At 52.8% G+C, this 114862-nt stretch overlaps 2 protein-coding genes across 12 annotated transcripts in view; one reads left to right on the forward strand and one right to left on the reverse strand.

Moving 5' to 3' along the window:
• Slc6a6 (solute carrier family 6 member 6) overlaps positions 1 to 22273 on the forward strand; it is a 71753-nt gene extending 49480 nt beyond the window's left edge. For 4 of the 5 annotated variants that reach the window (XM_028854853.2, XM_037203917.1, XM_028854863.2 and 1 more), the window contains 10 exons: positions 1344 to 1476; positions 6351 to 6485; positions 7612 to 7715; positions 7838 to 7962; positions 11600 to 11712; positions 15233 to 15370; positions 16353 to 16455; positions 16922 to 17022; positions 18944 to 19114; positions 21659 to 21876. In XM_028854853.2, coding sequence (XP_028710686.1) covers positions 1344 to 1476; positions 6351 to 6485; positions 7612 to 7715; positions 7838 to 7962; positions 11600 to 11712; positions 15233 to 15370; positions 16353 to 16455; positions 16922 to 17022; positions 18944 to 19114; positions 21659 to 21802 — 1267 coding nt within the window. In that variant the 3' untranslated portion in view covers positions 21803 to 21876. Of the gene's footprint in view, positions 1 to 1343; positions 1477 to 6350; positions 6486 to 7611; positions 7716 to 7837; positions 7963 to 11599; positions 11713 to 15232; positions 15371 to 16352; positions 16456 to 16921; positions 17023 to 18943; positions 19115 to 21658 lie in introns of all 5 variants that reach the window. The other variant, XM_028854848.2, reaches the window with a different exon arrangement.
• Positions 22274 to 29257: 6984 nt separating this feature from the next.
• On the reverse strand, positions 29258 to 114039 carry Grip2 (glutamate receptor interacting protein 2). Of its 7 annotated transcripts, XR_005091134.1 has the most exons (25): positions 63809 to 64128; positions 55783 to 55863; positions 55402 to 55537; positions 54557 to 54702; positions 53815 to 53901; positions 53125 to 53200; positions 52059 to 52204; positions 51141 to 51288; positions 50887 to 51056; positions 50114 to 50236; positions 49645 to 49788; positions 47586 to 47772; positions 47009 to 47154; positions 46260 to 46340; positions 45967 to 46033; positions 45730 to 45875; positions 44537 to 44681; positions 42211 to 42350; positions 41537 to 41716; positions 40569 to 40740; positions 39436 to 39541; positions 33775 to 33918; positions 32204 to 32350; positions 30709 to 31371; positions 29258 to 30556 (listed from the first exon to the last, which is right to left on the reverse strand). XR_005091134.1 is itself a non-coding variant. In XM_037203920.1 (24 exons), the coding sequence occupies exons 1-24, from the start codon at positions 113894 to 113896 to the stop codon at positions 31213 to 31215; spliced, it is 3132 nt and encodes a 1043-aa protein (XP_037059815.1). In that variant the 5' UTR covers positions 113897 to 114039; the 3' UTR covers positions 29258 to 31212. The 7 variants fall into 7 exon arrangements, 6 of the variants coding, with proteins under 6 accessions (XP_037059815.1, XP_028710721.1, XP_037059813.1 ...); XM_037203920.1 differs by lacking the exon at positions 63809 to 64128 and adding an exon at positions 113842 to 114039 and having other exon boundaries at positions 29258 to 31371; XM_028854888.2 differs by lacking the exon at positions 63809 to 64128 and adding an exon at positions 77232 to 77375 and having other exon boundaries at positions 29258 to 31371.
• Positions 114040 to 114862: the final 823 nt, after the last annotated feature.

Here is a 114862-nt window from a genome sequence, read left to right on the forward strand (position 1 = left end):
CATGGGTGCTGTAGGACACCGAGTCCCTGGGCAGTAGGTTTCCTGGTCGTCCTGGCTGTGAGCACCCAGTGTTAGCTCCTATGGTTCCTTCCCTGCCTCCAGAAAGCTCCAAAATCCTGGCAGGGAAGGAGAGAGGAAGCCAGCACTACATAAGCACCAGCTGTATGCCAGCAGCTTGTGGATATGCTTTCACCCTGCAGTCATGTGATCAGGTGTGGCAGCGGCCAGCCACCTCCAGACCTTAGTATGGTGTCTGACATTTCTGCGGTGTTTTCCTCACAAGTTACTGCAACAGGATGGGTGTTCCGTGCCCATACAGGGCCCACTTTGCCTTTCTGAGGCTTATCCCTTGGGAAAGATCTAAATAACGTAACGTGCGGTGTTAGTTTTTTTTTTTTTTTCCTTCACTGATTACGTTTGTTCTTTTGAGACAGAATCTGACTATGTAGCCCTGGGTGACCTAGAACTCATAATCCTCCTGCCTCAGCCTGAGATTACAGGTTAGATCAAGGAAGCTAGGACAGAGGATGCCAGCCACCCCCATTTTACATACTGCAACAGAGGTCTGGGGTGGCTAGGTAAGGGGTTAGCAGTTGGACAGAAGCAGAGATTTGAACCTGTGTTTGGCTCACAGTTAAAACTGGAGGTTGTCCATGGGTCTTGCAGATAATCAGTTCCCATTTAAAAGACAGTGTGTGTGTGTGTGTGTGTGTGTGTGTGTGTGTGTGTGTGAAGTCAGAGAACAACTTGACAGTCCTCTACTCCCCCCACACAGGCCGCAGGTCAGTTCAGCAGACTTGGCAGCAGTCACCTTTATGTGCCCAGCCATCATACCACCCAAATCAGTATCCATTTTACAAGTGAGGAAATGGAGGCTGGGGGACTTAACTTGCTCATGGCCCTGCTGGGTGGAGCCTGAGGTCACCTGATAAGGATTCTGCAGCTTCTTGACTGCCCTGCTGTCCCAGTGCCCGCCATTCTCTTCCTGACAAGTGGATACCAAGGCTGATGCACAAGCAGTGTCTGGGGCAGGGGCTGCCACTGAGGTATCTCTGTAGAGATGGGGGTGGGTGTTGATGTCTTTTTTATTTATTTAAGTTTTAGAGACAAGGTCACACTCTGTAGTCCAGGCCAGCCTGGAATTCACGGTGTAGCCCAGGCACGCCTCAAACTCGAGGCAGGCCTGTCGCAGTCTCCCCAGGGCTGGAATGAAAATGAACATTGGTATTTATTTCATCATGGTGCCAGAGACGGAGCCCAGGACTTGGCCCATGCTGGCTTTGCTGCCAAGTGCCCCCCACGGCCCCCAACCCCTGACCTCTTGTTCTCTTTCCCTTCCAAAGGCGCAATGTGCTCAGCCTGTCCTCCGGAATCGACGACCTAGGCGCTCTGAAATGGGACCTTGCGCTCTGCCTCCTCTTAGTCTGGCTCGTCTGTTTTTTCTGCATCTGGAAGGGGGTTCGATCCACAGGCAAGGTGAGTGGACTCCTGTCCCCTGCCTCAGGGATAGCCATACTGGGGCCAGCCTTCTGCTTGCAGAGCTCTACCCTAGGAGAAGGGCCCATGTTGGGACATAGAGTGCTCCGACAGGACAGACACACAGCCCTGTGTGGTGGTCTCTCTCACTGGGTGAGGACCCCTAGTGTCCACCACCCACTGGCCAGGGGTTTAGTGACCTCGTGACTGGGGGGGGGCAGCCAGGTATCCCCCACTGAACTTGCGTCAGTAGACATTGCCCTGTTCCCTCACGTGCAGTGTTGGTGTGGTGAGCAAGGCTCACCACGGAGCCAGAGGCCGGCCAGTTGGCAGCCCTACTGCTGGCCGAGGCCGTCAGCTCGCAGTGTGGACCCTAACAGTGGGCGGGCTGGCAGCCACCCTGTTTAGAACAGATGTTGAAGCAGGGCTGTCCAGCTGCCCTGTCCCTGTACTAGGGTACGGAGCCCCTTGCTGTCCTGAACCTCAGCCTGAAGGGAAGCCATCCAGGCGGGGACCACACCCTGCTAGCATCACCCCACAGGACAGGCAGACAGAGGGAATGTGCTGTTGCCTGTCTCCTTAGGGCCCCTGTCCACTGTGCTCCCTAATTCCCGGCAGTCCTGGGAGCATGCCTGTTGCTTGCCTCTAAACAGTCCTCGAGCAGCCCCTCCCCCGAGCCCGTCCCCTCAGTTGTCCAACAGTGAACACGAAGTGTGAGATGAGGCATGTCAAGTGCCTCAGATCTGTGGACCAGTGGGCCTGAGCCACACTCTCGGGGAAGCAAGCAATTGCCTTCTGCCCGCTGCCCAGTTTCCCCAGACAGAAGCGAGTCTGCCGGGGAGTGTCTGAGGGGCTTTGGTGCTGAGCGTGCGGGAGAGCATCAGTCGTGTTCAGGGGTGCACTGATGTCCTTTGAGCCTCTTGTGCATGGGTCCCGTCTTAGAAGCAGGGTGAGGGCACCTACAGTGGTCGGCATCTGTGGCTGGCTGGGAAGAACTGGGCTGCAGAGAGAGGAGCATGGGACCCAGGCGCCAGGAGAGAAGGAAGGAGTGTGGGGTATCTTTTATAGGGTGGCCAGGCAAGGGCTACTGAGGTGACTGAGGAACGGCGAGGAAGGAGTGGAGAGCTGAGTGTCTGAGGGGAGTGTTGCAGGCAGAGGCAATGGTCACTGTAAAGGCGCTGCAGTGCATCTGGCCAGGACGCAGGAAGCCCCTAGTCTGATGGAGGAGGTTGATATCCACCAGGCACAGTCAGCAATATTGCAGACACAGCATACTACAAAGGAGACAGAGCCAAGGCCACATGCAGGGTGCCAGGCTGCAGCTGTGGCTCCTTGTGAAAATGTGACTGGCCAGAGCCCACCTCCCACCCCCCCACCCTACCCTGAGCTGCACCCTGCTCTGTGGAGCACACGTGGTTCCTAGACTGATGGGTCAGAGAAGCCAAGACAAACAGCTCTGTGGACTTCCTCCAGCTCAATGCTGAGAGGCCCTCAGAGGCTGCCCGCCTACCCGCCCAGAGGCCCACCCGCCGGCTGGCTTCAGCTTCCAGCCCTGGCTGCAGACCAGGTTCCTGGCCGTGGGGGCTGAGCCCTTGTCCTGGCCAAGCCTGCTTCCGTGGCTAACTTAGTCCAGGAAAAAGTAGGGTGATGGATGGAGGCCTGGGCCCCAGATGCCCAGGGCCCAATTTCAGGGGTTTGGCTTTGGTCTTTTCAACTCTCTGAGGGTCTGAAATAGGTCCCCAAACTCAGCCTCAGTTTTACTCCTCCAACCAGTCAGGTAGCTGGGGTGTCCACATGGCTTCTCAGGGCTGGGTGGCAGCTCATTTGATCCCCGGAAGTTCTTTGATCCTGTACAATTGAAACTGAGGTTCAGAGAGCCTCACTAACTTGCCCAGAGCCACACAGCTTATCAGTGGCCAAACTGGGATTTGAACGCAGGCACCTCTCTTCTCCCTCCCCTCAGTCTCATGTTCCTGTTGGCTCTCACCAGGAGGCAGACTGCCAAGGCTCACCCAGGAAGGGTCTGGACATGTGCGTGGCTGGGCCTGTGGTCACGCTCCAGGGCAGACAGAGCCCGACCTGGGTTTGGGCTCAGCTCTGCTCCTACAAAACGGAATGACTTTGCAAATTCCTTTCACCTGCTCAGCCTCAGTTTCCCCCTGGGGTAAAGTGAATGATTGAGTCCCTCTTACTACCCAGGCCATCTGCTCCCAAGTAAAGTTGAGGAACAGGAGGCTGGAAGCTAGCTCCCTCTTGCCACCCACCAACTAACAGTGGGCTGGGGGTGAGGTGCCCTGTACGCTTCCATTCTTTTCCTGGCATCAGAGGCAACGGGAGTGGAAAAATACCACGTCCCACAGCAAGGCCTACTGGGCCACCGTCAGGGGCCCATGGTGGCGCCTGGCACCAGCCTCTCCTTGGAGGATCCCAAGGGACAGTCACGGAAAAGTTGAGAGAAAGGGCTCCCAGGCTCATCCAAGAAGCGGCAGAGTCTACAAAACAAGGGTGTCTTTCTCCAGAGGTGGCTGGAGCCGCGTGACAGGGGGTGTCAACAACAGTCACGCCCCTGAAAGAGATGGGAGCCCTAAAAGTACTCGGCCTAGATCAGATCCCACCGCTGACACCTCCTACTATTTGGGGACCCCAGGCAGGTGACACTGGCCAGTGTGGGTCTAGTTTCCTTGCAAGGGAAGGGACTGGTTATAATGACTCTGAGCTCATCCAGGGGCACTGAGTATTGAGTAAGGTCACAGCACCTTACTGGGCACACAGTAGGCATCGAACAAGCGCTTCTTAAAGAGACAGGCCAGGGAGCCCCCCACGCCCCATGAGCTCACCAGGGATTCTGGCTGCCATCCACTTGCTTTGAAGCGGTAGCCCTCTGGGGAACCCTGAGGGGCTCCTGTGTGTGGCTATTGTTTACCAGCTTGGGTGTGGCCTTGCAGGGCCCCAGAGAGGGGACCTGGCCAGGGGCGCCTGCCTGCCTATCCACAGGAAGGGAGGAGACAGGCAGATTTTTCTTTCTTTTACCCTTTCAATGGCTTCCTGACTGGCCTTTGTCCTGGGTGTTGGTCTACCCATCAAGGAAAAAGAAACAGGGGTGGCTGGGGACACCGAGGCCGGGAGGAAGAAAGGCATCCAGGGAGGGAGGGGTATCAGGCAGGAGAGGGCCCTCCTTCCGTCTTGTAGAATGCCACCACTGTTTGGGTTGTTAAGTGTTTCCAGGCACTCCCTGCAGACATTGACAGAGGGTGAGGTCAGAGATCCCCCTTGGCGCTGCGGCCACAGCTGCCAGCTGAGAGGTACGACAGAGGAGTGACGAACTCCAGCTGACCCTCTGGACCAGGCACCCCCTTGCTCTGTAGCCTCAGCACTGGACCCCCAGTCCGAGGCTCTCACCTTGAGGTGGGGAGACCAAGTCTGGAAAGGGATAGTGACCACCGGCTGCCAGGCACTGTGCGTGAGTTTCCCTCCCAGGGGCTCGACTCCCTAGAAAGCGATGGTCTCCCTCAGGCCTTCTAGCCCTTGTCAAGGCCAACGGCGCAGCAGGGGTGTGACCAAACAGCTCACGGGACCAGACAGAGGGCATTGTTACCAGTCTCTTCCTTCCCCCTGACTCTGGCTTGTTGGGACACACAGTGTGACCTCATGGGTCTCTCGTAAACTGGGAAAGTTGACCATGTAAGCTGGTCATGACCTTGGAGAAGTTCCCACCCACCTCCTTTCAAGTCACTGTCGCTCAGGCTGTGTGTCTTTTTTTTTTTTTTTTTTTTTTTTGGTTTTTCGAGACAGGGTTTCTCTGTGTAGCTTTGCGCCTTTCCTGGAACTCACTTGGTAGCCCAGGCTGGCCTCGAACTCACAGAGATCCGCCTGGCTCTGCCTCCCCGAGTGCTGGGATTAAAGGCGTGCGCCACCCCCGCCCGGCTCAGGCTGTGTGTCTTAACAACCGTTTGCTGTCGTCTGTCTGTGTAAATCCTCAGCCATCGCTTGACCAGGGCTCTTCTGACTCTTGCCCTCATGTCACAGGAGAAGAGACTAAGTAAGGCCCAGAGAGAGTCGTCCTTGTGTCCCTCACCTGAGAAGGCCCAGAGCTGGAGCTGAGCCACCTGTCAGGCAGGCCCTGACCAGTCCCGCCTCAGCCTCCTGAGTGCTGGGATTACAGATGTGTGCTCACTCACACCTGCTGTTGTTTTTTTTTAAATATGTGTGGGTATTTTGCCTACATGTATGTGTGTGCCTAGTGCCTCTGTTGGCCAGAAGAGAATGCCAGATCCTTTGGAACTGGAGTTTCAAACAGTCCTGAGCTGCCCAGTGGATGGCGGGAACTGATCAGGTCTCCGCAAAAGCAGCGAGTGCTCTCAACCACTGAGTCATCCCTCCGGCCCTCTCTGATTCTTTACCCCAGTGTCGTACTGACTGGGTAATGGCAGCCGGTATGTGCTGAGGGCCACGTGACAGCTACCGGGCTGAGCTGCCGCACATACCCCTGATGGGTGATTCTCGGTTGTAGGCTGTCTGTATTTTTCCTCCTCGTGATCAGCTCTTCAAAGCGGGGAGGATTTGTTTTCCATCTTGCCTGCCTTTTTTTAAATTCTGAGCTTAGATGAGCTATGTAAATTATCCACAGGATTTAATCCATCCCCGCCCCCATCTATAAGCTAGATCCTTATGTCCTGTTTAGGGAAGGTGTCAGAGGCTCAGAGGTTAAGCGTCACACTGCAGGTCACACAGCAGGTGGGACCACCAGCGCATTTGCAGAGATTTTGCTGTTCCCAGTGTGACCTGCTGCCTCTGAGAGAAGAGGAGGTCGGCACTTGGCGGCAGCAACGGCAAGGATGCTCTCAGGCCTACCCGACTGCCTCTCGCCCCTCCAGGTTGTCTACTTTACCGCCACTTTCCCGTTTGCCATGCTTCTGGTGCTGCTGGTCCGTGGACTGACCCTGCCAGGTGCTGGTGAAGGCATCAAATTCTACCTGTACCCCGACATCAGCCGCCTCGAGGACCCACAGGTATGGCGGGGTGGTGCTCAGGGTGCAGGAGCCAGTGTTTCCTGGGGCTCTTCCATGCCCGGGTGTAGCCAAGCAGTGCCGCCTAGTTCTTCCCCACTGGGCCAATGATGGCTTGTTGCCCTTCCAGGCTACAGAGGCCATCTCAGGCAGGGCACTGGCTAAGGCAGCAGGGGCTTCTGTTCTGGCCACGCCAGGACAGAGATTCAGTATTCGGGACAGCATCCTCAGATGAGGGAGGGACTTAGGATTGATGGTGGCCCTAAAGGTTCAGGGGGTCATATCGTAAGCCCCCCTATCCCAGCACATAGCTGATGGGTGTCGGGAGTTGGTGAAACCCAGGAGGCTTTTGTGTGCCCTTTGAGACCTTTGTCCCAGGATCCCAAGCTTTTCAGTTGCCTCCCAGGGGCCAGCATTTCTGGGTCTCCGAGGAGGCTAGAGTTGGTGGCCAGCCTGAGCTACAAGCTGGGAAGGTAGGCTTGCTGCCTCCCAGAGCAATGGGGGATAGTGTCTGGAGAAGTAAAGAATGCTTTGAATTCTAACTCAGGTCCCTGGCCTTAACCATCCAAGCAGCCTTGACCTAGGAGTAGACAGAATAAAGACCGTTCTTGAGTGTGGAAAGTCATGCTGAAGGTCAGGGTGAGCTAGGGGGCACATTCTGTAGATATAAAAACCAAGGCTCTAGGAGTGGGTGCTGGTCACCCCAGATTTAGAAGTCTAGTCTCTTAACTGACGCACAAAGAGGAGGCACCTGACTCTACTTTCTGGGGTTCCTTGCAGCTCATCGACACTGAGGATGTAGACAAGGTCCCAATGTAGACCTTGTCCTGGTTGGTCAAAAATCCTCACATAGCCGGGCGGTGGTGGCGCATGCCTTTAATCCCAGCACTCGGGAGGCAGAGGCAGGCGGATCTCTGTGAGTTCGAGGCCAGCCTGGGCTACCAAGTGAGTTCCAGGAAAGGCGCGCAAAGCTGCACAGAGAAACCCTGTCTTGAAAAACCAAAAAAAAAAAAAAAACAAAAAAACAAAAACAAAAACAAAAACAAAAAAATCCTCACATAGCCAGACACCCCCCCCCATCCCACCCCGCAGTGTGCTCTCACCCTAATGCTCTTCCCCTCCCTCGCAGGTGTGGATCGACGCTGGAACCCAGATATTCTTTTCCTATGCCATCTGTCTGGGGGCCATGACCTCACTGGGAAGCTACAACAAGTACAAGTATAACTCGTACAGGCAAGTGTCGCGCTGGCGGGCCCCGTGAACATTAGAAATGATGATTAAAGAAAAAAGAGAAGTAGGGAGCGTGGCTTCCTTGTGTTGTGATTAACTTACCCCCTGACGTGTGTGTAACTTAGGGACTGTATGCTGCTGGGATGCCTGAACAGTGGTACCAGTTTTGTGTCTGGCTTCGCAATTTTTTCCATCCTGGGCTTCATGGCACAAGAGCAAGGGGTGGACATTGCTGATGTGGCTGAGTCAGGTACGGTGGTGTTGGTGGCAGTGGTGGTGGGCACTGCCACCTAGTGTGTAAGATGAGTACTGCAGGCATGGAGCCAGACCCCAGGGGGATGGAGGGAGCCTGGCGTTTACATAGACATCCCCTCTCCCCCCAAGACGTGCCCCCATACCTGAGTACAAAAGCTACATTCGGAGGTTTTCAGTGCATCCTGGCCCACTGAAGGTGGGAGGAACAAGGGCGGTTGAGATGGGAATTGGTGGCTGTTTTAGTCGTGGTCTTCCAGCCCCCAATCCTTGCCCAGCAACCGCTGGCTTTAGCCGTGGGAGTTGCTTTCCAGCTGAGGCCCAGGTCAGCCGCAGCTGGCACTGCTGGCATCTTAGCCTTCATTCCTGCGGTTTGCGCTCTGCTCCCGGCGAGCTCCACCACCAGGCCGATCCACTCTTCAGTCCTTCTGTATCTGTTTACCAAGCCTCACCCCTCCCAGCCTCCACCACAGTCACGAGGAGTGAGAGGGCAGGGGAGGAACACCACCCAGGGACCACGACAGCCGACCTGGGGACAGGATAGGAGGACACTGTTGCCCTTAGAGAATAGGGGGCCTGCTGGTCCCATGTTGCTACTCAAGACACCGACAGTCACAGAATGGATGGTCAGTCTTAGGGTCATGGGTTCTGCACAGAGTGGGTCCGTTCTTAGCAACATGGGACCCAGAGCTCCAGTAAAAATGGTTCTAGAACATGAACTAGAATCCTACCACCTCATCACAGGATTTCAGAAATCTGGGTTTGAGGGCTTGGTCTTGGCCTAAGCCTGCAATTTAGACTTGTGGTGGCTGGGGTTCTGGGGTAGAGATCCCCAGGGGCCAGCACCTCCTCACCCAGTTCTCTTGAAGAGTGGTCAGGTATTGTCTGACCTAACCTAATTGCCCACAGCCCCTCTGGGGTCTTCTGGAGGCTGCCAAGGGCTCTGGGCTGGGGTTCCCTTCAGGCATGGGGATGGGATAGGATTGTGCATCGTTATTCTAGGGGTTTCTGCAGGCCAGGGGCAGGTACCCCCAAGTCCCCGTCGTTCTCTGCCCTTGACCACCTTATGTTTGAAATTCAAGGTCATGTCCCAGTTTCCCAGTCCTGAGCCCTGGTATTGGAAGGTCAGAGGGTCCTTTGACACTGTGTCTCTAGATATGCATGTCTCAGATGAGATCAAGGGTCCCAAAGCAGGAGTCTTGCTTGAGTGGGTTGGAGCAAGCGAGGGCCACAGGCAGTGTATGTGGATGCTGCTGAGTCTCCACCCACTGCATGTGTCTGTCCAGCCCTCCACTGCAGCCTTTCCCTTCTCACTGGCTCCTCTGACCTCAGGCACCCCTCGTCCTCTGCCTGCTGCCAGGCTCTAGTTCAGACACACACACACACACACACACACACACACACACACACCCCTCCAGTGTGAACTCCACACTGTGCACACCTATCTGTTGCACTGTGTCCCGTTTGGACACTCCGAAGAACTGTTGGTCCATCCTCAGGGGCTCCACAGACAGGCAGGGACTAAGGGCACAGAGACTTCTACCAGAGCCTCCTATGTTGGAAGTTGTCTAGCAAGGCGCCCAGCGCCACTTCCAGCCCCTCTGCAAATGTCGCTCTTTCCATTTGCACATGCAAGGTGACTCCAAAACCAGTGACTGGGTGTCACCAGGGGCACAGAGGAAGCTTGTGAGGGGAGAAAGATGAGGCCCATCAAGGAGCTCTTTGTGCCCAACGGGCATTTTCATGCCGCATATGTGGTCGGTCCAAGTTGTTTCTTCTTTCATCTACTTAAATAAGACATCATCATCACTCCTTCCTCATAGTGATGTCTGAACAGCCATCGAGAGGGACACTGACTCCTCCGTAGGATTTTAGCAAGCATTATAACAAAGGTGCATTTGAACAAGGGTATTCCACGGCCAAGGGAAGCCCAGACAGGACACGGCGCGCTGTGCTGGCAGGGCGTCAGAATGGCCTCAGCATCCTCGGCTTCTAGCCCCCCAAGTTCCTTGTCCCTTAGAGAAGGGCACTTAGCCCCTCTCCTGAGGCTGGCTTGAGAAAATCAAAAGTGAAAGACAGAAATAAGTGAACTGAGTCTGCTCACAGTGTCGGTGCAGAGGTGTTGGGGGTGGGGGGTCTCCACACTTTACATCTATCTTGTAGTTGGTTAGTCCTGATTCCTCACTCTTGGGGTGGACCAGGCAGGGCCAGAGCTTTGGAATCTAGGGGGACCAGAATGCTTTTGGTTCTAACTTAATTCCAAGTGTGTTTCATGATGCCCTGGGTGGGAGGGATGTGTTCTGCTCCCAGCCCTCTCCCCTTGATCTTGCTCTTCCAAGCGGCTTCCGGCTTGGTAAGCTGTCCCCCACCTCCCGCTTACAGAATCTTCTAGTATCTCTTCTACCGACCACTTAGCGGGCTGTACCGGGTCATTGTTTCAGTAGGGTTCTCAGACGGCATCGTAAGACTCGCCCTCCCCTGCCACGGTTCCGGTTGTTGATGCTTTATTAAGTGAATTCTGGTTCCGGGTTTTTGCAAAATTGGTTTGTTTTTGTGGATTTTTTTCCTCCTCTTAAGCCATTCATTTGGTTTTGGTGTTTGCTTTAAAGTGTAGAACATCTTCCAAGTCTCCTGCAGTCTGGCCTGTATTTCTTCTTGATTGGTTTGTTTTGTTTCTAGTAGTTGATTTCACTTTAGCTTGGCAGCCCACAAGAACCAGCTAGATAATGTCCCCCGAAGCATCTACTTGGGGGGCTTTTGCAAGCAGGAGATGTTTTTGTTCAAATGACTCTGTGAGTGGGCGAAGCTCATGTGCCCCTCTGCCTCTGGGTCTGGCAGGAGCTCCCTGTTGATAAGAGTCCATAGCCCTTTTCTGGGCGGTGAGATCCACCTCTCAGAATCTGAACAGAAGGATCCTGGGGCCACCTGACCCTCCTATTTCAGGTCGAGGAAACTGAAGCCCGAAAAAATCTAGAGAGGAAGTGGTGGGTGAGGACTGGGATGTGGCTAGTCTCCCGGGCCTGGGGACCTGTCCTGTCCCATGCTGCCTCCCTTCAGTGCCAGGCCTGGCTGGTTCTACCTTGCCTTGTGTGAACTTGGGTACCTGTGGGGGACAGAGGCCCCACAGGGATGCCACTGAAGAGCCATTTGCCCTGCTGGGCGTGCTTCTAAATTTCTTTCTCTTTTTTTTTTCTTTCCATTTAAACAGTGTTTTAGCCATTAACCCAAAAATAGAAACCATTCTTTGCAGAGGAGGGTTTCACAGATCAGATGACCGCAGCCTGCCTTCCAGCCAACATCAGTGTGCGGCTCTGGTTTTGTGAGGGGTGGTCCTCCTTTTCCTAAGTCTCTGGCCGCCTGAGCCCCACGCTCAGTCCCACTCCCTGCCCCGAGGATCCCGTGTCTTAATACGGGTTTAGATTCACTTGAGGAGGCCACGTACTGGATAGGAGGCAGATGCTTACCTGGGGCCCCTCCCGAGCCCCACCAGTCTCCTTCCCTGGCTCCTCCTGCATTTGGGGCTTAGGCGACCCTCTCCTCACTCAGACATGAGTGCTCTGTGAGGCCCAGGGTTCTGAGTGGCAGGGTGCTGATGTATGTCCTCCTGTGTCCCCCTCCCCGTTTCTCTCCCTCAGGTCCTGGCTTGGCCTTCATTGCCTACCCAAAAGCTGTGACTATGATGCCGCTGCCCACCTTTTGGTCCATTCTGTTTTTTATTATGCTCCTCTTGCTTGGACTGGACAGCCAGGTACGTGGATGTGGGGCTGTGGTGCTCCCGTGGGCAGCCTCATTGTGAGATCCCATCCTTATTGAAGCTGAAGGACATTCAGACCCTTCCCCCCTCAAGCTCCCACCTCAGAGGCTCCAGGCAGCCAGAGAAAGGCCTTAGCCCTATTGCTCAAGGCTATTACCCCAGCAAGGAGATGGTGTGTGTGTGTGTGTGTGTGTGTGTGTGTGTGTGTGTGTGTGTGTGTGTGTATGTGTCTAAAGTCAAGCCATAAATGAGAAATAGAAGGCCGGGACCCAGAGGTACAATGTCAGTGCATGTGTCAATCACTGTTCAGGCCACCACAGTCCCAAGTATGTCCAGAAAAGCTGAACAGCATTTGGCGTACTGCTCCTGGTTCAGGCCAGCCTGTCCCCCATCCTCTGGCTGCTGTAAGTCTGCCGTATCTGCAGGTTTGTTTTATTTCTGGGGTGGAACCCAGGGCTTCACATGCACTAAGCATGGACTCTGCCCTAAGCCGTGCCCCTCAGCCTTTTTCTTGTGCTCTGAACCCCACACTCTGCCCCAACTCCCTGCCAGGGCTCCATAGGAGGCAGTTCACTGCCAGGGAGCGCTGGTGACAGCTAGCCAGCTGCTGTCATTGTTGTATGTGACAATGGCCTCATCCATCATCTTCCCTCTGAGCCTCAGTTTCCTCATCATGCTTCATGGGTATAGCTTGTGAAGCACGTGGCTCAGCGCCAGAGAATTCAGGTGCCCGTAAGATTCACGAGAGACTGTGGGTCTCTTTCCCTGAAGTGAGTGTCTTTTTGTGGGGGTATTTTGAGACTCCAGGAGGGAGACTGTGGTGTGTGCAGGAGAAAAGGGTCGCGGGCTCAGGCCAGCTAGAGAGACGGAGAAGGCAGGAGAAGCTCCTGTGTGGCCTGGTTTTGGGTCTCCAGCTGCTTCCGGAAAAGTCCATCAAACTGAAACAGGCTGTGGGATCCCGTCTGGAGACTGACTCCTCACGGCCCTCCCCAAGGGCATACATAACCTCCAAAGGTGCTGGCAGGATGGGTCCTGGGGGCACCCAGAACCTAGCAGAGGTAAATAAGTCCAGAGGAGGCAGCTCGAAAGGTCAAGAACACAGTGCAGGACTTGGCAGCCAAGGGGGCCGGATTAGCAGAGAAGACAGCAAAGGAACTTTTCAGAGCCAGAAAAACAAATCCTTGTGCAGTTGGTGATGGGCAGCCATGGCTGTAAACAAGCAAGATTCTGTTAATCATTCCTGCTCTGAGAGCTTGGCCCTGACAGCAGACCCCATGCGGTGCCGTTTAGTGGCTTTTAGAACATCTTCCAGGACTCAGAGGGGAAGAAGAAAACAAAAACACAAGTTAATAAGTGGCTAAGCGTGACATCACCATGGCTCCCACCAGGCCATGTGGGCTCACAACTTTCCCAGCCGGAGGTGCCATGAGTGTTTTTCCCTCGGGGAGCAGAGGCTTAGTACAGGATGTGTGACTCTCAGCTAAGCCACAGGCTAAGTGGAGAATCTTGAGGGGCTGTGAAAGCTGGCCTGGGGGTGTTCCTCTTGACCCTGCTTTGTAGAGCGGGGCTCCCAAGGCTTGGGGCTTAAGTGACCCGATGGTATCATCACTCACTCAAAGCACAGATGAGCAAGGACACGGACTGCTGGTCTTCCAGACACTGGTTTACAGGACCTGGAGCAATAGGAGGCCTTTGGAGAAGCCAGGCCTACATGGGGGTGCAGAGAGTCCCACTGTGTGAGATACCAGCAAGTGCCAGGTGTCACATGGCCGTTTTTTCCATGTGCAGCTCGTTGGCATCGAGCGTGTCTGATGTCAGGTTTTGCCCCTGGAACCTTTCCATCCCCCCGCAAATGGAGCCTGTTCCCCCAGCTCTGCACCAACAGTTGTCTTTATTTGTAGTGCTGGGGATGGGATCCAGGGCTCTGCCCATGCTAGACTTACGCTCTTCCCCAGCCCACTGCGCCCAGATCTTTATCCATTAGCGTCTGTCCCTGCAGTGTCCCGGCCTGGGTGTCAATGCCCTTTCTGCAGCAGAGAGGCCTACCTTGGCTCTGATTCCCAGCCTTTCATCTCCACTTGTTTTTTGTAGGTTGGCATTGGGGCTGCCGGTTCAGTTGTTTTTCAGGTTCATGTCCCCTTTGGACACATCAATCAGAGATCATAAAGTTCACCCCTCTCTCCGAGCTCTGGTCATTTTATCCCTGAATCTGGCTGCAGAGTGCTGTCCCTCTGGCACATGAAGGGGAATTTTCTCTCCGTGTGCATTCTTAGGTTCTCCCTCTCCCAAAGGCCTCCATGATTGGATCTTTCTCATGGAACTTCTGTCCCCAAACCTTTTTGTCTTTTTATTTCAAAATAACATTTCATGTAGACCAGGCCTCTCATGAAATGGTCTCACATTCACGGTGTAGTCAGGTCTGACTTTGAACTTCTGATCCTCCTGCCTCTACCTCCGGAGTACTGGGATTACAAGTGTGCACTACCACCCCTGGTTAATGAAGGGCTGCGGATCGAACCCAGGGCCTTTGCATGCTGGGCGAGCACCCTGCCGGGTGTTTACCCCCTGAGCCTTTAGCAGCTCAATTTTTCAATGACTCGGAGCAGTCTGGGTGCAGCTCCTCTAAGTTAAGTAACTCTGTGACCCTGAAACCCCCCTAATACTGCCAAGACTTGGCTACAGACTTGTGTATTCGTGCCCAAAGACTGATGACAAGGAATGTTGTTGCCATGTCATTGGTTAGGTGAAGGGTGATGTGTCCAGAGGGTACAGGTTTATGCTGCTGTTAAAAGCTAGGTGGCTTTTTGTACAGGGATATAGTACAATCTCCAAGATAAATCATTAGATACAAAAAGGATGGAAAGATGTAGAAAGACTGCTAATCGTCCTCGAGCATGATGTGTATAGATGTTCCAAAATTTTCTTTATGATGTCTGAAACCCATGGATTCCTGGATCACATGATATCCAGTGGGTTTAAGCCACCATGTGAGTCAGACTGGAAGTGGCTTCTGTCCTGTGGATGGGGAAACTGAGGCCAGGGTTTGCCCAGAGTCTTCCAGCTGGTTAATTGCAGAGGTTGACCTGCTTGTTATGCTCTGGCTGAGCAGCCGTGTGAAGGGCTGGGCTAGGCGTTCATTGCCTTGATGTGTGTGGCACTGGCCTTAACCAGGGAGAGAGGCTGTCTTCCCACACACTCACCCCCAAGTGTGTCAGGCCGGAGGGGGGGCCCTGGCTTCCTAGAGAAGCATCTGCTCTCGGGTGAGTCCCCAGTGATGAGGGCAGGAACGACCTGAGTAGAGCCATACGTCCTGAATTGCTTAGACCACAGACCACAGTGGCTACCTGCACAGCCCAGGGTTTGGCTATGTGGATTTCCAGGTGGGTCTTGTGAGATGTTGCTCAGGACACAGGACAGAGCTCCTCCGTCTATCTTTTGTCAGATGTGCCCAAGCCCTCCTCCTGAACCCCCTCACACCCCTTCTCTCTTTCTCTCTCTCTCTCTCACCCCTCAGTTTGTTGAAGTCGAAGGACAGATCACATCCTTGGTTGATCTTTACCCGTCCTTCCTAAGGAAGGGTTATCGTCGGGAAATCTTCATCGCCATCGTGTGTAGCATCAGCTACCTGCTGGGGCTGACGATGGTGACGGAGGTAGGTGGCTGGTACTTTGGGTGGCATGAGGGATTTCCCTGCCTACATTTGGATTTGATACCCAGCCACCTTCTCAGGGGCACAGGGGAGATGAGTACCCACCATACCCCCTTAGGGTTGCGTCCCTCCCCTCCCCATCCTTAGTCTGTCTGGCTCTCAATGATCATACAGCTTCCTCCACACTTCCTTTTTGAGATGCTGTGGTCAAACCAAGGCCCTGGCACTTATGTGGCAAGTACTCTACCATTTGTGTGAATGTCTGCTGAGGAGAGCATCCGCTATGCCCAGAGGGCAGGGACCATACTTTAAATAGGAGGGAGAGAGACCAGGAAAGGAAGGGAACCAGGGGGATTGAAGGCTGGAGGTTGCAGGGACTGGAGAAAGGACAGAGAAGAGGGGATGAGCCCCCAGTACACCAATTTGCCTGAGTTCTCTAGGAGAAGGTTGTCAATCATTGCCCCACACCCTGTTCAGGCCTTTACCACTTTTCTTTACCAGAAGGAGAATCGTTCAGGGAAGTGCTTCTAAGAACAGCCCTCTAAAGTCAGATAGCGTCACTCACCAAGCAGTGGGTTCCCTGGGCTTGGCCACACTTGGTTTTAAGATCACCTGTGTGTATAGACTTCTGTGATCCTTTGTGTTGCTAAGACATGCTGTGTCCTCCCCCAACCCTGTGTGTTGGTCAAACGTGAAGTTGAGTTTGTTATATAGCCCTAACTGGCCTTGAACTCACAGCATCCACCTGTCTTGACCTCTAGAATATTTGTTGTAAGTGCTATGAATCACCACACTTAGCCCTGAATATTATATTCTTCCTTCTCCTCCTCCTCTAAATAACCTGTATTTGGTCATCCCAGCTTTTGCCCATTTTTCTTTAGAATTTAAAATAAATGCATTGATTTGTCATAGCCCTTTATATATGAAGGGAATTAGAGACCATATAGCAAACCAACTTTATCTTTGATTTTTTTTCCCTTTACAGGGTGGCATGTATGTGTTTCAACTCTTTGACTACTATGCAGCTAGTGGTGTATGCCTTTTGTGGGTTGCATTCTTTGAATGTTTTGTTATTGCCTGGATATATGGTGAGTATGCATGTTTACACATCCTTTTTCAAGCTGTTCATTTGGTCAGAGTATTTAATGGAAAAACTTCCCTTGCCTGGAATGTTCACTCTGGGATGCTCTTTGAGCATATCACAGATAATCCCACTGAAAGCACAAGGTGTGAACATATGTTGCTATAAATATAGCACTGTCACACAAGAGCCTATGATGACCTACTCTTTGGCCTAGAAAGGGTCCACTTTGACCTCTTAGAGAACTGAGGTTGGCCACACTGAGATGTGGGCTCTGTCTAAGACTTCCGGCAAAATGCAGGTACCCAACTGCATTTGAGTGTCAAGCTGCCTTAGACACACCTGGCCATGTTTGGTGTGGAGATACAGGCCTGGTGGTTAGAGGCCCCCAGGTGACCCCTGCCGCACTGTTCCCCGGGGCTATGCTGGCTCTGGCCACCATGTCACCAGGGGCCCCCTGCTGTCTCTCCTAGGCGGTGATAACTTATATGACGGTATTGAGGACATGATTGGCTATCGGCCCGGGCCCTGGATGAAGTACAGCTGGGCTGTCATCACTCCAGTTCTCTGTGTTGTAAGTCTCACCCAGCCTGACGTTCTCACCTTGGGAGCCTGCCTTCTGACGAGCCTCTCCTGGGTGTGGGCTGCAACCAAGCCGGCTTCAGCTAGACCTGGGAGGGTTGGGGCAGTTCGCTCTTCATTGCCTGGTCGAGAAGGGTTTCGTAGGACCAACAGGAGTTTGTGAAGAAGAGGAGACAGGAAGGGCAGTTCCAAGGACACTAGGCCAGGCTGCTCTCCTCGGCCTGCCACCCTGGAGCTGACCTCGATGCTTGCCTGGGCACCTTCAGCAAGGCCCTTCTCTAAGACTCTGCTTGTGAGGACCATTGCACTTTCACAGCAGAGCCTGGTCAATGCCCCGGGGATCCCGGTGTGTGGGAGTCCCGCCTGCACTGCTCTTCCTGGCTAGCGCCTTGAGTCCATATGAACCCTTCACTTTAGAACCAGTGCTCAGGGATCAACGGGTCCCCTTGCCTGTGACCTCTACTCTCAGGCCAGACCAAGTGGACATGCTAACTCACTTCTCTATCTGGGCCTGTTTCCCCACCTGTGGGACTTCAGTGGCAGGTGACAGTTTAGAATCTGAGGAGTGTGATTGTGACTCTCAACACACATCCCCCAGACAAAGTCAAGAGATCGCAAACAGGAGGCCCAACCCAGGCAGAGACGTAGTCAGCCAAGCTCAAGCCCACACTCCATTCTCATTCACACCAGGCTTGGGCTTGGACTCCCCCTCACACTGACCCCCAGTTTCCTTCTCTCTCCTCCCTGGAGAGTTGTCTGGACCAGAGGCGGACTGCACTCTGGGGCAGAATGAGGCTCCCCACTAGAAAGGCCAACCACCTGTGGGGCTCACTTTACCTAAGCCACGGCTTTCTGGGCAGAAAGCATCAGAGAATGGTAGGGGCCCCGTGGGCCACCTGACCTATCCTACACCACTATCTCCCGTCAGACCTTGCTGTTAGGCCGTGAGTAGCTGATTGATTTCACCCATGACCCTCCCTGGGGGGTGCCTCATTCTGAGGACAAAGGTCTAGGGCAAGAGCCCCCTCTCAAAGGCAAGAGAGGGCTTTGCACAGCTTTAGGGTTCAGAGTTCGCCCCACCCTACTCTTCAGGACCACGGCCAGGTCCAGGTCCACACCCATCACCGGAACCAGACCTGGTGACCAGTGTGCAGAGAGGCGAAGGCACTGAGGCTGCTGGTTGTCTGGCTCTCAGCCATGCCTTAGACATTTATTGAGCACTTGCTGTGTACGCCTGGAGCTGCATCTGGTGCTAGAGCAGCGGTTCTCACCCTTCCTAACGCTGCGACCCTTTAATCCAGTTCCTCATGGTGTGGTGACCCCCGACCATAAAATTGCTTCCATTGCTACTTCATGAGTGTAATTTTGCTACTGTCAGGAATCGTAATGTCAATAAATGTGTTTTCCGATATGAAAGGGTCGTTTGGCACACACACCTCCATCAAAGGGGTCGTAACCCACAGGGTGAGAACCGCTGCTCTGGAGGGAGGGAAACTCCTGAACTTTGGGTGTCCTATGGCTTCTGGAAGGAAAAGCTGGGGCCTGGGCGAGCAAGGCCAGTGTACCGGAGTGGAGGTAGTGTGAAAAGATAGAGCAAAGGGACAGGCAGGGGGAGCAGCCTGTGTTAAGGCCCTGGGCACACGCTGCAGAGCTGGAAGGAGTCCTGACGGGTGGGAGCAGATGAAAAAGGAGGTGGTCCTAGCTGTGGGCTGGCATGGTTGGTATTCCCAAGGACCTGGGGAACCATGGAAGGACATTGAGCAGGTGATTTGGCCAGATTTGCCTGGGAGAGACCCAGAAAGCATACTACCACTCCATCTCCATAGTGAGGGTAGGGAGAGGCCCTGCCCTGGATAAGGCCCACCCTGCTCTCAAATGTCTAGGGACCCTCTGATTGCCCCCTCTCTCCACAGGGATGTTTTATCTTCTCTCTTGTCAAGTATGTACCCCTGACCTACAACAAAGTCTACGTGTACCCTGATTGGGCGATTGGGCTGGGCTGGGGCCTGGCCCTTTCCTCTATGGTGTGTATCCCCATGGTCATCGTTATCCTCTTCTGCCGGACGGAGGGACCGTTCCGCGTGGTGAGCATGTGCGGGGTGGAGGCCAGTCAGTGTCAGTTTCTGTGTGACCCTCTCCGAGTTCCAGGTCTTCTCTCACTACACAAAAGGTGGGAGATCCAAGGCAGGAGTATGCTGTGGGCAAACAGGGGCAGGTGCCATCACATGGGAGAAGGCTTTGTGGGGGCATTTAAAGCGGACCATGGGCTTATGAGGAAAGCGCCCAACATAGTATGAGGTAGAATATGGTCCTGGTGTTGGATCCAGAGGGTCAATGCCTAGAGAGGGGACAGTGGCCTCACGCGCCAAGCTAAAGGGTGTGGGATCTCTGTTCAGAGTCAGGACAGGAGATGGGCTTTGGAGAGGAAACCCAGCACCACCCCCACTGTGGTTACCCTTTGTGCTGGGGTGTGGCGCCCCCTCTACCCTGCTCCCAGCCTCTAGGACTGTCTGTCTCCTCATGGCGCTTCCTCCCTTCCCCCAGCCTCCTCAGGAATTCTTCCCACAATGCTGGAGCCTCCAGGCCTGGCAGTCCCCTGCTCTTTCCACGAAATCCCTTTCTCAGAATCTACTTTAACCTTTGTGCCTGGGCCGGCTCCAAGGCCCCACAGTTTTATTCTGGGCTGTTTTTATTCTTTTACAAAAAGAATCTGGAGCCAGGATGTCCTGGGGCTCTGGCTCCCCCCTGAGCTGGCCCAGGCTTCCTCCCTTGGAGGGGGCTGTGTTGGCTGGGAGAGGAGAGACAGGGAAGGAGCCAGGGGGCACATGCTGGTCTGAGTCCCTGAGGCTTTCCTAGAGTGTAGAAGATGGGGGGGCTGGGACCCCAGCTCCCCCAGCTCTCCCAGCTCTCCCAGCTCTCCCAGCTCCTCTACCATTAAGCTAGAGTCGAAATCCCTCTCTGTTGTTAGTGCTGAAACACTGGATCCCAGGACAGAAAGGCAGCTGCAGCCTCTGCTCTGAGCCCTCCAGGTGGCCCTTGGTGCCCCGAGCCAACCTGGGTTACCACCCTAGAAAGTCGTTACCACCCAGACATGAATTAGTTGGACACAGCAGGGATTTCTAGAGGTCTGTTCTGGCTAGACAGCTTCTGTAGCAGTCACTAAGCTTGGGTGGGGTCTCTTGAAAACCCAACTGTTTTTTTGAGACAGTATCTGAATCTATAGCCTGAGCTGGCCTAGAACTCACTATATAGTTCAAGTTGGCTCAAACACACAGCTCTCCTGCCTCAGCCTCCCTAGTGCTGGCCTTATGGGTAGAAGCCCCACTGTCTAGCTCAAGGAAGGCCTGATTTTAAGAGGCTGATCTGGCCCATGGGCACGGGTTCATTCAGAGTGAGCTGCTGGGGGTGGGGGAGGATGTCTCCCCACAGCTAGAGTGAGACGGAGGGGCCCTTCCAGCAGGTGACCTCCCAGTTGTGAGGGAGCTAGGGGCACATCTGGATCTCCAACCCTACCAGGATTGCAGAGCAAGCTGAGCTTCCCACGCCGGGGGGCAGGCGGGTGCCCCTTCCCCTCTGCACACGGAGCCCTGTGTTCCAGTGCAGGGGAGGCAGGGCTGAGGGCGAGCAGGCAGGCTAGGTCTATGGGGAGGACTGCGCATGTCTGCCGACCCGCTTAGAACAACTCCGGTATTAGTAGGAGCCGCCCAGCCTAGAGTCACCAGGTCTTGTGGGTTTTCCCTAGAGAATGTGGACATGTGGATTCTCAGGGGAAATAATATCCTTTTAAATAAGCGGCTTCACCTCAGCCCCTTGGCAGTGCCCGGGAGAGCTCAAGGCCACACATGCAGGCTTTCAGCAGCTTTTTCAGTGGTGATACGTCACAGTTGAATGTAAATACCTAGGAGGGCCTTTTGTTCCTTTCTTGGGGTTTTTGTCTTGTTGTTTGTTGTTGTTCTGTTTTTTTTTTTTTTTTTTTTTTAAACTGCTGGCCCGTTTCAGTCTGAGCAGGCACTTGGCAGGAAGTGGGCAGGAGGCGGGTGGCGGGAGCCAAGTTCCATTCCCACCTCTGCTGGTGACTTCCTGGAGTCCCTGGAGAGGGCTCTTCCCTCACCAAATCCCGTGATCAGTCACCACACTGGGAAGTCTGGGCTCCATGCCTAGAGGGTCTGAGGATTCTCTCAGTCTCCTATCTGCAAGGGTAGAGCCCTCCCTGTAGTGGGCTCCCTCCCGGGCAGGAGAAGGGGCTGCCTGTGAGGAAACTCTCTCTCAAAGCCTGGAAGCTCAGGCTCCGGGAGGCCAAGGAGTACCAATTTCAACTTTGAGAAGGTGGGGGAGGGGGGTGGGGGAACTTAGGTTAGTTACTCAACCCTAAGACTTACGGTAGAAGCAGCAAGTCAGAGCAACCGGGGTGAATAAACCACAGGGAGACAGGACTCAGCTTCTCAGGGGAAACCACTGTAGGGCACTGGGGCCGTTCCCCTCCATTTCTGAAAACCAACAAAAGGCCCAGAACGGGTGGCAGCTGGCCAGATGCCACATAAGCAGACACCGTGGGGGTATTCCAGAAGGTGGGTGGGGAGGGACCCCCTTGGTCCCCTCTTGACCCCCTCCTCATCTTCCTTCCACAGAGAATCAAATACCTGATAACCCCCAGGGAACCCAACCGCTGGGCCGTGGAGCATGAGGGCGCCACGCCCTTCAACTCTCGCTCGAACCTCATGAACGGCGCACTCATGAAACCCAGTCACGTCATCGTGGAGACCATGATGTGAGGTCCGGGCCATGCGACAGGCGCTCTCCTGCTGTTTACTAACGTTAGATTCTCATAGGACCAGGTTTACAGAGCTTTATATTTGTACTAGGATTTTTTTTTTTAATTGTCACAGAAAATGTTACTCTATGTGTATGTGTGTGTGTGTGTCATGTGTGTGTCTGTCTATGTGTATTTTGTTTTGATTTGGGGGATATTTTGTACAAAAAAAGAACCCACGGGCCTACGTCCTGGGGAGAGGATGGACTTTCTTATTGATTTTGATGTATTTTATGGGAACTTGGTAAATTTTTCTTTGTATTTTTTTTTAGCATATAACTATATATATACTTAGAGTCTGTCATACACTTTACCACTTGAATTGGTCTTGCCAGCAATGGATTTCGTTTTCAAAAGCAATTCTTCGGTGCTTATATAGCTGGCAGAAATTTCTGCCCAAAAGCAAACAAAAAAAAAAAAAGAGAGAGAGAGAGAGAGAAAAACAAACAAACAAACACCTAAATGCTGGGTGGAATTTTCCTATGGTGATGGATACATCTTCAAGAAAGGTATAGTCCCTTCTGGGCTGGTTCAGGAGGAAGAACACAGTTGAGGAGAGGGAGACCCCACTAGCTGAACAGACCTGAGGGGCAGGAGAGAGCAGAGCTGTGGGGAGAACCGTCACTCTTTCTCGGCCAACAAGAAAGACGCCAAAATAATAACTCCCCCCTCAGCATGAAGGATTGAGTCTAAGAGCCGCCAAAGCCATTGTACCAGGGCCCGGGCCCCTCCCTTTTACTTTGGAGTAGAGGGTGGGTAGTCAGTGGGACTGTCTGAACCACCGTGGGTCTGAGAGGCAGGAGTGAGAAGTCTGAAAGGCAGGCCACCATGGGCCTGCGATCTGGGAGCCTCGGCTGGCTTAGGCAGAAGCCTCGGCCTTTCTGGAGCATTCCATACAGTTGCCTGAGGCCAGTCCACGGGAGCTGCAAGGGCTTCAGAGTCAGGATCACACAAGAAGGGGCCGTTGTGTTTGAATGGAGTCATGGCGGATGGTGGTCAGGGCATTCCCCAAGCAGAATGCATTTTGGTGAGGGCCAGGAGGGAAGCCAGTGGACCAAAGGATATTAGCAGCTCAGGAGAGTGAGTGTACCCCAGACTGGCAAGTGTACCCCCAGGAGGGCACGTTCCTCCTTTGCCTCTTGACAAACTCTTGCCAAAGAGGCCACCCTAGGGCCACCCAGCTCCTAGCACGCAATGCTCAGCGTGGCTGTAGATGCTGGATCTTAAAGGATTTAAGTTCAAGGACAGAGCCAACTCGGTAGTGACCTCAGATACTGTGTCCAAGCCTCTGCAGTGGCTGTTGGACAGGTGTTTACCCCCTGGCCCCAGGGAACTGAGAGAAGACAAAGGGGTGTTTTATAGGTTGAGGTTGTCTCCACAGAGATGAGGCCAGTGCCCCAGAGCTGGCTGGCGGCAGGCAGGTCTGTTTCCTTCTGAACCAGGAGAGGGCGCTACACCTTCACCCCAGCCTCCACTGGGCCCAGCTGTGCCATCCTGAACCAACTTGCCCTCCCGACAAATGTACACATTTTTTCCGTCTCCAAAGTGTCTGCCAAGTGACCCTCTAGTCCTCTTCCAGTGGTTATTGAGTCCGCCACCCGTGATTGTACCGTGTTCCTACTGTCCTGTGTATTTCTGGGTTGCTCTTGTGTTAATGTGAGTGTTGGAGTTTTTCTTCCCTGATTTTACCAACTTGTAATGTGTCCTGTTTTTCTTTTGTTTTATGGAACCTTAAAAGTAACCACTGTGGGTGATTGAAGACAGGTGAAATGTAAGGGCGAGGAGGCTCATCCAGCTGCGTCTGGTCATGCCTGCCTGCCCTTGCCCTCCGCCAGGCATGCCACTCTGGCGAGCCTTCAGTATTTTGGGTTGGCAGGCAAAAGGCACCATTCTGGAAATGGCCTGAGAAAGGCCTTTGTTATCATTCCCAGATCAAATTCTAGACCAAAGACACAGCGGGCCAAGTCCCCAGGCCCTGCCTGGGTGGAAGGCCAGCCACCTTCCGAGCCCACTCCCCAACAGTGTCCCCGCACTTGTCTTCAATACCCACCGCTGTCACCCAGCCCCTGGCCCTGAGAGTCCTTGTTGTGATCTTGTCTTTCCGTGTCTGCATGTAAGTAACATTTTGAAGTAGAGCTCATGACTCTGGTCCACCTGCCTCTTGGAGAGAGGACTAAGCTGTCTACCAACTAGCCCTTGCCTGGAACAGGTCAGATTGTGCCCTGCCTGTCAGATGTGGGCAGGAAGCAAGGTACAATGCCAGATTTAGATGAGGACCATGGCGGACCCAGGAGGACTCTCCTGGGAGATATTGTTTGGTCCCAAGAGCTACATTTGCCCCCATGTGGAGGATCCCTACTGGGTGCTGTGGACAGTCCCAGAGGGCCCCCCAATCCAAGGCACTTTTGTAAACAGGAAAACGGAGGCCTAGAGTAGGAGAGACTTTTTGTGAGCTGAGTTTCGGAACTGGATAATTGAGTCATTTGTAGCTCCAGGCTCTCCAGGTATGGGCAGAAGGAAAGCAGGACCAGGGCCTTGTCTAAGTAAACCCAGGCCTTCCCTGTCAACCAGAGGCCAGACTGATAGGGCCCCCTGCCTATGCTCATGGAGCAGAGAGGAGCACCCACTTCTGCCCAACCTCACTCTCCTGCTCACCCCAGGCCCATGCTACCCTTCCCTCCTCCCCCAAAGCCTTTAGGAGCTAGGAATTGATACCCTCCCGCCATCCCCCTCCCCCCACCAACTTGCACCACAGAAACTGAGGGCCAAAGACACTGCTATTGTGGAGCCTTAGGCAGGCTGTAATGGCAGACCTTTGGCCTCCGTGCAGCCTGAGGCTACACAGGAAGTAGCCTGAGAAGGTTTCTTTCCTTGGGAAGATCTTGGGGGAAGGTTCCCTCTATGCCTCTGGCCCCTAGTCCTTATCTCCCTGGAAGACCATGCAGACCGTAGCAAAATGCGAGGAGAAAGTAGCATGGGTCCCCTCTGTACAGGAAGGGGCTTTCTGTATCCCAGGGTGTCACTACCATGGCCGACAGCATTCCAGCCCTGCTCCTCTGGATGGGGCAATGCTCTAGACAGTCTAAAGAGGCACCGATCCTGGTTCCTCTCTCCAAGATGCAGACGCAAGCCAGGAAGGCACCTTAGAGAAGGCCCTTCACAGCCCACTCAATCCTGAGACCCCCGTCCCCACGGACACTGTAAATACCTCTGTGTGCACATCCCTCCTTCATCAAGTCCAAAACCACACACAAAACAAAACCTAGATACCCCAAGATGGAGAAGGGTGCCCCGGAAGCCAGACAGTGCTCCCGCCTCCCTTCCTCCATGCTGACCTCCCAGTAGTTGGGTCTTCACAGGAAGCTGGTTTTCCATGTTCTTTGGGAGGGTAGAGGGGTGGTGGTGGTGTCATTACAGGCATGTTCTGGCATGTCCCCTGAAGGACAGAGCATCTTGTTATATATTTGGCTTCAAAATGAGATGGTAGCTCCATTTTTTTTTTTAAACCCAATTAATCTTTCCAATCCCTAACAACTGTGACTCTGTATTTAGCACAAGAGAAAGCTGAGAACGTGGGTTTTGCCTCCTTCAGAAATATGTCTGGCTCATCAAGACATTTTTTAAAAACTTCAAAATATTTTTAAGATATTTTAAACTTTTGTAAAAAATAAAAAACAAAAAAACAAACGCACACAAAAGAAAAACCTAAAACCAACCAACAAGGGGAGGAGCGTTCATGTTTGAAGGATCCTTGGTGTGTGACCTGTCTTGCAGTATACAAGCTCTGTGTATTGATGTTTAATGACGACGACCCTGCATTTTGCAGGATTTCGTTTTTTTTTTCCTCTTTTGCTTTTTAGATGAATATGTATATTGATATTTTAAATCCATCTTTGCTTTTTTTAGAGGAGTTTATAATCACCTTGTAACACAACAATAAACATTTCCTTTTTAAAATCCAAGAATGTGTGGTGGTATGTTTTGGAGTGGTGTGTTCACCTTTACATGTTGGCAAACTGTACAGTTTATAAAGGGATTTCACTGTGGCTGGAGAGACGGCTCAGCTGTTAAGAGCATTTACTGGCCTTAGTTTTATGAGACAGGGTCTCTTACTAGCTTGGGGCTGACCTGTGAGCCCCAGGGATTCACCTGTCTCTCCTCCCCAGCTAGGGGATTATTGTAAGAACTGCTTCACCTGGCTTTTAAAAAACAGTGATGTAGGTAGGGCATGATGTGATAAGGGGGTATGTGCATGTGAATGCAGTGCCCACAGAGGCCAGAAGAGGGCATCAGAGCCCCTGGAAGATGAAGTGAAAGGTAGTTGTGAGCTGCCGTGTAGGTGCTGGGAATCAAATCCAGTCTCCTGGGAAAGCAGCAAAAGCTCTCAACCACTCAACTGTTCCTTAGCCCCCACATGGCAAGTTTATATTTTTTTTGAGGGACAAACACGAGGGTCCTCATGCTTGCAAAGCCACACACGTCACCTGTACTGAGCCACCCCCACTTCCCAGCCTCGCATGGTGAAACCAAAGCAAGAGCCACATTGTTACACATTGTTATTAAGTCTCTGTACCTTACAAGAATAAGTGTCTTAAAGTATCCCCCAAACCACGTTTTTCAACCACTTTGAACTTGTAACCCCATGATGGATGCTAGACTCCTGCACCTGTGATATATGACTGCCCCTTTGCCTTACAAAAATATGTCTTTCCTGATAGGAGGACTCCCCTTCCATATGATGGATTCTTGCACTTATCTACCTGACAGACAGCCTTGAGCCCTAAGTCCCAATTCTTCTGTCCAGGTGCTAACAACCAATTATCTCAACAGCTTTTCTATCAACCCTAACCCTTTCTCATAAAAGGGACCTCAAAGTCAGTGAGGAGATGCTCTCTGTAATCCCAACTTTGGGAGAAGCAGCAACTGGCCAGTTCTAAATACAGCTTGCTTTAATCATACAGTCGTGGAACTGGGTGGGTCTTCTCCACCTTCCCCAGGTCTAACAGCTCCTTTATCTTAGCTTAGTCATTACATCCAGTTTCCAATTTTGGAGCATTTTGGGTTTCAGGTCTTCATATAAAGGATGTGCTGTGGAATACACTGTAAAGATTTGTCACTTGAATTGTTAATGCCGATAGCCAGGCAGGAAGTATAGGCAGAGCAACCAAACTAAGGATGCTGGGATGAAGAAGGGCGGAGTTGAGAGAGACAGCAACCAGCTGCTGAGGAAGCAGGACATGTAGAAAATGAGATAAGTGGGCCATGTGGCAAACATTGATAAGAAATATGGGTTAATTTAAATGTAAGAGGTAGTAACAAGCCTGAGCTATCAGCTGAACATTTATAAAATTTATATTAACTCTCTGAGTCAGTTATTTGGAAATGACTGCTTGTTATTTGGAAGCAGGTGTGGGGACAGGAAAACACCTACCATGACATTCCCTGTATTAGCATAGGTAAGAACTGCTGAGAAGTTCCCAGACCAGGTTTGCTCTTGGGATCATAGACTTCCTAGCCAGATCTTGGGTGGATTAGGGACTATGAGTCTTCTCTGGCTGGTTTCATAGTGTGACAGAATAAAAGAGCACCTCCCCACCATGTTCCTGCTGTCCTTTTGATGGCCTCTGTCCACCTCCATCCCTTTATGCTTCCCAGCCAATTGGCTTGTGTTTGGATCCTGGCTCCTCTCTATACTGTGTTCTAGGCAAGTCACTTAACCTCTCAGAGATCTGGTCCCTCCTCTGTAATGTGAAGAGAGAGTCCTTCTCTGAAGGCTGCTAGAAGGCTCTCACTGTTCTTACAAAGTGCTCTGAGCTCTCCTTGGCACATAGGCTGTATGGATGGTGGTGGCCCTCACTCCTACCCCAACCCCTGCTTCCCTGAGACAGTGAGCTCACAGACATCCTGAGGGAACAGCTTCTCTCTGCCTTTAGCTCTGCAAGTTTCCCTCACTCCGTGGGCCTGACCCTGTGCTCTGGACCCTAGAACCAGTGAGCTTACCTTGCCCTAGGGCCTCGAAACTTAAGAGCCACAGCCAGACAGCCAGGCTACCCACCTGGCACCTCCCTTCACCAATGCCAAAGATTCCCTGGCTGCATGGATTACAACACATCCCACACTGCAGCCTAGTTTCCAGTACCACCCTCTCTGGGCTGTAGAACCTGCTAAACTCATTCATACTGCAGGTCCTTTGCACTTGCTGCCCCCCTCCCCCCTCCCTGCCCCCACACACCTGGGACACTTCCTCCCTGTCTTGACTGGACTGGCTTCTGTCCTGCAAATCTTACTGTGACTGTCACTCTTTCAGAGAAGCCCTTCCTGGGTTGCAGTTCTCCTCACCCTGGCCACTCTGTTCCCATAGGTCATGTTTTCTTCACTGTTCTTTATGCCTTCTCAAAAGACTATGACCAGTTCACTGTCTTCACTAGGATGTACAGCCAGCCGGCTTTAAAAAAAAAAACAAAGATTTTTATTCATTGTGTGTAAGGTGGGTAAGTGCATGTGAGTGCAGTGTTAATGGAGACCAGAAGGGGGTGCTGATCTCCTGGAGTTAGAGTTGTGAGCAGTTGTGAGTTGTCTAATACAAGTGCTGGGAACTGAACCCAGGTCTGCTGGAAGAGCAGTAAATGCTCTTAACCACTAGGCCCCCCAAAATGGCCTATTTTTTTTTGTTTAAAGATTTGTTTCGTTTTTTGTGTATGAGTGTTTTGCCTGTGTGTGTACAACACATGTGTGCCTGATGCCTGCAGAGGTCAGAAGAGGGTGTCAGATCCCCTGGAAGTGAAATAATAGATAGTTGTGAGCTATCACGTGGGCTCTGGGAACCAAACCCAGGTGCTCTGCAAAAGAACCATGCTGTGGGATATCTTTCTGTATGCTGTGAATATGTGTGACCCCCACTGGATGATAAATAAAGCTGTTTTGGCCTATGGCAAGAAAGCTTACAGCCAGTCGGGAAATCCAAGCAGAGAAACAGAGAGAAGGGTGGGGTCGAGAGGGACATGAGCCCGCCTCCAAAAGAGCAACAAGATGCCAGCAGACTGTTAACGCCACGGCGATGTGGCAACATGTAGATAAATAGGAGTGGGATCATTGAAGATGATAGAGCTAGTTAGCAAGAAGCTGAAGCCATAGGCCATACAGTTTGTAATTAATATAAGCCTCTGAGTAACTGTTTCATAAGTGGCTGTGGGACCACCAGTGGGAGAGATTCGTCCAGACTGCGGGGGCAAGGCAGGACCAAAGAAACTTCTGGTTACAGAACCAAGAGCTCTTAACCACGGAGCCATCTCTTCAGCTCCACGGACCATTTTATGAATGAATAAAATGAATTTGGGGGCTGCAAGCTTTACACAGAAGCTGAACCTTGCCAGCCTGTTGTTATTTTTTTTTTAAATAAAGCAAACAACCTACCGTGTGCATTTAACCAATTTTATTAAAAATTCATCCCAATAGCACTCACCTCCCCCCAGTCTCTGTGATACCTGGTGGGACTAAGATTTATCCATGGGTCCCAGACAGACCAGATAAACCAGCCTGTGCAATGGAGCCATGGATATGCTGGGTGCTTCCTGGGTGCCCTAAGAAAACCCACATAGAAAAATACTTTACAAGGAATATGTTCTAATATTAGCCAGAGAAAAATACAGCTCTGGGGGTGGGGTGGGGGGGTGTCACAGGGGAGGTACCCAAAATGCATAGGCAGGCAGGATGCTCACTGGGGAGGGAGCTAGGGATGTTGTGTGGGGGCAAACACCCCTGTGAGAAGCCAGGGGGATATTGCATATGAGAAGGCCTCAGGCCATGGCCAGGAGGACCACCCGCTTGGCCTAGTTGCATATGTCTGGGAGGATGGGAGAGCCTCAGCCCGAGGGGAGGGCAGGGGGTGAGTTGTGTGTTTTAAGAGCCTGGAGTCTTTGAGTGGAACACAGATTTCCCAAGCCAAGAGACCCTAGAGTACAGTCAATCCTGCCACATACCAGAAACCCAAAGCGGTTGAGCCATCTGCCCAAGTTCACACAGTCCCGGGTGCTGGTGGCCAGGAGTCACCTCTCTGCTGTGCCATTCACCTGCCCTCAAGGCTGAAGATGTTGATCTGTCTGTTGCCCATGATGGGTGGGCAGTATCTTTTTACCCTGGGGCAGTGAAAGCAGAGGGACCCCGGAGAAGCCATCACAAAGGGCAAGGTGTGGGGGAAGCCGAGGAAGAGCAGAGAGCCGAGGGGTCTCAGTGGGTAGGTGGAGATGGCGCTGGGTCTGCTCAGATTCACCCAAGGTCGCACAGCCAAGAAGGGCACCAGGAGCAAAGAATGGCTTCTTGGGCTCCCACCTGTCCTCTTGAGCAGGGAGTCTTTCAGGGCAGAGAAGGGGAGGTGGGGAAGGGTTGGAGGCCCCTGGGTCCTTGAGACCTTGAGCTGGGCAAACACAAAGCCAATCCCCAGACCAGCCCAGACCACTGGGAGGTGGCTGATGTCCTGCCTGAAGCTGAAAGGGCTCTGCTTGGCGGAGATGAAGGAAGCCCGATTTAGGGGATGCTGGTATCCCCAGCTGTAAGAGGGGGCCTCCTTGAACAGCCTCTTTGGACCTTGCTCCTCCTTGCTGCTCTCTTGTCTTTCAACCATTTTCTCTCCATCTCAGCTTCTCTCTCTCCTCTTCCTCCTCCTTCCTTCCACCGGCAGGGTCGGCAGGAGAGCTGTGACTCAGCCTTGTTTCCGTATCTGTTGGAACAGCAGGTCAGTGGATGCTCCCGGACTTTTCCACCCCGAGCAGTGACTTGGGCTACAGTTTTGTGGAGCGGGAGGGTTGATAGCCACCGCTCTGCTCTGGGGTATAGAACCAACCACGAAGCTGAAATGATTGAGCCACCAACCTGAAGGAAAAGGCTAGCATTCCCAGATGTCCCTACTTGGGGTTTCCCAGTGTGGTCATTGGATGCTGGAGGCTCTCAGAACACCAGGGTTTGGGAGGAAGGGGGTTGCTATTCTCCTTGTGCCTCATCCTTCCTGGTGGCAGGGTCCCTGTGTGACTGGGTACCACCGGTCCAGTTGGATCACCGAACGCTTCCTGCCACAGTCCAGGACTGTCCTCCTGCTGATTCGCCTCCCAGGACGGGAAACACGGGCAGCTCATTTCGGTTACCACACTGAGCTGGGCTGCCCCCATGCCTGTCGCTGCTCGGAGGTAACAGTGCAGGGATCTGGAGGAACCCCGACTCTCTCCTGGCTGAGCAGCAGGTCTGACCCCCGTTAGTTGGGGTTCTCTGAGCGTCTTGAAGATCCACCTTGATGATGCCACTCTGCCGGGTGTGGAATCTGCAGACCCACAGCTGGATGAGTTGGGGGGTCCACTCCTCCAGCTGAGCTACATGATGACCTCAGAGCATCTGGGGACTGCCGGGGCCTGGTGCTCGTGGTGTCCGGCGGCTCTGGGCCAGTGGGTTCCGGCTGACCACCAACTCCAGGATGTCCCCAGCCTCTGCCAGGAGTGGAACGGCCAGACAGCAGTCGAAGTCCCGAGTGCGAACATGGTTGACCTGCACAGTGCACAGCCGAGGGACAGAGTCCCTGTGAATGAAAGTTCTAGAAAGAAGCTGCACCTATACGACTGACTGGAAATGGAGAGAGGGCGGGATGGGGCGGGACCAAAGCTTCGGATTTATCTTAGCTCTGCCCACCCATGTCTGACCTAACACCCTTTCGACGATCAAGTGACCACTAGGTTCCGTCAGCCCGTCCCCCCCCCCCAAACTAAGAATGGCATCAGAGCCAAAGCATGGAGTTCTGACTTGCCATAACCAGCCTACCTGATATATCCACCAATATTTTCTTGTAAATTGTATTGATTTCAATCACTCATGGCTCTAGAGTAAACTCTCTCATCCCCTTTGAGATGAGAACTGTGTTTTTCCTGAAATGGAGTCCTGCCCCACCCAGATTCAGGAGAAAACATAAATTAAGTCCATTTAGAACAAAGACAACAAAATGAACAAGGGAATAAAAATAGCTGGAGCGAGGGAAGGGCAGTCTTGAAGGCTAAGTTAGGAACAGCCTTGTTTCCCAGGCTCTTTCTGTTGGGAGATCACGTGACTGGTTCTGGCCCATAGGCTGGGAAGGGATCTGTCATATAATGGTTTGGAGTGAAGGCAGGAAAAAAAAAACCCAAAAGTTTCCTACACCATGGAGTCTAAGGAGATGACAGGTCTCAGAGGAACAGTTACTAGACAGGCAGGCCGTCTGTCCGCCAAGGAGTCGACAGTAAGTGGAACTTTGGCCTCACCTGACTCACTCCCACTGGCCTTTCCATGCACTTTCAGAGTTCGAATCAAGCTCTGTCCCTGGGCCAGTGCTGGGGCCCCCCTGAGTTACCTGCAGGAGCCTGTCAAAGGGCTGCAGACCCCCGTGCTGGGCTGGCCCATCGACGCGCACAGTGTGGACATAGACACCCTTCTCCAGGAGGCCATCTGAGACGCTGAAGCCAAAGTCGTTCCGCACCGGGTCCTTGTGCAGGGTCACCTGGGAGGAGGAGGCGGTGACCTTTGCTCCAACCCCCATCATGTCCCTGGGATCCAGGCCCAGTCTACTGGCTGGTCATACTCTAGGCTGCCCTCAGCAGTCTGCCTGGGCCCTGTGGTATTGACCTTGCCATGTGCAGCCCGCAGGTCCCGGTGCTCAGGGGTCCCTTAGAAAGGGGAGTAGGGGATCATGTCATAGTGTTTCATCACCCTGGGAAAACCCCTGGATTTGGCATGTGCTCTGATGTCTTGGTTCTTATATAGATGCACACAGGGGCAAGAGACGCAGGTGGTGGCGGGAAGGTGTGTCAGTCATCTGCCTACGGTGGCATGCAAAGTGCTCTCTTGGTTATCTGCAGGGTACCAGCTCCTGGACCCTATGAGGATCCCCAAATCTGCAGATGCTCAATGGTGTAGGATCTGCACAGAACCTGTGCCTGCCCGCCCATGGGCTCAGTCTTCTGAAACCTAGTTCATGGTTGGTGCTACGTAGATGATTCACCAGGAATGAGGTCCAAAGTCAGCCCATGTTCAGTACAGATTTTTTTCTGTGAATACTTATTATTATTATTATTATTATTATTATTATTATTTTAGATAGGGTCTTTCTATGTAGTTCTGGTTAGCCTGAAACTTGCTATATAGACCAGGCTGACCTTCAACTCACAGAGGTCTGCTGGCCTCTGTCTCCAAAGTGCTGGGATTAAAGACCTATACCATCATGCCCAGCTTTTCCCTGAATACTTCAGATCTGTGGTTGGTGGACTGAATTCAGAACCTGTAAGAAGGGAAGACTAACTAACTAACTAACTAACTATATACATCCATATATGTAATATAACCTTAATGCGTGTGTATACATGTGTGTATGTAACATACATATTTGTATATGTATACATGTGTCTAGGGATAAAGTTTGCTGAAAAAGAATAGCCCACTGTGTATCACAGGTGTGTCTGTATGCAGGTGTAGGGTGCAATCATCCAAATGGTGAGAGTTTCAGAAAACCTAAAAAAAAAATCCCTGGGTGTTTTTGGTGGTGGTGGTGGTTGGTTTGGGTTTTTAAAGTTTCTATTATTTTATGTGCTTAATATTTTGCCTGCACGTATGTCTTCATACTCCTTGTGTGCCTGGTGCCCTTGGAAGCCAGAAGAGGGCATCAGATTCCCCGAGACTAGAGTTACAAATGGTTTCTAGCTGCTGTGGGTGCTGGCAATCAAACCTGGGTCCCCCAAAGAGCGGCCAGTGCTCTTCTTAGCCGCTAAGTCATCGTTCCAGCCCCCAACTCCCCATTTTTCAGTGAGGGAGAATCAACCTCAACAAAGGGTGGGGGCCCTCAGCATCCCAAGCAGGTAAGCTCCTCCTGGTGCCAGGCCCCCAGTGCCCACACTCTGCCTGCTTGCAGCCCCCAACCCCAGTGCCCACCCTGTGCATCTCCAGGGGCGTTGGCAACAGCAGCTCCTGCAGGTCTTCAGGGGATGTTCGGACCTCCCGGCTCCGGCGCCAGGGCCGAGGCCCAGGCCTGCCATCCACAGCCACAGTCTGCACAGCACCTGTCATGATGGAAGCCTGTGGGGACACGATTGTCACTCAGACACCATATACTTACTCCATCTGGCTCTGTCAGGCAGGCGCGTGGTCACAGGGTGAAGACAGTGGAGGAGGTCATTGACCAACCACAGAATCAGAACAAGAGCCTCTGGGGACTAAGGGCAGAATAATATCTGCTCTGTGCCAGGCTCAGTCCTCAGCAACTACAAGTTTAACTCAATTTGAACTCGGAATCTGACTCCATGGTTAAGGTTCCGAGCCTCGGCTCACAGCATCAAGGCACATAGGAAGTGAGAGTCCAGGACAGAGGGAGGAGTCGGAGATGCCTCCAGAGCTGATGTCTCGAACAGGAAGGGGAAGGAAGAACACCCCCGGCAGAGGGGACACGGCAGAGCTGGACTGTGGGAATGCCTGGAGAGTCAGGGTCTTCCAGCACCCAGCAGCCTACAGGAAGTATGTGACTTTTTATCCCATGGTGACAACCGGCTGACTCTGGAGCAAGTAATTGGTGAAGAATGTAACATGAGCAGATGTGAGTGTTTAGGAGGGTATGGTGGCCAGGAAGGACATGGTGGGACCATGGAGCTGCCAAGCAAAAGGAAAAGGAAAAGGGTCATCTGGACAAGGATGGAGATGAGAAAGGAGCGGGGCTGTGGGACAGGATAGCGCAGTGGGCAGGGTCACAAGTGCCCATCATGTGAGTGTGAGTTGAGAGCATCACATTCAGAAAGGGATATCCACAGACCCCAGAGGTGCCAAAGTAGGATGAGCCTCTTCCAGTTTGATAGTCCTAGGCACCCAAGTATCTTCCCCAGCCTAGAAATTTCTCTCTTCACATCCATCATGGTATCTGAGTTTCCACTCTGTCTGGCGCTGATGTCCAAGTGCCAGGAAGACTGTGAAAGCAACTGTTTTAGGGAGAGCCAAGTTGTCAGGAAGAAGTGTGGGAGAACCTTGGTGGAGTGGATCTAGGTGCCTTTTGCTCATCTCTTACAACTTGTCCTCACCTCCTGGAGAGTCAGGGTCTACTGGGAAAGACCAGAGACTTGGGATCTTGGGATAAGAGTCCTTAAAGAGTAGAGCTTAAGTGGTAGATCAACGGGGCAAGTGCTTACTGCACACGCATGAAGAGCCACGTCAAGGTCCCAAGAACCTGTGTAAAGGCATGGCAGTGTGCATCTATAATCCTAGGCTGTATGGGGAATGGGAACGCAGACCCCTGGGGCTCACTGGCCAGATAGTCTAGCCAAAATGGTAAACTCCAGGTTCAATAAGAGACCCTGTCTTAAAATAGAAGGTGAAGGGGCTGGAGAGATGTCTCAGTGGTTAAGAGCACAGGCTGATCTTACAGAGAACCTGGATTCAGTTCGCAGCACCTACATGGCGCTCACAACCTATGTAACCAGTTACAGGAGTTCTGATGCCCTTTTCTAGCCTCTGTGGGAAAACTGCACACAAGTAGGGTACATATACATGCAGGCAAAACCTGGTTTGGAACCAGTGAATTTCAAAGACTCGAGACCTCAGAGACACTCCACTGCCACAGAGTGCATGGGCAACTGTAGCTAAAGCAGCTGCAACATTGGAGCTGAAAAGCCCACCTGAGCACACACCCAACAGACAGGTGAACCACACCCTGACCACAGACCCAACAGACAGGTGAACCACACTCTGACCACACACCCAACAGACAGGTGAACCACACCCTGACCACAGACCCAACAGACAGGTGAACCACACTCTGACCACACACCCAACAGACAGGTGAACCACACCCTGACCACAGACCCAACAGACAGGTGAACCACACCCTGACCACACACCCAACAGACAGGTGAACCACACCCTGACCACAGACCCAACAGACAGGTGAACCACACTCTGACCACACACCCAACAGACAGGTGAACCACACCCTGACCACACACCCAACAGACAGGTGAACCACACCCTGACCACAACCCAACAGACAGGTGAACCACACCCTGACCACACACCCAACAGACAGGTGAACCACACCCTGACCACACACCCAACAGACAGGTGAACCACACCCTGACCACACACCCAACAGACAGGTGAACCACACCCTGACCACACACCCAACAGACAGGTGAACCACACCCTGACCACACACCCAACAGACAGGTGAACCACACCCTGACCACACACCCAACAGACAGGTGAACCACACCCTGACCACACCAACAGACAGTGAACACACCCACACACCCAACAGACAGGTGAACCACACCCTGACCACACACAACCACACCCTGACCACACACCCAACAGACAGGTGAACCACACCCTGACCACACACCCAACAGACAGGTGAACCACACCCTGACCACACACCCAACAGACAGGTGAACCACACCCTGACCACACACCCAACAGACAGGTGAACCACACCTGACCACACACCCAACAGACAGGTGAACCACACTCTGACCACACACCCAACAGACAGGTGAACCACACCCTGACCACACACCCAACAGACAGGTGAACCACACTCTGACCACACACCAACAGACAGGTGAACCACACTCTGACCACACACAACAGACAGGTGAACCACACTCTGACCACAGACACAACAGACAGGTGAACCACACTCTGACCACACACCCAACAGACAGGTGAACCACACTCTGACCACACACCCAACAGATAGGTGAACCACACTCTGACCACACACCCAACAGATAGGTGAACCACACTCTGACCACAGACACAACAGACAGGTGAACCACACTCTGACCACACACCCAACAGATAGGTGAACCACACTCTGACCACACACCCAACAACACAAACAACAGGTGAACCACACTCTGACCACACACCCAACAGATAGGTGAACCACACTCTGACCACAGACACAACAGACAGGTGAACCTAAACTCTGACCACACACCCAACAGATAGGTGAACCCACACTCTGACCATAGACACAACAGATAGGCAAACCTGAACCCAGGTGGCTGAAACTAATAGAAAATGCAAGAGAAAATTTAAATCTGTCTAAACTATACAGAAAATCAAGAAGCTAAAAAGTAAAAGACATTAAGAAAGAAAATCTCAAGACATGAAAAGCAGAGATGTTAGGGAAATAAAACGAAACTGCTGGGCAGTGGTGACGCACGCCTTTAATCTCAGCACCAGCAAGGCAGAGGCAGGCAGATCTCTGTGAGTTCGAGGCCAGCCTGGGCTACAGATTGAGTTCCAGGAAAGCCACAAAGCTACACAGAGAAACCCTGTCTTGAAAAACAACAACAACAACAAAAAGTAGAAATTGAAATAATCTCCAAGAATTGGATTGAATATTGGGATGAATACAGCCAAGAAGAGGCTTGGTGAATTAAGAGAGAGATAAAAGAAGGCAATTGGCTGTTAAAACCCCGTACTGGCTACTTTTACATCAACCTGACACAAGCTAGAGTCACGTAGGAAGATGGACCCTCAGCTGAGAAAATGTCTCCCTCAGACTGGCCTATGGCCAGCCTACAGCACATTTTCTTGTTTGAAGATTGACGCAATAGGGCCCAGCTCACTGTGGAAGGTGCCACACTTGGGTAGGTGGTCCTGGGTTCTGTAAGAAAGCAGGGTGAGCAAAACAAGAGGAGCAAGCCAGTAAGCAGCACCCCCTCCATGGCCTCTGCATCTGTTGCTGCCTCCAGGTTCCTACCTTGAGTTCCTTTCCTGACTCCCTGGATGAGGTACTATGATGGGGAAGAAACCCTTTTCTCCTCAAGTTGCTTTTGGTCCTGGTGTTTATCACAGCAATAGAAACCCCAACTAAGACAACCCCAAGCATGCATTTCTGTAGATTTCAAGAGTTTAAGTCACGTGACAATGAAAAACATTAAAATATTTGATACTGGCCGGGCGGTGGTGGCGCACGCCTTTAATCCCAGCACTCGGGAGGCAGAGACAGGCGGATCTCTGTGAGTTCTGAGTTCGAGGCCAGCCTGGGCTACCAAGTGAGTTCCAGGAAAGGCACAAAGCTATACAGAGAAACCCTGTCCCGAAAAACCAAAAAAAAAAAAAAAAAAAAAAAAAAAAAAAAAAAATTTGATACTGAGTAGACAGCAAGAGTCCCACAAACAAAACCTGTGGGGTCACAGCCAACTCAGTGCTTACAGGCCAACTCATAGCTTTGAAAATATTCTATGTGAAGAAAGAAGAGTGGAGACTAAACAGCTAAGAAACCAGGACAAGTATCTTTACTTACACACACACACACACACACACACACACACACACACACACACACACACGTCTAAGAAAATGAATATCAAAATGAGCAAGACAGAAAACAGAAAAGACTGGAAAACCAAAACTGGAGTTTTTTTGTTTTTTGTTTTTTTATCCTGGTAATCAGCAAGGCTGATGAATGGGGGAGTGCCCCCAGTCAACAACGCTAAAATAAAATGGGGGTGGGGGTGGTGGTAGCAGATGAAACAGAGCTTTCAATTGCTCTCAAAACTGAACTCAGAATAGCTTTGTCAGGTCCCCCTGTCCCATACGTGAGTGATGGTGACCCTCATCACCCAGGCGCTGTGTGCACATGCCACACATCCACAAGGACAGCAGGATGGCCTCAGGGCACTTCCATGCACACACTCAGACATGCACGACCTAAAGATATGCATATGTGTGCATGTGCCTCACACCTCTCTGCGTGTAAAGCCCCCTTCACACCCCGGGTGCCCAGGTGAGAGCACACACACTGTAATAGTTAATTCCGAATGTTAACCTGTCAGGATTCGGAACCAGTGAGGAGATAAACCTGGGGACATGTCCATTCAATTGGGTTGGTTCACTGAGGTGGAAAGATCCACTCTGAGTGTGGGTGGTACCGACCCATGGGCTGGAGCTCTGGACTGAATAAAAGGAAAACAGAGCCAAGCATAACACGCAAGCCTCTGCATCCTCACTGCAAATGCAGCGACCAGCACTCCCAAGACCCTGCTGCTATGGCTTCAGGGACTGTCATGAGGGACTGTGTCTTGGAAATGTGGGCCAAAACAAGTCCTCCCCCCTCCCTTTTCCATTTCTCATGTGTGTGTATGTGGGTATGTGTATTTGCATGGGCATATGTGCACATGTATGGGGGTGCACAGGCATGTGTGTCTGAGTGCATGTGGAGGGCCAAAGTTGATGTCCAGAATCCCCCCTCCCCCCTCATTGCTTTTTCATCTTATTCATTGCAGCAGGATCTCTCCATCAAACCTAGAGCTCATCAATAATAGCCAAGCTTGCTAACTAGCTTGGTGTGGGGCTCCCCTGACTTCTTCCAGAGGCTACCATGCCCACTCTACATTTACATGGGCTTGGGGGGATCTGAATTAAGTGCTTTAACCATCTCCAGCCCATCCCTTCCTTTTTAGAGTGGCTTTTGTCACAGCGACAAGACATATAGGTGTGACACATCCCCAGGTGACAGGGGAGCCTGACTCCATTGATGTGTAGCCTTTCCCTAGCCCTCCAGGGTGCCCCACAGGCCCTCTGGGCAGGTGACAGTACCTCCAGCTCCCTTAGCAGTTCCGACTGACCACAGGACTCCAGGTCTTCAAGGGCCTCTCCAAACACTCTCCAGAAGCCCTCCTCTCGGGCGGGGCCAGGGGCTGGGCTGCAACAGGAACCACAGCGTCAACTCCTGGCGGGCGGGCGGGCGGGAGGGTGGGCGGGCTGGGCCTGAGTAGTCTTCGTTGCCTAGGGCCCAGTGCTGGGCTCCAGGGGCCATAGGGCGGGCGGGCAGGCAGGCGGGTGTCCTCGGTGGCAGTGCTGGGGCCCCAGGGCAGTGGTTGGTGACACAGAATGTGGGGGGAGACGCAGTTAGGGGCGACCAAGACTGTTGGTGGCCAATTAGAACAGGGGCAGATGAGACGGGGTGGAGAGCGGTGACACAGGACGCCTGGGAAGAAAGACAGACGGACAGACAGAAGACAGACAGAGAGATCCATGGGATAGCCCCAGAAGACAGTCCGATCCCGCCCAGACACATGGTACCACGGGACAGTGACAGAACAGAGCCAGAACCAGCCAGGACATGGATGGATGGAGAGGATGGGATATCTGTGCTGGGGGTGGGGTGGGTGGGCAGCACCCATCCTGGCCAGCCCACATTGTGTGGCCCATCTGCAGCTAACACCTAGCTTGCAGGACCCTTGACAGCTCTCGGAGCCCTTTGCCATCTGCCACAGTGTGATTTACAAAGTCCTCGTTGCTCAAAGGCCCGGCTTTGCTTTTAAGGAGGACCGTGCAGCATGGATAGAGAGGTGAGCCCAGGCAGAGGAGGCATGGGTGTTCCTTGTGGGGACCCACTCTGTGCGAGCTGGCTGCTGTAGGAGCCCAGTTCTACACATGCAAACATGCACAGCCCAGGGCCGGTGGCTGTGAACTGAGAGTCACGCCTCATGCAACCTGATCTGAGGAGGAGTCTGGGTTCAAACTCTGAGTCTGACGTTGCAATTCTGAACGCAGCTATTCACAGACTCAGGAGGAACAAGCCGGGCGGCCACCTCACTAAGACATGTCTGCTGCTATCTTTCCACAGAATGCCCTTTCCAGCCCAGGTCTAGTCCTCAGGCCAGGGATGCTCTTCTGTTCTAGCTCCCCCTCTGGCTCCCCCTCCTCTTAGTGTTCCCACCACAGACCTCATCGGTGGTTCCCAGTCCCCCTCCTCCTCCTCCGGGAAGCTCTCATCAGCGGGGCCAGGTGTGTAGCTTGACCTCCGGGGCTCAAGGGGTGGGGGGCTGCTCTTCAGTCTGCTGGTTCGCCACTCCTGGGGAGTCACACCTCGGACCGCCACCTGTGGAGTGTAGGAGCCTGGCGGGTGGAGAGAGGGATGTGGGCCTTCTCTCTAGCCTGGCCTTGTCCTCCCTCATTCCCAGAAATTGGATACCAGTGGGCAGATCTGTGTCCTTATCGGGCCCAAGTGACCACTGAGAGACCCAGGAGTCCCTGTCACCCACCCTATCAAGCCCCTGGAACATCCAGACATCCAGCAGTTAACATTGAAGTTCCAGCACCATGGTCAGCTCCACGGGCGTGGCCTGTTCAAGGTCCTCCTTGAAAGGGGGTTTCTGATTGGATCACAGTCCCAGACCTACCTGCAGGAGCCCTGAGGATGAGCTGGGAGCCCTGGGAACCAGTTCCCTGGAGCGTGGGATGGGGGACACTCAAGGAGAGACAAAAGCCCTAACTGAAACGGAGTGAGGATTCACCAAGAACCCGGAGATGCTTCTCTGCTAATTCCCTGAGCCTCAAACACAGGCCAGAGGGCAGCCCCGGTGAGCCTCAGCCATATGGGCAAGGAGGGCATTGTCAGGCTTCTGTCTTCAGCTGGAAGCATGAACTGACACCTACTGTGTGCTAGGCATGGGGATAAGGAGACAGACAGCAGAATAAGAGCTGCGCTGTCCCCAGCACACGGCAAGGAAATCCCGGACTGCAGATCCCTGGGGGGGGGGGGGGGAGGGACGGTGAAAGGTGGAGGTCGTCAGGTGACCCTGGGGAGTTTCCTCCGAAGGAAAAGGCCGGCCGAGAGAGAGAGAAGGTGCCAAGAGGAGCCGGCCGCGGGATCACCTTCACAAAGGCCTGTCCAAGGTCCCGGGCTCATTACCTGGGCCCCCAAAGGCACCCTCTGTAGCCGAGCTGCCCCAGGACTCCACAGCGCTGTCCACACTGGGGACAGCAGGTGAGAAGCGGGCTGTCAGCAAGCCTCCCTTGAGGGCCTCGGGAGGGTCCTCATCCACATCACTGGCCTCACTGAGGCTGCCCGACTGGCGGGGGAGGAGGGGACCTGGGAAGAGAAGGAGTATCACCTATGACCTCAGAGACACCGATGTTTTGTGAGCCTCAGTTTCCCTACTCTGAGACTTGACAATCTGGCTTCTGCCATGTGGGTGGGGCATATTAGTAAGTGAACCCATCACACAGATGGGAAAACCGAGGCATGTGAGACTGAACAATAGGCCAAAGGTCATATAGTGAAAAATAATGGAGGCCAGATTAAAAAAAAAACCCAAGACTCAGGTAAACTGTGGTACACATAGAACATAGGACATAGAAACATGTAGGAACCTGAAGAGATATGAAGCAATGAGGAGCATGGTTTAGACCCAGAATGTACCCCATACTGCACTGTGCCACCAGGGCACAGGGCTCCTCCCTCTAAGCCTCCTCATCAGCTAATCCAGGGACCCCACCCCCTTTCTAGATTGGTGGCACACAGCCTGACCCAGGACTGCCCTTCCTCTGTAGGCCAGGAAGTCCCCAGGAAGTAGAAAGGCTCACGGTCCAGCTGCTTCTTGATCTTCAGTGTGACAGTCTCCCCTGCCACCTGCAGAAGGTGGATGGCCTCGCTCAGGGGCCGGCCCTTGAGGCTCACGCTGTTGATGGCCAGGATACGGTCCCCCACATGGATGGCACCAGTCCTGAGGAGCGGACACAGAGCACACGTGAGGTCCAGATGCCCAGGGCCTCAGAGTGTGTTGGTCCTGCCTTCAAATACCGCACAGAGACCCCAAGGCACAGGCCTGGCTGGCTCCAGCTGGGTAGGAGGAAGGACAGGCGTAAGAGCACATTCAGGCATTCTCAGTATTCCAGAGACAGAGGGGCATCCTGGGGCCCTGTCTCAGAGGCGAGAAGAGAGGGAATGAGGGAGGAAGGAGAGAGGAAGAGAGAGGGGAGGGATCCAAGTCATCCTCAGAACTTCTGCCGAACAATTCTCCCCCAGATTCCAGGTTTTATAGCTCTGTTGGTTCAAAGTCACCCTCTTCCTCCTTTTTTTGTTCTGAGACAGGTCTTACTATGTAGCACAGGCTGGCCTGGAGCTCTCTAAGGAAGTCAATGTTGGGGCTTCTCAAAAAACTGAAAACAAGCCGGGCGGTGGTGGCGCACACCTTTAATCCCAGCACTTGGGAGGCAGAGCCAGGCGGATCTTTGTGAGTTTGAGGCCAGCCTGGTCTCCAAAGTGAGTTCCAGGAAAGGCGCAAAGCTACACAGAGAAACCCTGTCTCGAAAAACCAAAAAAAAAAAAAAAAAAAAACAAAAAAAAACTGAAAACAGATGCCTGATGTGATGACACATGTCTTTAATCCCAGCACCCTGGAGGCAGAGGCAGGCAGATCTTTGTGAGTTCAAGATAACAATTCTTGTTTTGTTTTTGTTGTTGATGTTTTTGAGACAGGGTTTCTCTGTGTAGCTCTGTAGACCCAACTGGCCTCAAACTCACAGAGATCCGTCTGCCTCTGCCTCCCATGTGCTGGGATTAAAGGTGAGCATCACCAACGCCCGGAAAGTTCAAGGTACCAATTCTTGAAAAAGGAAATTTGTAGGAAAAAAGATGGAAATGATTAAGTTGAACAAAATAAGCCGGAGACTCAGTGAGACAAGTCATGTGTGTCTTCTCTCCTGTGTGGAAGCTAGATTTAAAATTATACATAGGGAGGGGTTATAAAGATTATAAGAGGACCATGACAGGGACCAGATTTTAAAGGATCAGGGAGGGACACAGAGAAAAAGAGTAATGGGTGGATTCTTGGGACCTGAACAGGAGGGGTGCTATGTAAGGAAAGGAAGGGGATCAGGAAGAGGAGGGGCAGAGAGATGGGGGTTTGGCAGTGGGGGAGGGGTGGAGTAAGAACAAAGTGTAATGATGGCATACACATTTGGAAATGTCATGACAAAACCCGTTACTTTACTTTGCACGCTAACTTTAAAAAATGTGTATCGGTTACATGTTGAAATGCACATTTATTTAAGATTAATTTCTTTTCACTTAGCTTTTTGAATGTGGCTACTAGAAGGACAGTTCGGAGTGCAAGTCTGATTGTACTGCAGCTGCTCTGGGCTACGCTGCCCTGCATAGAAAAAGGCTGTGAACTACCCGCCATCCCAGCCCTCTGGAGTCAGCATGGTCCACTAGGCCCCTGCAGTCTCTCTCGAGTCCAGTAGAGGGCGCTCCAGGAGCGACCCAGCCTGAGTCTAGATCCTGGCTAGGCAGTTGTGCTGGACTTTCCGGCCCTATGAAGTTCACCCTTCAGCCCGGCGCCTTCCCCTGCACAGCAGGGGAACTCACACTTCCTGGTGCAGCCGACTCACCCCTCGCAAAGCTGAGGTAGAAAGCTGGGACTCACCTGGGGCCCACTTCTTATCTGTGCACCCCACTGAGGGGCCGTTAGGACATCTTCCTCTCAAGGCTCCTTCCCTGGCACAGCCCCAGAAACTTGAAGTAGCAGGCAGCCCAGAAGCCCCAGGGCTCCAGGATAAGCCTCAGGTGGGGCTCCAGCAAGGGGGCACTACCCCTGATATTCAGACACACAGAGGCCTCAGAGTGCTGACTGTCAGGGGACATACTCTGGGGGACGGCTGAAAGTGAGCCCAGCCTTGCCCTTAGCTGTGGTCCCCTGGTCCCTCTGTCCTCACTTTCTCTGCCCTGGCTGTTGGGCTGGACCAAAATTCCTGCCAAGGATGGGGAATGGGTGCTCAGAGAGGAAGTGAATACCCTTGAGCTGTCTGATGCTGAAACAGAAGCAAAAACCTAGATTGGCTGGTCCCAAAGCCCACCTTCTGCTCCCTGGGGGTCCCCGGGCCTTCCCTGGGTCACCACAGAGTTTACCTTTCAGCCAGGCCACGCTTGGTGAGGCCAGAGATGATGATGGGGTCGAAAGGTTCCTCGGTGCCCGAGATGGTGATGCCCAGGGGTCCACCATAGCGCTTCAGCTCCACTGTGTAGCTGACGGCCCCTGTACTCTCCTGCTCATCTACAAGTGGACAGGCTCCTGAGGGTAGGGCCCAGGAGGGGGCAGGGCTGGGACCCACCCCTCCCCAGGCTCAGCACGCTCCAACCACCTATGACTTCATCAAGCCCTAACACACCTGCTCAGGCCTTCAGGGGTACAACCTGGGGACCTGGAGGCCACCTCAGGCTCCCGGCCTGCTGCCCAGGCACCATGAAGGGAAGGAAGAAAAAAAAAACCCTAAAACCTACAGGAACATGGAACCAAGATTTGAAAACACAGATTCACATGCCACCCTCAGCAACTCAAGATTTACAGCAAAGAGAAGTGAGAGGGAAGGGAGGGGAGGAGGGAGGGAGAAAGAGAGGGGGGAGGAGGAAGACGAAGAGAAAAGAGAAGGAAAGGGGGAAGAAATAAAAGGAGGGGCTGGAGAGATGGCTCAGGGGTTAAGAGCACTGGCTGCTCTTCCAGGGGACCAGGGTTCAATTCCCAATACCCACATGTCTGCTCACAACCACCTGTCACTCCAGCTCCAGGGGCTCTGACTCCCTCTTCTGGTCTCCCTGGGCAACAGGCATGCACGTGGTACACCGCCATACATGCAGACAAAACACCCATACACATAAAAACAAGATAAACAAAAATAATAAATACAAAGAGAAAATCATTTTTTAAAATGGCAGGAAAGGAAGGACAGGAGAGGGGGGAGGGGAGGAACGAAAACAAAACTGGCCACCCGTGGCTTCTCCAGGGTGAGGGCCCCACACTGCCTCTCTGACTATGGAGTTCACACTCCTCGCCAACCCCTTCTGCCTCTACTGCCCTGGCCCCCACCCACCCGCCGCCCGCCCCAGCAGTTCAAGCCTGCCGGGACCAACACTGCACCCCGCAAGCCTCTCAGATATCAGCCCTGCACATCTCACTCACACTCTGGGGAGCCTCCAGCGGCTCCCAAGGGCCCTGGAGCAGGGGACTGTGGGTAGCAGGAATCCCTGCAGAAAGTCCTCCCAGCCCCTCACCCCCACCCCCGCGCCAGCAGCTGCCCATCAGACATGGTCTCCTAGGCACATACCTGAGTTATCCTCATCCTTCCGGATCTTCAGCTTGACAAGGTCCTCACACTGGCGCAGGATCTGCACAGCGTCCTCCATGGGACAGTGGTCCAGGCGGATATTGTCAATGGCCAGCAGCTTGTCGCCTGGCTCGAGGGTGCCAGTCCTGCATGAGTGGGGTGGGGATGGGAGGAGCCTGGTGCAGATGGGCACCGCCCCACCCCCATGGCCACACCCTTGCCCGTGTGGCGCCCCACCTGTGCGCCACGCTGCCCTTCTTGATGTCGGAGATGATCAGGGGTTCCCCTCGCTTTCTGCTGGCTGCTGTGGGGCAGGGGAGACACCTGTGAGTTTAATCTGGAAGGGCTCCCTGTTTAAGGTGGGGCCGGGAGAGGATACGGTTGGCTCCTGGTCCCATTACTTCCTGGCTGAGTGGCTGTGAGCACATCAGCTCGCCTCTGTGTGACTCAGTTTTCCTTCTATAAAATGGGGCTGCCGCCCATGGTGGAGATGCGGTGAGATAAACCATAAGGCGATGAGGGGGACTCACAGCTGATGGTAATGCCCAGCTCCACACCACGCCTCTTGGGTAACTTCACATGGAAGGTCCCGCTGCTTGGGATGACAGACTCTGTGAACCAACAGCCATGGGTGACTTGAGACTCCAGAAGAGCTCAGAGATCTGCGTCTTGCACCCACTCTGGCTTCTCATGGGTCGGGGAGGGGGGGGGTTAAACTCATCGAGTGACCATTCCAACCCCACCCTGCCGCTTCCACCTGATGGAGGAGGAAGCTGAGGCCTAGAGGCCTGACAGCTTGACTCCAAACAGCTGAGCGCTGTCTTCAGAACAGAGACAGGGCGGAGGCCAGAGATGCGGCCTGCTGGCCAGTGTGGGCCCTGTCACAAAACTTGGCCCACTTGGATGTCGGTATTTTCAACACTTGTCGCTAGTTCATACTACACCCCTGTCGTCCGCTGTTTGACAGATGAGGAAGCAGAGGGCGGAGGGAGGAGGTGTCCTGTCCACATAGTGTAGAACTCCCAGGACCAAAGCCCTGACTTGAGCTGCTTGGAGTCTTTGAGCCCTGCTCTCTGCCCCTGCTGCATGCAATCCACTCTACCTCCTCCGGGCTCCTGACTCCTGTGTGGCACTTCCTCCTCCCTGTGCAGGGTTTAGACGTGCACTGTGCCTGATCTCAGAGAGCACAGAGTGGAGAGGGACAGGGTCCCAGGGTGTGTGTGTGTGTGTGTGTGTGTGTGTGTGTGTGTGTGTGTGTGTAGCTGGGTGGCCTACTCACCTGCTACATCAAACTCAATCTCCAAAACGACTTTGCGGGCCAGTGCAGCATCCCGCAACAGCTGGTTGGCTTCTTCCATCGTTCCGTCCTCAGTGGCAATGCCGTTGATGGCTAGGACACGGTCCCCCACCTGCAGCAGACCACACCTAACCCCCAGAGCCCAGGGGAAAGAAGAAGCCAGTGATTAGAACCACGGGTGTGGTGCAAGGTGTGTGTTGGGGGGACCCACTCTCAGCTCCTGCTGTCTGTGACTCAGCCTTGCCCCTAGCTAAGGGTTTGAGCTTGCTGGGCCTCAGTTTCTCTCTCTGCCCACTGGGGATGGTACCATTGTCCTTACAAGATACACCGAGTCCCAGAGGCAGACAGGCAGACAGGGCTTACATACTGTGTGGCTCTAGGCAAGGACACCAACTCCTCTGAGCCTCCCCTTCCACAACTATAAAATGTGGCTGGGGATGGGGCCAATATGGTGATTAAGAAAGGTATATTTGTGAAGCTAGGGCCCATAGTTGTGACTCGGTTTCCCCACTAGACTAGAGCTCCCCAAATTGCAGGCCCCCAGAGGTAGTAGGCTTACCTCTCAGCGGGACTGTCAGGTTCAATAAAGCGCACCAATGGAGGAGAGGACAGGGTCTCGGTGGCGAAGATGCCTCCCTGGAGCTGGAGGCCGAAGCCGCTGAGGGGGTCTCCACAGAGCACAACTTCCGTGGTCTCCGTATGAACAATCTGCCCGCCTGGTCCTACCGTGCTGGAGGCCAGTGACACTGTGGGACAGGAGGGGTTGATGCTCAGATCAACACTGGTGAGGCCTTCCAGAGCTGCCCACTGAGAGTCTTCAAGAGGTCCAGGAGCCAGAGTGGCAGGTGAGCAGGAGTCCTGGGGCCACCTGGAATGGGCCTGGGTATTTTGTTTGTACAGGGGCATTATGATGTCTACGCTGCATGAGCAGTGGCTAAGAGGGACGGCATTTTGTGATTTTGTAAGACAGAGGTTCTAGATGCCTGTACTATTTATTATATTACAAAACCCCCTTTATCCATAGGACATGTGTTCCCAGACCCCAGGAAATGCCTGAAGCCATGAATAGTACCGAAGCTTACAGGTACCCTAGACACCCCCACACCCCCCACCCCTGCCCCATGATGAGGTTTCACCTACAGACAAGCCTCAGGAAGAGAGAGATTAACTATAGCTAATTATAAACTATAATTATTATATCAGTATATTCTCAAAAAATTACGAGCATCACTACTGTAGCACCTTTTGTTTAGTTGTGAAACAGGGTCTCATGTAGCTCAGACTGGCTAGGATCTCTCTGTGTAGCTGAGCATGACCTTGAACTTCTGACCTTCCTACCTCCCTGTCCTAGATGCTAGGATTATAGGCATTTATCACTTTGCCCGTTTATTCAGTACCAAGGGTAAAACTTAGGACTTCATACATGCTAGCAAAGCCGCTGACTGTCTGAATGACATCCCTAGCCCATGACTTGCTCTTTGGGCATTATTCAGTAAAGTAAGCGTCACCTGAGCAGTGGACACCAGCCAATCTGACCAAGAGAGACATACAGAGTGACTGACAGTTGAGTGGTGTGTACATGATGGATGTGCTGGGCAAACACACTGTTCACATCCCAGAATGGACCAAATGGTGCAGATGTAAGCTTTTCCCGCACTGCTCAGAACAGTGTACGATTTAAAACATATGGTCCATTTCCAGACTTGTCTATTTAATATTTTCAGATTGTGGTTGACTGTGGGTAACTGAAACTAGGTGAGTAAAACTGGATTGCGGCGGTGCTGTGCTCTATATTCTACATGCTTCTTTCCTCTGTAATAGCTTTTTTTTAAAAGATTTATTTTATTGTTTTTGATTATGTGCATGTGTACATGTCTGTGTGTGGGTGTGTGGGGGTGTGAGCGCAGGTGTCTGTAGAGGTCAGAAGAGGGTGTCAGCTCCCCCTGGAAGTAGAGTGACAGGTGATTGTGAGCTGCCTGCCATGGGTGCTGGGAACGGAGCGTGGAATCTTTGCTAGAGCAGTGGCACTGAGACATCTCTCCAGCTCCTGGTGACAGCTTTATTGATAAGCAGTCCCCACACAATAGCTGTCGCCCGTCCAGTGTATAATTCGATGGCTGAAAGCATTGCCATTCCCTCCCAAAGGAAGTCCTAGCCATGTCTGGTGGTGCATGGCCGCAATCCCGGCACCTGGGGAGGTTGAGGCAGGAAGACTATGAATTCTAGGCCAGACTGGGTCACACGGTGAGACTTTGTCTCAGAGCCGGAAAAAGAAAGGAATCACACTGTCTCCTCACCCATTGCCCCAGAACCTGCATCTTGCCCCAGGCAGTCTATCTCCAACCTATTTCTGTCCTTGTGGGTTTCCCTGGGCACATCACAGGAATGATCTTATGTGGCCCTTGGTGACAGCCATCAGACACTGAACACAACGGCTTCAGAAGCTCCTGTCACAGTTGGCACTCTACAATGTGTGGCCACACCACACCCGGGTGGCCGGAGTGAGCCTTGCTTGTTGAATTCCATCCCTCACCGGACTTGGCACACGACCCCGGGGTTCACGCCCAGCCCCATCCTCAGCCACACTGGTGCCCCGTGGGGGATGGCCTCCAGCTTACAAGAACTCCTGTGTTCTTTCCTTCGCTGCCTCCTCCGCCCCGCTGTTGTCCTGGGGCTCATGGGTCCTCGGGGCAGGGTGCTGGCGTTGGCACAGGGAAAGGCGGGGTTCACGGTCGGTGAGGAGAAGGGAGTTGAGGACAAGGCTGGGGAGATCAGAGCACAGCCCTGTGAGGCCCCAGCAGGGCCCTAGCCACCTGGCACAGGGGTGGGGTTGGAGAACCACACAGCCACATGGACAGAGACAGGCATCCCCACGCCCCTTCAGCAAAGTCCCTTGCTGTGTGACCTTGCACAGTTCTCTCCTGCTCTGGGCCTCCCTGACTAGGATTTCCACAGGCCTCTAGGGATAGGCTGAGCGGCAAGGGGCAGCCCTGGGCTCCCAGGTCAGCTTCCTCCCTGTACATCAGACACCGCCCACCAGGAAGGGGTACCAGGACCACGGCATTGCCGCAGCAGCGGGTACATTACATCGGCTCTGGTCCTGGCCTCCAGGTGCCCAGGTGGGGGCCCTGCAGTGGCTTGGCCTTGGGCTGTGGCAGGAGGGGACACAGGGGTCCCAGCGGTGCAGCTGTTCGCTCCTCTGTACTCTCACTGCGGCAGTGGGAAGAGGAAAGTGTTGTGGATGTCTGGAGCCGGTCAGAGGACTAGTCCCCCGCACACCAATGGTGAGAGCCAAGATCTTTGCCCTGTCCAAGCTAGCGAGGCACAGAACACCCTGCTCACGTGCACTGCCACCCACTGTGTGCCAAGCTCTATGCCCAGGCTCCAGTTACAACGACAGGCAGGAAAGCCAGGCCATGGGCCCAGAGGGTCCCGGCCCAGTCTACCCACAGAAGCCCCTTCTGGAAAGACACAGGGGCGCAGCAGGCTGGCAGCATGGAACCCCGTGGGGGGCCCCCGGAGATTGGCTGCCCTCATTCCCTGATCCGAGCTCCACTCTTGGTTAAATAAGATGAGACGTGGAGAGTGTCTGCCTCCTCAGAAAGAATCCCTAGGGCTTCCAGCAGGGCCAGGCCCTTCGCAGACGCTAAGTTAACCAAGTCCAGCATGGGCCCCCACATAGTCCTTCCCACAGCCTCTGCAGCCTCAGTTTCCCTCCCATGTGTGTGGCAGGCAGTTAGCTTGCTAGCTTCACATGGTTCTCCTGTCTGCTCAAGGCTTCCATCCTGGAACTCTGGTGCCCCAATTACTCTCCTCATCCCATCCCAGGTTTGGGTCCCCAGACCTGCGGAGGTGCCTACCTGCCTCTGGGGGCTTCAGGGGCCGACGACTCTGGGGTGCAGGCAAGATCTCCAGCCGCACTTTCTCAGTCACACTGGCCAGGAGCTTGGTGGCCTCCACCAGTGAGCAGTGTTCTGTGCTGGTGCCGTCAATGGCCAGGATGTGGTCTCCAGCATGCAGGGCACCACTCCTGCGGGACAGGGACACAGAGGGGCTGGTCCAGCGGACAGAGCCACAGGTTGCCTCTGCCCTGCGCACCCCTGCCTCGCCTCACCTGTCCACCACGCTGGCTGGCTTGATGCGGTCGATGGTGATAGCCGGCTTGTTCCGGTGGGAGCCAGTGGTGAGGGAGATCCCCAGGGCAGATCCTGGGGTTTTGGCTATTTCTACCACCAATGGGCCTGAAGCATTGGTCACGGTGTCTGGAATGATGGGGGGAGGGGGGGCGGGAAGAATCGCAGAAAGTAAACATGCTCACTGTCCCACCTGGACGAGCCCTGATGTCCTTTAACCCTTACTGCCTAGGAAGGGGGGTGGTATGGAGGGGAAGAGGTACACACAGCCACCAGCAAAGCAGGCCAGGCCTCCACCGTATTTCAGAAACATGCCCCATCTACACCCCAAGCATCTTGGTCTCACATCAGCTCTCCCTGAGACAGCTAGTCACTTCCTGTAGCCCCTACAGGGGCTTCTACCTCCACCCCTTCTGTCCTGCTTCTTCACACTGAGCCATCTGCAGCAGCCAGGCTGGCCCCGCACTCTCAGGGCAAACACTCCCGCCACAGGGCCTTTGCACGTACACTTCATCCTGCCTAGCGCTTCCCCAAAGGTTCACTCCTTCGCTTCATGCCCTAGCTGCGTGTTGGGTGTGTGTGTGTGTGTGTGTGTGAGTGTGTGTGTGTGTGTGTGTGTGTGTGTGTGTGTGTATGCACTGTCACTTCCCCTCTCATCCTTTTCTTGTCATCAAACACACATTAACTTACCTAGTGTGCGAACTGACATTCCCTCCCCACAAGACCAGAGACTTGACCTGTATTGTTCCTGCAAGATCCCCAGTGAAACCAGGAGATGCGTGACCCGGTCAAGAGGCTCCGAGAGGCTAAGGTACTGGCCTAAGCTCACACAGCCTTGGTAGTACTGAACCTCCGGGACCTCCTCCTGCCCCGGCCCTTACCCTCAGACTCCGACGCACCTGGGGTGGCCACGTCGTACTCCACCTGGAAGAGGGCCTCGTGGCTGCACTGCTGCAGGGTGGCCATTGCGGTAGCGTGGCTGGCCCCATGCAGTGGGATCCCGTCTATGCTCAGCAGTCTGTCGCCCACCTTCAAAGAGCCCTCCCTGTCGGGGAGGTGAAAGCCCAGTCAGCTGAAGGGCACAGGGATGGGACAGTGTGTGGAGGGAGGCCTGAGGGAGTCGGGGCTGAAGAGACAGAAAGGGCAGGTAAAATGTACAGGCCCCCTCTGAGGCCCTCGGCCCTCCAGCATGTCTGAGCTGGGGGTGTTCTTCTTCAAGGCTGCTCACTCACCTCCTGCACCAGAGGCAGAAGAGAGCATCATAGCCCAGAGAGGGTGTCCACCTGGCTGGGGACACACAGCATCAGGGAAGGGGTGGTCTATCTATGGGTCCCATGCTGCCCATTGCGGAGTCTCCTCCCATTGTCCCCACCCCGATTTTCCAGTAGTGATTCTGGCCTAGTGACAGATGAGCTTGGGAAAGAACTCAGCAGGGCTCCAGTGTGGGCCCAGTCCCTGCATGGAATGTCACCCCTGACAGGTGCCAGAGCTATTCCAGGAGGTCCTATGAATAGCGGCTCACGCAGGGCCTCAGACCAAGGATGAATTTAGATCTACAACAAGCCCGGGCCAGGCTTCTCTTAAAATGGTCAGGAGTCTCCTGCTCAGAGATCAAGGGTGAGGGGTCAGGGGACAGGGGCAGGGCCTGGACATATTCCAATCCCACACCCCGTCCTCCCGGCCCTGATGGGCTGAGCCAGGCAGTACTGGGTCATAAGAGGTCTTCACAGACAGTCCCAGTGATGGCCATAGGCTGAGCCAGGAGGACCCTGGAAAGAGGCAAGCTGGGGTCTCTCCTAGTCACCTCCACTAAATCCCTGAGTGACTCTGGGCAGGTTGTCCCCTCCTGGCCTCCATCTCCCATCTGGGAAGTGATGTGAAGATGCAGAGCCTCAGATGGCCACACAGTGTCCATATGTCCACATGTCAAGTGGCCAGGGGATGCAGATGCTTCTGCAGGCTCACCTGTCTGCTGGGCCACCAGGTCGCACGTAAGTCAGGACCAACGGACGGGATTTGTGCAGGTCCTCATGGGCACCTCCTGGACAGAATTCAACAGGAGGCAGGAATCGCTTACCCACTGTTCTTCTGGTAAGTAAAGTCCTCGATACCAGCCCAGGCGGCCTGCCTCCCCACAGGTGGGATGAAGGATAGGAAACACAATCCAAATCCTCTCCAATAGCATGCGTCTCCTGTGATCTCATCCTCTCTTCCCTTTTGCCCTGGTCACTCCGTAACTCCAATGTGGTTATGAATGGGCCACAGCTTTCTCCAACATTTCTGTTGTTGGCCTCTCATCAACCATGCGCACGTCACTGCTTCTCACAATTGTCCATTTAATGTTTGACTCAGTGGTCCAGGGTCCTTTAAAGGTCTTAAGCAAGGGCAGATCCTTGCTGCCAAGCCTCACGCATAACCTGAGTTTGATACATAGGCTCCATACATACCGTGAAATGAGAGAACTGTCTCCTACAAGTCTCCTCTGACTCTTAGACACATGTCATGTTGCACACATGCACAGACATGAAGTTAAATAAACGGATAAAGTCTTAAGAAAAAATGATGTCACAGTCGCTAATGTGACACAGAACATGCATGGATTCTCAATGACCTTGTTCTCGTCATCTCAGCTCTGAGGATGACTGCCACACTGACCTCTGAGGACGAAGCCAAAGCTATTGCCTTCCTTGTAGAGGGAGACATCCACCGTCTTAGAAATGATCCTCGGGTTGTTTTCAGGAGCTATGGAGAAATTGAGGCCTCCTTTGAGTCTCTCGGTCACATCTCAGTGCTGGTAGATGTGCCCAAGGCTTACTCCAGGAGGACCAAGTGACCAATCCTAGAGTCACAGCGACAGCTGACCTCTCTCTACTTTACAGGCAGAGGAAGTGGTGTGTGTGGGGGGGGCGCCAGGAGGTCCTCATCTCTACCCACACCTAGTCCACCACAGACAGTGGAGAGGACCCGACCATGCTCATGAAGGCCACAGCAGAGCACAGGATATAGTGAGACTGGGGGCTAGGCCAGGCTTGCTTCCGGTCACTCCAGTGAAGACTTCAGACCAACTTTGAAAATTCAGAGCTGGGAGAAGTCCTAGGCCACTGTGCGCAGTGCGGGTCAGTGGGCTCGGGAGCAATGGGGCAGGGAGCAGGTTATGCAGTCCATATCCCCAGACCTCCCTTTCTATCCAACTCTGCAAAATGACAAGTTATGAGCGGGGTCCCACCACCACCTGGTGACAACATACTGTAGGCATGCCCTAGCACGTGTGGCCAGTCTCCAGACATCACCCACCCTGTCTAGGTGATCCCCAACCCCCCTAGGCCTGGGCAGGGAGGCAGCCGTGTCCCCCCATGCCTGAGGCAGTGGACAGAGTTCCCCGTCCAAGGGCACCCACCGGGCGGGGGCAGCTCATACTCCACCTCCAGCACCACGCGCTCGCCCACATTCTTCAGCAGGGTGATGATCTCGTCATGTCGGAGCCGGGTCAGATGGATCCCGTTCACTGAGCGGATGTAGTCACCCACATTCAGGAGATCACTCCTAAAGCAAGAAAGCCAGAGTCCACGTTGGGACCAATGCTAGCGTCTGGGTACCAACATTCACTCCACCCTCCCCCCGGGATCCTCCGGGAGCTGAGACTCAGAGTGGTCCTTCCTTTGTCCAAGGCCACACAGCAAGGGGGTGGATAACACCTGTTTAATCAAGGCCCAGTGTGACACCCAGAACTTCCCAGACCGTCCCACTGTGTTGGCCTGGTACAGCACCACGCTGACATCTGTGACCATTCTGCATAAGCCCAAGGAACAGCCATAGTGTCCCAGCCACTGCTCTTCTCTCAATTTCTTCCCATGGTCCTTTGAAGCCCTTCTGATTGGTTCATTGGGACACTTGGGCCAACTTCCAACATTTGTTGTCTAAGGAAACATCCAGGACCGTGTGTACAGGGTACTACCTTAGTTGGAAGCCTGGAGGGCTTCCTGGAAGTAGTGACTTCTGTGTTACATACAGAGGAATGAATGGGAGTCTGCCAGGAGCGTGCTTTGGGGGGGTCAGAGGGAATGGCATGGAAGGGTACATGGCCTTGCCTGCCTGGGGTACTGCGGCCACAGGGGAAGAGAAGGAAAGAGGCTGGGCCTTGAATCAGCCTTTGAGAGGCTTCCCTGTGGTGGACATCAAGCTTCTTCGCGTATCTGTGTCCCCATGGTCCCCATGCCCTGTGTACTGCCCCACACCTCTCACCTGGCCGCCAGGCCCCCAGGTCTCAGATTGGAGACTCTGGGCTTCCCGTCCTTGTCGGTCCCTCCTGAGATAGTCAGGCCCAGAGTGCTGCCCTCACGCTTGATCAGCTCCACCATGGTGATGCCCCGGAACTCCTCTGTAGACAGACCGGAGGATGAGCAGGCAGTGCCCACTCTGGGACCAAGACTGGGGAGGCTAGGGCCAGGAGGGAGGTCGGCACTCAGCCACTTTCCTCCGGGTGACATCACCCTCCACCAGGGAGGATCAGAGAGGGTGAGTGACCACACTGAGGGCACAGAGCCAGTTAGTGGCAGTGCCTACACTTCGTGAGGGGATAGAACTCTCAGAGCAGAGCTCAGGGCAAAGTGGGATCCACCGTACCTGGAATGCTCTGGCGTCGGCACACCAGGGCCCCGTCAGCCCCCGATGCGTCCTTCCCCCCTTTTGAGTAAGGCCCATCGTCTGTGGGAGGAAGAGAGAAATTGGAATCAGAAGCTGGCCCAGGCCCCACTTCATTCCCCTTGAGGGGCTAGCTCATCTACTTCATGCCATTCACCAGTGATACCTGGTATCCGGTCAAGGTGTCCTGGGGCTATCTTCGGGTTTAAGAATGCTTGGGTAAGGATCCCCACATAGGGAGCTTCTCAGCCAATCCACGGCTGAGCATCTGACATGCCCATGTCACAGTCCATATTGTTATCATGGTTAATGTTACCCAACTATCCAGAAAGGGAGCTAAGGCTCAGAGAGGGAGAACTCACGTTCAGAATCACACAGCTTGTGTGTGTGTGTGGGGGGTTATGACCTGGCTTAGAACCCAGACCTATTGGCCCTGCCCCAGGATCTAGATGCATACCTCGTGGGGCAGGCACTTATCACAGTTTTTGTGAGCAGACCTGGCCAGTGCTTCTGTGTGTCTGCGTGTGCGTGTGCGTGTGCGTGTGTGTGCACATACACGTGTAGATGTTAATGTTTTACAGATTATAAACCCCACTTATGTGTAAGTCCACCAACCTCGGCTTTATTGGATGAAAAATCTCTCGCATTGCATCATCAGCCTGCCCCCCCCCCCCCCGCAAATGCTTAGCAGATGGACAGGGGCCTGCCACTCTCTTCCCAGATCCTTACCACTCCTCTCATTTCCTGTCTCCTTATCTTCCTGGGATGTGTCTCATCTGCACAGACATTTATCTTTGGGGGAATTTTTTTTTTTAAAGAGTTATTAGAGCACAGTGTGGTGGAACACGTTGGAACCCCAGCACTCCAGAAGTAGAGAGAGGTTAGGAGCTCAAGGTCATCCTCAACTATATAGTGACTTCAAGGCCAGCCTATGCTATAAGGCCCTCAACAAAACAGAACAAAGAAACACCCTATCTCAATATTTCAAATATAAAAAAAATACAGTCAGCCCTCTGTCTCCACACCTGCAGATTCAACTATGAAAAAAAATGTTCAGAAAAAAAAAAAAAATGCTCCTATACTGAACATGTCCAGGCTTTTTTTCTTCTTCCACAAATCCCTAAGCAATGCAGGACAGCAGATATGACCAACATGGACATTCTGCTGGGCATTTTAAGAAAACTAGAGATGAGGTAGCTTAGTTATCCCTCAGTATTCATCGGGATCAGGTCTCCCAGCCCCTGAAAAACCCCAGGCCTGCAGATTCTCCAGTCCATTCATAAAGCAGTACGTTATTTACACACCTAGTACCTTCTGACCCAGACTTCTGGGTAACACAATATTTAAGATGATGGGGAAAAATATTTGCATATGTTCAGTACAGCCCAGTACAAATATCTCCTGGTAATTTTTATGTGTGGTTGGTTGGCCCACAGCAGAGGGACAGGCAGTGCAGAAAGCTGACCGTCCTTGGAATGCACACAGGTGACATACAAAAATAATGTTATTTTAGGAATGTGATCTAAGCTTTGTGGCTTTTGTTATTCGAAGGCCTTGGAAGCATCTCCCCTTGAACACCCGGGGACAACCCCAGCCCAGCAGCACCTGAGTAACCCAGAAAACTCTAATGTCTCAGTGGCCTGCACTAGCCTGGGAGAGCTGTGCCTTTCCCTGTCTGCTAACTGATGGCCTCCACCCCTTCCCAGGCTCACCCACATCTGTGTTTCCGAGGTCTGGAGTTGCAGGGTATCCAGATCACCAGCCCTGTGGTGAAGCCACTGCCTCTCTCTCCCTCCTACAGGACCCTTGTTGTACACAGTCCCTTCTCTGGACTTTGCTGTTCTCACAGCTGCACCAGGGGGAGAGAGGTGAGACCTTCACGTCCCCCGACAGATAAGGAAACTGAGGCTCAGACTGGCAGTTCCAAGGTAGACTTTGTGCCCCCACCCCCACCCCATGGCTCAGGACCTCTTGACCAGGCTGCCTACCATACTCCGCCAAGCCTCCTTCTTCTCAGCACCCGACTGACAGCCATTAAGCTGGCAAAGCTCCCTGTGCTAGCTGAGGAGGGGGCCATCCTTCCCAGGTACCAGGTGTATCTGCAGCCTCCCACTCCTTCCTCAGACCTCACTTGACCCTGCGCATGCCCCTTGTGTCTCCCTTAAACAAGTCCAGCTCAGAGCAGAAAGGTCCATCCTTCTAAGTGGATTGTGCCTGCCATTGGACAGCTGGAGGGAGGTATCTTCTTGGGGCTGGTGTCAGACAGAAGTCACGGTACCCCTGCAGGTGGCAAAGGCCACTTACCTCATCCCAGCTAGGTCTAGCTATATTAGGGGTCAGCCTGGGCTAATCAGCCTAAGGCAAGACAGCTTGGACTATCCAGGGCTCAGTGAGTTTTTCAACCTCAACTCTACTGCCTTTTTTTTTTTTTTTTTGGAAGAGGGTCTTTTTATTGCAGGAAGGTTCACAGCACCCCTGGTCTCCATTTCCAGACATCAATAGGTCCTGAGGCAGTCAAAAATGGTTCCAGGAATTACCAAGTGTTCCCTGAGGGACCCACATCAGCCTCCACCGAGGACCACTGTTCCATGATCAGGGACATGCTCAGTCTACACAGGGGAAAGGCTTGGCCAGGGTCAAGGCCACAGCTCAACTGAGGCCTATGGAAACCTTCATCGTCTTTATTCTAACCCATGAGAAACTGTCGGGGTTCCCCATTTACTCTGCTGAGTGGCCAGGCTCCCTTTGCTTCCCCCCAAACTGGTAAATAACCAGTTAAACAGCAGTTAAAGTGAGCAGTATTTTTAGGGCTCCTGGAGTGGGGTCCCCAGAAGCTCTGTGTTCACCCTCCTCCTCAGACCCATGTTCACAGCCATTGCTGATGCAGGCAACACACCATTTAGTATAATGCCTCCCGTTACTGCTCCCTCGTACGTCCTTCATTATCTCCAACAAGACGTTTCTGAGCTAATAAAATTAGAAAGGCTGCGTTCCATCAGCAATGTGGCGCAGATGTCTCTAGATTTCACCAGGACGATTCTGAAATTGAAATGTGTCTTATCCCGGGCAAATCATATCCTGCCTCATAGGCTCTCTCCCTCTTGGACTGTGCTGGGGAGATGAGAGATAAGATTCAAGGTTTATGTGTCTTTGGGGAAGGGTATGAGGACCTGTATTTCAAGGGAGCTGAGGACCAAGTTTATCCAAACCAGAGCAGTGACTCCTTTGTGACACATCCTGAATACCTGTGGGTTGAAGGTGGAGATTCGAACCCTGAAGATAAAATAGAAGGACCAGGGAACTGAAGGTCAAGCATCACCAAATGCTGCTCTCAGCAGCATGGGTTGGACAAGCTAGCTGCTGAAGGAGGGGACCCCGTTCCTAGAAGGTTCCTGTGGTGTCTTTGCAACTCATCTTTAAAGATGACTCTCCCTGCTTTCTTCATCCCAATATCCAGATCTTGTCCAGTGCTGAACTTGGCCATGGTAACTTCCATGGGACAGCTAAGTCACATGGGTCCTCTAGTTCTAACACTGAGTAGCCTCAACTTCATCCTTCATACAAATCCTGCTAGCCTTGGGCTCCGGCTGCCAGCTGTGCAGTTCCAGGTTTTGATGGGATGAGGTTACAAGCGGGTCAATGGCATTGTGCATGGAGTCAGTAAACGGACTGGGGAGATGGTTCAGTGGATAAAGTGCTTGGCACACAAGCATGAGAACCCGAGTTCAGGTCTCCCAGAACCCACATAAAAAGCCAGGCATGTGCACATGTCCACATGCACACACACACACACACACACACACACACACACACACACGCACACAGAGAGAGAGGGGGGGGGCAGGCTTTTGAATCTAAGATCCCCCAGTCATATTCAAAGTAACCCCTAAGGAATGGATAATATCTACCGATGCATTTTCAGGGGGAACATCATGCCTCCCCCTAACCCAGGACAACCTTGGGATGGGAGAGACTGAGGCAGAATTCAAACCAAGAACCAAAGCAGGGTCAGAACTGCCAACTGGCTACATGCCTAAGTCTCTATTCTCTGTGGTGGGGGAGGTGTCTCTCTCACTGAGAATGGTGAGAAATTAGGGGACTGCTTTATTTATAGATGTCTCCATGGGGTTTGGCCCCCAGCATGCTCCCTCAGGGAATATGTTCACATTCTCCTGTCCTCTTGTATTTTTTTTTTTTTTTTTGGAAGGGGGGTTCTTGGACCTGGTAATTACATGCTTAGAGATGAAGGTTTTTCAAAAAAACATCTTTCCCACCAATTTCAGCTGGAAACATGCATAAAAAAACAGGGATATTTTTATCTGCATTTTCCTAGTCTCCTCCTTCCAGCAATGGCCAATTATGAGCACTACTTCAGTCAATCGGGGCTGTAGAAATTGCTTCAGAGGGAAATTCACTTCCGGGGCACATGGGGAGCCAGGGCACAGGCCTGGACACCTGGTCCTGGCTGCTGCAACTAGGCAGGCGGAGGTGGGGACAGTCCTTTTCCCTTTGTGTTTTCTCAGGCAAATCTTGCTGACCCGCCTTATATCTCCCTCCCTCTGCAACCCCATGGAGCTACTGAGCTCTCACAAAGGAAAAGCGGAGCCCGCCCCTCGCCAGGCTGCTGTGCCAGGGTGCCGCCCAAGTGGAGTGCCAGAAAGGGGGCATGGGGCCAGGGGGTGCTGTAAACTTAGCTGAGGCCTGGCATCTGCGCCAGAGGCAGCTGAGCAAGCTGAAGGTGAAGACCCCTTAGTGGGATCCACGTGTTCCCATGACAGCTGGATCAAGGTCCCCACTCCCAACCCTTAGTACCCCACTTTCACAATTCCTGGAGAGAGGCTGCTTGGCATCACATCCCTGGCCAACCTTGATTTGACCACCGGGATACCGAAGGCATTGTCGGTGTGCAGAAGGAAGGGTGAACTTTGGAGTCAGGCCAGCTTGGCATACTGATACACAAGGGGGAGAAACTGAGGCACGGAGAGGGTGACTATTGCCTCATGGCAAAAGATGGAACAAGCTTTGCCTCAGGCCTAGTTGTAAGAACTTCAAAGTCATTACCACTCAGTCCTCACGATAAGCCTGAGTCCAAAACACCACTGTCACTATCATGTGATAGATGGGGAAACCGAGGCACACAGAAGTTAAGGGAACCACAATAAGGATACTCAGCTCCTAGATGCATTCAAGCTCAGGCCACATGACTTCCCAGGGCATCTGGTCCTGCCCCTATGCCCCCTCCCTCTGAACATGATAACACCTCAGCAGCCCCTGGACCTCTCTGTTCCAAGAGACATTGGTCCACAGTGACACCATTGTCCCTGCAGGGCTGAATGAGCACAGGGCTGAGATGTGGGCTTTGGTCTTCCCAGCCAATAGGCCTCCAGGAAGCCAGTTTTCCACAGACAGAGGCATGGGACGACAGATAAGACAGCCATGGTACATTTTCAATGGTATGAGCCCAGCAGCCACACATCAAACAGGAAGCCTCACTGTGCAGTGCCAAGGTAGCCAGAGGCAACAAGGATGGGCAACCCGGTTGGGCTCTTCCTTGGCCAGCCCGCTGCCAAGCATCCACACAAGCTGCTCTTCACTGAGAAGTCTCACTGGGGTCCCTGTGATGGGGAGACTGAAGCCACATCCTGGAACCAGGTGATCCCGACACAAGGGGGAAACATCCTTCACTCCTGCCTCTATTCCCTCCCCATAGCAAGAGCACCAAAGACACCAAGTGAGGATGCAGGAAATGCTGGCCAGGTAGGGCAAGGCTCCTAGCAGCCATGACTAGAGTCACACCTCCCTGTGCCTGGAAGACTTCCCAGACACCCACAAACCCCCTCTTACCTCCTGCAGTAACCTGATGAAATATCCCCTGGTCAGGGAGGACATGCCATGAGTCTGTAGTCCACACTCACTCCAACACTTCCTGAAGTCCCTACCAACTCTCCCCATTTTCTCCTCAGCCCTCAACATTATCAGAAAGACCTCACTGTGCTTCAAGCGGGAGTGGGGGCGGGGTAGGGCTGTCTAGCATTCTGTAAGCACCTAGCTTTTGAACGTACTCCCCAGTTGTGGATGAGGAAAACGGCCATCAAGGAAGCATAATCAGTGGGCGGAGGCCAGGAATAGGAAGGGGTTGAGCCTGGGTGGAGCCCACCTCGCCCTGGCTCCAGGCTCCTGGCTGATCCCCAAGTGGGTGGCCTCTAAGGTTCCCCCATGGCCACAGCCCAGGCCTAGAAGTGGCTTCGATGAAGCCCCTGGGGAGGAGGGTGCCAACAGGGATCATTCATTGTGCATACACTCTGCCTCAATTGTCCCGAGCCTGCTGGGTGGCCAGTACTCACTAAAGCCTGGCAGCCCCTGGTGACAAAGACATCTTTGTGGTCAGGAGTCAGAGGACGTGCCCGTCCTTCAGGCAGCGTGTATATGCTGGGATGGGCGGTGGGTGGGGCTCCCAGCCATTTCGGTCTGAATCAGGCCTACTGTATATGTCACATCTTTCATCCCATCGAGGCCCTAGAGGCTCCCAGAGAGAGCCTGGACAGTCCCAGGATGGAGCCTGAGGAAAGATCTACGAGGGTAGAGTCCATCCAGGCCAGAGAGAGCCAGGCTGCCTGCTCCACCAACCCCAATGCCAAGTCCACTCTCACAGAGGCCTCAGCCCCCACCCCACCTCTGCAGAGACCACCTGTTGGCTGCCTTCCCCAGCTTAGGAGAGGCCCTACAACCAGGCCCGGGCAGTGAGAGGCCCCGTGGTTGGTTTAGCAATGGGTGTGGGGTCTATGTTGGGCCCTGAGACTTTTGAGGGAACTACTGAAAACGGGTTCTCTGACCTGAAGCATGGCGGTCAAGAAGGAGGAACAGGGAACAGACCTTACCTACAGAGGAGCAGGGAGGGGATAAGGAAATACAGAACACCCAGATCCTGCTGCTCCCGGAAGTCAGCTCATCCTGAGGCCGGTGTGACTGTGAGGTCCTATGACCCACAGAGGAGATTCTCAGGGGCTGAGGGGAGTCGGGGAAGCATCAGAGTCGAAACTAGAGAGCCAAAGAGAGGCCCCGAGAGCTTGGGAGCTATAATCAGACTCCAGGCGTAGCCGCTGCCTCCTGGGAACTCAGGGCTTGAGGCGGGTCAGGAGAACACCCGAACACAGGCCCCACGAGAGGTGGAGGAGGCCCAGGGGCCAGAAGATCAGGACACAGGCTGCGCCGGGGGGCGGAAGCCTGAAAGCCACGGAGAGAGTGGGGTGAAAGCATGGCCGGGCTGGGCTTGAGCCAAGCCCAGAAGTTGTATCCATCCCCAACTCCGACGGTTACGACTGAGGTATCCCTGGAAGGAGAACTGTGGTGCTCAGTGGCACAGACCCTGGAAGCTGTGGAGGGGGGTGGTGTAGGCTGTGGAAGGAATTGGGAGCATTGGAGGGTGGTGACCCTAAGGCACAGAGAGCGGGGTGACCCACACTATTGAGGCGGGGTGGTGGTGGTGTCAGGCTGACTCAACAGGCTGAAGTTAGGAAACAGACAGACAGATGGACCGAGACAGGGATCACTGTACTCACCCCGGGCCCCCCCCCCCCCCCCGCTCCTCCCCAGACACTACAACCACCACCAAGGAATGTGACAGCTGGTCCCCGCCCCTCATCTGAGTTCCAGAAACCCTGACCTACCCTGGTCCCAGGGAAGGCTCAGTCCCAGTGGACAGCCCCATGCTCCCAACAACTGGCACCACCGCTCTTCCCCGTGAGGCAGGCGGGGCAGCCTCCCCAGGTCTCTGGCTGAGCACCCTGTAACCTGTGCCCCAGGGGCAGCCCTGGGAGACAGCCTTCCAGTGACAGGCAGGCCAGCTCCCGAGCAGACAGCCCTCAGCACCTGTCTGGCTAAGGATCCCATGCCCTCTTTCCCACTCAACTTCCAAAGTCCCCGTCCCCTAAGGTGGCAGCCCCGTTCCTACCATCCAGGCTGCCCTCTGTGGTCCCCAGCTGCTGTGGTGTCTGCATGTCTCACCTACCTGCCTCCGCAGGGCTGTCCCGGCTGAGCCCACACAGCATGTCTGCAGTCTCTGTACTGCCCACAGCTCCCAGCCACACACCAGGTCCCTCCCTCGCCCTCCCGAGGAGGGGCCCAGGAGCTCCCTCCCACTGGCTGGGCATAGTCCACGCACTGCAGCCCGCTCTCTACTTAAAGGGGACAAGGCTTCCACCGCTGTAGCTCCAAGATGAGTATCGGAGGCCCCTTCAGGCCCTGAACACATGGCAGCACCTAGACTCTTAAAAGAGCATGACCCTGGGTCCTCCCACAGTGTCCTGGACACAGGGTTCTGCTCCTAAAGTTCCCCAGGGCTTTGGCCAATGACTGTCCTTTCCTGGGTTTCAGTTTTTACATATGGAAAGAAGGACAGGACTTTCTAAACTTTATTCTTGTAAGGAACAGATTCCAGCAGGACCAGCATGGGCATCTAGTCATAAGTCACAAAGTACAACCATGGCATCCCCCTGGGCACCTCTGCAGGTTTTAACAGTCCTCCCAGGACCCTGGCACTGATGCCCTTCTTCTCTCTACCCCACGTTTCTCTCGGTAGGGCTTAGGGACCATGAACCCAACAGCCTACCATACACAGTGTTCACAAGCATTACATGAAGTCTGAGTGTGCCAGGCCGAGGATCTTCCACCTCTAAGCTTGATGGGCAGAGGCAGCCGGTCATGGGCTGCAGTCACAGCTGGCAGGCTGCCCCTTGCCTAGCCCAGCTGGGCCCCAATCCTGAGCACTGATAGGCCTCCTTCACTCGGGGCACAGGACCAACCAGGAAGATCCTAACGTGGCCCCAGGCCCTCCCTAGATGGGACAGCGGTACCCACTCATTGTTCCTGCCTCATCCCACTTTCCCAGGGCTACACATGGGTACTGAGAAGAAGGCCAGAGTATCAGTGACACAAGGCACCAAGCAGGGCTATCCACAACCTGTGTACTTGGCACAGGGCATCCAGATGAATGCAGCAGAGATTTCGATACAGGGTCCTCACTCCCAGGGAAATCCTGGCTGCCTGGTCACTATGGAAGTCATGTTATGCTCACAGGCTACCCCAGGCCCGCTCCTGTGGCACCTTCAGATGAATCCGTGTTCTCTATCTGTCTACAAGCTCAAGTCTCTGCCCTGCTCTGACTCCCTTAGGAGGCCTTCTTCATCAGGTAACCTTGAGTAGGGAGGGGAATAGAGGGTCCAGACACTGGGCAAGTTCTCTGGGCCAGCACTGAGGCCAAGGCCAAAGATCTGGGAGCATTGTGCAGCCATGGGAGAGTTAGTGAGTCTGGAAAAGATGGGCCTGGATCCCATCTGGGTGAGCCATACCAAGCTGGGAGAGCGCACAGGCACCATGTGGCCCCCTGCCTGGAAATGGCTGGGAGAGACTGGCCACGAAGACATGGGCCTTCACCAGGGCCCAAGAGGGCCACCTGGGCATCCCAACTCCACACCAGTGTGAAGGAAGTCACCAGAGGTCCTCTAGCAGAGCCCCCCTCCCCATTTGTGGCCCCTCGAGGACAGAATGGCAAAAGATACACAGGCGTCTGGCGTGACGTCTGCTCTTTCCTTAAGAAAACATTTGTTCTCTCGACAGATGCGTTTAAAGAGCGATTCTGATTGGCAGTGGGATCTCAGCTGGAGCTCTTCAGCTCTTGGCTGCTCCTTTGGAATTTACTTTTGTGGCTGAGAAGCCCTTGGAAAGGTCACCCCATGGATTAACGGGCGAGCCTGTTGTGCTGGGCACTGGGGGACTGGAGACAAAACCAGACAGGAAGGGAAACAGGTTCTGCCTCTGCCCTGCCCCCATCACCCACCTCACACTTTTATTTCCTTTTATCTATGCATATGTGAGGGAGTGACGTTGGTCCACCTTGGAAAAAAGGGGGTCTAGATGTGAACTCTGACACAGAACGGATAAGCAACTTTCTTGAGGTCACGGGGCAGCTGATCTGGGCGGAGCTGAGTCTCCACCACCCCGGGAAGTCTGAGGCCCGGGACCACTCAGGATTTCAAGGGCTCGTAAAGAGGTCTGGAGGTGCAGATGATGAGCATGTAGCTATCTGAAGCAACCAGGAAGAGGTTTTTGAACCTGATTTTGAAGGATAAGGAGAAATGAGAAAGCGGGTACCACGTGAACCTGTGAGCAATGTCTTCCTGGAAGATGAGGGAGAGACAGCAGATGAAGCCAGATGAGGTCTGTGAGGTCTCATTCCTCCAAAGTAGGGTCTGAGGGATGTCGCTCACCCCACCACTGGGGACTTGCTAGAAGTGTGGCCGCTCGGGCCAAACCTATCTGTTAACAAATACTTCTGAAGTCTAAGTTTGCTTTCCTCCTGCAGGCGATGGGGCTGCCACAGATGGTTGTAGGGAAAGAGGGTGAGGAATCTTTGCCAGGATACTCAGGCATCTTGGAATGCTGCTGAGAAGTTCCACCTGGGAGCCAAGTGCAGGCCAAGCTGCTTCTGGGACCCGCTCCAGCGACCACCCCTCTAGCCCAGTGCTGCCAGCCTCGGGGAGGCAGAGGAGAGGGAGAAAGACTGGAGGGTATATGCAGTGGCTGGGAGCCAGGCCTCTTGCAGTTCCCAGAGATAGCATCTGACTTATCTGTGCTCAGACACACTGGACAGTGTGAGTAGCCTGGAGGGTAGCTGGACCACTGGGCTGGCAGAAGACTCTGCGTCTCCAAACCCAGAGGCTGTGTGTGATTACCAGGGTGGTTTGCTCATTCGGCCTCTCTGATCTCAGCTTCCCAAGTTGTAGAATGGTAGCATAAGCATTATATCCCAAAGTCATGCCACCAGGCATGAGGAGACGGGAACATGGCTCCTCACAGGCATGCTGGCCCTGCAGTTGGGATGCCCCCTGGTGTCCTCATGCTGATGGACTCGCAGGGTCTCCAGAGACCCAGGGGCCATGACCATGGTAGTCAGTGTATGGGTCCTGGGACAGAAGCCTGGGACTGGATTAGGCCTTCTCCACTCTTGGGACTACACTGTTACCCCACCAGTGGCTGACCTACCTTGGACTCTGGGGTCCAGCACAGTGAGGCCAAAGCAGGTTCCTTCCTTTGCACAAACCCCTGGCTCAGGTGTTTCATTCCAATGCTGACAACAGAGACACCTGCGCTAATGGCCGGAGAAAGCATCCATCCATCCATCACCCACCTGCCAAGCACCTCACAGCAAGACTTAGACATGGACTAGCTGCTCTGCCTCAGGATGGTCAAGCTTCATTACCTGGGAGCTGCAAATGGCCCCAGATGTCACACCTGCAAGGGGGAGGATGGGACCCTGGAAGAGCGGTTCAGACTATGACAGTTCTGCTGTGGTCGGCTTTCCCTATGGGGCTGGCCCCAGACCCTCCCTCCTCACAGGTCCCCTGTCCCTGTAGGTGGGATGTTCCCTGGGGCCCTCATGTTGATGGACTCCGAGGGTCCCCAGAGACCCAGGGGCTGTGACCACAGTAGCCAGCAGACAACCCACTCTACAATGGGAACCCGAGACCCAGGGGGGCCTTAGAAGCCCCCTCAGCACTGAGCTATGCCTGGCCTTTGCCCTTCCTCTCACAGTCCAAGACTGAATCCACTGTGACACGAGCAAGCTGTGTCCCCAAACCCACCCAGGCCTCTCAAGTGACAGGCGGAAATTAAGTCTGGCAGGGAGGAAGGCTGAGATGGCAATGGAGGACAGTGAGATAAACCCTTTATTGCTGTGGGCTTGAGTGGCTTCCTCCTCCTCCCTCCCCAAGCAGGGGCAGCAGTCCCTGGCCTGGGGCCTCTGTATCACTCCTGTTAAAGACTTCTAGAAAGTGGGGACTCTGGGGGAAGCAGAGGCCAGCCTGCCATTCTGTCTGTCACAGGGGAAGAGAACTGAGTCAGGCTTCCTTAGATGCTCTCCGGCTATGTCACACCTATCGGAGGTGTTCACACCCTCCCAATCGCCACGGTCCCTTCCGTACAGTACTGCTGATAGACCCACCTGCTGCTTGTGCAACGGACAGCAGAACACAAAGAGGTCACTGGCCCAGGGTCTCAGGAGGGCAAAAAGCAAGACATAACAGCCAGAGTAGAAGGACAAGGAAGAGGTAAGTTCCAGAAGATACTCCACAGCTGACCCAGGCCGAATGGGAGTCACCCATGACACTACTCCATCCAGCACCTGTTGTGGAAGCCCCACATCTTTCCTTCCCCAGGACTAAGGGGCGAGCCAAGGCTGGAAGCCAGGCCATCTGTCGGCGGCGCTAACCTGCCCAGAGTGCCCAGAAGCACACAGAAGTGTTCCCATCAGCCCACGTCCTGGGTAGTCCAGTGCTGTGGACAGAAGGATCTCATGTTCAGAGAGCTGGCACTTCTGCTGCACCTAAGGGGTTTCTGGAGATTGGGGTGGGTCCAGAGTGCCATAAGCCAGAGCCTGGCCATGGTAGAGGCAACTTCCACAGGATCCCCCTCCCATAGGCCCCATGCCTCCCTCGATGTCAGCAATCATGGCCCTCCTGGAGGGAGAGAACAAGAGGGTCCAACCAAGTAGGGGCTTCTCTAAACCTCAGACCCTCCTCTAAAACATGGATGATGAAGGGTGTGCTCCTGTAGTGTTTTGTTGAGAAGAAGTTCAGGGTGTGGGGCACAGGAAGGTGGTTGGTGTAGGTTTGTACATCCATAATCCTACCCCACTGAGGTTTCCTCTTCCTTTGAGGACTTCACTAAGCACCTCGGACCTCACTCATAACAGTTACTAAGCACCTCATACCTGATTCATAACATTTGCTAAACACTTAGTACTTCACGCAGAGGGCATTTACTAAGCACCGTAGTACGTCCATCAGAGGACTTTTACCAAGCTTTGAGTACCTATCAGAAACTAAGCTGGAGCTGCTATTTCTGTAATGAGTGAAGCAGACAGACCTCATACTTCCAGAGCTTCCCAGCTAAGAGAGACCAGAGAGAGGAATCAAGAAAAAATACAAGTTCGAAGTTGTGTTGGACATGGGAATGTTGCTGAGTGAGGAACTCGGGGAAAGTGGTCAGGAAGAGCCCCTTCGAGAGGTGATCTTTAGGCTGAGACACAGATGAGAAGAGGCAAGGAGGAAGGTTCTGGGCAGGCAGGGGGACCGTGCTTATGGTGGCTGGGGGCAGACAGGAGCTAGGACCTCAGGGATGCAGATCCAAAGGGTCCCGGGAGGAGAGCTGGACTGTGTTTGAAGGCAGCCATAAGAGGGTCCACCTGTTTTCAATGACAGCCACATAGGGTACAAGGGACTGGATGGCTTGGGGATTGGGGGGGAAGCGACCAGAGAGGAAAATGAGTCAGTTGCCTCGGAGGCTGGAGACTTGGATCCCAGGCCCCTTCCTGCTCTGTGCCTCATTCTCCTCTTTAGGCACATTAAAGCTTTTGTCATGAAGGCCAGTAGCATTTATTTGGGAGTTGGGACCAGATGTAGGGGGTGTATACGTTTAGAATCCCAGCACTTAGAAGGCTGGAGAGGGATTGCCATGAGTTCAAGGGCAGCCTGGGCTAGACAGCAAGATCTGGTCTCGGATGGAGAGAAGGAAGGGACTGGGTGGGGGGGAGGTTGCAAAGTAGGAAGAAAGGAAGACAGGGCAGAGAGACCGCCGGCCCATCACACTGGAAGATGGGGACACAAGTTCCTGCTTGACTCTCCTGAGCAACACGTGTCATGACTGTGGGGGATGGGAGGAAAGTGGCAGCCTGGCTGGAGTGTGGCAGAAGGGGTAAATGGAGGCAGTGTTTACAGGAATAACCTGTCATCCAGTGTTCCAGCACCTGGTCAGACCCCTGGAAGATGTGATATCTACATCCTCCTCAAACCTGGCCCTGGGAGTCTCCTGCAATGAGGACGCAGGGTGAGGCTCTGCCTGCCCTGAAGGGGCCTGACAAGGCCACAGAGCCTGCCAGCCTGCAGCTCCCTGCACAGACCGGAGGCTGAGCCGCCTCAAGAGCACAGGTGTTCTGAAGGGAGGGAGCCTGTGCCCTTGGAACCTGGGGTATAAGAAATAAATAGCCTTCTCACCAGTGGCACGTTAAAAACATTCCTCTGGGGACACTGGGCAGCCAGAGGAGAGTATGGAGAGAGAGAGAGGTCAGCTTAGGGTCTTAGAAAATAACTAAGTGGACAGAGATCCTGGGGAGCAGGAGATGGCTTCAGCTGACCTCAGTCAACGCATCACCCCCATTCTCCTGTCCTTTGGGACCATTTTGTCCCTGTAGACAAACTTGGGACCATTAGCCTCTCTCCCTCCCTTCCCTTTCACTACCCTTCCAACCCCACCCCACCCCCAAAAAAAATCAAAACTTGAATCATGTCAACATGAAAAAGTATTAGGCCAGGAGTGGAGAGATCTAGGTCTGAGGTCCAGCTACAGTTCACCAAGGACCTACTGTGTGCTAAAAGCAGAACACACACTGGAGCATCAGCATCTTCCTCAGGGTGGGTCACACTCAGGGGGCCACAGAGGACATAAACCCACAGAGGTGAGGTGGGAAGGGCATTGCCAGCAGTGGGGGTGTCCAGCACAGAGTGCGGGAGGTGCCCGGAGTCTGTAAGAGAAGCTCTCACCAGCATGGCTGGGTCTGAGTTCAGGAGCAGGCAGGCGTGCTGGGCAGATGGGTGTGGGGCAAAGGGCACTAAGAGTGTCGTTCCTGGCACTAAGGTGGCTATGTAGGTAACATAGGGAGGACAGGCTTCAGAGGCCACCTCAGTGTGCGCTGGGAAGGACAGGAGCAGTTGCTTTGTGAGGTGGTGCCTGGCCATCTGCATTCTAAATCTGGCTGTCGGGGGCAGAGAGCAAAGGCTGAGCACAGGCTTCATGTAGGGGAAGCACATGCACCTGGTCAGCCAGGGTCCTGCCTCCCACCCCTGCATCAGGTCATCACTCTCTGTCCCAGTGCGAACGTCCTAAATAGGGGCCAGGGGCCAGCATTTATTGAGCACCTACTGGATATGCCATACTACGTGTACAGTGTCTCATGGATTCTTTCAAGAGCCTCATGGGGTGGGTAGTGCCGCTGCCATTTTAAAAAAGAGGAGAAACTGGGTCCCAGGGAGAGAAAAGATGTGGCCCGGCATGCACAGCTTAGGTGGTTGAGGATCAGAATCAGGTGCTTCTTTCTTGGGTCCTCTATGAAGATACAGTCCTCTGCCTAAGATGTTCTCATTCCCATCCTCACTCCGGCTTCCACCTGTTCCTCTCAGTAGCCATCCCTGACTGCACTAGCAGGTTCTCACTACCTTCTTACAACCTTCTTTCCCCTCACTGGCCCTGTTCTTTCCTCTCAGTGGGAGGTCCTTCACTGCCTCAGGCCCAGAGTCTCTACATGCAGGAAGTGCCATACCAGTGTGGCTGAGTGACTAAGACATAAATAATTAAGATGCATGATCTCAGAATTGCTGTCATTCTAGAATTTCTATCCCATGAGGGACACCTCCACAGAGAGCTCACCGCCTCCTGGACAGCCTGTCTTGCGCTGGAACATCCACTGGGTAAAAGCATTCTCGATTCCTCACTGGAGTCAATGCAGCCTCTGACCTGGCAGGAAGAGCCAGAGCTCTGCGTTGGGTGCGGTTTCACTAGCCCCTGTGTATGGCTGGACCAGGTGGTAGCCACTCATCTGCCATTCTGAGACCTCCTCCTGGAGGATCCCCCACCAATGGGGAGGAGGAAACCAGCCAAAGCATGGACCGCGCCAGACAGACATCTTCTATACCCAGTGCCTAGCAGTACATACACGGGGGAAACGGAAGCTCTGAGAGAATGAAAACACAAGCTTGTACCACTGGCCATGTCAGTTGACTTCTCCCAGTCCTTCCATACTCCAGACTGTACCTCACCTTCTGTGACATCACCTCTGCCTCCATGAGGTCAGGATAACAGTTCCATTTGACAGGCGAGGGAAGGGGCCTGGAAGGACCTTGAACTAAGCCACAGTTTGATGTGCATGTGATTCCCCAAAGGGCTTCACTGGGCTGGCATGGCCCGACTTGGTTTTGTGTCCTTTTGGTGGATTTGAACATGGAGGGAGAGCTCTGTAGCTGATGACAGCTGGTGGCCGCTATGTGAGGGTGTGAAAAGGACCACCAGGGAGCCCTCACACCTACATCAAGGAGTATCTATCCCTGGAGAGGTTGGAACTTGTAGGAACCATTGTCCAAGGCAGGGCCTGGAGTCTGTGATTTCTGGGTCATTCCTGATGCCTGACAGGTGAGGGTCCCACACTCAGCAGTGGCTCACCAGGAGTGTTGTGAGTGGAAGGATTCAAACCTGGGCAACCTCCCCTGCCCCTCCCTCTGTCCTGGCACAAACACTTTAAGAGAACCCAGCTCCCAGCCTTAGCACCCTAGTCTCCCAGATACGCCTGTTCCTAGTACTCTCTGTCTTGTAAGTCTTTCCACACAACTCTGCTGTCCTGTCCCCCTAGGAAGCTTACCTCCTCCCTAAGGTCTTCCTGCTGGCTGGGTGCTCACACTCTTCCTCGCCTAACTACCCCCCAAAGAGCTTGGGGTCAAGACAAGTGACAAAGAGTAAAGAGCATTCTGGGGCCTTCCAGGAGCTCTGAACTCAACCCAGACACCCCCACCTCAGACTGGCTGGATGTCTTTGAGTAGAAATGGTTTTGGCCTTCCCATGTGTAAAATGGGGCCCCCATGTGGGCCAGGATAGGAAAGGGAGGACCTGTAATCTGTGGGGCAGCTTCAGCTCAGCCTCAGTCAGTCTGGGGTCCCTTCAATCTCCATCCCCAAATCATAAACCCCAAGGGACCTGTAGCTGCCTCCCTGCCTCAAACACATCCATCTGTAAAGCCCCACCCCCAGATTCTGTGAAGGACAAGGACCTCGTCCAAGGTCGTCCCTTGGGGACTCCAGCTGCCCCAGTTGTGCAGCAATCAGAGCTGGCTGGCTCCGTGCCGCCATGTCCGCCCACCTGCCCACATCTGCTCTGAGTCACCGATACCTCGGCCAAAACAGGAATGCAGGGGCCGCAGAAACAAGGTTAGCCCAAGGGCACTGTGTGGGTAAATGAGGGTTGTGGTGAGGAGCTTTAATTTCTAAGAGGGCAGGACCAGGACACAGAAGGGAAACTGAGGCCAGAGAGAGGTGGATTGCCCAAGGACCTGCAGGGAGCTGGGGGTCGGGTCTGTCCAGGGCTCCTGACTGATAGATGTTCTTTCCGCCCCGTCAGACCAGCAGTGAAGGAGGCAGGGCCAGCAGCCTTCACAATTATCTGGGCAATTAAAGCAGGCAGATGGTCCTGCCGGACTGAGCATTCAAGCTGACAAACGGAGACAGCACGGGGCATTAGCTGATGAGATCAGCACGGGTTCCGGTGGCAGCGATGTGAGCAAGGTGGGTAGGCGGAGGCACATTTCACTCGGTGTGTGCTGGGGAGCGGGGGGCTGTAGCTGGCTCTGCCCCCCCCCCAAGCCGCTCATGCGCTGCAGGCCCTGAGTTCCAGCTGAGTCTGTACTCCACAAAAGGGACACTGACAGCAGTGGGTGTGGCAGAGGCAGGGGCCAGGCATGGGCAGTACTAGTTACACGAAACAGCCAGCGGCTTCAGGGCCCATCAAGGCTGCCAAGGTCCCCTAGGCAGAGCTCTAGAAGGCAGAGAACCTCAGTGATGCTGGAAAAGCCAGGCCTGCTGCACATGTGAGGACAGGGTGGGGACCTCACAGAAAGGACACTGCCCCCAGCCGATGCACGAGCTAACTGACCACCGAGGAATGAGATGCCCTGGCAAGATGCTTGGGCTGGGTAGTGATCCTGCCTGGGCGGACTCGGGCTCTTATCATTTCCTACACATCTGGCTTTTGAAAAACCACTTCTTATTTGAGCCTCAGTTTCCCCAGGTGCAATGCGGGCAATTTAGATCCCCAAGCCCTGGAGGAGTACAAGGAAGTACTTGTCAAGTACCCAGTGCGGTAGCTGACAAACGGCGAGCACTCCGCAAAGAACACAGAACGAGGCAGGGCTTCCCAGCAGCCTGCCAGGGCTCCGTGATTCTGGAACAATCCCCGGATGAATTTATCCCTGGCACCATCTGATGTCCCAAACTGAGAAGAGGGCAGAAGCCCAGGAAAGAGGGATCAGTGGATGGGCATAGGAAGGAAGGAACATGTTTGAGTTGGGGGTCAGAATTGAGCCTCTTGCTCCTGTGGGGAGGGAGAGGGGCTGTAGAAGAAATGAAGGAGTCAGCTGTGGTGACCAAGGTGGGTCCCGGGGAGCCTCCTTCTTCGGGGGCAGGAAGGAGGAAGAAGTCATCATGATGTGTGGACACATCCACAGATGATGATGCCCATCCTGCTCCATGTCCCCTTAAGACTTTGGGCAGTACTTGGTACACAAAGGGTGCTCAATAAGTGTTGAAGGAGGCAGGGGCAGTATACCCTGTGTCAGCATCTATTGATGTGGTGCTCCACAGTCCTGTTTGCGCATACTGACCTCTCTGTTACTTACCTAGCAAATCCCTACTCCGAGCCCCCACCCTCCCCCCACCCCAGCCTTTCTCTCAAAACCATTGTATCCTTCTCCAGACACTAATTAGACCCTCAGATTTCAGTTGAGGAGTATTGCTGTGGAATATTTGTACACTGTGAGAAGATGCATTTCTGTGATTGGTGTAATAAAAAGCTGAATGGCCAACATCTAGGCAGGAGGTATAGGCGGGATTTCTGGGGAGAGAAAGGAAGAGGCGGTGGAATCTAGGCACGCAGGAGATGCCAGGAGACACAGAGAGGAAACGGGAGGTGCAAGATGGAAGAGAGGTAATGCCATATGATACAACACAGATTAATATAAATGGATTAATTTAAGTTATAAGAGCTAGTTAGCAACACGCCTAAGCTATAGGTCAAACTTTCATAATTAATAAAAAAAGTCTCCGTGTCATTATTGGGGAGCTGACTGGCGGGGTAGAGAAAGACTCAAGTTACAGAATATGCTATGGGTCTCCCATGGCTGTGTAGCCTGTGACTCCCACCTTCAAGCCCTCAAAGAACGAGGCACTTAGAGGTCTTATTCAGAAAAGGTGAGAAACAGGAAGACCCATTGAAAACATGGTTGGAGCACACATGGAGTGGCTCAGTGAGTAAGGAGCCTTGCCAACGAGCCTGACATGAGTTTGATTCTTGGGACGCACATGGTGGAAAGAGACAACCGACCCCTGCAAGTTGTAACTCTGACCTCCACACATACGCCTTGGCCCATGTGAGCACAGACACTAACTAAAAGGTAAACAGATAACAATAGAACAACAAAACCATGGGCTGAAGGTAAGAACACATGTCCCCGGACATTCAAATAAAACCTGGAAGGACTGGAGAGATGGGTCAGTGGTTAAGAGCGCGTTCTGCTCCTGTGGAGGGAAACAGAGGAGCCAGGTTTGGTTCAGGGAATCCGACACCCTCTTCTGGCCTCTGTGAGCACTTACATGCACACAGTTCACAAATATAACATTAAATCAACCAACCAACCAACCAATCAATCAATCTTAAAAATATAAAACCTTGAATATAAAGCCAGGGGAACCTCTTGCTTCCCATCAAGGCCTCGGGGGTCCTCCCTCGATCAATAGCTCCATGCAGTGGTGTGCAGCTCCATGTCTCCCAGAGAGCACCTCTAATGGCAGAAGCCCGGCCTTCACACAGTAGGTCCTCAGCCAGCCAGGATACATGTTGTTTCTTTTACATTCTTTGTCTTCTTCTCCACAAGGAGCTTAACCTTCAAGGGCATCACCACTGTGCAGTGGAGGTGTAATGTGAAAGAGGGTGGGAAGATAAACTTTTCAAGAGCCTACTATGTGCTGGGCCCTGTCCCAGACTCTTAAGTTTCAATCTGAAGAGGGTGGCTTTTCTTGGTCACCCTCTACAGTTGAAGAAACTGAGTTCTGACAGTTGTCCATAGCAACACAGAGAGTGAGATTTGAACCCAGGTCTGTCTAGGCAGATACAAGCACTTCCTGGTGTCCAAAAAGCACAATCGCATCATCCTCTCTCCAGATCTCAGGGTCTTCCACAGAGAGCAGCCCTGAGATGCGGTCACCTATCACATCTACAGGATCCTCAGGACCCATGGATCTGAGCAACAGCCTTGAGGAGGCAGACTTCTGGGGCCCAGCAGAGAGTTCCTGGGTAACCCTGTTCCTGATGCCTCTGTCCATGCAGGGACCTCTAGTAGACTCCAGCTGCCCACAGGCTAGAGCAGGTCCTGGAACCCTCTGCTACCTCATGAACCCACTACCCCTTGGCCACTTTGAGGGGAGCAGCCCCATCTCACATAGGTCCTTCAAATGCTAATAAAATGCCAACAATGCAGCTGTGGGTCAGCTGTGTAGCCTACGGGCAAGTTCCTTAACCTCTCTGGACCTCAGTTTTCTGCTATATAACTGGTATTGAGGGGTGCAGTGGGGACTAAATGAAGAAAGGCCTTCTCTGACACACACTGGCATCGACAAGGTCTGAGCCTGGTGTTAACAGTCTAGTTATTCTTAGTTCTCAGCCTGAAGCCCAGGACCACGAATCCCTACCATCCTCATCCCCTGTGTTATAGATGGAAAATGGAAGGGCAGTCACAGGTGATGTCTAGGGTCACACAGACTCTGGGGCTTAACACTCAGCTCCACGCTGTCCTCCTCAGTCCACTGCAACCTGTCCTCACTTGAGACCATTCTTCTCCTCCAAGGGGCTATACCTGTGCCAGGGATGGGACCAGTGGAAGCCAGGGTTCAGAGTTGACTTAGCCTGGACCAGAGCCAAGCCCAGGCTTTGCCCTCAGCCCTCAGCCTGCAGCAGAGGTGTGAATGCATGCATCCTCTCTCTCTCTCTCTCTCTCTCTCTCTCTCTCTCTCTCTCTCTCTCTCTCTCTCTCTCCTCTCTGCGGGCCTGCCCCAACTACAGCACAGTCCCTTGTCTGAACAGGGAGGAAAGAAAAGCTCTTTGGGGACACATCCCATGAGGGGTGGGGACCAGAAGCTCAGAAAAGTGAAGACACTGAACGACACTGAAAGGGACCCTGAACAAAGACAGTGAGGGTGGGAGAGGGCAGGTGTGGGTAAATAGGACAGAGATGACGGGAGAGACATAAGGATAGCCATCAGGGCAGGGAGGAGGACCAGGGAGAGGGAGAGACCCCCAGGGGACCAGACAAAGAGCGCTGAGCTGGGGTGGAGAGAGAGGAAGGTATCCAGAACACAGGGAGATGGGGCCCCAGAGAAGGATGCAGAGAAATGAACAACTGACAGGAGCCTGGAGAAGAGACCCAGATTCCAGGCCCCAGGAGGAATGCCACAGAGACACCCCAAGCACCCAGACAAAAGCAAGCCAGGAGACAGGAGGACCACGAGTAGAGAGGGAGCCTCCCCCAGTGGCTCCCTCAGCACCCCACAGCAGCCTCTGTTCGGTACCTTTGGGCCTCCGCCTCACCACGCCCAGCCGCCACTTGAGTGACACCGCCAGCATCACTACTGCTCGCCAGTACGTCCCAGGCCCGGAGCCCCGCAGCCGCCCCGCAGTCTCCGAGCCCAGAGCCCGCGCCTCTGCGCTGCGCCCCAGCCGCCTGACTGGTGGAGGCTGGGCGCTCCCGGCCTCCTCCCTTCCCGAGTTGCTAAAATAGATAATCCTCCCCAGAGCCGGCGGCAAGGCCCTTCCTCCACAGCAAGCGGGGCGCCAGAGCAGATCTATCTTCCCAAGTTCTGGCATGGAGAATCTATATTCAGCACACCCATCCTCTACTTCCTCTTCCCGCCAAAAGTGCTGCCTTGCCCACCCCGGTTTCTGCTCCGCTCCACCAGCATCCACCCCTCTTCCTCTGCCAGCGGTTGGGTGGATCCCTCCATCGAGAACTGCTCTGTGAAACTTCTCTGCATGAGACTACTTGCTTGGCCCTCAGATGCCCATCCTAGCTAGCTAGCTGCTGGAAGGGCTGGCCTGCTGTGCCATAGCATAGATCACTGGCAACATGTCCCCAAACCCCCGTGGGTGCCTGAATTGATGGGGCAGGGAGTCCACAGGGCCAGGTATTTGAAAAGAGCTCAGTAAACATGTCCTATCTCCCTTCCCATTGGCTGGGCTGGCAGCATTACCCGTGGGGAGAATGAGGTAGGGGAGCAACTCCTCACTTGGGGTCAGAGCAGGCATGTGGCAGAAAGAGATTCCTCGCCTCTCCTCTAGGCTGGCTGCTTAGGCTCCCTCCTCACTTTTTAAACCTCTAAGCCCCCAGGATGGGTCAGGGCCCCCCGACTAACTCTCAGGAGGAGCCCAGAGGACTGCTCCGGAGTCGGGGCTGCAGAAGCAGTCTGCTTCAGAGTCTGCTGCAGCAGTGAGGCCGTGATCCAGGTTGCATGAGGTCTGTCCCGTGGCTCTGCACCGGTCCCCCCGCCAGGCCTGGATGCCCAGTCTGCCCCAGGGCTGCCGCATTCCTGCCAGTAGCTGACAGAGTAGATGGGATGGAGGGCACTGTGGGGTAAATAGAGCGGGTGATGAACAAAAAGTCCGAGGAGGAAGGGTCCCCCAGGTCTCCCGGACGGCTGATTCCTCACGGGCTGGGTTCTTCCTGGCTTCAACTGGAAACAGGCTCTCCGCTGATTCTCTCTGGGAGGGGATTCCTGTTGAGTACAGGAAAGAGGGGCAAGAGTACTGGCTGGGGAGGGCTGGGAGGCTTGAGGTCCTGGGTTCCTTATCCAACTCCGTGAGAGATTTTGTTCTTCCCTCTTTGGGGTGTGCATGGTGGAGCCCTAAGTGGGGACAAGACTGCTTGGCTCCTCCTGCCTCTGCCTCTCTCATACTCCTCTACCCACAGAAGAGAGGCCTTGGCTCTTCCCGGACAACAAGGCTCCGACTTAGCCATCCAAACAGCAAGGGGAGAGATAAGAGAACTCAAGCCTTCGGGGATGAGCAGATCTGAGCTCCAACCAGCTCAACGTTTCCCTCTGAGCCCGTTTCCCCATCTGACTAGCAGGGCTAAGAGTGCCTCTGAAGTGGGCGACAGGAGCAGTGTGCACAGTTGAGTCTGGCATACAGGAGCTCAAGAGCCAGTCAGTGGCAGCCGGCAGCATGATTACTCTACACAGAGCCCATCCCTATGTGCAAACCACAATGGAAGTCAAGGCAGGGAAATCAACAGCTGGTTGCCTCCCACAACCTGTCTCATTTAATCTTCACAGTGCACCAGGATGGTCTGAGGAGCATTCCGCTTTTACAAATGGGGAAACTGAGGCTAGGAGAGGTGCAGGACTCCACCAGGGTCACACAGCATGCAAGCAGTAGAACAAGGTCTCGGATCTTAGCCTTGAGACTAGGTCAACTGCCATGACTGGGCCAAAGAGGTGGCCTTTGTCAAAAGCCCTCTTGCGTGCCGTGTGTCCTGCCAGTTCAGTACAGGTACAAGAGGCTTCTTCACACTGGGATTATACAAACTGTCAGGTAACAGAGCTGGGACCAGAGTCCAGGGTAAGAAGTCTGGCCAAGGACCAGGCCACATCTACCCCGCTGACTGCATGCCAGCTGACAGTGGCAGTTAGAATCCACAGCAAATCATTAGGACCCAGAGAGTGCCGAGGGCAGGATTCGAAGACAGGACTAACTAACTCCCCTTAGCACACAAGCTTTGCAGATCTCAAAAGACAGGTAGAAAGAAGGGAAAGATCCCGAAAGGATCCAGGCCCGCCTCTGCCAGCCATTCTGCCTCCTCCAGCCCTGCCTCAGCCTCACAAAGCCCTCAAGGCCCAGGGCCCCCACCTGCTTCCGGAAACAAATTAGCATCTCATCAGAGATGCCTTTAATCTTCTTGGCCTTTCCTTCCCCACAGTCCCAGCGGTGACATTTCTGCCACCTAGCTCTGTGGATATAAATAAGACCCAAGGCTGGGTCTGTGGAGGCAGCAGGGGGTGGGGGACCCTCCATGCAACTCCCTCAGGCTGGGGGAGGGCGAGCATGTGGGCCATCCATCAGTCCCATCCCTTTCTCATTCAACAGATATTTATTAGGCATCATCTGTGTGCCGTCTCAGAGGCCCAGCGGTGAACAAAATCAAGGTTTTCTGGTGTGGATGTTCTAGTGAGGAAAAAGAATAACAACAACAACGTAATAAATAAGTACATGGTAACAGAAGGTGAAACCGAGCAAGGGGAAGGGTATCCCTGGAGTTTGTGTTGTCTCCTGGAAACCAGACTGCGGACTCTTACTAGCTTCTACAGGCTCAAAGGACCCCCAGGGCTGACCTAAGGCTGGGCTAGGGAAGACATGTTGGATGTCTTTCCTCGGTTCCAGCGATTAAGGAAGTGCACTAAGTCTGAGTGGCCACCAAAGCTTGGCACCAGGCATCCACTGGCCAAGTCTGGAACAGCCGGAACAACAAAGAAGAAAGACTGGAAAATTGTAAGATGCCATGCATGCATAACGATGTCCCAAAGAAAGGGAAAGAGCCACACAAACCCTCCCTGGTCACTTGGGACAGATGCTGGTATAGAATGAGACAGCAACCTCGACTTTTGTTCCCAGCAAGGTGTGTTTTAGGAGCTGTCATAGGGAGGAACCAGAGCAAGCCGGTGTGGCCAGGACTGATTGGGAGGATGGGAAGGCGGGGGAAATCTTGGGGATGGGAGATGGGAGTGAAAGTCCTTCACTCGATCTGGCTGAAGCCTCTGCCACCTGCAGACCAAAAATTCCCAGCATAGCTAACAACTGCTCAAGGCTTTCCTCCCTTCTTGGCCATGAACCTGCAAGTCTCTAGGACCCCCTGCAGTTTACAGGGGAAGGACTGGTTCTGAACCCCTTGTGCAGCCCTGGTGGCTTCTGGTTTTATCTTATCATATCATAACTCCGTCCAAGGCACCTCCAGAGCCATCTCCCATACATCTTTTATAACAGCAAAGAGAGAAGGGGAGTTTGCAACCTTGTGAGATGGAGCTTAAGAGTCACCAAAATGGTATAAATGGCTGATGCTGAGACGATGAATTGTTTTCTATCCCTTGAGGCATTCCCTACACACCTGGGCATGTCTTACTTTTCCCTACTCTCCCTAGGGAAGCACATCTCACACTTGGGTTATCTTCATTTCTTTTGAGTGCCTCTCATTCTCTGAAGCCTTGTGCTTAAGTCTATATTAAAATACATTAAATACATTAAAATAACATCTCCAACTCTGTCTCACTACACTGGTTAGCTCTGAAATTCTTCTCTGCCCGGAAGCCAAGGATCCTGGTTTGGCCTGAGTTGAGGTCCCTAAACATCTCCGGGTGCTCCTCAGGTGTATGGGGTTGCAGTTGGAGCTCTGTCTCTGTCCCCTTGCTCTGACAAGGACAATGTGAAATCACTCTCCTTCAATCTTAAGATGATGTGGGGTCAGACACAGACTGGATGCCAGGCAGTGGCAGGAAGCCTTCAAATCCTGAGGACTAGTGAGCAGAACGCACACAGGACATGGGGATGCATTAAAAGATACCCCGAGAACATCTCATGGGTAGATGACCTGGTTTCCCCCAGCAAAATAAGGAGAAGAAATTTTTCTAGAGAGACTGATCAGCCAGATGAGGTGCAGGGGCCTTGGCAGGATCCCAATGTGAATGAATCACGAATAAAAACATTTTGAAGACTACAGGATGTGTATGTGTGTGGGGAGAGGGGGTGGAGGTGGTGGAGGGGGCGACTTCACAAGGACTAAGCCTGAGATGATGTTAAGATTTTATAGTTAGCCGGGCAGTGGTGTGTGGTGGTATTGTGTTCCCCAAAATATTGTGTAGTCTAATAAATTTATCTGGGGTCAGAGAACAGACAGCCACTAAATGCAAAGGCTAGAAAATGGTGGCACTCACACCTTTAATCCTAGCATTCCAGAGATAGAAATCTCTCTGGATCTCCATGAGTTCAAGGCCACATTGGAAATAGCCAAGCATGGTGACACACACCTTTAATCCCAGAAAGCCAGCCTTTAATCCCAGGGAGTGGTGGTAGAAAGCAGAAAGATATATAAGGCGTGAGGACCAGAAACTAGAAGATTTTTGGCTGGTTAAGCATTCAGGCTTTTGAGCAGTAATTCAGCTGAGACCCATTCCGGATGAGGACTCAGAGGCCTCCAGTCTGAGGAGACAAGACCAGATGAGGATCCGGCGAGGTGAGATAGCTGTGGCTTGTTCTGTCTCTCTGATCTACCAGCATGGACCCCAATAACTCGCCTCGGGTTTGATTTTATTAATAAGAACTTTTAAGATTCATGCTACAATGGTGGCACACGCCTTTAATCTCAGCGCTCAGGAGGCAGAGCCAGGCAGTTCTCTGTGAGTTCGAGACCAGCCTGGTCTACAGAGCGAGCTCCAGGACAGGCACCAAAACTACACAGAGAAACCCTGTCTCAAAAAAAAAAAAAAAAAAAAAAAAAAAAAAAAAGAAAGAAAGAAAGAAAGAAAGAAAGAAAAAGAAAAAGAAAAAAGATTTTATAGTTAATTCCTTTGGGTTGGTGCCATTATTGTAATTATCACTATGGGAAACAAAAACCCTATTATCTGTCAGAGATATGAATGGGGAAACAGAAACAACCCAACCAACCAACCAGCTCTGATTTGCCTGTAAAGTGCTTCAAGATGCTCCTGCCTTGTAGGTGCCATTGGGAAGTAAATGAAAATTTAAAAGCATGGAAATAAAAAAGTGGAGAGGAGGTCATCAAAGCCACACTGGGGAAGGTGACATTTGAAGAAAGGCTAGAAGAGGAAGGGCGCCATGGTGGCAGGGCAGGGGTGGGGTAGGAGTGGGGGTGGGGTAGGGGTGGGGTGGTTGCTGGGGATACCCCAGCTGAGCACAGAGTGTGAGAGGGGCGGGGCAGGAGGGCTAGTGGAAGGGTTAGAGGCAAGAAAGCTGGAGGTATGGCGGGGCTCTCTGAGGGAGGGCGGGAGCAATGGCGGCATTTGTAGCAGAAGGGGCCCACCTGCCCTGTGATTTAACAGTCCCTGAAATGGGGAACAGGGAGGAGAGCCTGTGGATCTTGGAAGACGGAGTGGCCAGATTGGTAGATCCTTTCACTGGATCAGAAGGAGGTTCCCTGAGTTTAGCTGCCTGGGCCTCAGTTTCCCCCTTGACAACATAAACCACCATGAACTAACTCAGTAATTGTGGCTTGCACCTGTGGTATTTCTCAAATGCCATGTGTGTCCTTAGAGATCCTGAGAGGTTGTGTGGCCTTAAGAGGTGGGGGCCTTAGAGGAAGTAACATCAGGTGGGTGCATCCTCAGACGAGGCCAAACCCCACTCTTTCTGGTCTCCTGCTTCCTGACCTGAGGTGAACAGCACAGCCTGTAGCCATGATGTTCCAAGTCTTCACAGGCCAGAATCTTGGGCCAGTCCTGAACCTCCAAACTGTGAGTCAGAAGTCCTGCCCTTTCTGTCAGATGATTGGCAGCGGACACAGGGACAGTTAGGAACCCATATGGACACAGGGCCATAAGCATGCTCTGCACCGAGTGTCAGCACAAAGAATGCCTTCACTGGCAGAACTCAGGGCCTTGTAGGCCTCTGGAGTCACTACAGGTCATGGCTCTATGAGGTGACATCACCTCACAGGTGATGGCACCAAGGAAGTGATGTCACCTCACAAGCAATTGCACCCTGAGGTAACATTACCTCACAGATGATTGGACCCTGAGGTGACATCACTTCACATATAATGACACCCACAAGAGAATGTCACCTTACAAGCGATGACACTCACAAGGTAGTAGTATTGCCTCACAGGAAAGTGACTTCACCTTACAGGCCAACTCATGAAGTGATGTCACCTGGGGTCCTCTGGGGAATTGAGACAAGGGTTTTGATATGGGTCCTGGCCCAGGGCTAGAAAGCCTCCACTTACCCCTGCCCTGAAGGAAGGTCTGGACACTGGCCATCGGAAAGAGACAGTAAAGCTCCAGCATCACACAGCATTCAGAGGGCAGAGGATTCCCAAGCCCTCCACCCTCACCAGAGCCTCTGAGGCCACAGCTAGGAAGCAGCTCCCAGGGAGACAGAGACCTCCCAGGAATTGACCCAGCCATCTGATGGCTCCTAGAGGGTCCTGAGCTCAGGATGAAAACGACACCGTTTGTTTTCATTGGGGACCAAGGCAGCTGGCTGACAGGTGCACCATAGGGCCACCTGCCAGGAAACAGGTGGCAGGCCTGTTAATATTCCTGGCATCGCCTTTATAGGCAATAATTAGGAGCGAACACTTGGGCAGGTGCCATGAGTGGAGATGCAGATTACGGCATGCCGCACTCGGAAGAGATGGCCGGAGTGTGGTAGTTAGGGACCCTATGTGCCACAGGGGAAGAGGCTGGGCCAGGCCGGACTCCTCCTCCATCAGTTGCTCCTCCTGCTCTGTCCTAGGCTCCCTGGAGCACCTGAAGGGTTATAAGGAGAGGGCAGCTTGTTACCTGGGGAGGAGGTTTAGGCCCTGGATCCTCCGACGCTTGGCCACTCATGACATCCTCTAGGCCCTTCCCCATAGGTTTGGACCTATCTATGGAATAACATAAGTGCTCCGTGAAACTAGATCTGGCAAGATGGTGGTTAGGCATTCACTTCTAGAATTTTCTCTGAAAAAAAAAATAATGGGCTGGGAGTGAGTGACACCATGACTTGGCGATATAAGCCAATTCTAGATCTTTATACACTCCCCTCCCACATACCTGATGAGGCGGAGACTGTGATTACCCTCATGTCCCAAATGTGGGAACCAAGGCACCAGGGTGTGGGCAAAGGGCCAGGGTCACTGGGAGAGAGCGCGCAACTGGACAGCCTGCCTCTGGCCCACTCTGTTGCTCTAAATGGACAGGTCTTGTGGGCTGAGGAGATTCAGAGGAGGAGAGGCCTGGAGACATTTGGGGATGGGGTTGGGGGTGACCTTCATCCAGGCAGAGCTGTCTCTACCTTCCTTGCCGGCTTCAGCATCAGGCTCTGTGCTCACCTCAGAGCCTGCCAGCAGCCAGAGTGACCATGGCCCACAGAAGAGAGACTTCCTCAAGTTCTCCCGGCTGGGATGTGGCAAAGCAAGGAGCTGAGCCGGGTCCTGCTCTATGCTGGTGAGATATCTTGACTCACAGAGCTTTTCCTCCAAACCTTTGCCTCTGGGACTATTATTCATCTGCATCCTATAGCCAGGAAAGGGCACAGGTGACCATCCTGTCCCAGGAGGCTGCCTATTGATAAGAACTGAGTTGGGATTAGAACCCAGAATCTCTGACTCACCACCTAACGAGGAGGGGAGAGTAGCAGTGGGTGCCGCTGGGGGAGAAGAGCTGGGGAAACAGTCGGGGGGGGATGGCTGGGAACAGGGGTGTAAGCCCTTTCCACCAGCTGTTTCCTGCCAGTGTCTTGCCTGAGTCAGCCGATCCCTGTAGAACGTGTCCCCATCTCACCCCACCAGGCGGACAGTCACTCAAGATGGGGTGCAGCAGTGCTGTCCAGGGCAGGGGTGAGAGGAGGCCGTGGTGGATGCAGGGACGGTTACGGGCATCTGAGTCACGTGGGGTGGGGAGTTCCCTTGTTCTGGAGCGAAGCTGTAGACCCCACACTCGCTTGCACGATCATGCTTGGCAGCGACAGGGGGAGAGCTGTGGGCTAGGGCCCGTGGTCGCTGCAGTCTGCCCCTGCGGGGGCGCCCACACCCCCGACGTGTGGCTTGTGGTTCTTGCAGCTTCATATTTCTCTTTAAGAAGTAATTGCCAGGTTAGTTCTTCACATGTATCAATGCTCAGTGTATTGGGAATAGGAAACACTGGCCTTCCCCTGGCCTCAAGTCAAACAAGCCGGGGGGGGGGGGCCAAGCAGCACTTCCCCAAGTGCAGGCCACCTATAATCCAGCCGTGAAATCAGTGCTCTGCTCTGAGAGGACAGAACAGTCCTCAGCCCCTGCACTGTCAGCATTTGAGGTGGGAGCGCTGTGAGCATGAGGCTGTCTTGACATGGGAGTGCTGGCCACTGACAGGATGCTGCCAGCACCCCTTCTCCGGGGCTTCATCCACAAGATGCCTTAGACGCCTCCAGGCCTTTTTACCAAATGTCCCCTGGGGCACAGTCACCACCCAGCTGAGAAATGCTGGCTTAAATGGTGAGGGGTGTGTGTGTGTGTGTGTGTGTGTGTGTGTGTGTGTGTGTGTGTGCACGTAGGTATCCCTGTGTGTGTTTTATTCCTTGCCACCTCCCTCACCTCCCCTGGATCTGCAGGCATCTGAGTCCGCCACCAGGTGCTGTCAACCATTACTTTTAGAATACCTGCCAGATCTCCCTTCTTTAGAGCCAGGTCACAGAATAGGCACACTGTCACTGAGCAGCAGTACACGAAGGTTGCCATGGAAACCAAGAGACCCTTAGTACCACTCCCTGTCTCGGGCCTCTCCCCCCTCTTCCCAAGCTCTGGGACACAGATGGGAGACCCCAGCCAGAGACCTCGGACCTGAGGCTGAGGACACTGAGCGTGTGAGTGGACAAGAAGCTGTCACGTTTGTGGGGAGCTAAGGAACACCAGAGCGCAGCTCGCTGGGCCGACACACCTGCGTGGCAGCTCTGACTCAGGGTTCGCCCTAGAATAACCCAGCAGGTCCCAGAGCTGCACTTTCAAAGCTCACCCTATGATTCTGAGCCTCCCGCCAAACACATCTGAATCCCCTGGAAGCTTGGTTTGTGTTTATAAATTCATGCCCCAAACTAAAATTAAAGATCTGACAGTGCCAGGTGTGAGGATGAGGAGCACCTGGAAGCCTCCTCCATGGCCTGTGGGGATGTAAAGTGGTGCAGCTACATTTTAAGACGCTGGGCAGCATTTATCAAAACTTTGAAGTATGTGTGTCCTAAAATACACCTCAGCAAAGATGCTAAGTTATCTGCTAGAAAGTATAGACCCAAGGGAAATGTGTTTATCTGGCTACCCAGAGGCATATTTAAGAATATTCACAGCAAAGTCAGGCATGGAAGTGCATGCCTGTAATTACCAGCACTTGAGAAACTGAGGCAGGAGGATGACATCAAGTTCTTGGCTGTTTGGGATATACAGCAAGACCTTGCCTCAAAAAAAGGAAGGGAAAAAAACTCACAGCAGCATTTTTCTTCGTAGTAAAAAAAAAAAATGCAAACTATCTAGACCCATCATCAGAATAAAAAAATTAAAATGTGGTTCAGCCATGCAGTGGAATACCACACAGCGATGAAAAGGAAAGCACTGTTTTGTTCAACAACATGGATGAATATCAGACACGTGATGTTCCATGAAGAGCTGCACAGAGAAGCTGCATGTTGTGTTACTGCACCTACAGGAGGTTCGAGGAGAGGTGAAGCCAAACCTTGGGCAGTGATACATGCAGGCAGTGATACATGCAGGCCAGTGATACATGCTGGACAGTTCACACCACAAAGCGAACCAAAAGAATGATATGCACAAAGCCAGGAGTGTGGGTGCCCATGGGTGAAGGATGGGGGGCACAGCAAGTCCATAGGGGGCTCATAAAGGGGCGAGCAGGGCTCTGACTGGCCTGCCCACCCTTTAAGGTAAAAAATAAATAAAGGCGATGAGAAAACAATTAAGAAGCTGTCATCAAGGAGGCAGCTGGTGTCTGCTCAGACATCTGCCAAGCTCATTCCCTCTCCCTAGAGCCAGGGAGGCAGGTGGGAGACAAGGAAGCTGCAGGCCCATCCTCTGTGATAAGCCTTCACAGGCACAGGCTGCGTGGAGCCCGAGTCTCTAGACGCAAAGCCAGTCTCTGTAAATGTGGAGAGGCAGCCCCATGTTAACTGTGTAAGACTACCACCAGAGGGGTAGCTACTGCCTAGCAGTCCACATCCTTACTAGTTCTGGGGACAAGGAGGACTTGTTTTAAATGTATAGGTGCACATACATTCTCGTGCAGAGGCATCCTCGGGAACTCTGTGTGCCACCTTTGTCTCTTGGTAGCCTGGCTCACCAGTAAGGCTAGACTGGCTCGTCTACACCTGCCTAGTTGTGAGCATGTCACCATGTCTGACTTTTAGATGGGTTCTGGGATTGACTTCAGGTCCTCGTATTTGCAAGGCAATCACCTTACTGACTGACTCACACACAAACACCCCAGTCCATGGAGCGGCTCTTTGGGGGTGGGATGAAGTATATATGTGTTCATTCAGGAATGTATGCATGTTTATATGTGTGGGCATATAACATTACAGTTATGTGTGCGTGAACACGCATACTCGCATGCGTCTGGAGGCCAGAGGTTGATGCTGAGTGTCTTTCTCGATTGCCCTCCACCATATACATTGAGACCCTCACTGAACTCTTCTCTCACCATAGTTTAGTCTAATCTGGCTCATGGGCTTGCTGTGAGGATCCCCTGTCTCTGCCTCCCCATGTAGAGGAATTATGGGCAGGCCACCATACCTACCCAACTTTTTATATGGGTTCTGGATACAGGAACTCTGGTTCTAAAGCTTGCACAGCAAGTTCTTTATCTGCTAGCCATCTTCCCAGACACCCACCTCTCAGAGACACTTTCTAAAGGCCCATCTGGCCAATGTCCAACCACACAGCCTAGTGACACTGTCCACAGATACCCACTTATTGTTTCCACCTCTACACACATTCTCGGCACCAGCGTCTTCCCTCCAGATTGGGGGGGGGGGTGTCCCTGTGATCCCACTGTTAGAACACAAGTTTGAATTTGCCCAGCCACGATGCCCAAGGCAGCTGACATGAGGCTCATCAGCTGTACTTAAGCCATTGCTCCATCCTCCAAAGGACGCAGTTCAGCTGCCCCCACATTTTCCCTCTCTCGGTTTTTGCTTTATTGAGATCAATTACATCGGGATCAGGTCTTGTCTAATTAAAATTTGTAATGAAGATTTGATCCATCAATCACTACTGATTGCAGACCACTTCCACGCCTGGGTTTCCCTGTCGGGCCATTATTTCTGTCAGCTCTAATTCTCACTGTCAGATTTCTGCAGCCTTGAAAACGGGCATAGAGGTTTGACTCTTGTCGATTTTCAGTCGATGGCTATTTCTCCTGTGTGTGGTTTTAGCCGATGTCAGTTTTATTTCACATTGATTACTTCTGCTAGCAATGAGCATGATGGATTGGACACGAGACAAATGGCCCAAGTTTATTCACCAGCAATTGAAACATGTTTATGAGTCAGAAAAAGAGACCAAAGAGAAAGATGGAGACAGAAGTGGCAGGAAGAGATGGGAAGACAGGGACATAGAGATATGCTGTGCCTTGGGGGGTAGGCTGTCCCCCAAAAGTTTATGTGTAGGAAGGTTAGCCCCCAGTGTGGCAGTATTAAGAAGTAGTGGGATGCCGGGCGGTGGTGGCGCATGCTTTTAATCCCAGCACTTGGGAGGCAGAGCCAGGCGGATCTCTGTGAGTTCAAGGCCAGCCTTGTCTACAGAGCGAGTTCCAGGACAGGCTCCAAAGCTACACAGAGAAACCCTGTCTTGAAAACACCCCACACACACACCAAAAAGGAGAAGGAGAAGGAGGAGATGGAGAAGGAGGAGATGGAGAAGGAGGAGGCGAGGAGAAGTAGTAGTGGGATGAATGTGGTGACACCCTTTAATCCCTGCACTAGGGAAGCAGAGCCAGGCAGATCTCTGTGAGTCCAAGGCCAGCCTAGTCTACAGAGTGAGTTCCAGGACAGTCAGGACTACACAGTCTAAAAAGAACAAAGGTAGTGGAACCTTTAAGAGGTGGGACCTGCTGGCAGGCTGTGGAAAGGAATGTCTGCAGGTCTCAGGGAACTAGTTAGTTTCTGCAAGAGTAGGTTGTCAGAAAAGAGCAAACCTGACCCCACTCCTCGGCACTTCCCATCTCACGCACTCACACTCATACACACGCCAATTCTATTATGATGCTGCCAACTCTGAGACCCTCAGGGGAGCAGAATCTGGCTCTTGGATGGCTCTATATTATGAGGTAAAAAGGTTTTTTTTTTCCCCTTTACAAATTACCCACCCAGCCCTGGGTATTTTGTTTTAGTGGCAGAAATCAGACTAATACAATATATTTAAAAAGTGGTTTAGGTTCTTGACTACTCAGCAGTATAAAATGGCAATATTCCCAATTTCCCAATTCCTCTCCAGGCATTCTGCGGCCATTTCTAACTCCAACAGCTGCTCATACTGTGGTCCCAGCCTGGGAGGTCCTGCCCTGAAACACATGGATTTTCTGAGGAAAGCTGTGTCTAGGTCAGATAAAAATTTCACCTTGCCTGTGTCCCAGCAAATATGACCTAGGCAGCTAACAATACCCCAGGCTCAAGTTAAACCAGTGCCAGTCCTTGCCCAGACTAGGCTGCAGGGTACATGTGAAGTTGGGGGCCCAGGTCAGTAGGCACTTGGTGTACATAGTGGATGCCTCTGCCCTGATAACCCTGTGCCAGCCAAGGAAGGTGCATCCCCTCAGCCATGCATTTGCTGCATTTACAACAAAACAATAATAGCCTGATCCTCACCCCAGCAGTCTATAGGTTAAGGGGATCTGTGCTTTGGGTCTCCCTGGGACCCCAGCCTTGATTCCTCACTGGGAGATTATATTTAGTTACTTTCTATTGCCATGATAAAACACCATGGGCAAGGCAACTTATAGAAAAGTTTATTTGGGCTTACAGTTCTCGGAGGCTAAGCATCCATCAGGGTGGGGAGGCATGGCAGCCACAGCAGGTATGGGGGGCGTGAAGCTGAGAGCTCAGGGTCTCAGCCTAAAGCAGAGAGATCAAACTCAAGGCTTTTAACCTGTGGGGGCCCACAGAGACTCCAGAGTGAGGCCTTACTCCATCTTGACTCAAGGTCAGAGAGTCCGAGTTTGCTTTGCCCCACGAGGCTGCATAATAGGATGTTTTGGCCAAAGGCGTAGTTACCAGGTGTTTTAAAAATTAAGGAACGGTCTACACTTGTTTGTACTTTGTACCTTGTACCTTGACCTTGAAAGTGGAGGATCTTTTGCGTCTCCCCTTGCTGGTGTATAAAAAGCCCATTAGGAATAAACTCGAGGCGACTGTGGTATTGACCCAGGGCCCTCCTGAACCTATCCTGTGTCTCTATCTTTTTCTTTGTCTACATCTATCTTTTTCATGTCTATCATTTCTCAGTCTTCACTCCTCCCTTCAAGGACTATTCGATAGTTGGGCTGGTTCCTGACATTAATCCCAGAGCACATCCCCAGTGAGTGCCTCCTCAGTAAGGCTGCACCACCTGAACCTCCCCAACCAGCACCACCAGTGGGGCCCAAGCGTTCACACACCACAGCCTGTGGGGGATGTTCTCATTTCAACCACTACAGAGATGGGGACAACGTTACTCATCTCCCAGGACTGCTGGCAGGATTGAGTGACATGCCTAGGGAGAGTCTGGGAAGGATGGGAGGGATGGGGGCTGTCTTCTTTCTGACTTGTCAGCTGAGTGTGGCTCTTCTGCACCCAGGGACCAGCTGCATTATAGCTCTGCCCCTAAACTTCCTCACCATAAATAAGCCAGACAAATACTCCCTTATCCATATGACACAACACACAGCACTCATGGGTGCTCAGAGCAGCCCAGACTGGAAGCCACTTCTAACGTCACCAGTGAGAGGACAGTGCCCCGAGGCACACCCACTTCAGGAGGCCAGACCTGAATCAGAAGACCGTACTGTGTGATTCTATTCCAGGGAACTCTTAAAAAGACAGACCTACTGCTGAAGCCCAACATGACAGAGACCTAATGGGTCTTCATGAAAAAAATCTACCCTTCTGATGCCAATGGAGATTGAGAGCCCAATATGGCCAGCTTTGGCAAGCATTAATGTAAGCCTAGGAACTGTAGCCATGAGATTGGATTCTCCAGAAGAGTTGCCAGCTAAAGTCATGCTGGGATCAAGAAAAACGGGCCTTGGTGGTTCGTGTTACTGGAGTTGTATCCATGCCAGTGGATGTCCACACAATCCAGAAGAGTATTTGACACTGCTCCTGTTGCTGTTATAGCAATGGCGCACACTGCTGCTACTGTTTCTGGGATTATCATTTCATAATTGCTTACTACAGCTAGCACAGTGGAGACCCTGGCAACAAAAGTAGCTACCACAGTTAATCTTTCATTGTATTGGGCATGAGAAATTTAATTCAGTAGTTATATACATCTCAATTGGCTTTGAAAATTATAAATTTATAAACTCAAGTTCTAGTTGCTTTTGGGATACTGTCTTACAAGGACTCCAATGTACAATATGGCTCATTAAAGAAGGGAATGGCTCAGTTGCCTTTAGCCTACTGGCTATGGGTGAGATAGGACCTCTGTTGGTCTTTTCTGTATCGAACACACAGATTGCAAGCCCAGTGCCACTTTGAGATCTTCGGCAGCAATTAACTATGCAGCTCACACACGATTGAGCCGGTATGATAATGAGTATTCAGAGACGGGTAATACCTGGGAGGGCACTCACCAACCTAAGACAGAGCACCTGTGTGGCCTGGGCAGGCGTCTCCATGACGGGTAAGGTGACCTGCTGACGTCCCACACAACCCAAGTCAGAAAGCTCATTTTTTAATAAAAGGGGGATCTGCAGGGCCCTGGCCCCCATTTTGGGTAACTGTTGCCTTGCTTGCGGACCTTGACCTTGATATCCTCCCAATGCTAATTCCCTGCCAGGTTCCAACCTCCTGAATGCTTAAAGGAAGTTCCTTGTCTGTGTATCCTGAATAATGGGCGTTAACAGCTTAGATGCAAGATTGTAAAACATCAGTAGCGAACTTCTGCCCTCCGGGGTTCTCCCATTGTGCTGTAAGCCTGTATTTAAGACTTCCTACCCCCTTCAGGAAATGACATTTGACATTTAAAATTTATATATATACAATTGAATGAATACTGGGAATGTAATCTATGAATACCACAAATGTGATTAATATCATGAGTGTAAGTAATGAATATCATGAGTATAATTTAAAAAAATAAATTAAAAGAAAAATAAAAATTAAAAAAAAAAAGACAAACCTAATGTACATTGCCACAGCACAGGTTGATGGTGTCCTGAGTCAGGCCAGGCCAGAAGGGCTCAGGAAAACCTTTGGGGGAAGCTAGAAAGTTCTCAGCATTCTCAGACTGGGTTTGTGGTCACGTGTGCACTTTTGAACTGTGTACTGAAATGAATACATTTTGTTCCATATAAATTATACATCAATAAAGCCAACTTTAAGAAATGTTCTAGAAAGCCCATGTGATCTGAAAGGAAGGTGGGCACTGCTGGAGTCTGGATGGCGTGTCCCCAAAGGCCCACATGTTAAAGGCTTGCTCTGCTGGGCAGTCTGAAACTCTGTAGATGGGGCCCAGTGTGGGACTTTAGGTCATGGGTGTGCACTCAAAAGAAGTTGTGGGGCCTGGTGTCTTCCTTTTTAGCTTCCTGGTGGGTGAAGTTAGTAGCTTTGCCACATGTTTGGCATGATCTGGTGCCTCAGCACAGGGCCAACACCAGGGGCCACAACTTCCAAACCACAAGTGTCGTAGGTATTTTGTGGTGTAACAGGGAGTTGCTGGATACTAATCGGGAGCTTCGTCAAACTGAGAAGCACTTTACAGAGGGGAGGGGCTGAGGTGATGGCTGCGGGCTGTGGTTTCTGTGGACGGTGGTTTCTGTGGACTGGTTTCTATGGACTTTGATGACTTCCGTGGACTGTGGCGATTTCTGTCTGGTGTTGAAACCAGCTGTCACCACCATAGCTGAAGGCACAAGCTCGATGGAAATGCCCCTGAAAATGAGACAGCTCTCGCTCTGGTATCAGGCCAACCTGGGCCACAAATCAGTCTTTCACTTTAGTAGTTTGTCCTGCTTCTCTCCTTGAGTCTCAATTTCTAGAATATTCCCCTCATCTTAACTCTAGGCTGGATACCAGGTGTTCAACTGGCTTTTACTAGTTGCCAAGTTCTCTAGAACTCTGTTAGTCTGCAGAGACAAGCGCCATCTCTCTATGGTTTCTGGCTCCCCAGTGGCAGGAGTAGCTGGAATTTATGCTGTCGATGGGCAGGCCTCTGGGCTGTGCTCACTGTTAGGCAGGGGTGGAGGGAGCTTGCCTGCCACATTTAAGTGGTGGTCCCCCTGTCACTAATCACTGTGATTCTTATGTCTATCATAGCACTGTGCCTTTTGGCACAGCGGCTGATGGCTAAATTATCCTGTGCCAGGATGCTCCCAGGGCTGGAGACTTCAGCTTGTGCCTTGCAGCTGGATCAGGCCCTGCTTCTGGGTCCCTGTAGGGCCAGGCTGGGTGCAGCTGGCAATTCATTACCAACATTCACTTACAACCCCATCCATGGACTCCAAGCCTGCTCCCGCCCTGCCCCTGAAGACCTCCATTGTCCAGGCTCCACCCACAGAACACTCTAACAGCCTTAATGGCCAGACCCAGCCCCTCCAGACACAGGCCGCCAAGCTCAACCCTACAGAATAAAAAGCCCGAACTTGGGACTTGAAAATCCTCTAATCCCTACCCTGGAAAGCTCCACCCTCCAAGAAACGCTGTATAAACCCTGTGTTTCGCCCAGTTCTCTGCTGCTCCTTGCCCAAGCAGAGGCAGCCGCCCTCCTGGGTTTTTCCCTCCCAATAAATGGCTTGTGTGAGGTTTGTTGTGTAGTGTGACTGTGGTATTCCTTGGCTCTGACGACCTGGATGCCTTTCCCTTCAGAGCTGTACCACTGACACTGAGAGCTGGAGATCATTCTGTCCCCCTCCCCTTTCCTCTGCTGTGGCTTCCTCTGCCCTCCCTAAACAGTTCCTCACAGCCCCGGGAGGATAAGGACAGCATGCTTAAGTTGCCTGCAAAAAATAAAGCCTCTGATCCTCGAACTGCTGAGCCACTGTGCCCAGCAGGTTAGTCAGACATTAAATGTTATCTGGGAGCATGCGTGGACACTGAGAAAAGCCTGTCACCTCTCCTTAATATAGAAATGATGGCCTTAATAACAGAGCAAGGGTCCCTCAATAGAAGAACAAGACTCCTCCAGAGAAACTCTCAGCCCAGCCTGGACTCCACAGTCATGTGAGCCAGTTCCTTAAAATGACAGACAGAGACAGGTACACGGGATAGATTGAGTGGGTGGGTAGATAGACAGAGGTCATACTGGTAGAGTTCTGCGGCATAACCAAGCTTCATCTTCCTCATTCAAATGAACAGTTGCATGCCCACAAACCATCCAGACCTCCTTCTGGTACCCACACCCTTATTTTGTCCTGGGGCAACCTCTTCCCTACCTCTCTCTGCTCATGGGCAGTTCAAATGGCTGACCTTGCTCCCAAGAAAGGTACTAGCTAAATCCATCCAATCCAAGCAAGCAAGCCATTCTTCAAGCGAGGAACAGACAAGTGATTCCATACTGACCAATGGGAGATGGCCCTGGGATATTGGCTAAAGCCATCCAGGCAATTGTTTCCCCCACCAGAAAGTAGAAAGATATGAATCTGATAGGCTGCTTGAGACTGAACCAGCAGTGCAGAGAAGGTGTGGGTGCATGCTCTGTGAGTCTCTGGATACAACCCTTCCTGAAGCTGCCGTGAGCATGGGAGTATTCTCTCTCTCCCTCTCTCTCTCTCTCTCCCCAGCTGGGACCAGGTCTGTTATATAACTAAATACTATCTAGCTGTCATTGCCTCCCCGGGAGGCATGAGGAGGAATAGCGAGGCTCACTGACGGGATAACCCGCCTGGTGCTTTAGGCCCCTGCATATGCGAGCTGTAGACAGAGCTGAGTAACAAGGCAGCAGGAGAGGCCAAGGAGAACTAGGAGGAGGACCTAGCAACAGGGTCACGGGAAGACGGACTGCACAGTGAAAGCTCAGGCGGGTAAGCATGACCCTGTCATTCTTATCTGAGGACTGCCCCACTCACCAGAGCTCCCCAGCCTCTTGAGGCCGTTCATATCAGCCCTCTGGCAGGCGCTCTACTATGGCTTTCTGTTCTCCTTCCTCACAAAGCTGTTGGGCACATTTTTGTGTTCCTCTCCCGGGACGTGCACACTCAGGTCCCTGGCCCAGTTTCTTGTTAGTTTATAGGAGCTCTTTATATATTCTGTGTAGCAGGAATTTTAAAAGTTCTTATTCATAAAATCAAACCCGAGGCCAGTTATTAGGGTCAATGCTGGTAGATCAGAGAGACAGAACAAGCCACAGCTATCTCACCTCGCCGGATCATCAGCTGGTCTTGTCTCCTCAGACTGGAGGCCTCTGAGTCCTCATCCAGAATGGGTCTCAGCTGAATTACTGCTCAAAAGCCTGAATGCTCAACCAGCCAAAATCTTCTAGTTTCTGGTCCTCAAGCCTTATATATCTTTTTGCTTTCTACCACCACTCCCTGGGATTAAAGGCTGGCTTTCTGGGGATTAAAGGCGTGTCACCATGCTTGGCTATTTCCCAATGTGGCCTTGAACTCACAGAGATCCAGAGGGATTTCTATCTCTGGAATGCTAGGATTAAAGGTGTGAGTGCCACCATTTTCTAGCCTTTGTATCTAGTGGCTGTCTGTTCTCTGACCCCAGATAAATTTATTAGAGTACACAATATTTTGGAGAACACAATACCACCACAATTCTGGTTGCAAATCCTTTGCGAGTATAAATGTTATATAGCTGCAAAGGAGGCGGGATCACAGGCTACCCACAGGACTCACCTAAAGGGTCTTTGTACAAGTATAAAATCCTTTCAGCTTGAGCCTTGTAGGAACCCATGACTCCCATACAGGGGGCATGAAGGATTCTAGCACAGGCCAAGGAAAGCCACAAAGCATGTGGGCAGCAGGGAGGAGGAAAGAAGGACCTACAAGTACCTGTCCCATGCCAAGAGCCATGCTGGCAGGGCTCCTCCCTCCCTCACTGTGCTCACACCCAGCCTCCTGCTCACACTCCCCAAAGCCCCTTGACTGTTTTCCTTTCTTCAAGGCCGATGGTTCTCTGCACTCAGGAGACTTGCCCTCAGTGACTTGGCAGTGATCTGCTCCCTCTGTCCCCTGGCTCTGCCTCATTTCATGTGTGGTGTTGGTTTTAGTTAGGGTACAGAATAAAGGGCTTTTTTGTGTGTGTGACATTGTTGTGCTTATGCCCCATGGCACATTGTCCAGGATCACCCCATGACTGTCTCTTGTCCTCCCCCCTCCCCCTGGTCCCTTCTCTCACCCCAAGAGTTCCTCTCTTGTTTTCATGCATATAAATCTAGAATCTGCATCTGAGAGAAAATGTGTGCTGTCTGATTCTGGCTTAATTCACTTAACAAGATGATTTCCAATCCAGGATTTTCCTAAAAATGATGTAATTTCATCTTTTTTTTAAAGAAAGATTTTATTACTATTACTATTATTGTTGTTGTTGTTATTATTGAGACTATGTAGTCTTGGCTAGTCTGGAACTCTCTGTGTAGACCAGACTGGCATCAAACTCAGAGATCAACCTGCCTCTGCCTCCCAGGCATGTACTACCATGCCTGGCCAAAATTTTGTGTGTGTGTGTGTGTGTGTGTGTGTGTGTGTGTGTTGGTTTAAATGAGAATGACCCTCATAAGTTCATATATTCATATATTTGAATACTTGTTCCCCAGGTGGTAGAACTGTTTGGGAAGGAGGATTAGGAAGTATGGTCTTGTTGGAGGAGGTATGTAACTGGGAGAGGGCACTGAAGTTTCAAAAGCCCATGCCATTCCTAGTTCTTTCCTTCTTTCTTTCTTTCTTCTTTCTTTTCTTTCTTTCTTTCTTTCTTTCTTTCTTCTTTCTTTCTTTCTTTCTTCTCTCTCTCTCTCTCTCTCTCTCTCTCTCTCCTTCCTTCCTTCCTTCTCTCTCTCTCTCTCTCTCTCTCTCTCTCTCTCTCTCTCTCTCTTCCCCCCTCAAGTTCTCTCTCTCTGCTTCATGCTGTGGAGCAAATGTAAGCTCTCAGCTGCTGTTGGTGCCACCCTTGCCTGCCTGCTGCCATGCTCCCTGACACAATAGTCATGGACTCTAACCCTCTGGAACCCTGAGCCCTCGGTCAAATGCTTTCTTCTATAACTTTCCTTGGTCGTTGGCAAAAGAAGAGTAACTAAGACACTTTGGAAGCCAGAAGAGGGTGATGGATCTCCTAGGGGTAGTTGTGAGCTGCCCAACATGGTGCTGGGAATGGAACTCAGGTCCTCTTAGGGAGAAGTGCATACTTAACTGCTGGGCCATCTCCCCAGCCTGCATTTCCATTCTTTCCATTTGTACATTTACATTTACAAAGACTCTGTTGCATATGTCAACAAGCCTTTCTTAATCCTCTCCTCTGGTGATGCACACCTAGGCTGCCTGTGGATCTTGGCTGTTAGGCAAATGCTTCCGTTATGTTCACCTCGCGACCTATCATGAGTGTGCACATCTGTTTGTTGATCCACTGGGCAGAGTCCTGGTGTGTCCCATTTACCAGTGAACCACCAGGGCCTATGGCAGTGCCCGGTGCACTTACCGCTCAGAGAAACAACTATAAGTCTCACCAACACCCCCCCCCCAACAAATACCGTCCATTTCACAGATGAAGATACTGGTACTCCAAGAAATCTCGTGACTTTACTGAGGCAGAGGGAGAGTCAGGACTCTGACTGCTCTCCACCCTTCCTAGACTGCTTCCGGCTCTAGAGTAGCAGTTCCTGGAATTGTTACTTTGTTCTAGAGCTGATTCTTAGCTCTAGGATGAGAAGGATAGGAAGCGCAGGGCAGAGCTGTCTGGAGGAGGGAGCAGGTGTGTGTGTGGGGGAAGCAGATAGGCCAAAGCTTGCAGTACTGGGCCCCTCATGGTGCGACCCTCTGGAGTGGTCCCTACAGTCGGGCAGTCTAGTCCAACCCAGCGCAAGATGGCAGTGGCTTCAGTGGTAGCTGTTTGGGTCTGGAGCTGAGCCATCCCCGAGGCTCGTGTATTGATATCTTGGTTGCTGTTGATGGGGCTTTGGATGGTGGATAGTGAGGGCACTGGCCCAATAGTGGATTCATCCATCAGTGAACTCCTGATGCCATGGTGTTATGGAAACAAGAGGGGAGGGCCTGGGTGGAGGGTGTGAGTCCCTGGAGGCATGCCCTTGAGGGTTATGCCTGGTCACCATCCCTCCCGTCTCTCCGCTCCCTGGCTGTCATGAGGTGAGCAGTTTTGCTTCACCAGGTCCATCAGCCAGGATGTTGCCTCCTCACAGGCCTAAAACCAGTGGGGTCAGCTGACTGCGGGCTGAATGAAGCCTCTGGACCTAAGTCAAAATGAATTGGATCACAACAGCAATAATCAGACTAACACAGACACTCACCACTTTCCAGAACAGTCTGGTCAGGTCCTGCTCTCCTGCAGAGGAAGCAGAAGGCCCTGGGCTTCACTTCGCTGAGCCAGGGACAGGAGGACCTGTGCCACCCACGGGAGTCTGAGCCCGGAAGGAGGCGAGAGCAGAGTCCCCAGCTCTCACCTGGACCGCTCTCCGAAGGCAGAGACAGCCTCTGTGCTGCGCGGCCGGCTGCGGCCGCTGCTGCCTGCCTGGGTGAGGGTGAGTAGGACAAGTGGGATATTTTATTTATGTGTTGTGCATATTTATTAGGAAGAGGTAAATAAATTAGCTGCCTGCCATCTGCACCACGGCCCACGTTGAGTTCCCTCCCTCCTCCACCCCCGGGGGCTATGCAGGCTGCCACCGCAGAGCTGGCAACTGTGGGAAGAGGGGCGGCTTTCGGGTGGGACCCCCTTCCATGGTGTGCACAGCCTGGAAAGGGGATCTCCGAAGCAGGAGCTACCAGGCAACACCTGATCCAGAGATCCACGTAACAGCTCTGGAAAAGCCGAGGCCTGTCATCCTGGCTACAGAGGCTCAGAGAAGGCAGCTCGCTTGCCGAGAGTCACACAGCGAGCGAGTGGAGGAGATGAGCCCCGGAAAAGGGGGGCCCAACGCCCTGTGCAGTGTGCCGGAAGAAGGCTGGGCCCCAACACTACCCCTAACACTAGTTGCTGTGGGTTCACACCAGCTTCTTAGTTGTCCTGACCACCTCTCTGTTGAGAGGAAAAATAAAACGTGACAGACCAGACGCCAAGGCTGTGTGAAGAGCCAGAGCCCCCTCAAATTCCAGGTGCCCTTTTAGCCCACTGTGGAGGCTCCCCACACACACACCTGCAAGGGCCACTCAGCCCCGGCACTGCTCTAGGTTTGCCAGATGCTGGGCTTCTCGAAGCCTCAGTTTCCTCCTCTGTGAAATGGAACAGCACCTTGGAAGGCACACGAAGGCGCTACACCAGCAGGCCTGTGAAAGGCTCGAAAACACATCAACCAAAGACAGTGGGCTAGGAGAGGAAGCAGATAGTGCAGAGAGGGGCTTGCCACTGACCCAGCGTCACACAGTGTTTGGAACCCTCAGGAGTGTAGACCACCTGCCTCCCAGGCTGCAGGCACTGAGCCGGGCCATGTCCCAGATCAACCAGAGCTGAATCTTTTATGAAGCACCATCAATCTCCCTGGAATCACGCCTGCCCTCAGCCCACAGGCCGCGCCTGGCCGCCTCTGCCTCCCCACCCGGCCTTTTCATTAAATTAAGTGTGGGGATGCACGGTAATTGCTTTTGATTGTCCCCAAGGGGCCACTTTCCACCTCCCTCCAGGGTACCTACAGGCAGGGACTGAGGCAGGGCTCACTCACACCCTCCAGCCCACAGGACAGAGAGTTCAAGGTAAAAGAGTATTTTTCAAGGCGTCTGACCCAACATCCTGGAGTGGACGCCTGTGAGCCCTGACAGGTGCCCATCATCCTCACAGCTACGAGAGACAGGTTCACTGGGACAAGTCAGCACAGTGCAGTTCTGTGGGCTCCCTTGGCCTGAGGGAAGCAGGGAAAGGGACCGAAAATGTATGATCCCACCCTGTCCTAAGGCACCTGTCGGAGGAGGCCCTGTGAGCCACATCAAGGAGGTGGGTTAGACTTAAAGAAGTGTGAAGTGGCCTGAGGGAGCCATGTGCGGCACAAAGACCTCAGCCCTGACTTCCCTCATGGGCTCTCAGGTACCAGTGGCATGGCTGGCCCCACTGTCACCCTGGCCCACCCCCACCCCTCAGTGCTTTCCTCCGAGGACCACACTGCTGCTCCCTCTGAGGAAGGGGAAGGTCCATTCAGTGAAGGGGCAACAGGTGGGAGGTGACAGATGCGGCAACCTCCCCTCCCTGCTTGAGGTTACAGGATGGCGCTAGGAGCAAGGGGCCATTCTCACTGGATGAGAGGGAGACACGGCCTAGAACATGAGGAACAGCAACGCTCCCAGAGATGATGTGGCCATTACAAATGACAAGCACAAGAAATAACATCCGCGGGAGAGCCGCAAGGAGCCACATGCCAGGCCGATGGCAGTTCTCGCGGCTTTTATAAGCGAGGCTGGAAACGATCTCAGTGCCCAGCGGTAGGGGAGCTGGTAAAGAAACCAGGCCCGGTGTGGTCATCCAATGGGGCACACTACAAGAAGAAGGGTTTTTAATAACCCAGGAACATGCTGACCTTGGGAAGCCTGTGAAGGCACAGCAAACATAAGGTTGTGTTGGCATGACAGACGAAAACAGAGTCCACTAGAGTACCCCAGGGCACTGGGTCTTTATTATCAAGATGGTCTTCAGCGACAACAATTACATCCTGAATCTCAAAGACACCTTGGCAAAAGACTGATTTTTTTTTTCCTGATGTTAGCCAAAAGTCAGAAACATGCACCTATCTGTCCTGTGGGAAATGGCCGTGGCCGCGCTCTTGTTTACTGGCGGTTTTTTTTTTTTTTCATTATTTAAAAGATTTAATGCCCAGCAAACACCTTGCAAGGTGATTTTTTTCCTTCTTCGTCAGAAAGAGAGGAAAAGGAAGAGCCACGTCACCGGCCTGCAAGAGGAAATCAGGCAAAACCTTTCCTTTCTGCGTCTCCAGCTCCTCGGCTGTAAAATAGGGCCTTAGTTTGTTTTTCCTGACTATGATGAAATTCCTGAGGCTACTGATCTTATTTTATTTTTATTTTTTTAAAAAAAGAGATTAATTTTAGCTCACCGTTCTGGTTGTAATGTCTTAGGGACATCATTCTTTTGCTGCAAAGTCCCAAGGCCACATAGAATATCATGTGACATATGGGTGTGTGTGCACGCAAGTGTGTGTGTGTGTGTGTGTGTGTGTGTGTGTGTGTGTGTGTATGTGTGTTTCTTATAAAGCCACTGGGATTTAATGATAGACTCACTACCCAAATGGCCTTTTTCTTTTTTTACATTTTAAAAATTATCTGTGTATGTATGTGTGAGTATGTGCATATGTGTGCAAAAAAATGCCCTCAGAACCAGAAGGTATCAGACCCCCTGGAGCTGTAATTATAGGCAGTTATGAATCACATGGATGTATAGCCTGAGGGTTTGGGCATTAGATGTATAAACTGAGGACATGACAGCTCCAAGGTATGGTTGAAGGGCAAGTTTTTATTGTAGATATGAAGGGGAGTACTGCCAGAGGCATCTGGAAGAGTCCAGAGCGGTGGGGAGGTAGTACACTGAACATGGCCAGCAGAATGCACTTGTCCATGCTAGAGGGTGGGCGAGAGAGAAGAGGGTGGGCACAGGAAACCAGGAGAGGGGGGCCAAGAGAGGAAAGACAAAAGGGAGAGCCAAGACCGCACAGCTCTGAAATGACAGGATTATATAGGAATGAGGAGCTGGGGAAGGGAAGCCCATGAGTTGGAGTTTAGGGTAGGGGTGGGGTGAGGGGAGCTGAGCAGCACCAGGGTAGCTGTGACACTGAGAAAGCCTGGAGGCTAGCATTCGCTTTGGTATGCTAATAGGCGCCACAGCTAGCCACTTGTCCCGACAATGACATTGAGGTTGGGAACACAACCCAGGTCCTCTGCAAGACCTGAGCCATCCATCCCATCAGCCCCATCTTCCACCTTCTAAGATCCCAGGTCCTACAGGTAGGCAGAGAATGGTCCCCCAACCTTTTCAGCTTCAAACTCTCCCCTGTAAAAAGGTATCTGTGATGCTTCCACAGTCCTAGGTACGTGTTATGTTATTAATCAGCCACATATCTCTCCATAATGTGTCCTGTATAATACCCAGAAACAGAAAATCAAATGCCAACCAAAGCCTTGGATGTTCTTTTCCACCTTCCTGTCATGGATGTGTCTCCACCAACCCCTAGCAGACAAGCTGAGCCTGTGCGTTCCTGCTGGCAGGCAGGGTTCACCAAGCTCTTAGCCACTGTTACGGCCCCAGCAAATCACTGGCTCTTGACCTAGAGTTGGCCATGCATGGTGACCCGACTTTAATCCCAACATCTGGAAAGCAGAAGCAGGCAGATCTCTGTGAGTTTGAGTTTGAGGCCAGCCTGGACTACAGAGTGAGTTCCAGGTCAGCCAGTGCTATATAGTGAGACCCTGTCTCAAAACACCCAAAACCAATTATTCTGAGTGAGCTCTGTGGCTCAGCTTGGTTTTGGCTTGGAAGAAAAAAAAAAAAAAAGCTGAAGGATCCACTCAAAGGACCCCTGGCTACTGCTCCTCTCCTCAGTACCCCACTTCCCCACCTAGAACCCAAGAGAGTCAAACCACGTGGCTTCTGAGGGTGGTCTTAAGTGCTGTCCACAGGCACGGTCTCCCTCGGCCCTTTGCATGACTGTGGGGAGGTGGCCTCAGCCTGCTGATTTACAGCCTGGCCCAGACTCACGGTGAAATACTGTTGCCCCTGCTGCCTGCCATCCAAGACTTCACCAACCCCAAGCCGCTACTCTGTACCCCTGATATCAATCTGGAGCCTAGCCTTCTGCACAGAAGGCAAGCTGTAAATCTCAGGCTGCAGGGTCTCTGGCAGGGAGGCATCATGGGAGAATTCATTCCTCACCCTGGGATAAATTACCTCCCAGGACAGGAAGGGGGAAGCAGTAGTTCATTTGGTTGAAGGATGGCTGTTTGGATGGCTGTCTGCCAGATAGGATTTCCCAGCTCGAGACATTCCCAGCAGGAAGCGCCAGTGCCTTCCACACCAGCCCATCTCACTGTCTGCATCCCCCTCCTCTGGGCCTGAGGTACCCACCTTGCTGAGCAACTAGCCAAAGGGGATCCAAACCAGGGACATTGAACTGCACAAGAGTCCTCTTCCTACCAGATAAATCACTCTTAGGAGACAGGACAGCTTCATGGACTGTCACTGGTCCTATCAGCCACCCTCCAGGGCAGGTCCCTGCCCAGGAGTAGTTGGCCCACACAGAACAGACTCCATGTTCTTTTTGTGCTCGTTTTGGGTTGTGTTTTGTTTTGGTATTTTTGTCTTAATTAGTTTTATTTTTTTAGTTTGCTCTGACTTTCATTTTTTTTGTTTATTTGACTGGGTGGATAGGGAGGAGTTGTGAAGGGGAAAATATGATCAAAATATAGTGCGTGAAAACAATTTTTAAATAAAAATTAAAAAACAAAAAGAGGCAAGGTTGACTAGCCTTTAGAGAGCTGTGTGGTACTGTGGTTCTGTTGCTTAAGCCGGAGTGGGATGCAGTAGATCACCCCGTGCACTCTCAAAGGTGCCCTGGCTCATGGGTTGTGTTTGTTTGTTTTGAGACAAGGTCTCTCTATGTCTCCCTGACTGTCCTGGAACTCCTGCTGTAGCCCAAGCTGGCCCCAAACTCACAGAGATCCACTTGCCTCTGCCTCCTGAGTGCTGAGATCGAAGGCGTGCTCCACCGCACCCAGCCCCAAAGGTGCCCTATCTCGCTTTAGCCAGCTCTGTGCACAGTAGATCTGACAGCAGGGTGCAGAAGCGTGGGATGGCATGCCGGCACTGATGGAGAGACGGGGAAAGAAAGCATCAACAGTGCCCTACCAAGGTAAAGGAACTTCCAGAAGGGTACGCTAGAAATGGTTAACAGTGGCTCCCCAGCGTAGGAGAGGGAAGGACGTGGTTTGGTGCAGAGTATTTTATCATAGCAACTGGACAAGTAACTAAGACACATGGAAACAGATCTCCTCATCCCCTACCCTGTGCTAGAGAGTTCCCTAGAATACTTTGGAAAGGAAGGGAGGACCAAAGGATGTTAGCACTTTCTAGATTAGCAGGTAACTGTCCAATTCCCTCCAACATGGTTCTGCTGACTGTAACGTCAATACCTGCTTCCCCCGGGGTCTTGTCAACACTAGCTACTCTATATTTTTACATTTCCTCTTAAAACTTGACATTGTGCTGGGGCTATCAAGATGGTTCAGTGGGTAAAGGTCCTTGCCACCTAACAGTGTAAGCCAGATGGCCTGTGTTCCACTCCTGGAACCCATGTAAAGGCAGAAGGCAAGAACTGACTGCCCAGAGTTGTCCTCTGGCCTACATATGTGCTTTGGCATGCATTCTTATATGCACACAATAATAAACAAAAAAAAATTAAACTTGATCTTATGTGTTTGGAGAGGTTAAGAACATTAGCTAACTCTTGCAGAGTTCAGTTCACATGGCTCACAATTAATTGTCAGTAACTCCAGTTCTGGGGGATCTGATGCCCTCTTCTGGTCTCTGAGGGCACCGTATGCACATAGTACACAGACATACCTGCAGGCAAAACACTCACACACATAAATAAAACCTTAAAAAAAAAAAAAAAAAAAAAAAAAAACAAGCCTTTAAGAAAACTGATGTTGTGCTATTGTCTCTGTGGGTGTCTCCCCCATGCTACCATAAAAATTACCAAAGATGATGTGGCGGCGGCCACCTTTCTTCTTCATCCGGCCATTGCTGCTAATAACTCCCCGTGCAGATTCCACCACTGCCTAGATTTCTTATCTCTTTTCATTGGAGGGATCTTTCTGCGCTCAGGATATTATCATCTGCCAGTACCCTGTGCCGTGAATAGTTCTTCCTGGCCTGGGGGTGGGGGAGGGGGCAGCCTGAACCTTGTCTGTGGTTTCTTGTGTCATAAACACTTTTTTGCTTTTTTGGTTCCAGTTTTTTTCAGTTTGTTTCCCTTGTGAAACTGGCCTTTGGAGTTTCTATTTCCTCAACTGATAATAAGTCGATAGCTCAGCCTGGCAAGGCCGTGGTGAGGAGGGAAGAGTGTGACTTCAGTGTTCTCCCTAAGTCTGCTTTAGTTGCTCAGCCCTCCAGCAGCCAGTGGGAGCCTTCTGAAGACGCCACACTCCCACCTGAAAACCTCTCAAGGGTCTGAGCAAGAATGAAGTCCGAATTCCGCTACTGCGCTGTTAGCTGAGCAGGTGGGAGGCGGCTGATCGGGCTGGGTGGGGAGTGTGGTAATAGATCTCCCTAAGGACCTCCCTAAGGACAGCAGGAGTGCAAGTTCAAAGACATGTGCCCTGTCTTTGAAGGAGAGTGCTGCGAACTCTCTCCTCCCATTTAAAGTTAGCCACTGGTATTTCCAGCCACAGAGAGTCAAACAAGCCCTGCCTTGTAGCCGGCATCACCATTTTTGCTCTTCTGGCCTGGTGGATCACCCTCTGGTTTTAGAGTCCAGCCAGACTGGTAGGACTCCCTGTCCTGGGATCAGGCTCTACAGAACACAGTCCTGGGGAGGGGAGTCCATCCCCAAGCCAGGAAAGGCCCTCTAGGACAGGATGCACACATCTAAAGGACACCTTGGGGAAGGCGGTGTGGTGCAAAACAGACCCTGGGCTCAAGCAGCCTGGGTTCAGGCCCAGACCTGCTCCTCATTGTACGCACCCACAGAAGTCACTCAACCTTTATGCCTCAGTTTCCTCATCTGACAAATAGGAAGTGAAAGCAGTGCCTCTCTCAGCCAGGCATGACGTTGCATGCTTGTAATCTCAGCACTTGGAAGGCTGAGGCAGGAGAATTGAGATTTCAAGGCCAGCTACACCATGAGACCACATCTCATTGTACCAAAAAGCCTGAGGAGGTTGCCAAGTGGTAGCGCACTTGCCTGCCTCTGCAAAGCCCTGGCTTCCATCCCAGCACTGCCAAAAAAGCCAACACAAGTTCTTGCTTCATAGGGTTGCTATGAAAACTAATAGTTAATCTGTAAAGTACACAGAGCACGGTGTACAGCACACCCGAGAGCCACGGCACACCCGGGAGCCACGGCACACCCAGGAGCCACGGCACACCCGGGAGCCACGGCACACCTGGGAGCCACGGCACACCTGAGTGCCACGGCACACCCAGGAGCCACGGCACACCGGGAGCCACAACACACCGGGGAGCCACCGCTGCTTAGCCTCCTCTCACCTGGTCCCTGCTCCAGGGTCACCTGACAGCACCACCCCCTCCTGCCCACCGTCCTAAAGGCTGCACAAGATTGGTCTGTGGTTTCCAGACAATTTCCTCTTCTGCTTTATTTCACTGCATCCACATGTCACCTCCTTGGGGAGGGTTATCTGCTCATTTTCCTGAGGAGGAAACTGAGGCCCAGATGGGCTAATCGAGTAGCCATAGGAGCTGTCTGGCCTGAGGCACTCTTTCTTTCTTTCTTTTTTTTTTTTTAATGTTTTTACTTCTTTCAAACTATTTTATTCACTTTTTCATAAAAAAAAAAACAAGGAGTTTCTGCTTAAGATTATTTTAATTATCTATTTAAAAAAAGTATATGGGGCTGGAGAGCTGGCTCAGTGGACAAGAGCACTGGCTGCTCTTGCAGAGGACTAAAGTTTGAGTCCCACAACCTGTATCAGGCAGCTTACAACTGTCTGCAACTCCAGCTCCAGGGGGATCCCAGGCCTCTGACCTCCATGGGTACCAGCACTCATGTGATACACAGGTGCGCGTGCACACACAGAGTTTTTTTTAATTGATTATAAATTTTAAAGATGGAAGAGCATGATTTTATCCCATTCCAATATAGAAGCACTCACTGATTGGTCTCTGTCTCTCAAGCTTGTGGCCCTGGGGTACAGAAGGACATTTGGTCCTGCTCTGCTCTCCCTAACGAGGCTCTGACTTCATTTCTCTGCTACTATCCCACAAGGACCCCTCCTCCTACCTTCATCTCTCTGGCTCCTCACCTGGGGCTGTTCATGCTCCCACTTTACAGAGAAGACAGGGGAGGCTCAGAGGTCCCACAGCTTCAGGACACCGGCTGGGACTGAAGCCCCCCCCCCCCCCCCCCCCCCCCGGCGGTAGTCTAGACTAGAGGTTTGAGTAGGAGCGGGGCTGGGGAGGGGCTGCACAAGGCTGGGAAGAGCACTCAACTGAACGGGGATGCCCAGACCAGGGGATCTCCCTCCTCCAGCTTCACCGTCTTCCCTGCAGGCATCACCTCACAGGAAGAATGTGAGGAAGGATGCCCAGGCCCTGGCTCACCACAGGAGCTCCCTGGAGGTGGTTCCTCTGCCTTCCCTCGTGTGTGTCATTAAGGAGCAGCCGAGTATCTCAGAGTGGACGGCAGACATGATGGCGGCTGGCATGACATATACTAGCAGGAAAGGTGGGTAACAGAAGTCAGCCCCTTAGGGGGCTGCAGGGAGGAAGTTGTAGAGGTGAAGGGCTGCTGTGTCAGATGGGTGGTCGGGAAGGGACACTGGACCGAAGGACGGTCTGACGGAGGCGACAGAGAGTGCAGAAGTCCTGGGCTCCCTTCGCTCCTCTTGTGGGCTCTGCCTTACCTCTGAGTAAGTCCTGGGCCCCAGGGGTGATGTTTAAACAATGGGAGCCACCCATATGTGCTGTTCCAATGGAGCCCATCAGACAGGCTGAGAGGATGGGTGACATGGGTAGTGAGGAAGGAACTGAGGAGATGGCAGAGGACGGACAGTCTCGCTATGCTATAGAATCTTGGCTGGTCTGGAGCTCCATATGTAGGCCAGGCTGGCCTCCAAACCACAGAGATCTGTTTCCTTTTGCCTCCCAAGTGCTGGGAATAAAGGCATGGAAATGAAAGTGCTGTGAATAAAACCACGCTGGCTCTACGGGAGAATTTTTTTTTTGTTATTGTTCTCACTAAAAATCAGGAAGATGCTGAGAAGTCTCGTTCTGGGCACACGAAAACTTGAGCTTAGGACATAGAAGCTGGGAACACAAGGGGACTTTGCTGCCTTCCTTCCGGGCTGCATCACCTGCCAAGTCTGAAGCACGCACTGGGAGAAAAGACGGACAGGGCTAACCTTCTGTGGTCTCAGAGCTGATTTCTGTTTTGTTTTCTTTTGTCTGTTCGGGTTGCTTAAATGATTGCCCACCCCCACCCCTGACTGCTATGGAAAGGTGGCACACAGCTTTGTTCCCCCTAACACCTTTCTAAGCAAAATGTGGATCTTATGTCCCTCCACTCACAATGTACAGGAACATGAAATGTTCTAAAGACGGGGAGGGAAGGAAAAGCCCAATCATAGCTTCACACCACCCAGCGGGCCAGGTGGAGGCGGGGCAGCCACTCACTGACATCACCCGCCTCGTCATGGGAAATAACTTCCGCCGTTCAAAGCCTTATTTGCATTTTTGGAGGCCCAAGGAGGCATTTAAAATCAGATTGTGTGTTGACATTACAGTTATTAAAACCAAACAAAAGATCCCTTCCTGAGTCTGGCTAGTTCTTCTTAAATTTATCGGGTCCCCGCTACCTGATTTAAAGCCCTGAGCAGATGTTTCACAGCAGGACGTCCATCAGCTCCAGATGCCGCTTTGTTCAAGCTGAGTGCATGGCACGCACTGGCAGCCACACTCACCCAGGGCCTGGGGCTGTGAGCATCCAAGGCTCTCTCCGGCATTTGGCATGCCCACAAGGACCATTTGTAACCCCTGCCTGCGGGTCTGACAGAGAGATGAGCAGCAGGAGTGAGTAGCCAATCACATTCCATCCTATCATCTTTCCCGTTGTCTCCTAGGTAACCGACACAGGGACACATCAGCTAACTGGGTACCACAGGACACAGGCGTGTGCGTGCACACACACTTGCATGCCATCCTAACAGCCTGTAATTCCAGACAGTTGGCACGCGCCTGTCAGCACCCTGGACAGCTCCGGGAGCCGCCTCGGGCCTGTTGTAGGCGCCTCTACCCTCACTGCTTAGCCACATCTGCCCTGTACTGTGTCAAACCTCTGTTTGGGATGTCTCTCCCGGCTGCTATTCACACTACTCAGGATCCTGCTTATCTGTGGAGTCAGCCCAAGTCCGGGGTTAAGTCCTCCCAAGGCGCTCACCAAAAAGTCCCTGCCATAGGGGCTAGATACCTTGCATCTCAAGATCTGGGCTCCTTCAGCCTTACAGCTCATCCCTGTCCTCTTGCTTCCTTTCCTGTCTTCAAGTCACACTGTCCAACATACACGACCCCTGAACACCCATACTTTTTTTTGCACCTGCTGCTTTTGGCCCAAATCACTGCTGAGCTGCTGGGCCTTCTTATTCTTCAGGCAACTGAAGTCACCTTCCTTGGCCACATGTGCCCTTCCTGAAGAAATCCCTTTCCCTGGGACTTTGCAGTATATCTCCCCCACGAGTCAGCTCACTTCAGGGAAGATTCTGAAGCTGTCCCTTTCACACTGACTTGGACACTTCTTTATCTCTCCCTGTCTTTCTTTGTTCACGGTGGGACCCTCCGCACCCAGAGCAGGGCTCTAGACATACTGACGGCGGCTCCTTCATTCCTCATCTCTTTGGAAAGAATAGAGCGTGATGACTTCTGATACTCCCCTGGCTAACATTCCAAAAGTCTGTCAGAGAGCAGGAAGGACCGGCAAAGGACAACCCTGGGAAGATGCTACCGGCCAGCAGTTGACCATCACAGTTGGATTGCAGAGTCTCTTATCTCTCAGTAGCGTCCTCCAAGCACTGGGCACTTTGGATGTCTGTTGCCTCTCTGGCAGACTGGAGCAACTTTCAGCTAAAGACCTGCTTTTATTTTTTCTAACCATACAGTCACTGGTTCATGTGTGTATATGTCTGTGTGTGTGGTGGTGGTGGGGTCTTTCATGAAGCATTTGCCGCAATAAATGGAAGAGAATGTGTCACTGTATAGGAGCATGAAGGTCAAGGTGAAGGTTCACTGGAGCATCTCTCTCTCTCTCTCTCTCTCTCTCTCTCTCTCTCTCTCTCTCTCACACACACACACACACACACACACACACACACACACACACACAGAGTGAGAGAGAGACAGAGACAGAGAGACAGAGAGAGTTTTGAAGCAAGAATCACAGAACGCTCCCTGCAACTGCATGGCCATGTGTTTCCCTCTTCCAAGAACCTGGTTACTGCTCCAGGTTCCAAAAATGGTGCTGAGTAGTCTTATCACTTTAAGTCAACCTCAGAGTGCAAGGCAGCAGATCAATCAGCCACACCACTGACTCCCCCAAATCGTAGCAAGGGATTGCCTTGCACAGGCTACTCAACACAAAATCCACACTGGGTCCTGAGCTCTCTACCAATTGTGCTGTTTCCCCAAATCTAAGGTCAGATCAGCTGTAACCATCAGGAAGAAAGACCTCCTACTGTGTGCTAGTCCCCACACTAAGACAGGACAGCAGGGACTCTTCATGACACCTGCAGGGTGGGATTAAAAAAAAAAACCTAAGTTCCAAAACAGAGTAAAGAGCTTACCTAGCATACATGAGTTCAATGTTTAGCAATGCAAAAAGGAAGGGGGAAGATTAGCATGCCCAAGGTCACCCAGTTGGCACTTAGGGAAGCTGTCATAGTTAGCTTCAGCTGTCAATTTGACACAAACCTAAAGTCACCTGGAAAAGGGAACCTCCATGAAGTAATTGCCTCTATGGGCATGCTGTGGGGGAATTTATTGACTGCTAGTGTTGGAGGACCCAGCCCACTGTGAGCAGTAAGGTCCCTAGGCAGGTAGGCTTGGACTATATTTTTTTTTCTATTTATTTTATGTATATGAGTGACCTGCCTTCATGCACACGGAAAGAGGGAATCAGATCCCATAACAGATGGTTGTGAGCCACCATGTGATTGCTGGGAATTGAACTCAGGACCTCTGGAAGAGCAGCCAATGCTCTTAACCACTGAGCCATGGACTATATTTTAGAAGGCCAACTAAACATGGGCCAGGGAACAAGTCAAGAAGCAGCAGTCCTTCACGGTCTGTCAGTTCCTGCCTCTAGATTCCTGCCTTGAGCTCTGCCCTGGCTTCCCACTATAATGGACTGTGACCTATAAGCAAAATAAACTCTTTTCCTCCTTCAGGTGCTTTTGGTTATGGTGTTTATCACGGAATAGTTAAACAGGAATAGTTAAACAAACTAGGATAGAGGTATTAGACTTGAGTCTGGTCCCCAAACCCGCTCCTCTTCCCCAAGGCCTTGCATTACCCAGCATGGTACCCAGAGGAGTCAGTGCTGTTCAAAACATCCCTTTGTCTGGGTAAAGCTCCCCTCTGAGAGACCACAGGAGCCCTGTCTCTGTGTTTTGTCCTCAGCTTAGCGACCTCCCACCACCCAACCTTTGTCCAGTGGGACCCACATCTCAGAGCCTCTCATCAGTGGCAGGCCCACAGGAACCAATTTCCAGAGAAAGCCAGAGATTTTGTCTATTGAAAATAGTAATTTCCTGCCTCAAGATAGCTGCACCCACCACCCTCTGTTGGAGCGCTGAGGTCAAGGATCAATTCCCAACTAAGATTTTCCAGGAAATACTCAAAGGCTGAGTTCTGCCTGTCACCAGGGAGTGGCCTTCCCCCAACAGATGGCACCCATGGCAGGCAAAGCTGTCACAAGTGTCTCTGACCCCCATCCCTCACTGGTGTCACAGGCCTCATAGGCACCCCGTATGTGTCTCATACATGCTACCCACCTGTACATACATGTACATACCATGTACTGTGACTCACATGGTACCCTATGTACACCTGCCATGTGACTCATGCATGCCACAGGCCTGTGTGCGCGCATAGAGCAGGAGAGCTGAACAAGAGAGCCTCGCTTTCCCCGCAGGACAGTACAGCCCTCCACTTCAAAGCTGGATCTGGGCTATGCGGCTGGGCAGGACTAAGGCCTTAGAATGGGGACAACTCAGTCAAAGTGGCTCTGTTTCCAGAAAGCCCCTATCTGTCCAAAGGTGGGTGGTGTGCACCTGGCTGAGCTAGAGCTCCTTCTTGGTTTGCTGACCCCCTGAAGGCACTTCATACCCCTAGCGGACCACCCTACCTCCTTTGCCCTAGGCAAGAAACTGCCCCTTCTGGGTCCCTACGGTGCCAGGTCTGCCGCTCAGCCTCTCAGTGCGAGCCCCGTAAGGCGCCAGCTCAGGCTTGAAGGGGGTCTAAGCAGAACAGATGGGCAGGACCAGTTCCCCAGGCCCCCTCCTCCCCAACCAGCGTCAGAAATGGATGCTTTCCCACGAAGCTGTGCAAGACTCAACTTGGAGGGGGGGGGGCGGGAGAAAGCCACCTAAAGCTTTTGGGTCTCATAGATTTTTTTTTTTTTAAGTTCACATCTCAACTCTCCCCACTTCCGGGCTGTGTGACCTTGGGAACCGGGCTTCACCTCTCTGAGGCCATTCTCACCTGTAAAGTGGAAAGAACCACAGCGCCCCCGAGAGGTGGTTGTGAAGGTTAAAGGCAGGGGCAGGTGTGAGGCAGCGCCCGTGCCACCCTGTGTCGTCCTCAAATGTGAGCTATGGGGGCTGGGGGTGGTGGTGGTGGTGGCAGCTGCCTTCTGACTCGCTCGGTCCGGGACTCGCGGCCCTAGCAATTCCTAATTAGCATCAAACCCAAACTTTGCTTGGCGGTGACAGCCCGCCGCGGGTCCTCCCACTGCCGCTTTACCCTCATCCTCTACCCTGCGGGCGGTGCAGACAACAGGTAAGGGGAGGGGCAGCCTGGAGGTGCCGCGTCGCAGCGCTGCGGCAGGGGAATCCGGTCAGGGACCCTCATCCGCGTCAGTCTCTTTGTAACTTGGGCGGCTGAGGGTTCCGGGTGCGCGCAGCGTCGCAAGCCGGGTGTGCGCAGGAAAGTTGGGCGCCGAGCTCTGAGGAATCGGGGTCCCTGCCCTCCAGGCCCCGCGGGCGGCGCGGAGGAGGAGGCACGTGGCAGCTAATGGCCCGGCTCCGCTGCGGCTGTGCGCACCGCGGTCCTGTCGAGCTCTGGGCAAAGCGCGCGTCCCGCGGTGACCCTCCGGCCCCAGGGACGTCCGGCCCCTCCGCACCCGCGTCCTACCTTCGTCCGGCAGCCGCTGCAGGCAGAACGCGAGGTTCCTGCGCCAGCCCCGCATCCCCGCAGCCACCGGGCGGCTCCACCCGGCCTTGCCCCCGCCGGGCCGGGCGCAGCGCAGCGCTCCGGAGGCCGCGGGCCCAGCGCGCGGGCATGGGCGGCCGGCTCCGGAGATGCCGCCGGCTCCGCTCCAGCTCCCGCGCCCGCCCGCGGCTGAGCAGCGGCTCCCCGAGAGCGCGCGCTTTCCCGGCGGGGGCGGGGCGGGGCGGCGCGGCGCGGGAGTCGGGCGGGAGGGGCGCCCGGAGGAGGAGGGCCTCGCACCCGCAACCTGCCAGCGCCGGCCTCCCGCCCCAGCGCTCTGCACTCAAGGATTCATGAATGAACGAATGCGTGGGGGAATGTATGCATATGTGCATGGATGAATAAATGAATGAATAGATCAGTAAGTAAAGGAATGAATAGATGAACGCAAGGATGAATGACTGATTGCATCATGAATAAATGGATTAAAGAGTAAACGAATGAATGCAAGGGTGAATAAATGAATGCATGCACGAGGAATGAATGGGTTAGTAAGAAATGAATGGATGGGCGAATAAATGAACAAGTGGATAATAGACTAAAGGGGTGTGAATAAATGGTTGACCGAATAAATGAATGAGGTAAAAAAAAATCAGTGAGGAAATTAATGAAGGGAATAAGTGGCCGACTGCTAAATGAATTAATGTCCTCCAGCCTTACTTGTGACGGACAAAAGTCATCCAGGACACAGCCCTGAGGCCAGGCTCCCTCCTGTTCCAGAAGGAAGCCTGAGGCTTGCATCTTGCAGGTAAGGCCAGAGAGGCTCACGAAGGATAGAGCTTGTCTGAAGAAGCTTGCAAAGGCTGAATCTGGGGGGCACGGAAGGGTGTCTGCTCGGTTTGACTCTGTACCTAGAGATGGTTCCACCCAGCCAAGTTGCCAGCCATTGAGCTCAGCCGATCTCAGCTCCGAGGAACAGTTTAGAGTAGTCAGGCGTGTGCCATCG

The sequence above is a fragment of the Peromyscus leucopus genome, chromosome 3 (genome assembly GCF_004664715.2).
Source record: "Peromyscus leucopus breed LL Stock chromosome 3, UCI_PerLeu_2.1, whole genome shotgun sequence".
Classification (NCBI taxonomy): domain Eukaryota; kingdom Metazoa; phylum Chordata; class Mammalia; order Rodentia; family Cricetidae; genus Peromyscus; species Peromyscus leucopus.

Excerpts from the sequence above, each read along its gene's own strand:
- Grip2 (XM_028854870.2), bottom strand. The coding sequence starts at position 63,950 with ATGCCCAGCCAGTGGGAGGGAGCTCCTGGGCCCCTCCTCGGGAGGGCG. Across the intron at positions 53,201-53,814 it reads CTTTGGCTTCGTCCTCAGAG|GAGGTGCCCATGAGGACCTG; the intron begins GTCAGTGTGGCA and ends AATTCTGTCCAG. Across the intron at positions 33,919-39,435 it reads AACTGCTAAGGGAGCTGGAG|GCTTCCATCATGACAGGTGC; the intron begins GTACTGTCACCT and ends GTGTCCCCACAG.